Genomic DNA, 138,871 nt, shown 5'->3' with positions numbered 1-138,871 from the left:
TTTGTCTCTTTGGTTACCTCTCTTTACTAAGGAGTATCTGGCCCTATTAGTTGTCTAGGATACTTATCAACATTTCACTTGGTTATTCTGGTTTGAATAATGAATGTATGGCTAATTGTGTACAAACATAACAAACGCTTCCAAAGTGGCTGCAAAATTTTGCATTTCTCTCAGCAGTGTATGACAATTCCAGTTATTCCAAATCCTTGTCAACCAACCCTTGGTATTGTCAGTTTTTTTTTTTTTTTTGTTTTTTTTTTTTTTTTTTTTGTTTTTTTTTTTGTTTTTTTAATTGTAGCCATTCTAATAGGTATATGGTGGAATCTCATTTTTATTTTAATTTGCATGTCCTTAATCATTAGTGAGATTGAATATATTTTCATACTTATTTGCTGTTTTCATCTCTTTTATGGTCAAGTCACATATTTTGCTCATATTTGCTCATATTTTGTTGTGGTCAACAAGCAGATTCTGTATAAGTTTTGCTAGATCTATCCCTAAATTTTCCTGTTTTTGTTTTTGGAGCTATTGTAAATGGTACTGTAGAAAAAAGTTTTCATACATTTCTACTATATAAGAAGATGATTCAGCTGTATATGCTAACCTGGTATCTTATACTATGACTTCACATATGAGTATTAGAGTGTTTTTGTTGATTCCTTGAGATTTTTATTATAGATAATCATACCATCTGCAAATAGGGCAGTTTTATTTCTTACTTTTCAATTGATATGCTACCTTCCTATCTATCATCTATCTATCCATCCTTATAAAATATGTCCTGTCTTGTTGTACTACCTAAGATGTACTATGGTCAATGGTAATGGTAAGAGTGGACACCCTTGCCTTGTTCTTGATCATTTTATTTTTTCAGTTTCAAAATTTCAGCTTGGTTCATCTTTATATCTTCAATGTCTTTGCTGAGGTTATTTTTCCATTTGTTTCTAGAATTGCTGGCTGGAATATTTGTATAGCTACTGCTTTCAAGTCTTCCTCAGATCCTTCCAATATCTGTGTCATATCAGCATTGGCATCTGTTGATTGTCCTTCCCTGTGAAAACTGTCCTGATTCTTCATCATCCCCCAAAGAAATCCCGTACCCATTAGCAGTTATTTCCCATTTCCTCTGTTTTCAGGCCTGGTCCTAGGCAATCTACTTTCGACTTCTGTAAATTTTCCTACTATGAATATTTTATATAAATGTAATCATTCAACATAGTCTTTTGTTATTGGCCTCTTTCATCATTATAGTATTTTCAAGAGTCATCCATGTTGTAGCATGTATTAGCACATCATTCTTTTACTGCTGATTAATTGGAAGGACTGATGTTGAAGCTGAAACTCCAGTACTTTGGCCACCTGATGCGAAGGGCTGACTCATTTGAAAAGACCCTGATGCTGGGAAAGTTGAGGGCAGGAGGAGAAGGGGACGACAGAGGATGAGATGGTTGGATGGCATCACCGACTCAATGGACATGAGTTTGGGTAAACTCCAGGAGTTGGTGATGTACAGGGAGGCCCTGCATGCTGCGGTCCATGGGGTCGCAAAGAGTTGGACATGACTGAGTGACTGAACTGAATTTTCCATTATATGGATAGAAGCTATTTTATGCATTCGTCACTTGATGGAAATTTAGGTTGTTTCTAATTATTCATTATTACAAATAATGCTGCTATGAATATTCCTGTATAATTGTTCATGTAAACATATGTTTAAATTTATCTTGGGTGTATACATAAGAGTAGAAGTGTTGGATCATATGGTAAATCTATGTTAACATTTTGAGAAACTCTCAAAATCATTTCCAAAGTAAGTACATTATTTTACAATTTCATTAGCATTGTGTTCCAAATTCTGCACATCCTCACCATCATTTTAGATATAAAGTCATATATTATTGTTGTTTTAATGCTCATTTCCCTGATGGCCAGTGGTTTTTTTTGCTGAGGACTGAGGAAATATCTGTCCAAATCTTTTGCCCATTGTTACTTGTCTTTTTATTATTATGAGTGTTCTTTATATACGCTGAATACAAATCCTTTATCAGATGAATGATCAGGAAAATCTTTCTCAATTTATAGGTTGTATTTCATTTTTGTAATGTCCTTTGAAACATAAAAATTATAATTTTGATGAATATACCTATCTTTTTCATAAGTTCCTTGCACTTTTAATGTCATATCTATGTTTCATTCTAAGACTTTAAAGTTTTACCTCATGTACGGAGGTCTCTGAACCATTCTGAGTTAATTTTTGTAAATGGCATAAAATAGGCATCCAGTTTTATTCATTTGCATTGTATATCCAGTTGTTGCACCCCTATTTGTTGAAAAGACTATTTTTATCTTGTTGATTGGACTTGGCATCCTTGCCAAAGAGCAGTTGACTGTAAATATGAGGATTTGTCTGTGTACTTCTGATTCTATTCCACTGATCTGTTCTACCCTCTGCATCTACCCTTATGCTGGCTCCGCCCTGTCTCATTACTGTAACTTTGTAAAAAGTTCTGAAATAAGTAAATAAGAGTTCTCCAATGTTGTTCTTTTTCAATACTTTTTTAGCCTATTTCTATTTCATGTACCTTAAATTGACATCTAAATTTCAGGATCATCTTCTTAATTTCTTCCGAAAAAGCCACCCATACTCTGGGTTGCATAAAATCTGTAGATCCATTTGAGAAATATTGCCATCTCAACAATATTAATTCTTCTGAACCAAGAACTTGGGACATCTTTCCACTTCTTTAGGTCTTCTTTAATTTCTTTAAGCAATGTATTATAATTTTCAGAGTATAAGGTCTATGCTTCTTTCATGAAATTTATTCCTAAGGATTTTATATGCAATTGTAAATGGTACTTTTCTTCTTGCTTTCGTTTTGCATGGTTCCACTGAGTTTTAACTTCAACACTGTATTTTTAATTCCTGAAAGTCCTGTTTGTATCTTTTTTCATAGTGACCTAATAATTCAAGTTTCAACATATATTCTTTTAACATAAAAGGTGATCAGATTTGGTATTTCAATATATGAAATCTCTGCAAGTATATTTTGCTCACCTATTCTCATCTATGTCTCTCCTGTAGAGATTTCTTTCCTCCTTTGTTTTTCCCCTTTAATTTCAGGAATGATGTAAGATATACCTTGAAAGTGTTCAGAGATCCTTTGGAATTGCTTCTGCCAGATCTTTGGGGATACCAACAACCCTTGATCACTTGGAATTAACTTTATCACCCGGAAAGTATGCATTTCTGTACCAAACCTACCTGAATGTTAGGAATCTTCTAGGGAAACCTGTGTTTCCTCTGACACTCAGAGCCAAACATGAGATGTTTGCCAAAGCTCTCGCTTCACATGGTGATAGTTCTCTAGCTTACCTTATTACTGAGGTTATCAGCCTTTGTAAGTTGTATTTTTATGTGCGGGATCAACTATACAAACCTCTACTCTGCTCAAAGTGCCAGGTTTTGTATGTGGCTCTTTTCTTTTAAGACCTCATATGTTATTTATTTTTCAAATATTTATTTATTTATTTGACTGTGCCACATCTTAGTTCTGGCATGGGGTATCGTTAGTTGCAGCATGTGAGGTCAAGTGGATCTCTAGTTGACCATGATCCAATCCAGACTCCTGCATCGGGAGCATGGAGTCTTAGTCACTGGACGACCAGAGAAGTCCTTATATGTGGTTCTTTAAATCCCAAGTTCTTGTCCCCCAGAGATTGTCAAATGCCATGGACAAACACCTGATTTCAGCACTTACATGCCACTCTAAATTCACACTTTATTATCATTTTTGCTCTTATTATTATATGCTCTTTTCTATCAGATCAACCATGCATTATAAAATACTTAAAATTATATAGCAATTTTCCTTTCTTCTGAACATTTAGTCTGCAATATTAACTGCAGTGGATTTTAATTCATGTCTTTTTAATTTCACTCCAGCGAAGGTGGGGAATTTGATTCTGGTTCTAGCAACATGGCCTTTGGTTAGTCTTTCTTTCTCTCTGTGTCTTAGCAACTCCATCTATGAAAAATGAAGAGGTTGGGCTAAATTATCCATATGGACCCTTTCAGCTGTAAATGTTCATGACTTGCAGATGCAATAATTCTTAATTGTGCAGAGACGTCAATATTTATTAATCACATAGGGGAGGTTTCTTTTACATCGCAGGGATAAGATTGTTTTACTCAAAACTATAGTTTTTCTCTGACCTGAGTGGCTCATTCATTTTCTCTCCTATAGTGGGAGTTCTTGTATTGGGGCCCCTACACCTGATTGATGACTATTATAATTCCATTTTAAAATATTAGAAGAGTAAAACAAAATACACCAAAATAAAAAATTGGTTTTTTCCTTCACTTCGATTTTAATAGTACCCAGAAGAGGTAAAATAGCAATGACATATCCTTGAAAGCAAGATGTTCTGTAATTACTATTAATGACTTTAAAATTTTATTTTATTTTGGCAGCATCAAATGATTTGTGGGATCCTGGTTCCCTGACCACAGATCAAACCCAGACCCCTGGCAGTGAGAGCATGGAGTCCTAACCACTGGACAACCAGGAAATTCTTCTAAAATATTTTGAGATATGATTTGGCTTTCTTTAGAAGAGTTATTGGTTATAGAAATTCTCCTAAAATTTCAGATAGCATCCAGAGATAACTATATATTTAGCCAATTCAACACTTTCAAAGCCGTTCAAAAAACAAGTCATAAATCGGCAGCAGGAATTGAAAAGGAAAAATCCTCTTGGAACAAACGCTATTTACTACCAAGAACCCATGAATGATAGAGAACAATATAAACCAAAAGGGTGTTTTCCTTCTGTCATTTGAAGTTGCAGGAGCAAGTCTATATCCTTGAAGAAATGAAATGCACTGAGACAGCACGAAATACATTATTCAGTTGCTTGCTACATAATGTGATTTAAATTGTTTTTCCTTCCATTATCCTCGGCTCGTGGGCACTTAAGTTGAGGCAGATTTATGAGCAGTTCATAATTAACAAGTGTTCCTCTCCAACAAAGATAGTAGCCTAATTTGGGGGGGAGATGGGGTCTTTCTCTCTGTCCCCACTGAACTTCTCGATCAGCGCGTTTGCTTCCCTCCAGTCTATGACTCCATTAACTTCAAAAACAAATTAGAATCTAGTCTTTTTAACCGTAGTTACTCCATTCAAATCAAAAGATACTTAATTAGTTTGCTTCTAGGATATATTAGTGTAATAACAGCATCTAGTATAAATGTTATAACAGGACAGCCTAAGACAAAGTGGGTTCAGAAAAGATTTCGAACCTGAATTATGACCAATGCCTAAGGATAGCCTGGACAAAGTCTGATTCTAGCCTACATTTGTAAGACTGTCACCCGTTTATAAACCCTTAAAAGACCCATTTGGCCATGTTTGGTGGGTAATGAGTCCATCCTGTGACACAAGTTAAAATTGGAAAGTTGTCTTCTCCAAGATGGTTTTGGCAAAGTCTATTTTCAACAAATATGAGGAGCTCCAGAAGGAAGTGATTTATCTCGCTTTCTTCCGTTGCCTCCCATTTGCTCACACCTGGTACTCCAGGCCCCGAGGACCAATTGTTGTGCTGGCAGAGCCACACCTGCACTGCGTGTGGATGAGAGGAAGGAGGCTTCTGACTGTCGTGATGTTGCTATTCTCTCCGTCTATACCTCGTGATCGCCTGGGAGGAAGTCCCTGGGCATTTCTTAAATTCCATCTCGCTTTGCCCAGCTTTAGAAAGTGTGATGTACATCCTGCTGTGTGTTTCACGGGATGGTTTAGTGATACAGAAGCCAAGAAAAGAAGTATTTCCAGAGAAGGGAGTGGGTAACTGCATTGAATACTGCTGAGAGAACAGAGAAGAGCTCTTTAAACTTGACAGCATGGGGGGAGTCATGCGTGATCTTTGAAGAGAGTGATCTTGAAGAGAGGAAAGACATTTGACTGGGAGGAGCTAAGGAGAAACAAGAGGTAAAGATAACTCTGGTACTTCTTCTATAAGGAATAATAGGAACTAGGGATGAACCTCGAGAGGATCATGGGAGTCAAGGAAGTGCTCCTAAAAAGGAAAACATCAGAGAAGTTTCTGTGCAGAGGAAAACTATCCAGTGGATATCAATAATGCATTTCTTCTTCTAGGAACTTACAAATATAATCAGAAATGTGAACAAAGAGAAATGTACAAAAATGTTCATTTTATGTCCATTTAAATTAGTGAAAAAATGTATAAAAGTGCAAAAGAAATTGTACCAAAATGCCAATAGCAGCTATCCTTGGTTGATGGAATTATGAATAAGTAGTGATAAGAGTAAGAAATAAGAAATACTATTTTCTCCTTCATTGTCTATTTTCTAAATTTTCGATGTGAGTATATATTTCTCTTAAAATAAGTGTAAGAAAAACATTTTCTTTTTAAATATGTGAATGTGTCAAATCCCCATTAAATATGTTTAGATATTATTCCTTATAATAACATCTCCTAACACAGTCTGATTAAGGAGAAGGAAATTCTTATTTGTAGAGAAAGCCAGAAAAGACATATGTCTATAAGAATTTCAAATTTTTTTTATACTCTTTACATTTTAAGATGAGAATATTTATTTCCAAACCTAGCCTATAACTTTAAAGATGGGAAAATAAAATTGCAGATAATATTTATTTTTACAAAAAGAGAGCTGCTTACTTTCTACTCGACCTGCAAGCATTTCATATGAATACTCAATTCAACCAAATGGATTTAGGTGCATTTACAAAAATTGCATTAGGTGTATAAATTATGATCGAATAAAATGCCTCATGGTAAGTTAAGTATGTAAACCAAATGTTTAAGAAACGCTTCTGTTAATATCTTAAGTATAATAATTCTACCATGTACAGGTTGTCCAGTTTAAAACTCATAATTAGAATCTAGTGAAGCAGATGACAAAACAAATGCCTAGAATGCAAATGTGTAATTTATCCTTGTATATGATTAATTTATGATCCGCTCTGCTTTGAAAATTTTGAAATAAGCCCATATATATTTCAAAAACTCATTTTTATGAAAAGTGGTTTGTTTCACAGACAACACAACTTTATATTTAATTTAATTTTCATTATTATCTTCTAGAACAACTGTTTTTTCCCTGAAATATTAAACAAGAAAAATGTTTTATTAGTATGCAATTTACAACAGTGGGATCTGCTACTTTATTTTTTATGACATTTATTTTCTTGTATTCTTAAAAATTCACAAGACAGTAAATTCCTTTGTGAACTATTTTTCCCATCTTCAAAGCACTGGTTTTATTTTTGAAATTCTGGTTATGTCCAAATTTATAACATGTGTCCATTATTTTTATGAGCATCAGTTTCAAGTATCATAGCTAAAAATCAAGCAAATATCTTTATAAAAAAAGTCTGAAACATTTCACAAGAAATACACAATAGACTGTGACCTTATTAAGACTGCTTGACTACCAACCACACAGAAGGTCTTGTTAAACTTTAAGCTCTTTCTTATACCTTTAATAATAATCACAATAATTTTTTGAGTGTCAGGAGGTACACTGTGGCTCCATAGGAATGCTGTCGGCACCTGGAGAGGCCACTTATCTCCACTCTTACTACCCTTCTTTCTTTCTGTGAAGTCTCTAATTTTACTTTGTTTTGACATCTCTTCTGATTTTGACACTGCCTGCTTCTCAATCTCTTTCTTCAATTATGGAAGACCTACTCTTGCAAGGTTTTTTGTCATTGCTTTTGCATAACTGCCTTTGGAAAGGTTTTAAAAATCAGATTATTTCAGGTGCTTTGATAATTGTTGATCAAGGATCAACAAGGATATGTTAATGTAATGCAAAGAAAAGAACATATAATTTGGAGCTGTGAGACCTGGGGTTGATAATCCTTTGTCTGACACTAAATAGTTATGTGACCATAAATGACCGAGAGCCTTTCTGAGCCCTGGTTTCCACATCTTAAAGCGATAAAAATACTTATATCAAGGTTTATATTGAATGAGGTACACAAAAGATAAAGTTCTCAAAAGTGCTTTGTGCAGTGAAATACTAACGCTATTGTTATTTTAAAACTGTAATGGTTCTGACTTTGTCTTCCTTTACTCCTAGTTGTCTCTGAGGCTTTCCACATCTATAATTGAATCTGCTATTTTCTCTTTGCTAAAATTAAAGTTTATGCTAAAACCTAAACGCAACCATGCTCTGGAGCCCACAAATTAGCACATTATTCTTTCCCAGTTTATCTATAGGACACACGCATGGTTCTAGGCAGAGGAGCGTGCAATGCGGCACGCTTAACTTTAAACAATGAAACGACAGAGATAAATTAGAAAAGTGCTAGGAAGAGCTAGTAAGAATAAGACCAATTTTCGTTTTATTTCAAAGTTCTTTGAAACTGCTCTAATCATTCTGCTACAAATCTGTAAACACAATAGACAATCAATGTTTCAAAATAAAATCATCTGAAGGAATGGGCCAAGAGGGCCAGATAACTTAGAGGGCTTTAAAAATCCTAATAATTAAGTGTCTTTGAATTCTACAAATGGTTTCCAAATAATAGGAATCATGTATATATACATTAATACAGTAACATACATTATTCCAATTATGCATATAATGAAAGTATTCTCTTTACCAAGAAATTACAGAAATTATCCACACTCTTTAATACAAGCTTGCTAGGTCTAGAAGTGCTGTGTGGATTTTCCCACCATATAGATCCTTACTGATCTTTTAAAGGACTGCTCATCATTTCTGCATTCATTCCAAAAATAGTCATTAAACACCTATCATATATTAGGAAATAAGTATAAATAGTTTACAAAACAGGCACTATCCTGCCCCCAATCTCTGTTCTGATTGAATCTCATTAAATATTGTGTTAGATGATAATAAGTTCCGGGGAGAAAAATAAAATCAGGAGAGTGAACTGTGCAGTAGTGGGGGAGAATTTTTGCTTATTTACTTGCTTGTTTGTTTGGCCCTTTAGTTAGGGTGGCCAGAAAAAGCCCATTTGAGTAAAGATGAAGGAGGAAGTGAGGGAGCAGGCCTGGCAGGTCAAGTGGGGAAGCTTCGGGCATAGGCAGCAGCAGGGTTAGGTTTCCAAGGGTCAGCGTGTGCGTCTGGCATACTTGACCATCAGCAAGGAGACGGCTGTCCTGGAGTGGAGTAAGGAGGTGGGACGGCTGCTGGCGCTGTCGATGTATTCTTCAGGGCTTTACAGAACGTCATGAAACCACTGGTTTCTCTTCTGAGAGAAAAGATGGGCACACCTGGAGGACACCAAACAGACGCCTGACTAAATCTGAACCGGATTGCTCTGGATGCTGTGTGTGAATACACGGGATGGGGGCAAGGGCAGGAGCCAGGAGATGGGGCTAGGATGCGGCTGTGAGAGGTGATGGAAAGCCTGAACCAGGCTCGTGGTGCTAAGATGACCTGCAAGTGTCATTGCAATCATCCAAAACGGTGGCCAGAGAAGACAGGAGATAATTCAATTTAGAAACACCTGTATTTGTAAGGACTTCCCTGGTGGCTCAGATGATAGAGCGTCTGCCTGCAATGCGGGAGACCCTGGTTCGATCCCTGGGTCGGGAAGATCCCCCGGAGAAGGAAATGGCAACCCACTCCAGTACTCTTGCCTGGAAAATCCCATGGATGGAGGAGCCTGATAGGCTACAGTTCATGGGGTCACAAAGAGTCGGACACGACTGAGCTGCCACCCTGGGGGTATTTGTGAGATAGGAAGAAGAGGAGAAAACCAGAGAGGCTCAGAGTTCCCAGAGTCCAGGTCCCTGCTAGACCCTCCACCTATATTTTGCTTCAGATGTCAAGACTGATCATGCCACGCACACTCTGAGAGGTTGTGAAAAAGTTAATTGCTTAAATAGCTGAGGTCTCTGGGCAGGGGGGATTAGAGGGGAGGGGATTGGAGGGGAGGCTCCTCTCAAGGTCGAAATGGCTTGAGAGCGGAAGGAAAGGAAACTAACTCAGAGTTTTTATTGTGGTTGAGGGTTGGGACCGTGGTGAGAATTCTAGTGGGTGTGCAGAGGTTTGTGTGGTTTGAATTTCCCGTTGGATCCACTTGCTCTTTCTTATCAACTTGCCAGTTTGTGACAGGCCAGGGAGAGAAAGGTAAGGATTAAAAGCTGTGGGCAGTCAAACATCAAAATTGGAGTCTGGCTCTTTATTATAATCCCTAACCTGGTTTTAAAGGAGTCAGGTCCTTTAAAGGTCCTTCTCCTCCCGAAGAAAGTAATGCCAGAGATAATATACATATTAGAAAAGGATATTTAGTGACTCATTCACTATTTTTTGTTTGTGCTTGTAAATATATTGTAATTGCAAAAATAAAAAAATACAGAAAAGCATAAAACAGAAATTAAAATTCCCTCATAACCTCATCATCCTAAAATAGTCACAGTGACCCTTTTTATGTATTGCCTTCCTGAATAGTTTGACTATCAGAAAAATAAATTTAAAAAAAAATTAAAAAAATAATAACATGAATTTTTTTCTGGTGTACATTTCCATACATTGACCCCTTTCCTCAATGAAGTCTCTATATGACTGCTGTTCTCAAACCTTTTTTTATAAGGAAGTCGATGCTACTATTTAATTTTGCTTACTGTTTCTAGTGATACTTTTCAGCCTATTCTCTTGTTTTTTTAAACATGGCAGAACTGAACCTACTGTATTTTTTTAAAGTTGGCAAACCTATGTTTCTTTGTCAGAGAAGTGTTATTTTTACCAGATGTATTTTTATTTTGCTGTCAAGAATCCGCTGGAATTCGAACTTGACCTTTACTATTCAGTGCCTCTTGGAAAGCTAAGAATCACCACAGGGCCACACGGTTCTACACCGCTCCACAAAAAATAGATTGTATATTTGAAAATCCACAGTCTCTTACCACTTTCATCTTTCAGGTGCTTAAAGAACTTGTCAGATTCAAAGGCAGAACCACGAACTTTTATGTTTAAAAGATTTCATGGAAGTTTGGCCTTGGTGCTTCTGAAGTCAGCTAGAATGGGCACTGTAATGCCCACTACTCTTGTCTTTTCATATTCCTTACTGCTGTTCCTCAGAGTACTTTTCATTGCCACAGCTCAGGGACAAATAAGAAAAAGAGTTGTGTGTCATGTATTGCTTGTCATCTTCTCTTTTTTTTTGGTTTGTTTGCTGTGTTCCATTTAGTGAATATCAGCCTACACAGTCAGTTCCATGATAAAGTGAGTGGAGTTGGCCCTGTCATAAGGCGAAGGTGGTCACGGCCTTGGGCTTTGCAAAGAAAACCCTCAAATGTGAGAGGACCTTCAAAGATTTTGGTTCTCAGGGACTTCCCTGGTGTTCCAGTGTGAAGACTGCACCTTTCAATGTAGGGATTGTGGGTTTAATCCCTGGTTAGGGAGTTAAGATTCCACATGCCTTGAAGCCAAAAAACCAAAATGTAAAACAAACAAGATTGTAAGAAATTCAACTAAGACTTTCAAAATGGTCTACATCAAAGACATCTTAAAAGAAGAAAAAAGACCTTGGTTCTCAAGGTGATCCCAGCAAACCCCCCTGCGTGCATGCCCCGTCACTTCAGTCACTCCGACTCTTTGCAACCCCATGGACAATAGCCCACCAGGCTGCTCTGTCCATGGAATTTTCCAGACAAGTGGAGTGGGTTGCCATGCCCTCCTCCAGAAGATCGTTCTGACCCAGGGATTGAACTCATGTCTCCTGCATTGCAGACAGATTCTTTACCACTGAGCCACCGGGAAAGCCCCAGGAAATCACCTTATGGCTTTTCAAAAGAAGGTTGATCTTGGATCATAGAGATATGTGAATGTGTTTCCACTTCACTTACATCAGGGGACATTTGTGTAAAGGATACAATACAAGTATATGTAGATGACGAAGTTTTTCAGGGGGAAATGCATTTTGGGCTCTTTGTGGAATGATCAAGAAGAGTGTTTTCTGATACTTTTGCGGAACACAAAGCCTAGAACATTTACTGTTGGCCCTTTACAGAAAAGCAGATCCCTGCCCTGGTCATTCATATTCACACAAAGAGGACTGTTTATGTCAAGTTTGTTAAAAATTGGTAGTTAATTTGGCATTATAACTACATACATTATAAAAAGTAAATTATTTTCAGGTACTGATTATATTTATTGCAAAAATGTCTAGAAATATGGAATATCATTCTCGAGCAAGACATTGGAATCACATAGTTAAAATAAAAAGTAAGTGACTCTGGAAGAAAGCACGTGCTCTTTTGTTTAACTTATTCTTTGTCATTGTTCTTGTTCAGTTGCTCAGTCACGTCTGACTCTTTTCGACCCCATGGACTACGACATGCCAGGCTTCCCTGTCCTTCACCATCTCCCGGAGTTTGCTCAAACTCATGTCCATTGAGTCGGTGATGCCATCCAACCATCTCATCCTCTGTCGCCCCCTTCACTCCTGCCTTGAGTCTTTCCCAGCATCACAGTCCTTAACTCGTCACATCAGGTGGGTAAAGTGTTGGAGCTTCAAGGCCTCGCTATTTCCTGTAGTTGAACTACCTTGTGACAAATACCAGCACAAGACCTACTTTAACTTTATGAACAGTATTAAGTGAGCTTAGCTTGGTGTGATATATACAAAGCTATAAAAATCTAATTGTTCTCTCAAGAAGTTAATATTAATATTATTATTAATAATTGTACTAAGCAGGGGCTGCTGGATCTGAGAATTCATCTTTCACTGGTGTCTTTAAAGCCCATTCATTTGTACTGATATTAAGAAGCAGAAGACATTTTTTTCTTCTGTACAAAGAATATTTTGAATTTCCTCTTGTCTTAACTTGATGTAGGACACATGAAAAATCTATATGAAAGGGAAATTCAGGTTGGGATTTTATTAGAGAAAAATGGAATTTTACAAAAAAGTTATGTTAAAATATTTTACTTATAGATTACTCTGTACAGTGTGAGACATTTAAAAAAACTATTAGGTGATTTCTGTGACATATAATACCACATATTTGTGCTCGGTTGCTCCATCACATCCAGTTCTTTGCAAACCCATGGACTGTAGCCAACCAGACTCTTCTACCCATGGAATTTTCTAGGCAAGAATACTGGAGTGGGCTGCCATTTCCTACTCCAGGGTATCTTCCCGGCCCGGGGATCAAACTTGCCTCTTTTGCGTCTCCTGCACTGACAGGTGGAAACTTTATCACTAGGGCCACCTTGGAAGCCCACAGCATTCCCATACAAGTGTAGGAGCTATGTGTATCTTAAAGAAAGGCACGACCTTGTATCTTTCTACTACACACTAACATCTGTGACATTTATTTCAAATAATTCTGCCCTTACCCAGAAATTCCATAAGGAATTAGAAAATACACAGACATAAGTTCCTGTAATATTGCATATTTATCATTTTATTCATATTTATCAGGCTTCCCAGGTAGCTGAAAGTATAAAGAATCTGTGATGCTGGAGACCTGGGTTTGATCCCTGGGTTGGGAAGATCCCCTGGAGAAGGGCATGGCAACCCATTTCAGTATTCTTGCCTGGAGAATCCCAATGGACAGAGGAGCCTGGCGGGCTCCATTTCATCGGGTTACAAAGAGTTGGACACGAGCAATTTTCACTTCACTTCACTTCATATTTATCATCCAGTATTTGCTTCATAGAATTTCTATTTTAGTGGACACCCTAAGTTTTTTATCAAGAAACTCTTAAACACTTTTTCCCATTAATCTTATAAAATTGCTTGGAGAACATAGTTTTTCTAAAGATCTTCTTTTTGGATGTCTTCAGGAAAAGTCTACTTTACAGCTTTTATATTTTATAAATCTTTCACGATATAAATTATTCCCACCTTCCTTTTACCTTTGGCAGCACAATATTTCAGAATTTTCTGGAAAGAAAAAGCTTAAGTCATTTCCCATCATTTCTAGGTATAGGATTAAATTAATCTAACAAAATTTAGAGAAGAAACTCTTCCTTTCATGGAGCTTTTGTGTTCTTTTATTTCCTTTGTACCTGAAATTTATGTGCTCATGGGGATTTGTAAATCATTTTCGCCATCTACACCACTGATCTCAGACCCTGGAAAAACATTTTTGAGTCTTGATTTCCTTTTCTGCAGCATTTTCAGGATGACAGATTATACTAAGATAATTTTGATTAGAATGTAAATTGAATTATCTGGAATTCTATCAAGTATAGTCATTATCTCCTCTTCTCTCTAATATCAAGATTAGTACAGTAATGATGTACTGATTAGTATTGTACTGAACTCATATACTGATATACTGTAATGAGTAAACTGATGCTCCTATTTATTACCCCAACATACCACACTGTCCTCTGAATCAAGAAGGTTGCCAGTATGGTTTCAGTAGATATTTTATTTATACTAATCCTTTAGATGTGTACAATCTTATTTAACAAAGTTCTGTTAGCCAGATTATTCAATTAACTAGATCACTTCTTTCTTTGCTTTCTGTTGGATAACAGAAAGACTGTCAAATTTTAAGTTTGTTGGATTATTCCACTTTTTCATTTCCTATATGTAAATCCTCTCTTGCATCTTATTCTTGTTTTTTTTTTTCTAAGTCAAGGTGTATTTAAAGTGAATTTTCCGGCAGCTCTGCACTTGCACCAGAGTGACTCAATGCCACTGAAGAAGAACATACAATCCTGCCAGCTGGTCTCATTCAGTTTATGGCCATGAGCTGCAAACATGACCTGGGGATTCCTGGCATCCCTGCTATATTTCTCTAGTCAATTCACTCTCCCACTCTCTAGGATGACTGTTCCTACACTATCTCCTATCTCCCTTGCCTTCTTCTTTCTCATCAGATGACTTTGCCTTTGGTCATCAATCAGAACAGAACTTCCAATCCTCCCATCTCCACATCTACTCAGCAACCTGTGTCTGTCCCCACAGACTTGCTTTCTCATCTGTTGAAAATTAAACGCACCAGCTGGGCTCCTACCCGAGGCCAGAGCACCCACACCTGCCTTGGATTCCATTTACATCCCCTAGCTCTGCTCCTGCATCACCTTTCCCCCTCCAGCTTCCTGAATCCTTCCCTTTGGCAGCCCACATGCAGAAATTTCTCACTACTAAAAAAGACCCTTCCATACTGCATGCCATTCTCTAGCCCCCACCCATTTTTCTGGTTCCTTATTGTTCAGTTCAGTTCAGTGGCTCAGTCATGTCCGACTCTTTGCAACCCATGAATCGCAGCATGTCAGGCCTCCCTGTCCATCACCAACTCCCGGAGTTTACTCAAACTCATGTTCATCGAGTCAGTGATGCCATCCAGCCATCTCATCCTCTGTCGTCCCCTTCTCCTCCTGCCCCCAGTCCCTCCCAGCATCAGGGTCTTTTCAGATGAGTCAGTTCTTTGCATCAGATGGCCAAAGTATTGGAGCTTCAACTTCAGCATCAGTCCCTCCAATGAACACCCAGGACTGATCTCCTCTAGGATGGACTACTTGGATCTCCTTGCAGTCCACGGGACTCTCAAGAGTCTTCTCCAACACCACAGTTCAAAAGCATCAATTTTTCCGTGCTCAGCTTTCTTCACTGTCCAACGGTCATATCCATACATGACCACTGGAAAAACCATAGCCTTGTCTAGACGGACCTTTGTTGGCAAAGTAATGTCTCTGCTTTTCAATGTTCTATCTAGGTTGGTCATAACTTTCCTTCCAAGGAGTAAGCGTCTTTTAATTTCATGGCTGCAGTCACCATCTGCAGTGATTTGGGAGCCCCCAAAAATAAAGTCTGACACTGTTTCCACTGTTTCCCCATCTATTTCCCATGAAGTGATGGGACCAGATGCTATGATCTTAATTTTCTTAAGCCAACTTTTTCACTCTCCTCTTTCACTTCACCTGACCTGCCTCTTCAGAAACCTATATGCAGGTCAGGAAGCAACAGTTAGAACTGGACATGGAACAATGGACTGGTTCCAAATAGGAAAAGGAGTACGTCAAGGCTGTATATTGTCACCTTGTTTATTTAACTTATATGCAGAGTACATCATGAGAAACGCTGGTCTGGAAGAAGCACAAGCTGGAATCAAAATTGCTGGGAGAAATATCAATAACCTCAGATATGCAGATGACACCACCCTTATGGCAGAAAGTGAAAGAAACTAAAAAAGCCTTATGGTTACACCCCTATATTGTCACAGCCTCTTGCTCCCCTCTGTGTCTCTTGAGCCCACCCCCATGGATAGATTGCTGTGGGTAAGGCCAGAAACTAGCCTTCCTGTTGCCAATCCAGGTCAGTTTCATCCTTACACCTCTGGATCCCTCGGCAGCGATGGATGCAGTTGCTCATCTTGAAATGACCTTATTCACAGGTCCCATGCTGAGCTCACCGGCTGATCCTTCTCCTCTTCTGTGGCTCCTTGGAGTCCTTCCCAGATTCTCCATGTTGAGGTACTCTAAATGTTCATTGCTTGCCTTCTTTAATCTAGTCTCACTTTATCCACTGATTTTATGTACCAACTACATGCTGAAATGGCCAAGGTGGCTCAGTGGTAAAGAATCTGCCTGCAATGTAGGAGACTTGGGTTTGATCCCTGGGTTGGGAAGACCCCATGGAAGAGGGCATGGGAGCCCACTTCAGAATTCTTGCCTAGGAAATCCCATGGAGAGAGGAGCCTGGTGGGTTATAGTCCACGGGTTCACAAAGAATTGGACACAACTGAGCAATTAAACAACACCACAACAATGATGTTTCTACCTCCTGTTCTCCCCTGGCTGCAGACACCCCTTGAATAACTCCACTTAGATGACTGTCAGGCACCTGAAACTTGGTATGTCAGAATGAGGACTATTGCTTCTTCTCCCTCCCTACTCCCAAACTCACTCCTGTCTCTCCATTTTAGAAGATGGCAACTGGTCTCTCACTTGCTCATGTCAAATATTTAGGAGTCCACAGCCCACATCGAGCAAGCATTACTACTACAGGCAGTCTTTGGAGATATTGCAGGTTCAATTCCAGCCCACTGCAATAAAGTGGATATCACAGTAAAGCAAGTCATAAGAATTTTTTTGTTTCCCAGTGCATATAAAAGTTATGTGTACACTATATTGAAGTCTATTAAGTGTGTGATGGCATTGTGTCTTTAAAAACAATGTACATACCTTAATTAAAAGATAATGCTATTGGAGGCAAAAATGATACTGATAGAATTGTGCAACTCAGGGTTACTACAAACCTCCAATGTATGAAAAATGCAATATCTTTAAAGTCTAATAAAGTGAAGCACAATAAAATGAGGTATGTCTGTGTCATAAATCCTGAACATTTCTCACCCCAGATTTGCCTCTGTAGGGACCAAGTCAAAGGCCTATTGAACACTGCTTCTGCCCTTGATCCTTCTGGTTTCTATTCCGTGAAGTAGATAGAATAGTCCTGTTAAATTATGAATCAGCTCAAGTTCTCCTGGCCCAGAACTCTCCAGTGACTTTTCATCATATTTGTGTGCTGTGTGTTAAATCGCTTCAGTTGTGTCCGACTCTTTGAGACCCTATGAACTGTAGCCCGCCAGTCTCCTCCATCCATGGGATTATGCGGGCAAGAATACTGGAGTGGGTTGCTATGCCTTCCTCCAAGGGATCTTCCCGATCCAGGAATCGAACCCATATCCCTTATGTCTCCTGAACCGGCAGAAGGGTTCTTTACCACTATCACCACCGGGTTTAAAACAGGGCCAAATACCCCTTACAGCAATTTGGTCCCGCCTCGCCTCTCTGATTCCTCTTGCTTCCACACTCCTGTGCGTTTACTTCCCCCCACAGTTCATAAACCTCGTTTCTCCCCAGACGCACCTCGTTTGATCCTGCCTCAGTACCTTTCCATCTGGTGTTCCGGCTACCCAGAACACTCCTTCCTCCAAGTATTTCATGACATGTTCTCTTCCCTTTATGTTTCTTTATATTTTATCTTCACTTGAAATGATATAGTGTTTTATTCAAACCTTTCAAGGGCAGAAACTTTGTCCCTCTTTAGGCACTGCTGTATCTCCACGCTTACAAGAGTGTGAGAAACATGATAGGCGCTCAGCGAACATTAAATGATAAAAAGGAATCAATGAAATAAAGTATTTAAATTTTTTTTAGTTTGAGTTCCACCTACTTGTGTACTGGACATTGATCATACTCTTTGAAATGGAGCTTGTGTCACAGGCGTAGTTCTAGCTGTCTGCAACTCTGACCTTTGCATAATCTCTCTGATCTCTGTCAATGTCAATGTCACCTCTTGAGAGTGGTGTGCATGCCCCGTTGGTTCAGTCGTGTCTGACTCTTTGTGACCCCGTGAACTGTAGCCTGCGAGGCTGCTCTGTCCATGGTTTTCCCAAGCAAGAATACTGGAGTGGGTTGCTATTTCCTTCTCCAGGGGATCTTCCCAAGCCAGGGATTGAACCTGTGTTTCTTGCATTGCAGATGGATTCTTTATCACTGAGCCACCAGGGGAAGCTCCCTTGAGAGTAGTAAGGACTGTAATTAAACAGACCACCTTGTGTTCATCTAAGAGTTTCAAGTCACCCACGGAATAATGAGGTATTTTTGTTGCCTGTATATTTGTTTACCTGTTATTATGAAAGTTGGAAAATGTAAAATCATAAAGAAAATAATATACTGAACCCAATTTAATATCACCCAGCTTCAACAGTTAATTCATGGTTAAGCTTGTTTCATATATTGGGTTTTTCAAAAAGTTTGTTTGGGTTTGCTAGCCACAACTTTTTGGCCAACTTGGTATCTCAACTTCTCACTTCTCCAGGTTAACTCTGAAACAAATCTAGGCATTATCTCATTTCACCTGCAAAATTTGCATCTCTATTGAGTGGCTACATTAAAAAAAAACCAAAAACACACACTTAACCGTAATACTGGTATCACACCTTAAAATGATCAGTTTCTTAATATCAATAACTATTTAGTCAATATTCACATTTTTCTCATTTTCTCATAAAAATATTTAACAACGTTTGTTTGAATCAGGTTCCAGAAAAATGTATTTTTTAATTGTCTGATCTGCCTTTTGTTCCTTGTCAAAGTCCCTGTCTCCTAATTCCCCTCCCCACCCACTCTCTATTTTGCCACTTCTGTGGAAGGAAAAAGGTCTTTTTTCTCATGCAATCTCCTTTCATTCTGGATTTTGCTGATTGTACCTCCCACATGTTTATTCTCACACACTTGTAAGTGTGGAGATATAGTGTTTCCTATAAATTGCTAGTTATTTGTAGAACTTTGACCAGAGTCAAGTTCAACATAACTTTTAGCAAAACTTCTTCATAAGTAGTGTCTACTTCCAGTTGGAAGTAATAGTCATATCTGGATGTCTCTCTTTTAGTGATGCTGTCAGCCATTGACATACTACTTAGATTAGCATTTATCGAACTTTTTGCCTTATGAGTACATTATAGTCTTAAAAATTATTGAGGATCCTGCAGAGTTTTTGCTTTTGTGGATTTTATATACTGGTATTTACTATTTTAGAAAGTAAAACAGGGAAAACTTTAAAATATTTCTTTGTTTGGGAATTAACTAGCAGTCCAATGGTTAGGACTCCACATTCTCACAGCCAAGGGCCCTGGTTTGATCCCTGGTCAGGGAACTAAAATCCCACAAACTTAAAATAGTTGTTTGTTTAAAATAACAATAATCAAACATTATATTTAACATAAATAGCTTTTATGTGGAAAACTCTATTTTCCAAAATAAAAAGTTAGTAAGAAGAGCACTGTTTAACATATTTATTAATCTCTTAAGCCAGACTGCTGGCTTCTTCCTTTTGCTTCTATATTCAATCTGTTGCAATACGTTGCTTTACTTGAAGTACATTAAAAAAAGAAATCCATCATCATAAAGATATGTTGTTAGAAGTAGAAGGATTGTTTTAACACCCTTTTCAGATAATTGTAGATTTTCTTCTTGGTACTGTATGAAACCTTGATGAAAACCTTTAGTTTTCTAAAGGTTAGTTGCAGTGTGAGATCTAAAACCACATCAATGAACTTTTCCTATTCAGTTACAGATAGGTTTATCTTCCTCTTTTAGTGGATCTCTCAGCAGGCACGATTTTGTGACAATATTTGGAAAATACACTGATATAGGTAGAACTTCCAAATGTGGATGTAATTATTTATTCAATATCAAAGAATCACATTGATTAACAACCACTGACTATTTTTTAAAAATCTGTGTTTAGAAGCTTTCAAGCTCATAGTGACAAACTAAGGTTTCCATAGGGGTCCCAATTACATGCAGGTTTCCTTGAAGTTAAAGGTTCACGAGTGTTCAAGAATCTTAGAGTGCATATCCCAACAGCAAACTTAAACCAAGTAAGAAGAAAGAGGTGAAAACAAGTATAGAAAATTAGTCTGTCTCAAAAAACAACATCTACAACCTCTCAGTAAATAGGGAGCCAAATAGACTGCAGGAAATAGCCTCACCAAATCATTTGTCCTAAGACCGGATTGGAAATCAACTGCTAGGTGGGAACAACTAGTATTTGTTCAGTTTTTGACACCTGTTCATAAACTGAGTGATTTCATGGTTGTGATTAGGTAAATAACTTGCACTTGTCTGAGCTAGCTTTCATCAATATCATTTCACTTGTATTGAGATTATTTTGATTATATCAGTATACCCTAATTTTCAGGTGGTAAGTTAACTTTGCTGATTTAAATGAGGAAAAAAAAAAAAAAGCTACTCCTAAGAGCTGTCTATCATTTAACAAAACAGCTTCACCTATCATCTTTACCTTAGGAAATACCGAACTAATTGTTCCTCCACTTCCTGAGAGCATTTGAAAATATAGAAATTGGGGGGCTTACCAGAGTGGTAAAGAATTAGCCTGCAATGCAGAAGAACTGAGTTGGATCCTTGGGTCAGGAAGATCTCCTGGAGGAGGGCATGACAACCCACTCCAGTATTCTTGCCTGGAGAATCCCATGGACAGAGGAGCCTGGTGGGCTACAGTCCATGGGGTCACAGAAAGTCAGACATGACCGAGCAGCTGAACATCAGGAGAGTGGACCAGAGATAACAGCATAAGATTGTTAAAAAAAAAAAAAGGGGTCTCATTTTATTTTCTATTGCTGTTAATCTCTTGCTTGGCTCTTTCTGTTAGTGATCTCCAGGTCTCTGACTTTTTGAACATTTTTTTTTTTTACCCTTTGTTCCTTCCTTAAAGAAAGAAAGGTCTGTTATAATAGTAATGAATTATCTAATGGAATCCTGCTGCTGCTCCCTACTGCTCCTTGCCTCTCCTTCTTTCATATACGTGTTGTCACACAGAAATATAATGTATACAGCTCAGACATATTAACAGACATCCCCGCCCACCCTGCCCCCAATTAAGTTGCCAACCCAATGCCTGACTCCCAGCCACTGGAGAACAGATTGCCTGTTACATCACTCAAGTCCATTATTCTTTTTTCTCCTTATGGCATATGCTCCTCCTAGATACTTTTCAGCTCGTAGTTTAAACAGAGGCAAGACATATTCTGCATTTTAAGATTAATATTATATATCCTTGACTTTTACAAGCCTAGACACCCTGGGGGCTGACATTTAATAGATGTTAATGGAATTTAATTTTTACACACCCTATGTGTGAACATTTATCTTGAAAAAAAAAAATGGTGTGAAACTTCATGAAACCTTATGTGGCACCAAGAAAATTTCAAAACAAATTATTTTTCATTCTATATCCTTAAATCAAGTTATAGAGTCTGAGCAAAGTAGAAAAGCTGTCTTCTGAGATTTAGAATTTAAAACTTGAATATAATTATCATTAATTTATTACACTGAGCATCAATAGGCATTTTGCCAGTTATTACCATTACAAAACAGTTCAAAAGAATGCCTAAAAAGAAACTTCTAGAAACTTTGTCTAAGATAGGTTAAAAAAGAAAACCTATTTTATCATTGATTTTTATCAGGTGAGGGGTCCTCTCTCTAAAAAAAATCTGGCCCCAAACATTAAATAATAATCAGTACCATAAATGTTTTGGACATTTTTTAAAAAAGAAAGAAATTCTAATAAAGCAATACCACTTGAGAATACTTGTAAAATTATAGGTACTTGACAATGTGTGTTGAGTAAATTAATTTGGTGTTCTAAGGCTGTGCCTAGAAGCATAATAGCCACTTGTATTTTTTAAAGTACATTTTTGTCTGGATGTAGAATAGTTTAATTACAAATTTTGGCTAATGTAATGATTCATGGAATTTGAATAATTAATTAAAGATAGAAGAAAATATCACCTTTGTAATCTTAATTCATGAACCCACATACAAAAAAAAAAAAAAAAAACCTATGGGTTTATTCTCTACATATTTAGAATGCTGAAATCTCTCCAGTTCCAATTAATGAAAAATAACTCTTCTCTTTTTGCTTCAGTGCCTGGCACTGAAGTGCCTACTTAATAAACATTTGATGAGTAAATGAATGATTTTGACAGTAGCCAGGCGCTTACAGCAAAAATGAGGTAATGCAGTGCATTGTGAAGAACTCGTGAGGAAACAGATCTGGGTTCCTGTCCTAGATCTGTCACCAACCAGCAGTGTGACCTTAGGTAAGTGACTTGACTTTCAGAGCCTCAACTTCCTTCATGTAAACATGGATGCTTGAGATGACCTTGAAAGGCCTTCTAGCTCCAAAATACTACAGTTCTAAATCTTTAAAATTGCCTGTTATACTTTGAATTTTAGCCTTGTGTCTCTCCCTCCAGTTAAACCTACAAAACTTTTGTATTTGAGATTACACGTAGTTGCCTCTGGAACTAAATCTATTTAGAGAGGTTCAATATGCTAAGGCAAGCAGAAGAAAGAGCCTTGAGGGTTCACACATAAAAGGCTTGAGCAAGTGCAGGAAAGGAGAGAGGTTAGTAGAAGTATCTGGAAAGTGTTTCTGTTGTTCAGACTAGTGAAGACTCCACATAGCAGGCTTTCTCTAGAGGTAACGGTAAGTTTTATTTATGACTGATTAGCAAGTGATTAATTTAGAAAAGGCTTCCCTTCCAAAGAGAGTACCAGGATGCTTTATTTCCTAATTGGATACTGACTTGCACATAAATAAAGGGAGAATCACTGCCGCTGGCTGGGGAGACACTTAGACATGGCAGGTTTGTTCTTGTCTCTGCCCTGATTTACTGTATGACCTTGGGCAAGTCATTTATCTTTCCCCAAACCAGTTTCCCTAATTATAAAATGGAAATAAAAACACTTGCTGCCCGTCACTAAGGATTAATGAGCAAGGTGAACATCTCTCAGCTCACAGAGGGGAAAAGGCTGCAGATAAGCAAGCAAAGAACCCCTTGGTAACACTTTTGGATTTTTCATACCACTGGGGAAAGGGGAAAAAAAAATCACAGCAGTACAACCTGGACCTTTCACTTTCCCACTCTAAAAACAAAATGCATTCCCCTCTTACAACCAGTCAGATGTTTTCTGCATGTTCTCCAGAAGCTTCCTGGCTGAGCACAAGCACTGAATCAATGCCTCTGAGTTCTAACCCTCGCTCTCCTGTGAACAGTGGTGACGTCTTGGGCGGGAGGAACGGGGATTCGTTTAGCTGCCTGCCTTTCTTCTGTAGGATCTTCTTGTTGTTTAGTCACTAAGTCGTGTCTTGCTCTTTTGTGACCCCGGTGTACCAGGGCCCACTAGGCTCTTCTGTCCATGGGATTTCTCCGGCAGAAATACAGGAGCGGGCTGCCGTTTCCTTCTCCGGAGGCTCTTCCCATCTCAGGGATCGGACCGCTGTCTCCTGGAAGATTCTCTGGTGGTAAAACCAGAGGAGCGCCATCCTGTATAATAATATGATACTTGCCATATATACAGAGAAATGTGTAGGTTCCAGGCATATAGGAAGTTTCAAATATGTATCTGTTATAACTTCTTTTCTCAGCAGCATTATTCAAAGTGCTGGAATATTTGCCTCCTACAAGTCAAAGGTCCTTATGAAAGAGTGTCTGGGTACAAGGGTGAATCTGATGCAAAAAACAAATATTCGTATTTTAAAGGGGGGCCAGGAACTAGGATAAAACCTTGAAGCTACTTCTTTCGCTGAAATAAATCAAGTTTGGGGCAACTTGAACGCCTTAAAATTCAGCCACGCGATCGCTAGGGGGCACTGTGAGTCAGCCTTGGCGCGAGAGAGGCGGCGAGCCGCCAAGGGCGGAAAGGGCTTAGTGCTTCCAGCGCCGAAGCGCGCAAAAGACGAGCATCCTAACAGAGCCGAAGACTCCAGCTCGAGCTCCGGAAGGGGTGACCCAGAAGGGATGACCCAGAAGGGATTGAGAAGGGCTACTTGCAGCCCCACGGCTCTCCGCGCTCGATTTCCCACCTCCCACGAGGTTCCTTCCAGGCAGATCCTTCTGGCAACTGTTCTTAATATGCTAGTCCCGAGGCTTGGGAACCCGAGTCATCCTCTTTCCTCCGCCCCCCAACTATAGGGAATATTTTGGGTGCAATTAGGTGCGTTAGTTTCCCGCATTAAAGGGCAAAAGCTATTTGATTCTTTAAGGGGTCTATATCCCCAAAGGGGTTAAGCTCTTCTGATTTAGGTAAAGCGGACCCTCTCCCCGCCCTAAAGACCAAATGTGCAGGTCTGGAAACGTCACTGAAATCATCCACCCCCAGGGTCGGGGCTAGTGGCTGGCACGCCCCCATGGAGACTCCTGGAGAAATGTCCAGTTCAGGTCCTGAAATGGCTCAGGTGCGAAGCTGAATCGCCCTTCCCCGAAAAGAGAGGAGACAGTGACCCTGCCCACCGAGTACCTAGACCCAAATTTCCCGAGCCCAAGAAGAGATCAAGACACTCAAGAAAACTCGGGCGAGGTACTCGAGCTGTTCAACCTGCTCCTCGGGTTAGGCCTGTTCAGGTATTGAGCACGAAAGAGACAACTCGGTAGATTTCGTTCTTCCCAAGAGAGAAAGTGTGGCGGGTGGAGTTCCGCGCGTCTCCTCTAACGCGAGCTGGGTGGTGGTGTATCGATGTCCATGCGATCCCGGGGCGGGAGGCGTGCGCTCTGCTCCCCTGGCTCCGGGACTGAACACATCGAAGTGTCGTCCCTGGAGGACAGAGCCACTCGGGGAGGCCGGGCAGGATGCTGGGTGGTGGCGGTGGGATCGGAAGGAAAGCGTAGTGGACACGAGGGTGAGAGGACCCGGTGGGGGACCGCAAGGGATGCGCCAGCGGAGGGAAAGCACAACTCAACCCAAACTTTCGCGGACCCCGGGGTCTAGGAAGCGCGAGCCAGGCAGAAGCACCAGCCTCTTCCGCCGCCCGGTGCGCCCAGCTGCAGCGAGGAGGGGCCGAGCGCAGCGCCGGCTGGAAACGGGCGGTCCCCGCGACGCGCCCACCCGCCGAGCCAAAGCGCCGCTGCTCCTGGCGCTGAGCGGCGGTCCACCTGAGAAGCCGGACCGCCGGGCTCCGGCCTTCGCGCGGGCTCGGAAGAAAGGGGGAATCCAACACGGATCGGGAAACGAGAGGGGAAACTTGACCTCACAGCCTCGCCCTTGGGCGGCCCGCGAGCGCGCAGGCTGGAGTCAGAGAGGCTCGGGAAGAAGTGAGTGCTGAGATTTCCACGGGCTAAAGAAAACGGATTAAAAAGAGACGTAAAAAGCCATCCAAGGCGGCCGCTGGAGCCCGGCAGTTTGGAAGACCACCCCTTTTCCCGCTAGGAGGACAACCGTGACTCGCACTGGCGGAGACCAGGCGCTCCTGGGCGGCCGCGCGTCTGCGCGGAGGAGGTGCCTCTCCAACGCGGGGCGCGCATTCAGACGCCCACGGCGGCGGCCAGGGATTGAGATGCGGGGCGCAGCCGGGGGACCGTCCCGGCTGAGGAAGGTCCGGGGCGGAGCCGGGCACCGCTGACCTCGCGCGGGTCCGAGGGGTGTGCCCGGGCCCCGCCCGCCTCCGCCCCCTCGCGCGCCCGCCGTGCGCCCCTCCCCGCGGCGGCGGCGGCGGCGAATCCAGGGGCTGCGTGGAGCGGCTCGCCCAGCCGCCAGTGCCTGCAAGCTCCGGGTTGCTTGGGGAATTCACTTTGCTGCTTTGCCGCTACTCCCTCCTCAGGCTTCTGATGGCTTCCTGTCCCCCGCCCTGTCCTTCTCTTTAAAAGGAAAACTTTACCGAGATTTCTTTTTCCCCTTTGGAGGAAGAGGATTAAAAGTTCTCAGAACTGGTGCCGCTCGGGCGCCGGGACGCTGTTTGCCGGCGGGGTTCCGGTGTCACCATGTGCACCAACATAGTTTACGAGTGGCTGAAAGCGCTGCAGCTCCCGCAGTACGCCGAGTCCTTCGTGGATAACGGCTACGATGACCTGGAGGTGTGCAAGCAGATCGGGGACCCGGACCTGGACGCCATCGGGGTGCTGGCGCCCGCGCACCGTCGCCGCATCCTGGAGGCCGTGCGCCGGCTGCGCGAGCAGGACGCCGCCGCCGCCGGCCTCTATTTCACGCTGGAGCCGCAGCCGCCGCCCGCGCCACCCGGGCCGTCCCCGCTCGCCATCCCCACCCGCCGCCGGGGGGAGTCGTGCGGCGGCCCGAGCCAGGGCCCCCGCGGGGACCCCCGCGGCCAGACGACCGCCCCTCGCGGCAGGGAGCTGGTGAGCTACCCGAAACTGAAGCTGAAGATCATGATCCGGGATAAGCTCGTCCGCGACGGCATCCACTTGAGCAAGCCCCCGTACTCCCGCAAGGTAAGGAGGCGCCGCCCGGACGGCGCGGGGCGCGCGGCGGGAGGGACCCGCCCAGCCGCTCGGCTCCGGCTTGGGGCAGCCCATTCCGGGAGACGACGCGAGACGAGGATGCTTCGGGTGTTTGGGATCCTTTTCTGTGTTCTTTCTCTCTTCGCTCTTTTATTTCCTCCTTCCTGGTGTTAAGACAGGACCTCTCACCCAGCTGTTAATTCTCCGCTAGGACCAAGTGCCCCGCGTAGTCTGGTCAGCAACTGGACGCTCGGTGCTCCCTCGGGGGACCCCGGACAGTTCTTGATAGCCTCCGTGTAGTTTTGGGTCTAGGGGTACCAGAAGAATGGTTAAACCCCACGTGGTTCTCGACCTTTCTTTTTTCTCGTTCTTCTCCTTGCCTTTTCGGGAAGCTGCCAAGGGAAACTGGCCAACTCTTTTCATCAAAGAGTGAGAATTGATGCCCTGTTGCTCTCGATTCCATTCAGTCGAATCCCAGCACTGCTGCACGTTTGGAACGTGAATGGCTGACCTGAACAGTGAAGGGGGGAAAGTTAACAGAAAGCCAAGTCGGTCCACTTGGGATAAGTTCCTTCAACTTGGGCAGGGGGAGGTAGTGGGTGCGCAGGACGTGGGAGGTCCTGGGGCCACTGAAGGCGCGCTGCTCCGTCCTGTGCTGGGTCACGACCAGTTTGGTTGATTATTAATTCAGATGACATGAGGCAGGTGCAACGGACTTCTCAGTGGATTCCAATTGGGAAAGGAGGGTACAACCCGAGGGAGTGAGATTTTTCCGTCACCAGTGAGGAATTCCCTGGGGAAGGAGCCTGGAAAGAAGCAGGGAAGTTGTGGCAGCCGCTGTGTGAGGAAGGCTGAGCTGTGGCTTTGGGCGTTTAATGATTGACCGCAGAAAGTCTCCCAGAAAGAGCTCGGCCTCCAGCTGAGACTGTTCAGCTTAGGCTTCTGCAGCCTTCCAGGTAGAGGGGTCCTGACTTGAAAGGAGGAAGTAGACAGGACAAGCCTGCCCGGGGTTACTGCAAGTAAAGGAGCGCCTCAGCGGGAAAGTCAGGACAGAGAGAAGCCCGGGGGAAATGATGGAGGGGCTGCTGCTGCTGGCGAGGAGTGAACGCCGCGTGCGAACAGGGCCAGGCGGATAATCCACACGTTGCGTGCTTGTGTGGGGGCGCGTGCATTGCTTTATAGTCTGAAGACCATAATGTCTGGATTCAGGGAAGTTTCAAAGAAAACTCTGTAAAAAGTAGACAACAGTATGTAGGGTAGAGGGGAATAGAAGGTTTAATATTATCCATATGTTGTCTTGTTAGGCAGTTCAGATAATGTGATTAAGAGTACACTTTTGTTTTATAAGAAGTATGTAAATAGGGTAAAGAGGGCAAGTCTGGAGGACAGGTTGCCTCCAGTTAAACATGTATTCCAGTTACCCACTCTGTGTTTCTGATGAGTGCCCCAAAGAGTACAATGAAGAGGAGAATGCAGTTTTCTCAGGCATATAGAGTTAGAGATCCACACAGTCTATGCATAGTGACTTTGACTGTCTGTGTGTTATAAACACTCATTTTTGGAGACAGAGGGTCAGAGGATTTTAGGCCGCTCCGACTTCTGTGATAACAGCCCAGGAAGTGAGCCCAGCTTGGGCTGAGAGAGTGTGAGCCCCTGGGCGCATGATGAGAGCGCAGGGCCGGTCCTGGCCAGACAGGGATGCCAAGAACAGGCTCATGTCCCTGGGTCTTGCCTATGCTTCAGGGGGAGAGCTGGGAGCTAGGCTGGAGGACGGGGGAGAGGCTGGGCTGCAGGCGAGGTTGATGTGCTGAAGTAGCACATTTTGACTCTGATGCTGAAAAAGACAGACTAGATATCAAACTTAGAAGCTAAAAAGAATCAGTGGAGGAGTATTCTAAGAGCATGAGAGTCCTGGCTTCGGCTTTGGTCTGTGCATTCCTGCCTAAATCAGTGTATGATATGGTGATACATTTGAGTAAGAGCAATTTATTGAAGAGAATTTCAGCTTACATTGTAATACAATTTGCTTTCCATGTAAATAATAATTTTGGTCAACTTCTATATATAAATCCAATAACAATAATGTTTAATAATAAAAATGTACCCTCTTTCACTTTCTATGCATATGTAATTCTCTTTCTCAAACTGAAGAATAAAATGGGGCCAGAATGTTTTTGTACCTCTTCCACTGATGCTCCCAACTGGGGACCAGAAAAATGTGGCTGACAAATTTAATTGTAAAAAAATTCTGTTACTTTATATGATTTTTACAAGAAAAACATACACTAAATTATAAATAATTATACTTAGAAAGCAAAATATACTTAGTATAGTCCAAACTGAGCATGCACGTGTATAGTGCCAGATTATGTTGGTCATTCTGAATTTGTTGCTTATGTGTCCATTATCTCTTTCAGTTTTGGATTTTAGTTTATTTAAGATATTTTCGGATGCAGCTTGTTTGTTTGCAGGTTTAGGACTCCTCTTTAAAATGTGATCCAATTTTTAATTTCTTCAGATTCCTTGGCTCTGTCATAATCAGAAAATATAATTTATTTTATTTTGTGCATATTTTATTATGTGCATTTGGAATTCTGCTTATTAGAGAGGCCTCACCTGTCCTTATAGTCTCTGCATGGCTGATCCTTGTAATTTTTTGTACTGTGGTGAGATTATTAGATGGTTTGAAAGCAGATTTTACCAAGGGTGATCAAGGCAGGAAGAGTGAGCCCTTACAGAAGGAAGTAAGTTGCAGAATTTCCCCAAGAATTACTTGAAAGGACTGTATAGGATTGTGGTATTTGCCTCAATAACAGTTAATGTTACCAGGAACTCTGCGGCACTGCTGTGTTCATTCATCTTATCAACAGTTGTCAATTTCCTCTTTTAGGTCAGTTAAAGTGTAAGAAAAGTAAGTTTCTCTTTGTTTTCCAAAGGCAGTCTAGCTTTGGAAAACCAGGAGCTTGGAAAGAGTGCTGCTTAAAATCTAAAAACATGGAATGACTCTCTCCTTTGCCTGTCCTTAGCTTCTCTGACTGTGGTGATTTTCTACCTTCATGAAATGAGGACATATTTTCACAAAGTAAGGATTAGGTAAAGCTTTGTGTAAGAATAAAAGGAAGTGAAGTTGCTCATTCGTGTCCAACTCTTTGCGACCGCATGGACTGTAGCCGACCAGGGTCCTCTGTCCGTGGGATTTTCCAGGCAAGAATACTGGAGTGGGTTGCCATTTCCTTCTCCAGAGAATCTTCCCAACCCAGGGATCAAACCCAGGTCCCCCTCATTGCAGGCAGACGCTTCATCATCTGAGCCACCAGGGAAGCCCTTTCTCATTAGTTTACCAAGCTTCTCTCTGCGGAGCCTCTGCCAGGCTCCAGGTTACTGAGATAGGCAGAATGCACCAGCCCTGCGCTCAAGGAACTTGGGATCTGGTGGGGAAGACAGAATCAATGAACAACAATGATAAGGTGTGCTGATTGCTTTCATGGGAGGCACATGAGTCACGGCCAGGTGCTTCCAGTCTAGTCTGTGGGGAGGTGGGACCATGACAGGCTTTCTGGAACTGGTCTTTAGTCTGAGAACTGAAGGCTGCAGGGGTTAGCCTGAAGGAGAGGAGGGACCTAAAGGGAACAAGTGTTCTAGGCAGAGAGAATGGTGTGTGCAAGGGCCAGAAAGTGAGGGGTGGCACCATCCAATCCAGCAGGGCAGAGGGGATGTAGAAGGATTCAGTCTGGCTGGAGCCCAGAGTGCTTGGAGGAAGTGGCAGGAGGTGGAGACAGGCGGGGCTGGTCCTGAATGGACTTGGACTGTATCTCAAGAGGGGAGCTATTGATGGATCCTGACCAGAGTTGGACCAAAGGATTAGGATGAGGTTACAGTGTCAGGAGACATGTGCTATAGCCTGAACTGCTTGGCGACAGCGGGAGGTACCGTGGAGGTATGTGAGACGTAGAGTTGCCAGGATTGGATGACCGTTTGAATGACAAGGGTGAGAGGGGAGGGAGGTTGAGATGACAGGTAGAGTTCCAGTCTAGGGTTGCAATGCCCTCCTGAGTTGGGAACCCAGGAGAAAAGCAAGTTTGGAAATAAAGATGTTGCCTTCGGGTTTAAACAAACTGAGTGTTCAATGCCGGAGGCATATTTGTACATGTTTATCTAGTTAACAGAAATATGGCAATGGAGCAGAGAAAAGATGCTGGGGCAAAAGATACAGATTTGGGAGTTGTCCCCATATTGAAGCCACAAATATGAGTGACCTGTAGAGGGAGAAGAGAGAAGGGACCTGGACAGAACCCTGGGGAACACCAGGATTTGAGAGATGGGCGGAGGATGAGAACCTTGGAGGGAGGTGAAAGGGTGAGTCATCGGAAGCCGTGATGCTTCAGGGAGGAGGGACTGGTCAGGAGGTCAGAGTGGGATCAAGCAGGATAAGAACTAAATGTATCCGTGGGAAGTAGCAGCCATACCAGCAGGGACCTCTGAAATAGCAGGTTGAAGTGATGGACCAATGAGAGGAAGTAAAAGCAGGGAGCACAAACAACTTTTTCTTTTTAAAGACTTAATTTTTTTGAAGAGCAGTTTTATTTTTTTTAAGTTTTTAAAATAAGATTCTTGTATGTGGGCCGTTTTTGAAGCCTTTATTGAACTGGTTGCAATATTGGTTCTGTTTTATGCTTTGGTTTTTCTGGCCATGAGGCATGTGGAATCTTAGCTCCCTGATCAGGGATCAAATTCATATGCTCTGAATTAGAAGGTGAGGTCTTAACCACTGGACCATCCTGGAAGTCTCTAAAAGAGCAGTTTTATGTTCATAGCAAAACTGAGAGAATGGTTGCCTCTCTTATCTGCATCCCCCACCAGAAGTGGTACATTTGTTACGACTGATAAACTTACATCAGTACATTGTAATCATCCAAAGTTCAGATTTTACATTAGGGGTCACTGTTGATGGTGTGCATTCTGTGGCTTTGGACGAATGTATACTGAATGACATAGAGCCGTCATTATGGTATCAAGCAGAGTATATTCACTGCCCTAAAAGTCCTTTGTGTTCTACCCATTCATCCCTCTCTTTCCCAACCCCTGGGGACAAATGATTTTTTTTTTTTTTTTTTTTTGCCATCTCCATAGTTTTGCCTTTTCCAGAGCGTCACATGGTTAAGAGTTCTGTAGCCATTTCAGATTGGTTTCTTTCACTTATTAGCAATAGGCATTTATGATTCCTCTGGGTCTTTTCATGGCTTGATAGCTCATTTCTTTTTAGTGCTGAGTCATATTCCATTGTCTGGATGTACTGCAGACAACTTTTTAATGAAGTCAGACTGAGGAGATAGAACTGAAGCTACATCTGGAGGAAGAAGGGGGAATTTGGGTTAAGCAAGGAGTTTTGTGGATTTGTATTTTTTTTCAAGAATGAGAGAAGCTATAGCATGTGTTAAGTGTTGGTGGGAGAACATCGGGGAGAGGGAGCTTGTGACGGAATGGGAGAAGGGAGATGACCCAAGAGATCAAGGAAGTGGAAGGAATTGTGTCCAGAGAACTGGGAGGAAAGTGGGAGGAGATACTTTCTCCATGACAGAGGGGTGGATGAGGAGACTGGGAACTTTGTTGCAGTGACATTGAAGTGTCTTCCTTTCTCTCTCTGCCCACATGATACCAGTGGGGGAGATGGAGAGATTACAGATTTTTGGCAAACATGTTAATAGATAAATATTAGGTATTTTGAATCTGGTGTTTATGCTGTTGCTTCTGCTTAGTCACTTCAGTTATGTCTGACTCTTCGTGACCCCGTGGACTACAGCCTGCCAGGCTCTTCTGAAAACGGGAGTGAGTTTCCATGCCCTCCTCCAGGGGATCTTCCCGACCCAGGGATTGAACCTGGGTCTCCTGCATTGCAGGCAGATTCTTTACTACTGAGGCACAAGGGAAGCACCTTTGCCTGAATAGAAATATTATAGAACAATGCTTAAAGGATTTATATAAGTAAACATGAATAGAAACCATACTCACTATTCATATATTTGTGCTGCAGGTTATAAGCTATGTATGATGTTGTGTTGTGTAAGTTTAGCTATGCTTGTGCATGTGGGTTATGGTGGATGTGGATGGTTCAGTTCAGTTGCTCAGTCGTGTCTGATTTTTGGGGACCCCATGGACTACAGCACTCCACGCTTCCCTGTCCATCACCAATTTCTGGAGCTTGCTCAAACTCATGTCCATCCAGTCGGTGATGCCATCCAACCATCTCATCATCCCTTTCTCCTCCTGCCTTCAATCTATCCCAGCATCAGGGTCTTTTCCAATGAGTTAGTTCTTTGTATCAGGTGGCCAAAGTATTGGCGTTTCAGTTTCAGCATCAGTCCTTCCAATGAATATTCAGAACTGATTTCCTTTAGGATTGACTGGTTGGATCTCCTTGCAGTCCAAGGAACTCTCAAGAGTCTTCTCCAACACCACAGTTCAAAAGCATCAATTCTTCAGTGCTCAGCTTTCTTTATGGTCCAACTCTCACATCCATACATGACTACTCGAAAAACCATAGCTTTGACTAGATGGACTTTTGTTGGCAAAGTAATGTTTCTCCTTTTTAATATACTGTCTAGGTTGGTTATAGCTTTTCTTCCAGGGATCAAGCGTCTTTTAATTTCATGGCTTCAGTCACCATCTGCAGTGATTTTGGAGCCCAAGAAAATAAAGTCTGTCAATGTTTCCATCGTCCCCCCATCTACTTGCCATGAAATGTGGATGGGGGGTACTGTGAAAGTGCTTGTTTTCTAGCGGACTTGGGAAAGCGGAAGGGGAGCTCTAGGGTAGATCGTGGATGGAGCAGGTATATGGATTTCACTGGAAAATACTTCCTTGCCACAAGCTACCAACTAGAGCTGTTTGAGTTAGTATAACCTTACCTGATAATACTATAGGAATGTTAAACTTCATTCACGCCTCAGACTTTCATGGTAATAGGGCTATTCATAGGTGTCTGGAAGAGATGGCTTGGGATGAAACTGTTTGGAGTGACAGGGAGCATGAGGGCTTCTGTGTCTGGCACCAGGGTAAAGGATATAGAAGAAATATTTAGAAAGAGAGAGGTTGGCACAGATAGGCCTGTATCCCTTGGAGTTGTGCCTTGGGTCCTGGCAGAAGCTGAAATGACAATAAATATCCCATCTCCCAAGAATTTCTGCCTTTATGAAGTTCCTTTGGACAGACTGGAGGTTGGCAAATTTCAGTTTTTTCTAATCAAATCAATATCATCAGTATCTTCAATCTGGGCAAGAGAAGATCTTTCTAGGTTTTTTTGTTTGTTTGTTTTTATTCCCTGAAAAGAATACTGTGGATAAAAGAGAGAGAAAGGAGACAAGAGCTTGTGTGCTGGCGGGGTTGCCCATTTCATCATGCTCCTCATAATTTAATTTCTATGGGTTTTCAGCATCTATGGACCTTCGGCCATCCATCCATCCATGCATCCGTCAATCCATCTGCCCTACTTGATGAACATTAATCAAATGCCATGTGCCAAGCCCTTGGCTTTACAGCAGAGAGCTAGGCAGACATCCTCCTGCTTCCTCTTTAATGGACCTTGATGTGGAGGGTCCACCCGACGTGGAATGGATGCACCATGTAAAAGTTGAATATTACTTCCAAAAGTTAGCGAGAATTGGAGAATTTTACACTTGTGTTTATTTCAGATGTTGTGTTTCTTCATTAAGTAGTATCAAAGAAGAACTAGGACTTAAAGTGCTACTCTGGCAGGTCATTTGAAAAGAAGATATTGGCAGCAGGGCCAGGAGTAGGGCCAGGATCAGGGTAAGGCAGGTAGGGCGCCAAGGTACAAAATTGAAGAAAGGGATCACCCTCAGGGTTGTGCCAGTCTGGGCAGTCTGCCATTAACAAAATCAATCCCTTACCAGGAAATACGGGATATTCATGGGCATTGCAGGGAACCTTCAAGTCGAACACTGGGCAGTCACCTACCCTTTGGATACTCAGCCTGCCCTCAACAGTGGGGCGCTGAGAGCCTCATTAGAGAACCGAGCTCCCAAACTAAGAGGACATGGTTTCCATGGTGATAGCATCCTATGGAGGTCACCCAGGTGAGAGAGGTTTGTGAGTTCCTGTTACTCCTCTGTTGACATGATGGCCCAGTGGTTAAGAGCACAGGCTCAGAATCAGGGTACAGAGTTCACGTCCCAGCTCTGCCCCATGCAAGGTCTTCTTTGGCTCCTCTCTCTGCTCTGTGCTTAGTCACCCAGTCGTGTCTGACTCTTGGTGACCGCATGGACTGACCTGCCAGGCTCCTCTGTCCATGGGATTCTCCAGGCAAGAATACTGGAGTGGGATTCTGTGCTCTCCTCTGGGGGATCTTCCCAGTGCAGGAATCCAGCCTGAGTCTCTTACGTCTCCTGCATTAGCAGGCAGGTTCTTTCTGAGCCACCAGGGAAGCCCAAGCATACTGGAGTGGGTAGCCTATCCCTTCTCCAGGGGATCTTCCTGACCCAGGAATCGAACCAGTGTCTCCTGCATTGCAGGCGGATTCTTTAGCAGCCGAGCTAACTGGGAAGCCCCTCTCTAAAAAGTAGTAATACTGGTGACTCTTAAGGTGATTGGTCCTTGTACAGGTGGCACTAGTGGCAAAGAATCTGCCTGTCAATGCAGGAAATTTAAGAGATATGGAGTCAAACCCTGGGTCAGGAAGATCCACTGGAGGAGGAAATGGCAAGCCACTCCAGTATTCTTGCTTGGGATAATCACATGGACAGAGGAGCTTAGTGGGCTGTAGTCCTTAAAGTGATTAGATGAGCTGATACCCTTGAACTCATAGAACAAAATTTCTATCCGTTTCTTAGGACTGTGATCATAAACTCCCACAAACTGGATGTGTGAAACAGTAGGAATTTATTCTCTGCCGGTTCTGGAGGCTAGATGTTCAAAACTAGGGTTTGGTAGAGTCTTGTTCCAAGATCCTAAAGGTCTGCGCTGATTTACCTACAGGTTCCCCCAAAGCACCTCCAGACAGCGCATCTCTCCCTGCCAGTGAGAGGACAGGCTCTGCTGGAGCGCGTGCCCAGATGCCCAAGCTGTCTGCATGGCAGCCTGGTGCCCACCTCCCCTTGCCCTGAAAGTGCAAGTGTCTGTCGCTCAGTTGTATTTGACTCTTTACGACCTCGTGGACTGTAGCCCACCAGGCTTCTCAGTCCATGGAATTTCCCACCAGGAATACTGGAGTGGACAGCCATTCCCTTCTCCAGGGGATCTTCCCGACCAAGGATTGAACCCGAGTCTTCTGCATTGCAGGCAGATTCTTTACCGTTTGAGCTACCAGGGAATCTCTTGGTCTGGGCCCCACTCAAAACTAGCGGATTTGGGGGGGGTCTTTTGGTAAAAGGGTTGGAGCAGCACATCCAGAAGAGGCATAGGTTTTCTCCAGAATCCAAAGGGGCACTGTGCCCCTTCTTTGATTGTCAGAGCAGCCAGATGCAACAGCTCATCCTTACTTTAGATAGGATGTCTCAGTATAACCCACACCACTGGACCCCTGAGAGTTGCATTGAGATAGAAAGCCCCTGGATTTTTGTTGGATTTCCCACTTTTTGACATGCAGAAGTCTTAGAGTACATCTAGAGTAGTTGCCCCATCTTGCCCACTAGGTCCAAGCAGTGTGATGTCATGAGTATAGTGGACCAGTGTGTTATTTTTTGGAAAGGAAAGGCATTTGGAAGAACGTTGCCCATGGTTAGGGCAGGTACATCCAGGACCATGATAGTTACCACTTTTCAAGGTCGTGGTCTGTGTAGAGCTAGAAACAGCATCGAATCCTTGGCTTGTAACTAAGGCTTATTACCGCTACTACCAGCACATGAACTAAAGGTTTATTTTATTTTCTCAGGTTTATGAAAAATGCTATTTCAGATCAAACTGCTGATTTGGGCTTGAGGTGGTCTGGGTGAAGTAGGAAGAAATCCTTGTTTTCCGTCAATATGAAAAATATTAAGGACAAGGAATTGTGGATCATGCCAAAAGGCATTAAGTATACAATCTGTCTTACATAGAGACTAAGTGATATCTAATAGTTTAAACAGATTTCATTACCGCTTCTAATTGAAATAAATGGTCTGATGAGCTCTTAAAACCTTCCTATTATGTTTCCATAAAGTTATAAATACTAACAAAATAAGATCTACCGCATTTGGAACATGCTCAAAAGACAAGGAAAACAATTTGTGTGTATTTTTTACCAAAATCCTAATGAACAGACATTCCGATTTTAAGGTATTTTTCCTAGAGCATAACTTTGTAACGAGACTAAAGATGAACCTGTTGATTGGACACCTGTATTTTTTTCAGCACTCTACCTCTGTTTGACAAGATTATTTTAAGTAAAAGTCAGAGAATAATACACAGTATTTATTTTCTTGATTTTTTTTGGTTTTAAACAGTTAACAATTAAAATAAGGAATGCATTTCAATTTTAAAGAATTTGAATGTAGTAAAACCATTCTATCTATGAAATAGAATTTGCACTTAACCAATTTAACATACTACCCCCTACCACTGGTAGTTTGTACCAGTTTGTACTGTGTTTCCCTGTTTTGACTTTTCAACACAAGTGAAAACTCTTTAAGTGGTCACGTGAGAATAATAGAATCGAACTAATTCAAGTCTTGTTTGTTTTTGAACAAATCATGGTGCTGTCATTGTTTATTTTCAGTCTTTTGTTTGACTTATTCATGTAGTATCATGGGAGAGACATGACCACTTTTACCAACTTATTTTAGAAAAGGACTCTTACAACCAAGTTTGTGGGTTGGTACCAGTCATATAGCCAGGAGTTCTCTGAATTAACTCCCATGTGGAACACAATGCTTATAAAACAACAGGCAATAAAAGATGCTAGTTTGAAGGGAACGTAATACCATTATCACTTGACAATAATTGTGACAGCTAGAAGTTAGGCCAGCAAAAGATTTTTTCAGGGAGAAATGTTGTATCACTGACATTGTTTAGAGTTTCTATAGGGCATGCTCATAATTCAGAGTTTCATTTTCTTTTAAGGGCCCTTCTTTGCCTGCCCCTCTCTCTGCCCTGTCCTTGGAAGACATAAAGAAATATGATCTTTTCAGTTTAAGAAAAGTTATTTATTTTGCTAAATGGTGCCAGTATATATTTCAAAAGACTGTAGTGTGAATTACATGGGATAATATTTATAAGGTTACTTTGTAAATTCTAAAAGTACTGTACAAATTTAATGTGTTCTTATTGATAGTGTATAAATCATTATGTTTCTAATACAATTTTTAAAACATTTCTGATTGAAAAGTGAATACACTGAATTGAGAAAATTTGGAGAACACTGAAACAGATTAAGAAGAAATTTAAAATGGTCTGTACAGTTTCTAACCCTCATGGTGTATTTCTTTAAAAATCATCCTTGAATTAGAATTTCTGTCTTGTACACATGCACAAATCTGGTACTGGATAAGAATAAGGGTAAGGCTATTCTTGTGTTAGCAGATATCATTTGAAAAATGATTTTAATACTAAGACATATGCTATCTTAGTTTAACACCATAATTAATTCAATCATTTTCTTATTGGGTTGAAGCCTTACCCATGTTATTATTGATTATTTTAATTTCTTTATTATTTGAAAATGTTATATTTGAGAAGTAGTATTTCATCATTCTTTGAATGATATTTCTTAGATTACCAATCAACATAGTTTTGTATTTGTGGCTTTTATATTTATAATTATGTACTGCTTTTTTAATGGTGTTTGCCTTTTTTTTTGTTGGGTAAACCATTTCCAGTTGCTTTACAAGAATTCTTTCTATATTAAGGAAAGTAATCATTGTTGCATAAAGCTTGCAGAGGTTTTTCAGAGTATTGGTTTAGCTTAGAATTTTATGATTTATTTTTGGATGTCCAAAATTTTTAAACTGTTATGTATTCTACCTTATCAATAATTTTAGTTGTTTCTTTCAGACTGAAGGAATATAGGGGATACAGATTTAGAATTGAACTTAAGGTCTTTTTTTTTTTTACCATTTACTTGGACAAATTATTTAATCTTTCTAAAACTGAGTTGCTCCATCTATAAAATGGGTAAACTATCACCCACTTCTTAAAAAGTGTTGAATACAGAGACAATATATGAGAAACACCTCAGAGAGTAACTGACGGATAGTAATTCCTCAAAACATCTGGCTAATGTTTGTGGTATAATACAAAACCATATGATTATGAGGTTATTCTTAATATGAAAACTTATCTTAAATTATTAGTTTATGTCCTTGTGATTCTGTTGAGAATAGTTGTTCTTTTCATAATTTCAAAGAGTTTTTAAAATATCTATAACATATATACTTTATTTGTCTGATATAACAGTTGAAAATATTTTGCCCAATTTACCATTTGCTCTTTATGTTTTCCTCTTTTTTTGAGTGAAGAAATATAATCAATCTCTATTTTCATGATTACTTTTATCCTTATAATATTTTATGATAATATCCTTATAGTATTTGTAATTATTTTATCCTTAAATTCCTTCTCTATTAAAAGTCAGTTAATATTTCCCTATATCTCCAATCAATTTTTTTGGTTTCAGGTTTACATCAAACTCTCTAATTCATCTGAAATTTATTTAGGGACATGATATAAGATAAAGTTCTAATGTTATATGTAATCTGATATAGACAAAATTTTATCACCTACTTCACAGGAATTATAGCTTTTATTTGTCTGTTCTGGTCTTATTGCATTGGCTAGAGTTTATATGGCAATGCTAAATAATAATGCTAGTAGGTGTTTTTGTCTTATTCCAAATTTTAATGGACAGACATGCTGCAAGGATTTTGTTAGTATTCTGTGTTGGCTCTCAGCTTAAGATATCCTTTGTGATGTTGAAGAGCATCTTGGTTTTAGTGATTTTGTAGGCATTTTTTATTAGAAATGGACATTTGATTCTAGCAAATGTCTTTTTTTGCAACTTAAAAATGGTTGAGTCTTTTTCTTCTTGGGCCTAACGCTGTGATGCATTTCCTGACATGAAACCATCCTTAAGTGGTGTCTTTTGAAGCAACCTGCGTGAGAGAGGAGGAATTTTGTGATCTCATGCCCGGATTATTGTCACATTCTTTTATGCTATGTGTCTTTCCTTTCACGATGATGTTTGACATTTACCTTCAGTGTGGCAACCACTGCGACAGTTGTTGTCATGATATTATTACAGTTGACTTCTGCCAGTAGCTTTTGGAAGTTGTCGTCTCTGTCTAGACAGGCAGGAGAGACAGTGACCGCAGTGAGCTGGAGGGACCAGCGCCACACTCTTCCTACTCAAAAGGCAGTTGACACCGAGTTGTGAGTAGTGATTTAGTTTTCTGGTTTGTGGAGACATTTTGTCTTTGAACCAGAGGGCAGAGACTCTGAGGGGGGTGAGGAGTTAACTTAAATCTTTGTTTATTTTACTGTTTTCACAGCCAAAATGGGCTACCCACCCCTCCACCGCCCCGCACCACGTACAGTTCAGGAAATTGCTCCCAGATTCTAGAATTATATTCTTCTCCATCCTCCCACTCTTCCACTTCCCCCACATACCTTGTACTCCATGATCAATTAGTCTTCGCCCTTCCTGCCCCCACCCCACCCCACACCTTTGAATGGAAGATACAGATGGGGCTGCTTGCCAGATGCCATGTTAAATAGAAAACTCTTATAAAAGAAATTGAAGTGGCATTCATTTTAATTTGAATGTTTGGCTTTGCATAGAAACAACAGTCCGCTTGTAATAAAGTGGGAGAACTCTGTAAGAAATATTATTGGAGCAAATCCTTGATTGACAATTAAACATTTGTTGAAAGGTCAAATAGAATGACTTTTATTTTAAAAGACCATTGAAGCAAATATTAAAGATGGGATACAGGAATGGTGTGTTTCTAGATGAAACAGCTACCTCAGTTGCTGCATTCAGCTTAGTTTGTAGAAATGGATGCACCCAATGCTTCCCGAGCTGGCCATCAATCATGCAGTAAAGATATAGGCACTTTAAAGTAGCCGTGTGTCAATGCAGAATGAAACACTGCTGGATTAGGACGCTCTCCTTGGGAAACTCTTGATTGACAAAAGTAGTACTGCTTTAAGTATTAGCCATATTTTCATGGCCAGAAAGTAACAAAGTGGTAGATGACCTTTATGAAGGGGAAATATTTTACATTAAAAAAGTTGAGTAATTTGTGTGTGTGTGTGTGTGTGTTCACCCACTCAGTTGTATCTGGCTCTTTGCAACCCTATGGACTGTAGCCCACCAGGCTCCACTGTCCTTGTGATTTCCCAGGCAAGAGTACGGGAGTGGGTTGCCATGCCCTCCTCCAGGGAATCTGCCCAGCCCAGGGGTCGAACCTGTGTTTCCTGTGTCTCCTGCATTGGCAGATGGATTCTTTACAGCTGAGCCACCTGGGAAGCCCCTGAGTAATTCTTAGGACTTGCTAACTACAGGATCCCGTTAAGATGAAAAGTGGCTCTACTTAAATGTGAAAGAAAAAAAAAAGATAATTCGATGAGGTGTTAATTGCATCCAAAGTCAGTGCTCTTGTCACCAGTCATTTGTAAAGCATCTAAAGAAAAGATGGGATTAGTTCCTGTCTGGGGTCCCACAAACCCCTTGTATCTCCGGCTTGCTTAGGCTTGCGCAGTAGAAGGATAATTCAGGATATGCATATTGCATCCATTATAGATTAGAGTGGAGCCAGAGGGTATGCAAAGTAATTCATTCTTTTGAGACCTACTTCATTACAGAGAGGTGGTGGAGAGTTGGAGTTAGGTTGGTGATATTAACTTTGGGTTTTATTGCCATGTCATTTTAAATAAGAGTTTTTACTGCCACTTCTTGTCAGAGCAGTTTGGGCCATGTGTTTATCTCTGTTAATGTGGCTCCTTATATTGATACACTCACCTTGAAAATAGTGGTGAATTGAATCTTCTAATCGTGTATTAAAGCATTGTGACAGTGACACGCTTGACCTGCTGAGTCATATTAGTCCTACTTCCTGACAGGAAGCAGGATCTTCTTATCACCCCCAAGATTGCTGTTTTAGGATGCACATGCTGAATTATGTTACAAGTGATTTGTAGGAAAAGTAGGAGAGGTGTTCTTTTGAAGGCAGACAAACTGAAAAAGCAAGAGCTTCCTAGAGCAGTGAGCTCACCCTGTAATATGACCAGTTTCACTGTGCTTGGATTCACTCATTGTGAAATTTAGACGTATTCTTGATTCAAGGGCTTTCCAGGTGGCTCAAGTGTAAAAAATTCACCTTCCAAGGCAGAGGACATAAGAGAGTTGGGTTTGATCCCTGGGTCGGGAAGATCCTCTGGAGGAGGAAATTGCAACCCATTCCAATATTCTTGCCTGGAAAATCCCATGGACAGAGAAGCCTGCAGGCTACAGTCCATAGGGTTGAAAAAGGAGTTGGGTATGACTAGCGACTGAACACATATACATTCATGATTTGACCTTATATGAATTAATTATGGATATGTCTGATTTTCCTCTTCATATCAGGAGGGGACTTCTTCACAAACTACCTACTTCATGCAGGATAATAATCGTGATAACAGTCTATTATTTAAGAGTGCTTTATCACAGTCTTTCATTTTGCCCTCATCACAGGTCTCTGCGAGTGACGACGTTATTTGTGCTATCCCTGTTTTATAGGTGAGGAAGATGAGGACTAGTTGTGGGGTAGGGGGTGGATATGTCCTAGAGATTTTCACTTTATTTTTAAAGTTTAATGGCTTGTTAATTAGTGTAAATTTCACAGGCTCATGATAGAATGAATCCATATTTTATGCTTGATAAGACAAAGAGAATGCTTTCATTCTTTCAACATGCATTACAGATACTGATTGGGAGACTGGAAAGAGAGTCACATAGAAATTAAATCACATCAGTTTGGTGACAAAAGTCCCTGTTAATCTTGAGTGTTAATCTTCATCAGTGTTAATCCACTGATGAAGCAATTAGTCATCATTAACCGTGCATGTTACTGTCGAACTTACTCTGCACAGCAAATACTAGTTCTTTTTGGTTCTGATTTTCAAGAGTTTTTACTGTATTTTTAATAATATTTATTTTTTTGGCTGTGCCAGAGCTTAGTTGCTGCATGCAGCTGAGCTCTTTAATCTTGGTTGTGGCACATGGTATCTTTAGCTGTGGCATGTGGGATTTAATTCCCTAATCAGGGATCAAACCTGGGTCCCCTGCATTGGGAGCACAGGGTCTCAGCCATGGGAGTCCCTGTTTTTACTGTATTACCGTCTTTGCTATATACATAACTTGTGATTTTCTTTTTTCTTTTTTTTTTAATTTTATTTATGTTTGGCTGTGCTGGGTCTTTGTTGCTTCGAGAACTTTCTCTAGTTGTGGTGAGCAGGGGCTACTCTTCTTTGTGGTACTGGGCTTCTCATTGTGGTGGCTTCTGTTGTTGTGGGACTTCCCAAGTGGCGCAGAGGTAAAGAATCCACCTGCCAATGCCGGAGATGCAAGAGACTTGGGTTCAATCCCCGGGTTGGGAAGATGCTCTGGAGGAGGAAATAGCAACCCACTCCAGTATCTTTGCCTGAATAATGCCATAGACAGAGGAGCCTGTCGTTAGGGTCGCAAAGAGTTGGACACGACTGAGCATGCTCCCCCTCTTGTTGTGGAGGCTGTAGGGCACGTGACTCTGTAGTTTCGGCCCAACAGACTTAAGTTGCTCATGGCATGTGGCATCTTCTCTGATCAGGGACCCAACCCATGTCTCCCATGTTGGCAGGCAGATTCTTTAACCACTGAGCCACCAGGGAAGCCCAATTTTAGTTTAAGATAACTTCTTAAGATCCAGGGCTTTGCTTCCTTTAGAAAAAGTGTGGAATAGTATGGGAAGCAGACGTTTAATCGAGTGATTCTCTTCTTTCTTGGAATACTTCTTCTGAGTTGCTTTTGTAGCCTCCAGCACAGGTTTTGAACATCTGTAGTGGCATTTTTGGTGTTTGAGGTGGGGTTCTGAAACAATTGGAAGTCATTTTAGTAAACAAGTTAGTTTGTGCTCAGTCACACCGTCGTGTCAGACTCTTTGCAACCCCAAACCACTCTCCTCTGTCTATGGAATTTTCCAGGCAAGAACACTGGAGTAGGTTGCCATTTAGTTAGTGGGTAGTCATATTTTAGTTCCAAATCCCAAACAATCAAATAAAAACAAACAAACAAAAAATGTGGCTGTGACAAGACAAAACTGATTTTCTTAGAAATGGACATTCTAGGGAGAAATGATTTATTAATAATTTGATCATGTACATAGCGCTACTGTTGTAATAAGCATTGTCTCCCACCAAGTTACTTTTTAAAAGATTTTTATCTTTAAATTAAAAAAATTTAATTTATTGGAGTATGTTTGATTTACAATGTGTTAGTTTCAGACGTACAGCAGTGATTGTTATACATACACATATGTTCATTTTTTTTAGATTCTTTTCTCATATAGTTATCACACAGTGCTGAGTAGAGTTCCCTCTGCAGTGGGCCCTTGTTGGTTATCTATCTTCTGTAGAGCAGTTTGTGTGTGTTCTTCCCAGGCTCCTGATTTATCCTTCCTGCTACCCTGCTGTGTGTCCCTTTTGGTAACTTTGTGCTCGGTTGGGTCCGGCTCTTTGTGATCCCGTGGACTGTAACCCACCAGGTTTCTCTGTCCGTGGGATTCTCCAGGCAAGAACACTGAAGTGGTTGCCATTTCCTCCTCCAGGGGATCTTCCCAACCCATCGATTGAAGCCAGGTCTCCTATATTGCAGGAGGATTCCTTTACCAGCTGAGCCACCAGGGAAGCCCATATGCTTGTTTTTGATATCTGTGAGTCTGTTTCTGTTTTGTAAGTAATTTTATTTGTATCATTTAAAAACAGATTCTAGGTATCAGTGATACCATACAGTATTTGTCTTTCTCTGACTTAGTCCGTTTAACATGATAATCTCTAGGTTGCTGAAGTGATAATCTCATCCTTGTTGCTGCAAATGGCATTGTTTCATTCTTCTTCATGGCTGAGTAATATTCCATTGTGTGTGTGTGTGTGTGCGCGCGTGTGCGTATACACCACATCTTCTTTATCCATTCTTTTGTCAATGGACATTTATATTGCTTCCATGTCTTCGTTGTTGTAAATAGCCCCAAAGGATATGTGCACACCAGTGTTCATTGCAGCACTGTTTACAAAAATTACTTTTAAGGATACTTTTTTTCAGTCACATGTGTCTTGATTTGTTTAAAAAATATATTGATTCATTTATAATAAGTACCCCCTTTGCTTAGGTTCATCTATTTTAATGGTCTTATTTTGCAGTAAAATTAAGGATATTTGAAATTGAGTAGCAGTTACAAACTTGGGGAAGTAAACTCTCTTGTTCTGAAGAACTAGTTGACATATTGTTGAGTTCCAGGAAAGCTCAGCCCACATTACATCTGTGAACACCATGTGTGTCTTAATTGGAATATGCCTAGGAAACCTTCAGATCATTTCAGTCTGAAAAAAAGACTCACATACTGAATATGAGGCTTAATTTTGTTGGAAAGAAGGAAAGTTTCAAAACAATGAGAAAGCCTTGGTTATACTGTCATATCCTATAGGATCAATAACTTGATAAATAATATTAAGCTCTATAGTTCTACTTTCATTTAAGGTATAGAAAGCCACAAGAAGACACCGCTCCCACTTTTAACCATGAGAAAAAAGATGCATAATGTACAATATCATGCCTATTGTTTGTCCCATCAGAGATCTGAGTTCTAAAGGCAGCCAGGTGAGAAGAGACACATCATGGTCAGTTCAGTTCAGTTCAGTTGCTCAGTCATGTCCGATTCTTTGTGACCCCATGGACTGCAGCACGCCAGGCTTCCCTGCCTATCACCAACTCCAGGAATTTACTCAAACTCATGTCCATCGAGTCAGTGATGCCATCCAGCCATCTCATCCTCTGTTGTCCCCTTCCCCTCCTGCCCTCAATCTTTCCCAGCATCAGGATCTTTTCCTGAGTCAGTTCTTCACATCAGGTGGCCAAAGTATTGGAGTTTCAGCTTTAGCATCAATCCTTTCAATGAATATTCAGGAATGATTTCCTTTAGGATGGACTAGTTGGATCTCCTTGCTGTCCAAGGGACTCCCAAGAGTCTTCTCCAACACCACAGTTCAAAAGCATCAATTCTTCAGTGCTCAGCTTTCTTTATAGCCCAACTCTCACATCCAAACGAGACTACTGGAAAAACCATAGCTTTGACTAGATGGACCTTCGTTGGCAAAGTAATGTCTCTGCTTTTACCAGCAGTCAAGGCAGATGTTAAGACAACGAACAAAATTTTTTTGAAAATTTAAAAAAGTTAGTATGGGCTATCACAACAATTTTAAATGGTCACAAGCACAAATACACCCCAGACACAAAGAGGATCTGTATATGCTTGCCACTCTTTTCCATAGGCCTTCACTCAATACTCATGAGAAAGATTAGGAGTAGGGCAGAAAACCAGAGAGAGCCTGTCAGTGATGCAGGCATGCAGGTGATGGGAGACAGGCACAAAATCCAGCAGTGTCCCAGAACTTTTGTCATAGGATACAAAAGGTGTCATAGGCAGGGGATGGGCAAGAAAGCTGCCCAAATACTTGGATCCAGGTTCTTTTTGACAGATTAGTTGGATAGGTATAGAAAATATACTGTCCCAGCCCTGCACTGATGCTGGATAAAGCCCATCTGTACCAAGGGAGGTACAGTATTGAAGGCAGGAGGAGAAGGGGACAACAGAGGACGAGATGGTTGAATGGCATCACTGACTCAAAGGACATGAGTTTGAGCAAACTCTGAGAGATAGTGAAGGACAGTGAAGCCTGGTGTGCTGCAGTCCTCGGGGTCGCAAAGAGTCAGACACGACTGAGCAACTGAACAACAACCAAGGGAGGGGTGGGAAATCCACTTATGCCCAGGATCTGAACTCATATTAACCAGGGGTCTGCCATAGCTGGGGAGGAGCAGGCATGGACCCGCGATCCTCCAGCGATGCAAGGTAGAGACTGGCTGTCATTCGTGGGTAGAGAAGGAAGGGATGCTGAGAAAGCCTCACCTCTGAAGCTTAGGTGAACAAGGTCTGTCAAAGACATGTGCAACAGGAGAGTAAAGAAAACACCTTTTGATCCCACCATGTATTGGTGTGGACCGGAACACTAAGAAAAACACCTCTGTTACTCCAGATCTCTCACTAAACATAAGGTAGCTGAAATCTACTGCTAGAGGAATTCATAGTTCTTGCTGTACCTTGTTACTATAGCAACAACGAAACACACATCCATTTCAGTACTCAGATTAACACAACCACTCACAATAATAGCCTGATAACAGAAGAGATGTGCCCCTCCCAGAAGTAAATTCATTTACCTTGGTCTCAGCTGCTCTTTTACATATAGTGTTTTGCATTTAATCAAAACTCATAGATATGCAAAAGGAATGGAAAAGTAAATTGACTTAGCAGAGAAAAAGCAGTCAATAGAACCAGACCTAGGAATGACCAGGATGTTGTAACTATCAGATTGAAAGTTAAAAAATGGCTATTATAAAAAAATTACCATAGGGGAAAAGGGGTATGGGATTATATGGGAACTCTTTATACTAACTTCTTGATTTTTCTATAAATCTGAAACTTATCTAAAATAAACTTTATTAAAAATTATTTTGTTAAAGCATGTATTCAAAATATATTAAGGAAATAAAAGTTTAAGCCAGAGACTGAGAGAAAGAATTTGCAAAGTGCTTGTCGGATTAAAGGACTGATGCTGAAGCTGAAACTCCAATACTTTGGCCACCTGATGCGAAGAACTGACTCATTGGAAAAGACCCTGATGCTGGGAAAGATTGAGGGCAGGAGGAGAAGGGGACAACAGAGGATGAGGTGGTTGGATGGTTGGATGGCATCACTGACTAGATGGAAATGAGTTTGAGCAAGCTCTGGGGATTGGTGATGGACAGGGAAGCCTGGCGTGCTCCAGTCCATGGGGTTGCTGAGAGTTGGACACAACTGAGCGACTGAACTGATGAACTGACTAACTAGAATACAGAAAGAACTCTAACAATTCACCAATAAAGAGAAAATCATTTCAGCAGGAAAATAGACAAACATTTTGACCTTCACTAAAGATTTATGGATTGCAGTTATGCACATGAAAAGATGCTCAACATCATTAGTCACTAGAGAAATGCAGATTAAAACCACTGTGAGATACTGTTAGAATGGCTAAAATGAAAAAGCCTGTCAAAACCAAGCGCTGTTAAGAATATAAAGCAAATAGAATGCACATTTCTGATAAGAATGCAGAATGGTCCAACCTCTTTGGAAAACAGTTTGGCAGATTCTTATGAAGGTACTATGAGTAGCTTACCACACAACCAAGCAGCCTCATTCATAGCTGTACCCAAGAGACGTTAAACGTATGTCCATACAAAAACTTGTACATGGATATATATAGAAGCTTTACTGAAAATAGCCCCAAACTGGAAACAGCCCGAATCTTCATCTGCTTGTGAGTGTATAAGCAGATTGTCATATATCCATACTGTGAGATACTACCAAACAAGAAAAAGGGACAAATAATTGACCCCTGGCAATAACCTCGGAAGCCTTATGCAAGATGAAGGGAGCCAGATTCAGAAGACTACATAGTGTATACTTCCATTTGTATGATATTCTAGAAAAGATAAAAGTATAGTGACAGAAACAAAGATCAGCAATTGCCATGGACTGGGATGGAGGGATGGGAATGACTGCCAGAGGGCACGTGGAAAATTGTTGAGATGATGAAAATGTTATATATTTTATTGTGATTGTGGTTGTATGACTGTATATGTCTGTCAAAACTCATTGAACCAAATAGATTAAAAGGATACACTATTGTATGCAAATTATATTTAAACAGACCTATCCCCAAATGCTAGTATACTCTAGAAGGACATATAATAAGGTCTTAGAAAAAATTTAAAATATAATTTTAAGATTATGTGATACTTTCTGTCTACAATAATGCTGTGCTATGTGAGGAGGGTTGGATAAGTTACTGCTCTTCTTGGGGCCTTATTTTCCTTATCTGTAAAATGGGATAGCAATCCTTCTTACCTTATATGAATTTTTTGTGAGCATTTAAATAATAGACATAAAGGACTTCGGAAAATTACCAGAACACAGTAAGGACTCAAATAATGTTATCTCTGTGTTGCTTTAGCAATTGAATGTAATAGGGGAAGGAAGACTTAGATATCCATGTGTTCTTGATGATCTGAAGTAAGGATCTAGATAAATATTACTATTGCTCACTGAAAAACTGCAACCTAAAAGTCGAGGATTATGTTTTATTTAGCGGACTTACTGGGTATAGCCTCTCAGATAACTTGGAGAGGAGGTAAGGGATGTAAGGTTCCGAAGAGGTAAGGGAGGAGCCAGGGTATATAGGAGATTTTGCCAAAAAAAAAAAAATCAAACACAAACCCAAAAAAGAATCCAGGTAGTTGAAATATCAAAAGATTACTGCTAATTAAAGAAAAAACAGATGTTTCAAGTTAATGAGCTTAGCACTTTTCTCTGTATGGGAATATGCAAGAGTCTGAGTTTATTCAAATTACTCCTTTGATATGCACTTTAACTATCTAAGGATTTCCCTGGTGGCTCAGACAGTAAAGCGGCTGCCTACAATGTGGGAGACCCAGGTTTGATCCCTGGGTCGGGAAGATCCTCTGGAGAAGGAACTGGCACCCCACTCCAGTACGCTTGCCTGGAAAATCCCATGGACGGAGGAGCATGGTAGCCCCGTGGGGTTGCAAACAGTCGGACATGACTGAGCAACTTCCCTTCACTTAACTATGTAGGGCCAGCGTCCTGTTTTTCCCCAATCTGTGTTCCCCATAGGTACCCCATCAAGGGTGGCTGAAGTGGTTGATGGCTTGATGCGGCAACGCCCTTTGTTTACTGAAAGGCAGGTGCCATTCTTTGTCCATGCTGTTTTACCATGAAATTGATGTTTGCTGTGCTGTTGCATAAACTCATTTCTGCATTCATTTGACATTTTTTGACTGGGCATTCTCTCTCTGTTAGACTTTGTTTGTTAGGTGGTGGAATTATCTTGAAGAATAAGACTCAGTCTGTGCGCTCAAGAACTTATTATGAGAACAGACCACTCAATAGGGAATTACAATGCTCTAACTGTGATAAGTACTGTGAGTAGGCGTGGGAGCCTGTTATGAGAGTCAATGGAGTGGGTATCTGATCTGGAAAGCAGGAAGATCTTCTGGAGGAGGTGATGATGTGGTTGACCCCTGATGCAAGCTGGTCATCAGCTGGCCTGTTTGGGAGTGAAAATGCATTTTTAAAAGTCCATGGGACACCATTACAGAGAGACTAGAACCTTAAAAAACAGAACTCTGTATAAATAGTATTCAATCTTTAAGTAAAATCAGTTGATATCCAGAGTGTACATAGCTAGAGCTTTCAAAGGATCTGATTCAAACCTTTTTCTATTTGTGACTTGGCATCATTGTTAGTCATAATGGAAAGGTCAGACTTAAACCACAGCCCTCAAAGTCCTAAAGAGAGCAGTTAAGATTGTAAAGTTGAGGTGTGAACCATGGTGGTTGGATCTTGTGTGGGCAAAATCAGCTGAAACCTGTGTCACAGGGTCTCGTGAAGGGAGAAACACCTGTCAACCTGTGTTAGAGAAGTGCTGGTTATTGTCAGTGTCCCTGAGGGTGCTTGACAAATTCTGCTGCCTTTGAAGGATCAGTCTGTTGATACGCTTACCTACAGGTAGAAAAGCACAACTGAGACAGCCAGTATGCCATCTGGAAAGCTAGATGGTTTATGATACTCATTTCAGTTCGGTCGCTCAGTCGTGTCTGACTTTGCGACCTCATGGACTGTAGCCCGCCAGGTTCCTCTGTCCATGGGATTATATAGGCAAGAATACTAGAGTGCGTTGACATTTCCTCTTCCAGGGCTTTTTTAGTGTAGGATGCAGCTTAGGGCTGGGCTGGCTTTTTGAGGTACTTTGCTTTAGTACTAAGGAGTGTAGAATTTTTTCCATTGCATGGAACCTGTCAGATATGTTTGACCAGGACAGTTACCTAAACCTACTTATTTTACAAAGCTTCTTCATGCTTTCATCATTCTTTGTTTTTTCTCTGTTATCTCCTCAGGAATTCTGATTCTCTTTATCCACACCAGTTTATTGCACCAGTTTATTGGGTTCCACCCTACCCTCCAACTTTGGGGCTTTGTTTTAAAAAACTATCTCCTACATTTCTCTAATGGTCATCAACTACTTTTCCTTTTTTGTTGGTCAAAAGCATATAATTAAGGCTATTCCTGCAAGGGCTGAACAGGGATTTAATTGCTAAACTGTATTAGTTGACGGGGACTGCTATAACAAAATACCACAGAGTGGGTGACTTAAACAGCAGAAATTTATTTTCTCACAGTTCTGGAAGCTGGAAGTCCAAGGTCAAGGTGCAGGCAGGGTTCATTCCATTTTGAGGACTCTTCTTGGCTTGCAGAGGGCCATCTTCTCACTGGGTCTCCTCTCTGTGCGTTGTCTGTGTCCTGATCTTCTGATCGCCTCTTAATTAGGGCACCAGTCCTATTGGATGAGAGCCCACTCATATGACTTTATTATCCTGTAATTCCCTCTTAAAGGCCCTGTCTTCAATACAGTCATATTCTGGAATCCTGGGGCTTAGGACTTGAGCATGTGAATTTTGGGCAGGACACAATTCAACCCTTAACACTGACGTAAGGGGGTTGCATCTATATCCCACCACCTGACAGGCAGTCATGCGGTTGGGGTTTAAGTCATTCTGGGTCACATGTTGGGATCTGAGCTTGACTGTAAGGCTGAAAGTGGCTAGTTGCTCAGAAGCTGATGGAACTAGCTGGTTGCTTAGTGAAGGTGATCGTTCTGAAGAGCTCAGTCTCTCCCAAATCCAGAAGCACTCCTTATTACAGTAGCTTTAAGTAAGTCTGGAAAGGAAGAAGGTAAGTCCATAGCATAATTGTGTGATATTTACTAGAGAGCAACCAGCTAAGCAAGTGCTCAACAGTATATATAGTTGATGAGATCCCAGGCTCTCAAGTCAGATGCCCTGGGCTCCATCATTTTTGATCTGTGTGACCTCAGCAGATGGCTTAATCTTCCTCTGCCGCTCTTTCCTTATGTATAAATAAAAGATAATGTTCCCTACCTTATAGGATTGTTCTGAAGAGTAAAGGAGAAAATGTATACCAAGTGTTTATCACAGTGCTTGTTGTACATAGTAAGCACTCAGAAAGTTAACTATTATGTGTTCAGTGTTTAGCTGCTGTTAGAGATGAAGATGGTGAATCTTTTCACAGGCATCTTAACAGTAGAACTATTAGCAAAATATTGTCTTTCCAGCCATATTTGTATAAATAGAGTAAACCGTTTTTCTTATATATTTTAAAAATATTGTAAATATGGTTCTGGTAACCTTACCAAATAATGTGTACTTTTTATTCTTGTGTACACCGTAATATTTTTGAAAAATAATTCTCCTTGGCCTCAATTCAGCAATTTGAGAAATATCAACTTAGATGTAACTTCAGTTTCAGTTCAGTCGCTCAGTCGTGTCCGACTCTTTGCAACCCCATGGACTGCAACACACCAGGCCTCCCTGTCCATCATCAACTCCCAGAGTTTACTCAAACTGATGTCCATCAAGTCGGTGATGCCATCTAAGCATCTCATCCTCTGTCGTCCCCTTCTCCTCCTGCCTTCAATCTTTCCCAGCATCAGTGTCTTTTCCAATGAGTCAGTTCTTTGCATCAGGTGGCCATAGTATTGGAGTTTCAGCTTCAGCAGCAGTCCTTCCAATAAATATTCAGAACTTATTTCCTTTAGAATTGACTTAGGTAGATTTATCTTCTAGAATTGAACATTTGATTCTGTTAACAGTATACATTTAATTGTCTTACTTATGTGGTGTATATGCAAATAAGTTATTTCTTTGTGTTGTTAAGATACCCAGAACAATTGGACACCATTACCATTTCATTACAGATAATGTTATAGGAAGGTTTGCATAAAGAAAGGATGGCATTCGCAGAAAATGCTGAATAAACTTACTGGTAATGATTTTCTTGAACCTTTTGTACTTTCTGCCTTAAAGTGTACTTTCCACTTAAAGCAATTTATTATTAATGCTTTTCATACCACTTTGCTATTCCTATACTCATTTTAGCATATTTTGAAATATACAATAAAAATGAGTTGGGCACTTATAAATACTTTGTAATATATGGCTATTTTTCTTTTTTTTTACAAAGGGATTGAACTTCATTTTGGCTGCCAGCACTTCAGCAATGGCCACAGGAGGGAAGAGTTATATGACTATTTCGAATAGTATCATAAAATAATTCTTTCAGAGGTTGCCCAGTTTATACAATGCGAATGGTAACTGAGATACTTATGATTTGTATTGCATGTTTAAAAGAATAAAGTTAGCAGAAAAAGTTTGTTAGTTTTAGAAACAGATTGAAAGGACATTTAAAAATATCATAAATAGTTGGGACTCTTCAGCATTTCCCCCCCCCCCCACCCCTTAAGATAGAAATTCCCCCTATGTCTTTACCACATAGGGAAAAGGTACTTTTCTAATATTTATAATCTCCTTTAAAAAATCCTACAAACAGAGCTATCCAGCAAACATATTAAGAGGTTCTGTCACGGGAAAGGAAATATTTGTTGTTTGTGATTGGGAGTTCTCTTTAGCAATAATCACCATAAAGACAAATATCATATGACACTGCTGATATGTGGAATCTAAAAAATGGTACAAATGAGCTTATTTACAAAATAGAAATAGAGTTATAGGTGTAGAACACAATCTAATAGCCACTGGGGGAAAGAGGTTAGGAATAGCTTGGGATTGACCTATACACACTGTTACATACGAAATAGATAACTAATAAGGACCTACTGTATAGCACAGAGAAGTCTGCTTGGTATTCTCTAACGACCTAAATAGGAAAAGAATCTAAAAAAGAGTGGATATATGTATAACTTATTCACCTTGGTGTACCGCAGAAAGCAACACAACATTGAAAATCAACTATGTGCTGTGTGTGTGCCTAGCTGTGTCCGACTCTTTGTGACCTCATGAACTGTAGCCCACCAGGGTCTTCTGTCCATGGGATTTTTCAGGCAAGAATACTGGAGTGGGTTTCCATTTCCTTCTCCGGGACATCTTCCCTACCCAGGGATTGAACCTATGTCTCCTGCTTTGCCAGGCAGATTCTTTACCTGCAGAGCCATCCAATAAAAATGAAAAAAAAATTAACCTTTTAAACTGTAAGTAGAGGTGACTAGGAAAGGAATCAGGTTAATATTAATGTAGGAATGTTTTTTAGTAATAATTACTTACCACAGTCTTGCACACGTGCGTCACATACACACATGCACATTTTTCTTGTTGGCATTTACCTTGGAGCAGGGCCGGTGGGCGGTGTGCAGGAGGCAGGTGCAGAGAGCTTTTTATAAGTGATAGGGCATGTCAGTTCTCATTTCCTTTCTGCAGAGAAGTGCAAAGTGAAACAGCCCACGGTACCCTCTGGGGCCTGCCTACTCCTTCCTTTTGCTGGCATCCTAGAGACGTGCCATCCAGCCCCTACCGCTGCCTTCTCAACCACAACTAGCTGGTAGTTTTTGTTTTTTAAATCTTTGTGGTGACTCTTGAGGGTTATGAAATTAATTAATTAGGCAGAATAAACAGTGAGAAGCAGACCTTACAAAGGCTTTGCTGTAAATGCTAAGGATCACCATCTAAAAGGCAGAAAGCAGGGGTGCGGAGTGGCTTGGGGCGGAGTTGAGGAATTGCTGAGATGCATGGCCAGGCTGTGCTTCCTAAACACTGGGAGAAAAGTCCTTGGTTCTGAGCTCTGGGCATTTTGCATAATCAGCCTTCTTTGCAATTTCTGCCATTTGACGTCTTAATCTGTTATTCTAAGAACTACCAAATCACATTACACAGATCCACGTTAATCCAAGTTAACCTCTGAACTTGACCTACTTTCATTTAGAATTAGCCTTATTTAAAATTGTAAACTACTGTCTTGACTGTGGCACATGAAACAGTGTTCTGTTTATGAAACATGCCTTTTTTTCCCCACTGTAGATCCCTTCTGGCTTGAGAAGTCTCTATAGCAAAACCAGAATATACATTTCAATTATCCCAGAGCACTTGAACTTTCAAGGATTTAAAAATAATATATATATTTTTCTTTTCCGTTTTGGAGACCAAAGAGATTCTTTAGGATTTAAAATGCTCAATTAATTTTTGTTCTAATGTTTCTGAAAAAAATTTAAACTTGTTTTTGTGAATGAAGTCCTGTCCACATATGAAATCTACACTCAAGTCACAATAGTTATGATTATGTAAATTTTAGAAGTGAATTTGGCACAACACTTAAAATATTCTGCCTGAAATTGCAGTACTTAATTGTAATCTTAGATGACAGGATAATTGCTGTTTTAAGTCTTTTCAGTCTATAAGATGTGAAGGCAGGCCCTTGTCTCATTTAGTTCTTCAACCCCAAGGCAGGACACCATGCCTGCTGCCAGGCAGGCACCCACTCAGTGGAATGTGCACTAAGAGGACCCTTGCCTCCACTTTCAACTTGCTCATTAATTTCAACGAAGGAGCAACCAACATTCAGGTCAGAACTATGCTCATTATTATTATGTGTTGGATTCCAACACAAGCGTTCAGACCAAAGCAACAAAAGCATACTGTGAGAATCACCTGGGTGTTATGGAATTTACCGTAAGGGGTGTAAGTGTTAGTCGCTCAGTCGTGCCCGACTCTTTGTGACCCCATGGACTGCAGCCCACCAGGCTACTGTGTCCAGGAGATTTTCCAGGCAAGGATACTGGATATGTTTTTGCAAGTGAAATCTTTTTGTAAGTGATGTGCTATGCATCATTTATATCAGTAATGTGTAATATGTTTATGAATGTATCCTTGTGCATTCATTTTCCCCTCTATGAAAGTGAAAGTTCAAGTCGCTCAGTCGTGTCCCATTGTTTGCGACCCTGTGGACTTTGCAGCCCATGGAATTCTTCCGTCCAGAATATTGGAGTAGGTAGCCATTTGCTTCTCCAGGGGATCTTCCCAACTGAGAGACCGATCCGGGGTCTCCTGCATTGCAGGCGGATTCTTGTCGCCGCCCCGGGCCCCCACCGCTCCAACCGCGGCTGCCACCTCCTGCCAGCGCGTGCACCCTGCCTTCGTTTGTCCTGCCCGCTGGGGAGCCAGTTATTAAATATTAACTGCGCTCCACTGAGGAGGCCTTCTTGTGCGAGTAACTTTAGGATTTTAAGTAGTCAAGGTTAACTTAAGTTCTTCTGAGCTGAGATTTGACACCGGCCATGCAGCCTGGCCCCAGGAATGGTCAGACCCTGGGCAGGGGAGGAGTCTGGCGGTGTTGCCAGAGGTGCGGTGGGCAAGCTCGGAGCTCAGATTCCAGCTGCGGCCCAGGCCCAGCCATCTATGGAACCCAGGGATGGAGCCAGGTCTTTTGGAGATGAAGGTTTATCAAATTGAGCAGACCACTTTTAAGGAACAAAGTACACAATTAGGTCAAAGGCCTGGGAAGGCTTTTGTGTATATATGCGTTAGTCACTCAGTCGTGTCCGACTCTTTGCGACCTAATGGACGATAGCCTTCAAGGTTCTCTGTCCCTGAGGCTTTCCAGTCAAGAACACCGGAGTGGGTTTCCATTTCTTCCTCCAGGGGATCTTCCTGATCCAGGGATCGAACCCAGGGATCGAACCCAGGTCTCCTGCACTTGGGGCAGGTTCTTTACTATCTGAGCCTTTATGGCAGAGCTGACTTTGATCAAGTAAGGGAGCATTTTAGGGATCAGGCAAAGCTTTCAGGGACAACAGGATGGCAAGACGATACACAGGAAGCTTAATGGTGGCAAAAGACAGTGAGAGACTTGCTGGAAAAGGGTGAGGATTCTGTATTAGAGGATCAGAATAAATCAGTAGGGTGTGTGCATGGTATGTGTGTTTGTGCATGTATGTGTGAAGAGAAAGAGAAGGAGGGAGTGAGTCTGATTTATTTTAAGGCATTGGCCCACGTGATTGTGGGCACTGGCGTGTCTAAACCTGCGGGCCAAGCTGGAGACTCAGGAAAGAGCTGATGTTGTGGTCTCGAGTCCAGAGTCAGTCTGAAGACAGAAGTTCTTCATTCTTGGGAGACTTCCGGTTTTTCGCTTAAGGCTTTGAACTAACTGAATGAGACCTACCCATGTTGTTCAGGCAAAACTGCTTTAGTCTGTTGTAGGTTGATTTAAATGTTAACCACATTAAAAAAAAAAATCTTCATAGCAATGTCCAGACTGTCTTGGGGCTCCATAGCTAAGCCACATTGATACAGAAAATGAACCATCACAAATCCCAGTGCGAACTCCCCGCCGGGAGGGGGGCAGGTCACCTCCTGTCACAGTGTGATGGCCCGCCGTACCTAGCATGCAGCAGAAGGACACAGGTGGATTTTGGGGGGTTCAATCCCTGCTTTGCCATTGGCTACTTTAGTTTGGGGTCCTGAGTGAGGTGAGCCCTTTAGCCTTTTCAGCCTGAGTTTCCCTCCATATAAAATGAGAGTATTTGTAGAGACATGCCATGTCAGGAGGGAAAGGGCTGGTGTTTTCAGTTTTTTTGTAGTACCTTTTATGATGCAAAAATCTCATAAGGAATTCCCAAGCAGAGTTACCAGGAGCTTGTCTGAAAGAACAGTTAGGGCAAGGAGTAAGAGTCAGATAACAAACACACAGCAGGTTGGGTAACTCATTGGTTTGAGAATCACCGGTTCGTGTCATTCTAACCCTATTTCCCATCCTGGCTTTGACAAAATCAAGATTTGAAGTCACATTTCTCCTGGCTGCAGAATTGGCTAGAAAATTCTCTGTTGAAAGTTGTGTCTTTTGCCCTGGCTTGCATTGATTTGCTTAAACACAAACATACATTTTGACATCTAGAAACATTTCTTTTAAAATGATTTTTAAATGAGAATTTCCTCTGCTCACTCCTTTGGAGAAAGTTCTAGTGAGAGCAAGTCAGAAATTTAGAAAAAAAAAATTATTGGTGTATAGTGGATTTAACATATGTTAGTTTCTCCTGTCCAGCAGAGTGAATTGAATTAATTATATATCTGCATATAACCACTCTTTATTATTTTCCTGTAGGTCATTACTGGATAGCAAAGTCAAAATTATAGAACTTACTTGAACTTACATAAAAGTGAAAAAATTTTAATTAAAAAAAAATTACTATCAGAGTCTTTGCTTTGCCATATCTGTAAGTTTGATTTGCTTGGAGTCAAACTGGATATTATGACAATATTTAGGTCTAAATAACTTGAGGAAGAACTTCTAAACCTAAAATTATGGAACTCTTGAGTATTGGAATTATGGACAGTTTCAAAAAATACTTCAGCATGAGGGCATGGTTTCTGTTTATGAACTTACAGTTGATAAGAAAAGTGAAATTTGTGAAATATTAAATGCATAAGTTAAGTGATAGCTTAAGGCAGCAAAGATGGGGAAAGCAGGGGGCTGCTAGTTGAACTGAGTTTAGAATAAGGAGAATGTATCTTTCAGGGTGGGGTGATCTGGGAATTTCTAACATAAAAGATGGAATTTGAGTCAGGTTTAGATATGAATTGAGTGGAGGAATGGAGGCTTTCCAGGAGAACATGAAATATAAGCAAACATGTATAAGCAGTGGGAAAGGAATGTTCAAGGGAGAGCAAAATCCTTTTTTTTTTTAAAAAGTATTTTAAAAAATAAGATACTCAAAGGTGATTAAGGCCCTTCAGATGCCAGTGCATTGTGATTGGAAAATTATAATGCATGCAATTTATAAAAAGGCTCCCTATGGTGGCACAACCTCATTAAAAGAAAATTGTTAGTTTGCAGGGCTGTAACCTCTATTGTGGACATTAGGCAAATTAGTAGGAGTTAGTATATAGGAAATTTAATTTTAATAGGATGGTTACACTGCATGCTCAACCCTGTGATGTAAATAGTAAATACTGTAGCTACAGAGATATGTGCATTCATGTGAATGCCAGTATTTATGAAATATGTTTAAGAGGCAGTTATTATATCATTAGCTATTAAACTTACACATAAATCTATGTTCATAATATCACCATGCCTTCCAGTGACTGGGTGGCCCATCCTGTGTTCGTTCATTGCTCATATGTGCACAGACAAGAATGTTGTCATTATAAACTTTTCGTAAATGGAGTGACATCCTTTGGTCATTTTTAGTAAGGAGATTGATGCTGCTGTTTTGGGGGCTGTTGCAGTCCCCATCACATCCGATTAGTGAGGGTGGCTGTGGCAGTGATTTGTTGTTCCGTCGCTAAGGCCTGTCTGACTCTTGGCAACCCCATGACTGCAGCATGCCAGACTCCCCTGTCCTCCACTATCTCCTGGAGTCTGCTCAAATTCATGTCCAGAGTCAGTGATGCTCTCTAACCTTCTCATCCTCTGCTGCCCCCTTCTCCTCTTGCGCTCAATCTTTCCCAGCATCAGGGTCTTTTCCAGTGAGTCTGCTCCACGCATCAGGTGGCCAAAGTATTGGAGTTTCAGCTTCAGCAACAGACCTTTCAATGAATATTCAGGGTTGATTTTCTTTAGGATTGACTGGTTTGATCTCCTTGCTGTCTGTCTAAGGGATTCTCGGGAGTCTCCAACACCACAATTCGAAAGCATCAGTTCTTTGACTCTCAGCCTTCTTTATTGTCCAACTCTCACATCGGAACACGACTACTGGAAAAACCATAGCCTTGACTATACGGACCTTTGTCATCAAAGTGGTGTCTCTCCTTTTTAATATGCTGTCTAGGTTTGCTGTAGCTTTTCTTACAAGGAGCAAGCGTCTTTTAATTTCGTGGTTGCAGTCATCATCCACACTGATTTTGGAGCCCAAGAAAAGAGTATCTGTCACTGCTTCCAGTTTTTCCTCTTCTATTTGCCTTGAAGTGATGGGGTGCCATGATCTTAGTTTTTTGATGTGGTTTGGGGAAGGATACACTGTTTAATATCCTTTTGTGGATGGTATATTCCATTTGATTCTTCTGTTCTATTTTTCTTTTTTTATATTATTATTTTCCTTAGAAATGTAAAATCCTGAGTGATTAAGAAACCGTCCACATAGTTTTGCTCCAAAATCGACTTCCCCTAATTTGGCAGTGTAAAATGCTCTTACTTATTGCTTGAGACAAAGCAAATGCTTTCAAAGTTAATTCTGAATAGCTGAAATTCTTTGGCAACAAAATAATTCTGAATACTAGCAGCAAATTTATGGATTTCAATTAGAGTTTGTGGGGTATCATAATTCCAGTTTTATATTCCATGCAGTTCAGTGTTTTGGATTTTTAATGGGGCCAGTGCAGTAATAATAAAAGTGATTCAAAATGCACCCAGTAATTACAGAGATTTGCTGTTGCCTTTGCATTAAAAATGATGATGATTTACACTCAGTGAAATTATGGTCTGTGGCTCTATTTAGGATATTCTTGCTATTAAGCTGCTTATTAGTTATGGTCAGTGATTTAACGCTTAGGAGCTGTATTAGAGGGTTGCAGAATTATTTATTCTTTAGTAGATAATAATAAATTTGAAAGAGACATTAGGTTAATTATAATCTTGTACATTAAAGAATACATATTAGCCCTTTGTCTTTTCTTAGGCCTTTTGAAATTCAAGTAAATGGCAGATGGGTGATTAGGTTAGAAATCCTGGTATATTCACTTCTGTCTCCTGGTTTACAAATGGTTAAATACCTTTTCTGAATGTTCAGGGAAATAATTTGACTTCTCATTGTGAGTCCTTCTCCCTGCTAAACAATTGGTAGTTTTTACTTTCAACTTGTCCTTGTTCCAGGTTGACATTGCTTAAATTAGGCTGAGAAGATCATAGGGTTAGGCCCATCTTCTGATGTGGGGGTCAATGGGGGACAGAGATATGGTCAAGGCCAATACACTTTTAAAACTGGCACTGCAGGAAGGGGTTTGTCATTATTCCTACTGCTGATAATTACATGTATGTGTATAAATTTGCAAGTGTATATGTGCTCCTCATTGTAGCTTTATGTAAGACAGAAATTATCCAGTGTAAATATCAGATGTGTCAGAATGTGAGTTTCTTATAACAGTAATTAAATTTGATATTCAAGTTCCTGTGTTAATGTCCTTGTGTAATGCTTAGATGTTGCACTAAATCAAGAAAAAGTCTAAGATAAAGAGATTCTGTCCAGACTTGTTAAACTAAATCAAATGAGCAAATACACATGTATTATTTAGGATAAATTAATATTATTAAGCTGTGCCATAGTAAGAAAATTCCCCCCACTCAATTTCAAAAACTTAACAGATACTTATGTATGGCCCCAAGAAAGTCTGGTATATGTCGGTGGAGGCTGTCTTCCACACAGTGACTCAGAGATCCAGACTCCATCTATCTAGTGGACTGTCATCTCAGCGCAAGGCCTGTTCAGGGACAAGAGAGCTGGAGATTGGATCTTGCTATTTTTAAAGAGTGTGACCTGGATATGACTTCTGTTATTTCTACTTAAATCCTGTTTGCCAGAACTCCATCGTATCCCTAACATATTGGTAGGGGAGCCTGAAACAGTAGTCTTCCTTTGTGCCAAGGAAGAGGAAGGGGCATCAGGGGAAAACACAGTGTTTCCTCTGCCACAGTATGCAAATGCTTCTGAACTCTGCATATAATCATGTGAATTTATCATTGGAAAAATGCCAGAAAGGCATGACATCATTTAAGCAGTTTTATCACCCCCCACCCCCTACTCCCTGTGCTAAGAACTGGTAAGAAAATCAGCTGGTTGTACCGAGTTTCCTGTCACTTACGTGGCATATTTTAGTTTTTCCTGGCTTTTCTCTTTCCTTCCTTTAGAGAAGTTGGTGGCCCAGCACAACTCTGACACTGCACTTGGGCAAGGTAAATCATATCGTGTGTTTGCCATGAGTCTGTCCCACATTGGTTCTCACTTTTTCATCACTGACCCTCCTCCCTCTTTGTTCCCAGAAGATTCCCCTCCTTTCATTAGAATTAATGATGCACATTCTGAAGGTGGGAAGGAGTCATTATTTAGCAGTTTAAGGTAAGGAGCAGCAGCTGTGCTTTGCTGGAGCAGCCGTGAAGAGATACCCCACATCCAAGGTAAGAGAAACCCAAGTAAGATGGTAGAAGCTGATAGAGGGCATCAGAGGGCAGACAGACTGAAACCACAATCACAGCAAACTCGCCAATCTGATCACAGGACCACAGCCTTGTCTAACTCAGTGAAACTAAGCCATGCCGTGTGGGGCCACCCAAGATGGTCCGGTCATGGTGGAGAGGTCTGACAGAATGTGGTCCACTGGAGAAGGGAATGGCAAACCACTTCAGTATTCTTGCCTTGAGAACCCCATGAACAGTATGAAAAGGCAAAATGATAGGACACTGAAAGAGGAACTCCCCAGGTCGGTAGGTGCCCAGTGACTCATTTGAAAAGACCCTGATGCTGGGAAAGATTGAGGGCAGGAGGAGAAGGGAACAACAGAGGATGAGATGGTTGGATGGCATCACCGACTCAATGGACATGAGTTTGGGTAAACTCCGGGAGTTGGTGATGGACAGGGAGGCCTGGAATGCTGCAGTTCATGAGGTCTCAAAGAGTCGGACACGAGTGAGCGACTGAATGGGACTGAACGATGGAACACTAGATTGATAAATCTGGTTACATGTTATATTAGTTTTCTCTTGTTGCATGACAAGTTTCCACCAACTTAATGGTTAAAAATAACCCTCATTGATTATCTCACAGTTCTGTGGGTCCACACTCTGGGCAAGTTGGCTGGATTCTCTGTTCAGGGTCTTAGAAGGCCAAAGCCAAGGTATCAGTCAACTTGGGCTCTTATCTGGAGGATTTGGGGGAGAATCTGCTCCTAAGATTGTAAGTTGTTGGGAGAATCCTATTTGTTCAGCTGTAGGTTTGAGATTCCCACATTTTTTTTGCTGGCTGTTAGTGGTAGGCAACCAGGGCTGACTGTATTCCTTCTCATGTAAGCCCTTCCATCTTCAAACTGGAAGTGGTGAGCCAAGTCCTTCTCCTGCTCCCAGTTTCTCTTTCTGTCTTGTAGCCAGAGGAACACTGTGTTTTAAAATGACTAGAATTAGATTAAGCCAACCCGAAGAATCTGCGTTTTGTCATACTGTATAATTTAATCATGGGAGTGACATCATGTACTCATGGGTGTCAGCCTTACTCAAAGGGCAGGGAATTTGGACAAAGGCGAGAGACAGTGACGGCATTCTTAGAATGCCTCACTTAGGTGTTTCTGCCCAGGATAGGTTTTTGTTGTGCAGAAACCTGTCCCCGCCCCGACCCCCGCAAACATTTCTTCCCGAAAGGGAAGAAATCTTTCTACAACAGAAATTAAATACAAGTAGGGGAAGAGGAAGAAACTGAGGTTGGTGAGATGGGAGGATGAATTTTCTTGCAAAGTACTCATGATGTATACAAAATACTTAAAAAGCAATTTAATTTGGATAATGGGGATATAAAATAGCTTATTTTTTTAAAATTAAGACTATATTCATAAAAATACATTTAATAAATAAAGCAAGGAGAAAATATAATACCGGGCAATTAAGAGAGAAATTTAGTGGAGAATGGGAAGTGGGGGGAGAGCACAGAGAATGAAACATTCAGAGATCTTATTAGAGTAACTATAGCCCTTAAAGGATAATGTTGCTGTTTCTAACAGCCGGGTTGCACTTTACATGATAGTGTCATAATTTTCTTACATGTTGCCTGTTCAGAGAGGTCACCACTTACAGGTTGGCATCCCACCTCTCCCCTTCAAACTGCTAGTACTGTCTTTAAAGACCTGCCCTAATTTGAACTTATCTTGGTTATTTGCACATCTCATTGTTTATTCTCTGCATCCCTTCCCCTTCCCCAAAGTGTACACCCCATGAAGGGAGGGACTTTGCTGCCTTGCTCTTCTCGGCATTGAGCCCAGTACCTAGAACTGTGCTGTGCAGAGGATGAGCACTCAGTAAATACAGAGGGAATGAATAAACGCCTGGAATGGTCTACCAGCCTTTCATCATTGGCCCCTGAGGCAGATCAAATTAAGTAAAGGCTTGGAGGTCACAGTTTCCTCTCCCAGATAGGGACTCTCTTTATTTCAGTGAGGCTCTTCTAACCTCTTCACTCTTCCCTCTTGGTTGTTTCATCCAACAGAATTCTGATGGTACTTAAGTTTGTATTAATACAAAGACCTCCATGTTGCTGGTCAGCAGGCTGGTAAATCAAATGTTCTAACTGTAACATGCTTACTTGCAGTGGTATTTATTAATAAATTAAATTGAATTTTGTCTTGTCAGGGAATGCTTGCCTCTCTATTTAAATTGTTTCATTGTTACATTAAGTTGTTAAATTAAAAAAAAAGATTTCTGTAAAGTGTATGTGCTCTTCAGGTAACTTGGATATAAAATGATGATGGATGTTTCCTATCACCTTTGCCCTGGAATAGGAATACAGATAATTGAAGCCTCGGCTCAGGTCTGTCATTATTGTCCTTAGAAGTCAGCATTATTTGTGATTTCTGAGAATCATTTCAACATCCATAAGATGAAGAAATTCACAACATAGGACATGTGATGGTTTCTTATCCTTCCCCATCCCTTGTGCTTTTTTTTCCTCATTGGAAAAAGATTTATTATCTTTGATTGAGACTTAATATTCCTAAATATTGATTGCCATGTGCTCAGAGAAGAGATGGTGCCATGAAAGAACTTTCCCTTTAATTCCTTAAAGTGAATTGCTTCTCGTACCCTTGGCTTTTCTTCTGTGAAAATGAAAGTACAGAGTAATAGACTCAGTCACCTTCCTACATTATACCCCTCTCTGCCAAAGGATTATATATTCCAGCCCTTTGAACTCAGTTTAGGCAGATGGCATGTTTTAGTCAATGAAAGGTGAGTAGAAGTGATATGGGCCTCTTCCAGGCAGAAGCTTTATAAAGAGTTCACAAATTGTTCACAATTTTAATTTTCTCAGAGTTCACAAATTTAATATTTTCCCTCAAGCCACAATGATTGACTTTGTCTTTGATGGAGACTGATTTGTCAGCTTTGGTCCTAGAAAGAGGAAAATGTCCCAGAATCATAGCATACCCACCTGGGAATTGCATCATGAGTAAAAAGAAACCTTTGTAGTTGTAATGCAGGAAATCATGGGGTCATTTGTTACTGCAGCATAAGTGGCCCATCCTGACTTATATGCATGCCTGACGCTTATATGTGTCAGTTCAAATCATCTTGGCCTTATTTCTTATTCCACCCACTGCTAGGTGAACAGTTCTGCACAAGCTTCAACAGGTAGGTCAGAGGTGTAGCCTGATGGCTCATTGGCTCAAGCCTGTGCTTTTTGTTTTATAGCCAGGAGCTCCTTTGACTTTGTCACTAGCTCCTATGAGAGCTGACTGGGCACTCAACATGTATAAGCACGAAGTGCAGAAAAATGACCACCCACGAAGCAAACCTTGACAAGTGGGTAATAGAAGATGAGGGCTAAATGTTTCTTCTTTCTTCTCTCGCATGCATGGTTCTGAAATGCATTTCCCGAGGTTCCTCTGACCATCTTACAGAATTGAACAGCAGATCAGAGTGGCCAGTTGCATCCTTGTGTTTATTTCACTCTCGCTGGCCACTGTTTCTGCTCTCTGGGAATACTTTCTCAAATAAATGACCTGTACCTAAAGCTTTTGTCTCAGTCTCTGTTTGGTGGAGGAACCAGTCAGACCTTTTTTTAATTGAACCAATTAGAACATTATCCACCACCAGAGTGAATTCTTTAAGTAATTCAGTGGTGTAAATGTTAACTTGACACTGTAAAGGCTTATACTACATTTATAGAAACCTGTGGAGCATAAGCACTTTGTTACTCAGCCTGGAAGTTATTGTTAGATTTACTGATTCCAAAATACGACTTTCCCCTCCACCTCACAGAGATTAATTTCCTGTCCTTAGTTCTCAGTCCATTCTGATGCTGTAACACAGACTTTATTTGGGAGGAATCATGTATTTTTGAGGTTCAGTGATTTATTGACTAGCATACTGTTGGGGTTCCCTGGTGGCTCAGAGGTAAAGAATCTGCCTGCCATGCAGGAGACCCAAGTCCTGTCACTGGCATGGGAAGATCCCCTGGAGGAGGGCATGGCTACCCACTCTAGTATTCTTGCCTGGAAAATCCCTTGGACAGAGAAGGCTGGTGGGCTACAGTCCATGGGATCGCAAAGAGTCAGACACGACTGAGTGACTAACACAACACTACTACTACTAGGCGAATGTTTATTTGTTTAAGTTTTATTTATTTATTTTAAAAGCCAATTAGATCTTCACATTTCCTCAGTTGAATTTTGTTTTATAACAAGTGTCATAGAGTTCCTTGCATGAACAATAGGATGGATTGAATAAAGTAGGCAGCTGTTGTTTAAATGTTAATACAGAATTGTGGTTTTGGTGAAACTGTTGTTCTTTGGGCGCTCCCAGTGGCCAGTTCACTGACAAGAGACAGGTGGAATGTGTGTCTGCATCATGGGAAATACTGCCTTGTTTAGGAACTGAATTGGCCAAGTTCCCATAGCATCTTGGCTCTGTTTCCCCTTCACCTCCTTGTCAGTCTGTTCTCTAGAAGTCTTAAAATCACAGCATGATAAGACCAGAGGGTATCTGAAAATCATCTCATCAAACTCGGTGTTCCATAGATCAGAAGACAAGCTCGTAAAGGTTAAGGGAAATGACCCACTTTGGTGGTGGAAGCGAGAGAAATGGAGGGGTTGCCATTTTGGTTGTTAAGAAGCTACCATTCTTTTCTGACATAATTAAATTCTTGATTGTGATGCTCTTAAATGAACCATGAAATTCTAAGCGCTTCCGATGCAAGTGTGATTTTTAACTAAGGCTTTTTTCACCCCCAATCTGAATGTTAAGGTGGCAGATGCATAACTAATCTTAGCTGAATCTATATTAAGAAATCAGCAAGGTGTCTTTATTCAACTTGCATCATCTGTGAATATAATGTAGTGTCAAATAGCATGATTTTGCACATGATATCCTAAAATAAAAACAGCTCTGCCTTCAAAGTGATGGCAGAATGCAGTTACGTGAGAGGTGATTTTTACATTAGGTCCCAAAGGAAATGAGAAACACAGAAGAAAATAAGTGAAGAACTGGTTCCTAAATGTGATTTCAGCAGATGTTTATACATATTTTAAATACAGTTTTATCTGAGGGACAGAAAGTCAGCTCTTGGGATTGTGTTCCATGTCATACAAGGGAAACTCCTATCAACAAGAGGGGGTTTCTGAAATCTCTTGTTATCCTAGTTTTGAGTTGCCTGAAAGTTGTCCAGTCCATTGAACCTCTCTGTTTTTGCTTGGGGATGTTTCCATGGATCTGTATTAGTTCCAGGAAATTTCGGTCCTTTCTATTATCTCTGGAACCAGACATGATTCTTGCAGAAACTACATGGGATTATCTGTTTCTCTGTTTTTTAACATCTTTGTTACAGTGGGTCAGATTCCTAAGAGAGTAAACAATGAAAAATTGTCAGGCTTAACTGTGGAAGATTGTGTGAAGATGAAAGCAAAATATTCTGATTTAAGTCCTAAAAAAATGTTGGCCTTTAGCTTATTGAAATACTGCTGTATTCAGATGTACTGAAATACTTCTCGACTGGCATCCTCACCCATGCATGACTGGAGTGACCACGTAGTATTAAAGAAGTCGCGATTTTGGTATTTGACTTTCACTTGGTTAATCTTTTATTTTAATGTATTTGAATTTCTTCAAGAACATGATCTTAGTTTCTGATGATTCCCTTTCCTCTGTGAAAGCATCTTCTAACATGAGAAACCCAGACTCTTGAGGAATTAATCCAAGGGTCTTGAAACCCACATGGGTACCAACTACTCTCAGTGGATTTGTGCATAAATACTATGTTTCATATAAATTTATTTGAGGGAGTTCTTGAATTCTTGGTCACTCTTTTATACAACAGTGTACATTTTATTTTATTTTTCTTTATTTTTTGGCTGCATCGTGCAGCTTGTGGAATCTTAAGTTTCCTGACCAGGGATTGAACCCACATTCTCAGCAGCTAAAGCTCAGGGTCCTAACCTTTGAACCACCAGGGAATTCCTTCTTGGTCACTTTTAAAGCAACAATTTTTCTCAAAGAGTGGGAGGAAAGTAAGAAGAATATAATATGAAGTTACTCTCTTTTGTGAGTGTGTGGTGGGGTGGGGGGTGCATACACACATGCCCTGTGGCAGAAGTGGGGGGTCTTACGTTTTAAAGCAATTAAAAAGAGGTCTTTATGCTTGAACAAGCTGAGAACGACTGCTATGGGAGTTATGTTCTGTAGGGCATGCTTCACAAAGCTAAATGAAATTTTTAAAAGTTAATGGCTAGACAGTGCTTAAAGCATACACATTATTCATGATTTATTCTAATAACATTTGTGGATGACTAACTTAATAATGCTGCCGCACATCCATTATGTTTTTGTTCTGAAGATGTGTCTAAGTATCTATGCCTCCTTAGGGGTGGGTTTATATCACTCCATGATTGAATGAAGAAATAGAATTCCATGCCTGTTATGGGGCATGTGTTAGAAAAAACATTCAGACACTTATATCGGCTTACACTGTGCCAGATACTGTTCTAAACCGTCTTGCAAATATTTTCTCATTTAATTCTTATAATAACTCTCTGAAATGTAGGTAGCACTGTGGTTCCCATTTCAGATAGGAAAGAAGCACAGAGCACCTACGTGTCCATGGCCACCTGTCCAGGAAGTGGTCAGCCTGGAGTTTTCCTTCCAGAGTGAGCACGGATCTCTAACCCTGCACTGCTTCCCCCAGGATTTCGCTTCTGTCCTGGCAGGATGGGATGTGATAACTGGCAAGGAAAGCCTAGAGGATAGGCTGGTTTGGTTTGAGGAAGTAGACCCATGCTTCCTCCATTCTTCCCCACCCTCCCCGCCTCAACATCTCACACACACACATACACACACACACACGCACACGCACACACACAGCCACCCTGGACTTCCTCTGGTCACATGGCATTAGGCTACCTTGAACTGTAACTGTTTGAAACCCTCTGATTTGTGTTTTGCACCCAAACCTTCTCAGAGTATCACTTCATAACAGCAAGTGTGTGTGTGCAAAAGACCTTCAGTGTGTGATGGAACTCAATCCTATTTACATGTTTTTGCTGCTTCAGGTAACCCATTTATATGTCCTCAGTGTCCATTTGGATAAGGCCAACATTATGAGGATTATTCAGAAGACTTCATAAGTACTGTTTTGTTTTTTTAAAAACAGTTAGCTGATGGTTCTTAAGACCCAGAATGAGGGCATCAGAACTTGTGGCTTTCTTGACATTTTAAAGTGTCACTCTTTCCCCTTCCAAAACCAGAGAAGAGGTGGAGTGATGGAAAATAGCAGAGAACCCCTGAGTAGTGCTTCACTCTGGCTGCCACTAAACATGCAAATGTGCTTTCCAAGGAATTGCTAAAGAGGATTATGACAGTTGTCTTGCTTCCCTGCCCATTCCAATTTGGCAGGTGAGGTTAAAGCCCAGTAGAGGCCACGCTTCAGTGTTCGGGGAGCTGGGACTGGACGCCAAGAGACAAAGGGTTATTTTTGATCAGAATTGCCTAAGTCACTTCAAAAGCTCTCGATTTTGTAAAGGCTGGCAAGCAAAGTCCCTTTGAGAAGTGTTTCCCCCTGCTCTGTCCTTCCCCCCAAGCCAGCCTAGCTATCTTTGCAAACCCTCTCCCCAGAGGAAGAAAGTAAACTCACCTTCAAGGCAGAAGGACTATATACAGACTTCCTAGTTTTATGAGGTTGAGGCAGGTAGGGAGCCAGGAAGGTAAATGCAGAGTGATTGTAAGGAAGGAGTTATCATTGCAAAGGGCAGAATTATATTCCAGACTGATGCACTGGTCTGAGATCTACTGGTGATTTGTGTGTGTGTGTGTGTGTATGTGTGTGTGGCCCATACCTTGACTCTGGTGTCTAGAAGTGGTTTAGGCTCTGGTTCTCAATGTGTGGTCCATAGATTCTCTGGGGGGGGGGTCCCCAAGACTCAGTAGTTTGCAAGGTAATAATTATTTCATAACAATACTCTTTGACATTATTTGCCTTTTCACCTTGTGGACATTTGCATTAGTAGCACAAAAGTCACTAGGTATAAAAATGTTATCACATTAGTGCCAATCAAGGCAGTGACACTAAACTGCGTTAGTGTTTATGGCATTCTTGTACACATGCCAAAGAAAAACAATGGCCGTTTTCCTTAAAATGTCCTTGATGAAACAGTAGAAATTAGTAAGCTTGTTAAATTTTAACTTTTGAGTACATGTTTTTTAAAAAAAATTTATGTGACAAGATGATAACCACTCACAAAGATTTCTGTTGCAAATGGAAGTGAACGTGAACCTTGTCTCTTACCAACTCCTTCTGTTGTTGTCTAAGTTACTAGCGCAACTAGCTGCTTTAGTCATGGAATATCACTTTCACTTAGAAGAATACTGCAGAACAAACTATACTTACCTGTTGGATATTTGGCAGCTAAATTTCTTGAAAGTGAATAAAGTGAACCTTTCCCTGGTGGCTCAGATAGCAAAGAGTCTGCCTGCAATGTGGGAGACCCAGGTTTGATTCCTGGGTTAGGAAGATCCCCTGGAGAAGGAAATGGCAACCCACTCCAGTATTCTTGCCTGGAAAATCCTGGGAGCTTGGTGGACTACAGTCCATGGGGTCACAAAGGATCATACACTACTGAGCGACTAGTAATATTTCAAGAAAAACAATGGACAATATTTGTTAATGATAAAGTTTGAATATTTAAGTAAAACTTACATCAAAAACTTGTGTATGCCACAGTAAAACTGACAGTTTCCCAAGACTTGAAGTCTTTTTTGATTAGGTGGTGGTATAGTAGCGTATGTTTCTTTTTTGACATTGAATGATGATTAAGTGTTAACACTTAGAAGATTTGCATAACTCAGGAACCCAGTACTTTTCAAATGATTAATGCATGATATTACCAAGTCACATATAAGAAAGGATCTGTTATGAGTAGAAGGCAGACAGATTTTCATGTTGTTAATGGAGCACAAAAAGTTTATTAATATGGTTTCAGATTTCACATTGTAACTGACTTAAGAAGCTATATGTTGTCAATTTTGGCATGGTATCAAAAGAATGTCTATGATTGTCTACCTAAAAAAGCTATTAAAATATTTTCCTCTTTCTAATGACAGATTTTCTTCATATATTTCAACTAAAACAACATATTATCACAGTTCAAGTGTGGAAGATGTAAGTACTCGGTAGCCTATTAAACTAGCCATTAAAGAGATATGCAAAAATGCAAAACAATGCCATGTTTATTATTAATTTTGGGGTAAATATATTTATATTTCATAAAAATGTTATTTATGTTAACATGATGAATGTACTATTTTAATTTTTAAATGAATTAAATATTTAAAATATTTCTCATTTGCAGTTTCAAGTATGGTAAATATCAAGTTATTTTCTTTATATATGTGTTACAATTCATGAACAAAAACTCTTTGAAATCCTCAGTGATTTTTAAAACTACAAATTGTTCCTGGAACCAGATGTTTGAGAACTGCTAATATAGAAATTGCCGTGTTGACTAGCTGGAGGTTTCTGAACTATTAAAGGAGTCAAAAAAGTTCTCCAGGTTGGGAATAGTAACTCTTTCATTACATATCTTTAAGCATACGATGGAAATTATTTACATATTTTCCTCTGTGAAGTGAAGACCTCTTAGAGCTCAAATATGCTTACATTGCATGTTAAACTCTCATTCTTCAATTCTTCAATAACTGATAGCAGAATAGAAAAATTATGAAAAATTTTTAAGATTTTAAATTTTTAAAATAGAAAAAAAATGGCATTTACATTCATTTTTAACTTACTGGAAATAAAAATGTCCACGTATGTAGTATGTGATTTGTAGAGAACTACTTACAAGTAGTTACTGAAACCTTTTTTCTTATCTTATAATTTAAAGCACATCATAAATATTCAAGTATATAAACTAGTGGACATCAAGCAAAATAAAAACATTCACCCCAACTGCTGACTATTTTATATTTTTGATCTTATAGGAAATAGTTAAATCTGTCTGTATGTTTTTTTTTTTTTTTTAGTCTGCATCTTAATATACATGGAGGCCATGCAGAAACATAGTATTTGGTTTTTAATGTATTTTTTATAAATCACATTTTTCCTACATAATTAAATAGTTAGCATCATTTATTTAATAGGATGAAGTTAAAATTTTCTTATATATTATGAATGACATTAAATATAATATCTAAGTAAGTATTATGCACATTTCTTACCCTGAATAAAAATGAAATACTTTTTGCTTAAAATTACATTTGCATGTACTGCTGAAAATGAAGTGATTAAAAATACTCCTAAGCTCATTTGAGAAATTATGTATTTCTATGAAAGCGTTCCGTATTAGTTTCTGAGGGCTGTACCACAAACTGAGTGGCTTAAAGCAGCACACGTTTACTCTCTAGCAGTTGGGAGTCCAGAAGTAGGAAAACACAGTTTTGGTGAGGCCATGCTCCCTTCCAAAGCCTTGAAGGGAGAATTCTTCCTTGCTTCTCTCCCAGGGTCAGGTGGCTCCTAGCATTACTGGCCTTGTATTAACAGCTGCATCACTGCATTCTGGGTGTCTGTCTTCATGTGACTTTCTTCTCTGTGTGTGTCTCCTCTCCTCTTGAAAGGAGACCCGTGATGGCATCTACAGAGCTTGTATCATCTGCAAAGGCTTATTTCCAAGTTCACATTCTGAGATTTCAGGGGGCTTGAGTTTGGGGGGATGATATTCAACTACTGTACATTCCTGATCAAAAATGGTGGGGGGGAATTCCCCTGGTGGCCCAGTAGTTAAGATTCCTTACTTCCATTGCAGGGAGCATGGGTTCAGTCCCTGATTGGGTGAGTCCTGCATGCTGTGCAACCAAAATAAATAAGTAAATACATAAATAAATAAAACAAAAATGATGGGGAGTGCAGATGTACTTTTACAAGGGTGGACTTCACCGTTGGATAGAACTGCTCTGCCACTAATTAGCTCTTTGACACTCTCAGGGTATCTACACTAAAGCCTCAGATTCTTTGTAAAACTGATTCCAGGACAGCCATCATGTGGGCCTATGGTAAGAAGTAAAGGAGATTATGTTTAAATATGCTGTGTCCTCAGCACAGTGCCTGGCACAGAAGAAGTTTATTCAGTTACTATTAGTAGTTGTTGACTGTTGCTGAGGTAGACTGGTTATAATCATAGTATGTACTGCAAATGTAAAGAACTAAAGGAACTAAAGATCCTCTTGATGAAGATGAAAGAGGAGAGTGAAAAAGCTGGCTTAAAACTCAACATTTAAAAAACCAAGGTCAAGGCATCTGGTCTCATCACCTCATGGCAATTAGATGGAGAAAAAGTAGAAACAGTGACAGATTTTATTTTCTTGGGCTCCAAAATCACTGTGGATGGAGACTGCAGCCACAATATTAAAAGGCGCTTGCTCCTTGTAAGGACAAACGTAGACAGGGTATTAAAAAGCAGAGACATCTCTTTGCCAAGAAAGCTATGGTTTTTCCAGTAGTCATGTATGGATGTAGGAGTTGGACTATAAAGAAAGCTCAACACTGAAGTATTGATGCTTTTGAACCGTGGTGTTAGAGAAGGTTCTTGAGAGTCCCTTGGACTGCAGGGAGATCCAACCAGTCCATCCTAAAGGAAATCAGTCCTGAATATTCATTGGAAGGACTGATGCTGAAGCTGAAACTCCAATACTTTGGCCACCTGTTGAGGAGAGCTGACTCATTGGAAAAGACCCTGATGCTGGGAAAGATTGAGGGCAGGAGGAGAAGGGGACGACAGAGGATGAGATGGTTGGATGGCATCACCGACTTGATGGACATGAGAAGCCACGTCTCCTGCATCTCCTGCATTGCAGGTGCATTTTTACCACTGAGCCACCTGGAAAGCCCTAGTATTCAGTGTACTGTAGCATGTATCATTTTTTCTATTCTGGACTTCTTTTGAGGGTTTCTAGGTCTTTGTCTTATCAGTATTTTGGGTAGCTTTTGGAGACTTTGAAACATAGTACAGAAAAACTCTAAATGCCCTTTCACTGTAATCCCATGACTGCCCTGCCCAGCCCAGCCGAATCTGTCCTCTTGGAACTGTCAAACTGATTTCATGTCACAATTCTCTTGGTGACTGTTTCAGACCACCCCCCACCCCATGCCACCTTTGGGTGCCTTAAAACTCTACCCTTGCCCCCCACTTCCCCTTCTGCAGATGGCCTTGGCTATGTCATTACCTAGAACGTCGAGTCTATTGCACAAGATCTCCCTCCCTCGCCTCTCGTTCATCTCAAAGTGTGTTGGCATCTTTGCCCATCTGTTCTTTGTTCCCTCTGTTTCTGGTGAAGAATTACCCTCTCCCCTGTAAGACTAATCTGTCCTCTGGGTATCTACTCTTGGCTCTGGTCATAATTATGGCCCATAATTATCCCTTTGTTTTCTTGCATTTGGTCTCTCTCCATGGAACCCTTCCACTCCTTCTATAAATGTGCCCAGATCCTTCCTTGTTCTTAAAAGCACTGTCCCCTCCAGCTACTATTTTGCCTCCTTAACTGTGCTATTATATTTCTTGAAAGTGTAGTGACTTAGCCTCAGCTTCATGTTGTGACCAGCTGTTAATTATTATAAAATTTCTGAAAGAACAATTCAGAATCCCTAACAGTTCAACTCCTGATAATTTCTTCCTGGTAGAGATAAGACAGGACCAACTCTGGGCAGTGAGGGAGGTCCCGGGCCTCTTGTCTCCTTGAGTTTTCTGCAGCTTGCAGACCACAGCCCTGTGGGCTGCTCTCCAGGTGGGGGAATTTTAGCATATTTGGAATATGCGATGTATACAATAAAGTGCTTTTAAGAAATCTGGAATTTACATAGCTATTCAGTTGGAAAAATTATAAAGCCAGTTAATGCCTGAAGGAGAGAGTAAACAAAGACGCTTTTGTCTTTTAACCTCTGAGTTTTTTCCTGAGAGTTTGCTGAATAAGAAGGGGTAGGAAAATTTCCATCCTCTCCAGTATACTTTCCATTTGCTGAAAAGCTGCAAATTTCTTTTTCTTTTCTTTTTTTTTCTTAAATAGTTGGAGGCTAATTACTTCACAACATTTCAGTGGGTTTTGTCATACATTGACATGAATCAGCCATGGAGTTACATGTATTCCCCATCCCGATCCCCCCTCCCACCTCCCTCTCCACCCAATTCCTCTGGGTCTTCCCAGTGCACCAGGCCCGAGCACTTGTCTCATGCATCCCACCTGGGCTGGTGATCTGTTTCACTATAGATAATATACATACTGTTCTTTCGAAACATCCCACCCTCACCTTCTCCCACAGAGTTCAAAAGTCTGTTCTGTACTTCTGCGTCCCTTTTTCTGTTTTGCATATAGGGTTATCATTACCATCTTTCTAAATTTCATATATATGTGTTAGTATGCTGTAATGTTCTTTATCTTTCTGGCTTACTTCACTCTGTATAATGGGCTCCAGTTTCATCCATCTCATTAGAACTGATTCAAATGAATTCTTTTTGACAGCTGAGTAATATTCCATGGTGTATATATACCACAGCTTCCTTATCCATTCGTCTGCTGATGGGCATCTAGGTTGCTTCCATGTCCTGGCTATTATAAACAGTGCTGCGATGAACATTGGGGTGCACGTGTCTCTTTCAGATCTGGTTTTCTCAGTGTGTATGCCCAGAAGTGGTATTGCTGGGTCATATGGCAGTTCTTTTTCCAGTTTTTAAAGAAATCTCCACACTGTTTTCCATAGTGGCTGTACTAGTTTGCATTCCCACCAACAGTGTAAGAGGGTTCCCTTTTCTCCACACCCTCTCCAGCATTTATTGCTTGTAGACTTTTGGATAGCAGCCATCCTGACTGGCGTGTAATGGTACCTCATTGTGGTTTTGATTTGCATTTCTCTGATAATGAGTGATGTTGAGCATCTTTTCGTGTGCTTGTTAGCCATCTGTATGTCTTCTTTGGAGAAATGTCTGTTTAGTTCTTTGGCCCATTTTTTGATTGGGTTATTTATTTTTCTGGAAATTGAGCTTCAGGAGTTGCTTGTATATTTTTGAGATTAATCCTTTGTCTGTTTCTTCATTTGCTATTATTTTCTCCCAATCTGAGGGCTGTCTTTTCACCTTACTTATAGTTTCCTTTGTTGAACAAAAGCTTTTAATTTTCATTAGGTCCCATTTGTTTATTTTTGCTTTTATTTCTGATATTTGGGAGGTGGGTCATAGAGGATCTTGCTGAGATTTATGTCAGAGAGTGTTTTGCCTATGTTCTCCTCTAGGAGTTTTATAGTTTCTGGTCTTACATTTAGATCTTTAATCCATTTTGAGTTTATTTTTGTGTATGGTGTTAGAAAGTGTTCTAGTTTCATTCTTTTACAAGTGGTTGACCAGTTTTCCCAGCACCACTTGTTAAAGAGGTTGTCTTTTTTCCATTGTATATCCTTGCCTCCTTTGTCAAAGATAAGGTGTCCATAGGTTCGTGGATTTATCTCTGGGCTTTCTATTCTGTTCCATTGATCTATATTTCTGTCTTTGTGCCAGTACCATACTGTCTTGATGACTGTGGCTTTGTAGTAGAGTCTGAAGTCAGGCAGGTTGATTCCTCCAGTTCCATTCTTCTTTCTCAAGATTACTTTGGCTATTCGAGGTTTTTTTGTATTTCCATACAAATTGTGAAATTATTTGTTCTAGTTCTGTGAGAAATACCGTTTGTAGCTTGATAGGGATTGCATTGAATCTATAGATTGCTTTGGGTAGAATAGCCATTTTGACAATATTGATTCTTCCAATCCATGAACACGGTATGTTTCTCCATCTGTTTGTGTCCTCTTTGATTTCTTTCATCAGTGTTTTATAGTTTTCTATGTATAGGTCTTTTGTTTCTTTACGTAGATATACTCCTAAGTATTTTATTCTTTTTGTTGCAATGGTGAATGGTATTGTTTCCTTCATTTCTCTTTCTGTTTTTTCATTGTTAGTATATAGGAATGCAGGGGATTTCTGTGTGTTAATTTTATATCCTGCAACTTTACTATATTCATTGATTAGCTCTAGTAATTTTCTGGAAGAGTCTTTAGGGTTTTCTATGTAGTGGATCATGTCATCTGCAAACAGCGAGAGTTTCACTTCTTCTTTTCCTATCTGGATTCCTTTCACTTCTTTTTCTGCTCTGATTGCTGTGGCCAAAACTTCCAACACTGTGTTGAATAGTAGTGGTGAGAGTGGGCCTCCTTGTCTTGTTCCTGATTTCAGGGGAAATGCTTTCAATTTTTCAACATTGAGGGTGATGCTTGCTATGGGTTTGTCATATATAGCTTGAAAAGCTGCAGATTTAATCCCGAGTGAAGCCTAGAACTCTTGTGAATCCAGAGAAGGTGGTGAGTAGCAGTGAAGTTTGTTATAACCTATTTAGTTTTGTCCAGGAACTAGCTAGTAAGTCATTACTTCGCAAGGACACACCATACATGAAGACAGGATAGCTGTAAAGAACGGTTTATAATGCATTTGGGTATTTGTGTTTACAGTCAAAAAAAGAAAGTATACATAGATCATTCTGGAGAGGGCAAACGTTTTTCTAGTCTATAGGATCCCTAAGAAACCTACCCTGTGAAACTCCTGTAGCAGGAAAAAGGACACCCACGCCAGCTCATTGTATAACATGACATTGTGTCACCAAGATTGTTGTTCAGGGAGTCAGCCTCTACCTTCCCAGCAGCTCAGAGGCGCCCCTCAGAGGCGAGGCACTGAAAGGTGACCATGAAGATACCAATGGGATTAGTGAACATACTGACTTTTTTTTCTCTCTGCCATGTAGGCAAAGGTACCTATATTCCTATCTGACTCGCTAGACTGAAATTTCTTAATAGCAACTTAGTTTACTGAGAAATTGGATGTAAAAATTATACTGTGGACAGTTGAATCAGCCAGCAGTAATAGTATGTGACGTGCCCTATAATATTCCCAGGTTGGATATGGCTGTTGTTTTTCAGAGGCCAAGTCGAGTTCGACTCTTTGCAACCCCATGTTCTGCAGCAAGGCAGGCTTCCTTGTCCCTCACCATCTCCCAGAGTTTGCCCAAGTTCATGTCCATTGAATCAGTGATGCCATCCAACCATCTCATCCTCTGTTGCCCTCTTTTCGTCTACCTTCAGTCTTTCCCCAATTCAGGGTCTTTTCCGGTGGGTCGGCTCTTTGCATCATGTGGCTGAGGATTGGAGCTTCAGCTTCAACATCTATCCTTCCAATGAATATTCAGGGTTGATTTCCTTGAGGATTTACTGGTTTGATCTCTTGCTGGACAAGTGACTCTCAAGAGTCTTCTCCAGCAGCACAGTTCAAAAACATCAATTTTTTGGCACTCTGCCTTCTTTACGGGCCAACTCTCACATCCATACATGACTACTGGAAAGACCATAGCCTTGACTATATGAACTTTTGTCTGCAAAGTGATGTCTGCTTTTTAATACACTCTCTAGATTTGTCATAGCTCTCCATCCTAGAAGCAGTCATCATCTAATTTCATGGCTGCAGTGGATATAAAGAAGTATAAAATGTGGTTATGCCTTTGGAGAAATTTGAAGCTAAAATGAGACTGTATTTATACACACCTGCCACCCCCCCAGTCTGTTAGAATATTACCAATCTTCCTTGGATCCATAGTGATTGGTAGTGTGACATGGCTAAATGTTGAGAAAGTCATGTGGTAAAAAAAATCTTGTATATCATCATGTTATATATACATATATATGTATATCATGCATGATCATAACATCATGCATCATGCATGCATGCATTTGCATCATGCAAAACTTGTACCGTTATTTTTTATTAATTTTTTTCCTAAGAGATAGTTGACCCACCCCCTATTGTAAGGAAATTGTATGGACTATTGTACAGTCACCAGTTTGTTGTTTTTTTTTTTTTAAATCTCAGCCACCAAATGTGGAGAATTTATTGGTTCTACATCTGCAGTGGGGCTACATCCTTTTAAATAATATCACAATAGCAAAATGACTTCTAAATGGCTTAGCCTGCATCTGACACTGATTGCCTTTTAATTAGGGGGAGATTAGAAGCTAAAAAGAGTAACAGACCTGAAGTCAGTTAAAAATCAGAATCATCAGCTGAGAAAAAAAAACACACATTATCTCATAAGACTTAATATTTAGCCACAGGATAATAGTTTTTTTATTCTTTAAAGAACTTTTTCTGTGCCTCTGTCCACCCCCTTCGTTTCTGCAATTGGAACTCTAACAGATTAGAATTGCCAGATAGGTGGAAAATGAAAGACTTCCTCCCTTCTTCTCTCACCCTCCTTAATAGCCTAGACCAAATAAAACTGAGAAAGCCGCAATTCAGCCCAGGAATTAGGTTTGTATGGCCCTGAGGTCAGAACTCTGAGTGTCTCAAAGCAGGTCGGGGAAGAATTAGGCCAGCTAGGGTTGTAAACAGTTTAGTAATATCTCCTCAGAAATAGATAATAATTTGACACATTACAGACTGCTGGCATTCAACTTTTGTAAACTCTGTCTGTAAAAACAGTAAAGCTTCGAGAGCACTAGTAGAACCAAAAATATAATTTACCATTTATTGGTCCTGTGATCTCCCTTGATAGCTCAGTTGGAAAGGAATCCTCCTGCAATGCAGGAGACAAGGTTCCATCCCTGTGTTGGGAGGATTCCCCTGGAGAAGGGAAAGGCTACCCACTCCAGTATTCTGGCCTGGAGAATTCCATGGACTGCATAGTCCATGGGGTTGCAAAGAGTTGGACACGACTCAGCTACTTTCACTCACTCATTTATTGGTCCAGAGATGGATTTTTGTGAGTTTTGAGAAAGGACCAGATTTGAGGCAGTTTCTTTCATTACTTTTTATAAGTCAACCTAGCTGTATATCCAAAGAAGGCTGTAAGTGCTTTTAGATGTGTGTATGTGTGTGTTCTCAGTCATGTATGACTCTTTGTGACCCCATGGGCTATAACCTGGCAGGCTCCTCTGTCCATGGGATTTCCCAGGCAAGAATATTAGAGAGGGTTGTCATTTCCCCATTCAGGGAATCTTCCTGACCCAGGGACTGAACACATGTCTCTTGTGTCTCCTGCATTGGCGTCACCTGGAAAGCCCAAACGTATATAAAACAGATTGTTATTTTCCTTGGAGGAATCAAGAAAGGGCTTCTTTTTTTCTCTCTGTAGGAATATGTTGGATAACTTAGGGGGAAGATGAAGTGGAAAAATCTGAGCTGGACTGGCATCGCCTGTTTGCCCATAAGACATCTTTTTAGCGGTTATCTCCTAATGCTGACCAGAGTTGTAAACATCTGTTCATTTCTCTTCTGCTTGAAGAGTAGGATCTGTAAGGAGCAGTATCTAGGATGTCACAGTGCATGCCAGGTGCCAGAGCTCCAAGGAGCCTTCCTAGCAGGGAAATTACTAATGTTTCCTCTGATCATGAAGCAACATGTGCTCCGCTAATTACTGTTCTCTGAGACCGCTCTCACATCTTGAAACTCTCCATGACCCAACTGCGGAAATCCTGTTTGTCTGCCTCCCACCCTTTCCCCCAAAGAATGAAAACTAGCAAATGGCAAGGCTGGGCTTGTTTAATCAATGCAGTTTGTTTTTGCTGAACCTAAGACACAAGAGGTTTCAGTTGAGACTGTTAGCTTGATACTAGATTTGTGAATGACTTTGTGGTCCACATCTTTAGCTGAGTTTAATGTGAAGGGTGCTTACTTTTACTAGATGATAGCCTGTCCAAGACATTTTCTTTATGTCCATAGGTTCCTGGAAGACAATGATCTTTAACACGGTGACCTTTCATGGTTGGCAGGGGTATCTTGCTGACCTCAGGCAGAGCTGTATCAGGCGCAGTGTGACATCTGAGAATCTTTTGTTTTAATAAGAGTCTCCTCAAGATGGTGTCTCCTTCCTTGGTGACTCTGTCAAAATTCAGCTGTAGTCTTCCTGAGGTCTTTTGTTGTTCAGTTGTTCAGTCACTCAGTCGTGTCCAATTCTTTGTGACCCCATGGGCTGCAGCACACCAGGCTTCCCTGTCCATCACCAGCTCCCAGAGCTTGCTCAAACTCATGTCCTTCGAATTGGTGATGCCATCCAACTATCTCATCCTCTCTCATCCCCTTCTCCTCCTGCCTTCAGTCTTTCCCAACATCAGGGTCTTTTCTAATGAGTTGGCTCTTGGTTGCCCTAATGCTGTAACCAGAGGCTCTTTCTGGTTTTTCAGGTAGAAATAGCAAGTTATCTCACACTCTAAAGCAAATACATTTTTGTTGCAGCACTTTTTCATTTATTCATTTATTGGAGCATTTAAAATGAAACAGTTTTGCCTTCATGTTAAGCTAAACTTAGCCTCACTTCTCCCCTCAAAAAACAAAAAACAAAAAACTTAGCTTGTCAAGTTAGATCAAACATTGCTTTTACATAGTTTATAATAGGATCTTGATTTTCATAGAAGAATTGTTTACCTTGGATATGGGTTTATCTGAGTGACTATTTGAATATATTAGAGAGTAGTAAGATATTATTACTTGGTATTACAGGGATGAAAAGATCTGAAAACAGCCTGATTCTCTGGGGAAAGAAACTTTCTGAGCATGGCTAGTAATACTTTCTATCCATTTAGATGCAATTGTTGGATGGTTTTACCCAAAGTAATTAATAGTGACATATTAGTTAACATATTGCTATCAGCAGGTGGTTATTTGAGCACGGGTGAACATGGCATGTGCTAAAACAAATTAATGTACCCTAGAGAAATGTGCAGAATCATTTTTTAAAATCTTTCAATAATGCCTGCAATACAATTTTTTTGCAAGAGATAAAACTGGGGGTAACACTGGAGAGTTGTAGACTAGAGAAAAAAATGAAAGAGAGCAAGAGTGATTCAACCTTTTCCAAAAGCTTTTTCAGTTAAACAACAATAAAAACAAACACTCTAAGAAAACAAGTAAATGGTTGAATCCAAGCAGCACAGTCTGCCGGTCATATCAAAAATCATGGGAGAGACCGAGGCATCCTCATTCTTCCTTTGCACTCTTTTTTTCCCTCTCCTTTGTCCTTTCTGATCTGTCAAGGGACTCTTGGCCCAGGGCATAACAGTGACAGATGGGCAGGAAACTGTAATCTGTTGCTGCTTTTCATTTGTGGAGGAATCACAGTGACCATGAAGGGGTTAAAACTGTCAACACCAATCAGAACTTGGAGATAATTAGTGTAATATCAATCCCAGAACACTGGTGCCGATGACCACACAATAGCAGATGAATTCTGCTAGGTTATTGCTTTGTAAGAAATCCTTATTCATCTCTGTCCAGCTTATGCACAAATATGCTTTTTAATGCCTATGTGAAAAAGTTACTGTTTGTGTACACAAACGATTATGATTAAAGATGATTGTGAATCTTTTATTTGGGAAGGTGCATTTTGAATTAGCATTTACACAGACAAGCTGGGTAGATACATACCTCCTGAGCATGAGCTAGGTAGCGTTTGAAATATTTTGCAGTAAGTTGACTGATATTCTATGACTAAGGCTGCCAAAGTGTAGAATTGAGTGATGTGATTTAGGAAGGCAAACTATTACAAGATGTATTTTTTTAAAATTGTTTTTTTTACTTTCCTATTCTCATAAGAAACATTAAAGGAAAGAGAAGTAAACCTTTTAAAAAAAAACAAATACAGGCTTGAGAAGAATAAAATACATTTTCTTCTTATTAGCTTCAAAGAGAAAATTGATTGATAAACAACAGAGTCTTAAAGTTAGTTTTCAAAAGTCCATATGGTAACCAGAAAGGGACAAGTATGACTTAAAAAATGGAGCAGAAATCCATGATGGACTAGGGGAAGAATGGGTAAAAGAGAACTTAAATAACCCCGATATGTTCAAATCCACAGGTCCCAATGGCTGGCATCCTAGAGTTCTTAATGAATTGGCCGAAGTCATCACAGAACCGCTAGATATCATTTTTGAAAACTCGTGGAGGACTGATAAGGTGCCTGAAGACTGGAAAAGGGCATATTTAGAACCTTCTTTCAAAAAGGGAAATGGATGATGACCCTGGAAATACTCATCAGCCTAACTTTTTGCTTGGAAAAATTCTGGAATTATCAACTTAGTACACTGGATAACACATTCATAATAGCTAGATAAAAGGCAGTGAAATATCACACATGAAGAAGTACCGAATTCATTTTTTTTTAAAAAACATACCATTGTTAGAAATAGTCTTTTGCGTGTTTGGGGGTTCAGCCCTCCATACTGTAAATTCTTGATAGAAACAAATGAGACTGGCTAAAGCTTTTGGTTAATCTAATTTTAAGTGTGTAATACAAGAGAAAAAAGTTTCTGGCAATAGCTAGACATTACATCATTTCTAAATTAGCCTTTAACTTGAGAATAGTCATTTTAATTTTGTATTTAAACATTTTTTTTTCCACTTCATATAAGATTGTGTTTTCATAGGTTGAGATATTTTACATAATTCTATATAGAATAGTTTGGTGAAGGAACTCTTAAGTGCTATTTATATAGGTGTTTCACATATAGGTACAATGATAACGGTGACAAATTTATGTTCCTTACAAGATACACTTCTAAGGAAAGAAAAGCAAATGAAGAAACTTTTTTCTAACTTCTGTTTTTAAATTTCATCTGACTGAACTTGAGTGTTGGGACTTGTAAGGGAGTCTTACTCTGACATACATTGAGCAAGGGCCAGCTTTGTGGCTTGATGGCTGGTTTTCCTCAGCCCTGGCCGCTGCTATGGCCCAGATTGCCTCCCCAGATTCTGATTTCAGGCCTTTGGTGGAGGGTGAGCAGTGGGAGTGGATCTTAAGAGCTCTTTATAACCAGAGCCTAGAAGGAGAGTAGAAGGAGGTGAGAGGAGGAAATGAAGATGAATCTTGAATTTTTTCTGCTTCCTGATGTTCTTGCCTTTGAATGTTGGCCGTTTTCTTTTCTGCTTAGAGAATGCAACCATGTTGAGAAGACCAAAAACTTAGTTGAAAGGAGACCATCAAAAAGATCTAGAAACATAGCCAGCCCCACGGTCAAACAACTTCTGAGAGCAGCTAGGCAGTACTGTATTCCAAAGTCTTCTCTGCAGTGCTTAGATGTACATAAAAGATAAAAGTTTACATCACACAATACTCAAGAGTAGGAAACTCTCAGAAAAAAAAGAAATTTACCTTCATTTTTTCCTGGTGCATACTGGAATTGGGTAGGCAGTTAAGGTCTCCAAGGGCCATTTTAATCACTTTAAAAATATCAGGTTTACATAGTTTAGCCACTTCTAAAGATTAATTTAGACTGGGTAAAGTCAGTCTCATTCTTAAGTACAAATGCAAGGAAATTAAGCTCTGAAAGTATGTATACATTGTCTTTTAAACAACATGCTGTAGCTTGCAGCTCTGTAAGAGTTATATTCTAATCAACCTTTCATCATTATTTTTTTAAGTGAACTACAGTCTTTAAAATTTTCAAACTAGGGTTTTTTTTTTGTTTTTCATGGAGTGGGGATCTCTATTAGATTATAGATATGATTTATTGTGATAATAAATGGCTTCCTGTTCTAGACCTCATTTCCAGGTGCAGCATCTGTGGCAGATTTATTTCACAGATGTACATTTTCATGCATTTGTTGAATTGTTGCTGGAGAGGACCTGATTTCTGAAAAATCTATTATTTTCACCCTGGGTATTATGATGCAATCTACAGGAACTAGAAAATTCTTCAGTCATTTCAAGTTTGAGTTTCTATTTGTATAATGTGTAACTTCAGTTATTTTGCCAAGTTTAAATCTTCTCTTTGGGTTTGCTCTGGAAATTTGAAAATGATAATCCTCTACCTACATTGCCAGGAGGAATATCAACAATCTCAGGTATGCAGATGATACCACTCTGGCAAAATGGCAGAATGTGAAGAGGAACTAAAGAGACTTTTGATGAGGGTGAAAGAGGAGAGTGAAAAAGCTGGCTTGAAAGTCAGCATTCAAAAAACAAAGATGATGGCATCCAATCCCATGACTTTATGGCAATTAGATGGGGAAACAATAGAAACAATGACAGACTATTTTCTTGGGCTCCAAAATGACTGCAGATGGTGACTGCAACCATGAAATTAAAAGATGCTCGCTCCTTGGAAGAAAAACTATGGCAAACCTAGACAGCCTATTAAAAAGCAGAGGCATCACTTTACGGATAAAGGTCCATATAGTCAAAGCTATGGTTTTTTTCCAGTAGTCATGTATGGATGTGGGAGTTGGACCATAAAGATGACTGAGTGGGCTAAGAATTGATGCTTTTGAACTGTGGTGCTGGAGAAGACTCTTGAGAGTCCCTTGGACTGTAAGGAAATCAAACCAGTCAATCCTAAAGGAAATCAGTCCTGAATATTCATTGGAAGGACTGATGCTGAAGCTGAAGCTCCAATACCTTGGCCAACTGTGTGAAGAGCTGACTCATGGGAAAAAACCCTACTCATAGGAAAAGATCCTGATGCTGGGAAAGACTGAAGAAGGCAAAAGGAGAAGGGGGCAGCAGAGAGTAAGATGGTTGGATAGCATTACCCACTCAACAGACATGAATTTGAGCAAACTTGGGGAGAATGGAGGACAGAGGAGCTGTGATGTTCTGCAGTCCACGAAGTGGCAAAGAGTTACGTGACTTAGCAACTGAACAACAACAGCAATCTACATTAAAAGGCACAATCTAGAACAGTGAAATAGCCTATGGATTTTAAAGATTTCTTACCTGAAAGTAGAGGAAGAAAACTTTAAAATAAGCAGGAAAGTATTGAAGGAAGTCGATTAATTCCTTTGCATTAAATGAAGATGGGTTAAGAGTTAGACTATAGATATGAGAAAGGAAGTAATCTTACCATGGAATTGTATCTGTAGATAATAATGCTTAAGAAGAGTAATTTTTGACAGTGTTTTTTCCTTTTACCTAATATTCATGGTATCCTTAATTTTTTAAAGGGAAGGAACTAATGGAGGCATAAATAAATATATTATCAAAACTAGAAGATTATCTTGATTTGTATTTCCTAGACCATCAAGAGAGGTTAATTATAGACTTCATAATATTGAGGAATTGGGAGGATTATAGCAAAATTTTCTTCATTTGATCTAAAATTTTTGAGGTGAAGATCTTACTCACATATTCTTGGCAGAGTGAATGCATAATTTTAAGAGTTCTTTCCTCACAAAGGAATTTAAATCAATTTAGAATAGCTATTACTCAGGCACTTTTTCAGTCTAGAGAAATTTATAGCATCTTGATGTTGTGAAATTAATAACAGAAACAGTAAGCATTGAGTTTTTATTTTGGAGTTCCTCAGATCTGAATTCAAATTCTAGAATCATGTTGATAGCTTTTTCCTGTGATGATTCTATTAGAAACATAAGCTAACTATTATATATAAAAATAGATAACTAATAAGGACCTCCTTACTATATAGCACAGGGAACTCTAGTGAATACTCTGTAATGACCTATATGGGAGAAGAATCTAGAAAAAAGACTGGATATATGTATTTGTATAACTGATTCACTGTACTATACACATGAAACTGGCTCAACATTGTAAATCAATGATACTTCAATAAAAATTGTAAAAAAAGAAGACAAACTGAGATGGTAGCATGGGAAATGATCTTAAACAATCAAAGACTTTTTATCCTTGTCCATAAAATGGGAAGAATAAATACCCTTCCTTAATTCTTAAGAGGCTTAAGAGTTCTGCAGCATACACCCATGCAGTTCATGGTCTTTGATACATAGGAGGTGCACATTGCCTCACTCTCTTGCCTTCTTTTTTCCCTGTTATAAAAGAGATTACCTTAAAACTAACTAGACCACTCAGGCATAAGTGGACTTGTCCTTGTGGCTCTCTTAAACCTACTGAATAAGGCCCTTTGCTTTCTTTTGTGTGTGTGTGTGCGCATTTAGTCGCTCAGTCCTGTCTGACTCTTTGCAACCCCATGGACGGGAGCCCACCAGGCTCCTCGGTCCATGGGATTTCCCTGCCAAGAATACTAGAGTGGGTTGCCATTTCTTTCTCCAGGTGATCTTCCCCACCCAGGGATTTAACCCACATCTCTTGCATCTCTTGCATTGCAGGCAGATTTTTTACCACTATGGCACCTGGGAAACCCTTGCTTTCTTTTAGCAAGGATAAAACAGGGTTTCAGTGCCTGCTTATAGTAGGGTTGAATAAGTGTTTATTGATAGAATGAAAAGACTGTGATTTTTAAAAACAATGAACCAATGACTAAGGTCAGTGTTTTTCAAGTCTGGGGAAATAGTCACTTATAAAGGAACTCTTTAATTTACCTTTTTTTAAAACAGCTCTAGATTTATAAATTTGCCCTGAAAATTAGTGTGGACAAACGTGCATTTTCCTCTCATTTTGTGACTGTGATTTACAAGTTAGGAGTGCACATGGGCATTCCCCCATAGCCTTTTCTGAGATAAATCCAGCCAAGACACAAAGCAGATAATGGTGGATCGGCAAACTCTTTTCTAGATGAAGAGAAACCAGATGTGCTATGCCTGGGATGCACCTGCCAGCAAACAGATGAGCCTGTCTGGTTTGTTGTCAGTGAAGAGTCTGGATGTTGTAAAAAGGTCTTTCCGTAAGCATTGAACAGTAACAAAAAAGAAGGAAAATTTAGTTCTTGGACAAAACGATTAATATTTACATGCGATATTTAATTATGTGTTAAAATATCATGTTCAGACAGAGGGTTTCTGAATTTCAAAATAAAGAAGAAGATTATATCCAGAGACATATGCAAGATATAAGCAAGAGCTTCACCTTAAATGGCCAGACCTCCATTCAGACCAAGGATGGAGTAATAGGGAATACTTAGAAGAGATCAGCTGACAACTTGTGCTTAGAAGAAAGCCATCATAGATTATAGATGCTGTATTAAATTAAACAAAATAAGTTGTGCAGAGCAAAGTGAATCAGCTAGGCTTTCTCTTTTAGATTTCCTAATTTTATTCTTATTAATAGTCCGAGTGGTAATCAATGAAGCATTCCTACATCAGATGTTTTACACGATCAGATTCTTTGATTTGAAAATCCTCTTCAGCTGTCTGTTATTAATCTCTTAAGGAGATAAAATATAATCATTTTCTATTTCATGATCACTATTTTAGATATTTCCATAAAAGGAAAAAAAAAGAACAGTAGTTCAGGAAAATGAACAACCTTACTTTTTTTAACTGATCAAAATAGAGATTTTCTTTTAAATTGTTTAAATTCCTAGAAATTAAATTTTATTTTTTATTGTTATTTTTAAAAGATAATGTTTAGAGGAAAATTGGAGGTTAAAGACTACTTCAAAGATCTTGGTGGTTTTTTTTTTTTTTTCTTTTTAACAATTTGGCCAGAATTTCTTCCACTAGAACAAAAGGAAAGAAGTTGGCTATTTAATGTTGATGAGAAGTACCTTTTATAGATATATTCTGTACCATGCCCTTTGTCAGATGAATTTTCCTTTGTTATTCCAAAAATTGAGATGCTGTATTGAGTATCTTGAGGGCAAAGTGGGATATTGATTAAGACAAATGTTAGAAATTCTGTTGTTCATTGAAGTTGTTGCTCAGCTTGATAAGCTGGACAGTATTCTTGGATACCCTGTGGGTTATGAAAGCATTGTTCTTTGAAAAGTTTTGATCATACAAAAATGTGTGCATGGGCCTGAAAAAGCACCTTGTGTCTGTCTAGCTAGTAGAGCAGAGATGCACTCTAAATGGAAGTTTCCCTGTGGTTTTGTGTATGTAATTGCCATTGACACCTTTTTCCTTTCAGTTAGCATTTGAAAAAGGGACTGTGTGAATTGGAAGCTGAATTGGAACCATGTTATGAACCCTGGAATGTATGCTGGTGCAGCTCTGTGATCTGCAAACATATGTCCTCTGTTCAATAAATGTTACAGCTTTCACTGCGATTCCCGCCTTGGCTCTTGTGTGATCATTTACATTTCAATGAATGGGACCTAGTATGTGCGTTATTTAAATGGATGATATATAAATGTTTACGATACTGGAGCATTATGGTTAGCATGGGAAATCAGAGTGCTAACACAGAAGAAAGGAGAAAGCCTGGCTCCCCACACTGCGTGCAAAATTCAAATAAATCCTTAATGATCTTTGCTTGGATGCTTTTGTGTGATGGTTATGTATATGTGTGTTGTGGCTTCTCCCTTCTCTCCCCACCTCTCTTCTGATTAAAAAAGCACTTTTGAGGGTGATAAATAGCATGCAATTCTGTGCCAGTTATTGCGGCCCCCCAGAGTGGGAGGAAGAGTGCTGGGATAAATTAGGGGGTCAGTGGGGTCATTTGTAGAGTTTCTCCCACAGACCCTGCTGTGGCTCCCAGAGTCCCTGAAACTCCATCACCCACAGGTTGATGTGATTCAACTATAAATAAGCGGCATCTCGGGGGTCATGAGACCTAAACATTTAAATTCCAGCCTTACCACTTTCTGCCTTCAGGACCTTTGAACAAATGGAATGATTACTGTAAATGCTTAGCGCACTAATTAGCACATGATAAGCTGCCCCCAACATTAATTCAAAGAAGTTTTGAAATAGTGTTTTGGGTTCTGTGTATATGTGGTATCATGTGGTATGTTTTGATGATAATGAATAGCTGTTTTTATTCACACTGAATACAAGATGAGAGGAAAGTAAATTTAAAACAAGGAAGATGTGGAATAAATATTAGGAAGAAATATGCAGATTTCGGATTTTTAGAAATGAAAAAGGACCTAAGGAAAACCTAAATAGATTCAGAAATTGTGTAGTTAAGACACACGGGAGCCTGGAGTATGTGACAAGCCCACCATGATACTGCACTGGCGATAGACAGTTGAGGCTTTCCCAGATCCTCTAATCCTGGCTTTTTGTCTGATGTCAGGTCCTAGAAAGATACCTAAAGGGATCTGTGGTATCTTAAAAAAAAGACCCATCTTTGTAGACTGGCCTTAATTTCAACTTAGTTTCAAAGATTTTCAAGACATGCTTTTGTTCATAAACTAAAGCTCCAACCAGCCCCTGGGTTCTGCGGGGGCCAGCAAAACCTAATCTTTCAGCTCTAAAATTTCATGCTTCAAATCTTCCTTGATCTGTTGAGCATTATTTAGAAAAGTCAATAATGTTGGTGAGCAGCTGTAAAATGTATTTTTTAAAAAACGTTTCCCGTACGAGCATGCAGTAGTGATCCCCAGTAAGGAGGATTTAATAGAAAATAAGATGGTTTATGTTATTAGTAAAATCACTTCGCCTAAGGCAGCCTTTAAAGTCTGTCAACTGAATCTGGAAAATGAATACCTTTTAGTTTCATTGCAGGTCATATGCTGCCCCATTGAGGATTTCCTAATTTAAAAGAGGACTCTTGAACAGTTTTAGTGAAAAGCTTCTTCCCCTCCCTCCCCGACCCTAGAGTTACTCCAAGGACAGAGTGCCTTCATATAATTATGGACACGTTTTTGGCCCACTTTCTCCACTTGATTACATCCATGTACCATTAACAGGATATCTGTGAAATCTCATCTGTCTCTTGGTTGAGTAATGAACACCAATCATGGATTGTATATATTCGGTGTGCATTCTTGTACATCCGCCGAGCTCTATCAATTCAACTTCAACTTCATTTTGGAAATTAATCAATCTACATACTAGCGTTTGCAAAAATAGCCATTTTGAGTGAAGAATATACATTTAGTCTTTTTTTTCTAAATCCTGTAAATCGGAAGCCCTGATTGCAGTCTAGTCTTGATTTTTCTGGTGAGTAGCTGTCTAACCACTTCCTTTCACCCCTTTGCTGTTCTCAGGTCTGTAAATATGTCCACTGGACAGCGTTACCTAAACACAGCCTGTGAAAGGCCTGGGAAACAGATGGTATCTGTGGATAACATCGTGTCCTTTGGAAGAAAGTCACTGGGCGACGTGGTCTGTTTTTTTACTGTGACCTTCCCAAGGCTGTGAGCACATCTGGTTCACCCCCACTAGAGTTGTTCCCTGCTCATGACTGATCCTTATGTAGTTCTGCTGCATTTCTAGTACATTGTAGGGGTTCAGTAATATTGTTGCATAAACGAAGAGCCAAGTGAACTTGCTCACATGCATAAGGAGACTGAACTCAAGTTGCGTCAGTTGGTTCTACCAGGGCATTTCTGGTCTCAGGGAACTTGAAGGAGCTTGATGGCCTTTGTGTTTGAAGGAGAACATGCCTTTCAACTGGGACTTCTCTAGTAGCGCAGATTGTAAAGGTTCTGCCTGCAGTGCAGGAGACCCGGTTTCAGTCCCTGAGTCAGAAACATCCCCTGGAGAAGGAAATGGCTACCCACTCCAGTATTCTTGCCTGGAGAATCCCGTGGGCAGAGGAGTCTGGAGAGCTATAGTCCATGGGGTCACAAAGAGTCCGACATGACTAAGAAACTGCAAACCTACTTGCCTTTCACTCCAGGACCCAAGAAACCAAATTTCTCTTTATCAGAAGTTCACCTTGAGGTGGGGGTTTATTGTTATTCAAGTCCTCTGAGTTTCCTATTTCCTTTTGTATAAAACTATAAATGCAAATATTTTATAAAAATTTACATGCTTATTTAAGTTTTCTTCTGCGGAAATATATCAACTATTATAATTTGTGAAGGCATCTGAAAGTACCAAATTGCCACACTATTGGAATTATGATTTTCCTTTGGTTATATTTTCCTAATGTGGATTGTGAGAAGGATATCACCTATTCCTGCAATTAAAGTTAATAAAATATAAATCTATTCTTGCAATTAAAGTTAATCAAACTCTGATGAATGTACTTATCACATGAATGCTAGTGTATGCTGTGTTACTAGAGAAGATGCAAAGATACTTTGATACCTGTCCTGCACAAACAGTGGGGCTTCCCAGGCTGCACAGTGGTTAAGAACCTGCCTGGCAGTGCAGGAGATGCAAGAGGCACAGGTTCCATCCCTGGGTTGAGACAATCCCCTGGCAGAGGAAATGGAGTGAGTAATACGCACTCTGGTATTCTTGCCTGAAAAATTCCGTGGACACAGAAGCCCAGCGGGCTATGGTCCATGGGGCCGCAGAGAGTCAGGCATGACTGAGCACCTTAACCTTTATTTACGTTTTATGGGGTTAAATTATTATGAGACCAAACGTGTGCTTAGTCATTCAGTCGTGTCTGACTCTTGCGACCCCATAGACTATAGCCTGCCAGGCTCCTCTATTATAAGGGCCTTATATTAAGAAGCAGGAGAGGGCAGATGGATGAGAGAAAGTTTATCTTAAAAGATGGCATGCTAGAGGGGTCAGGAGACAAGGGGAAGAAGGGGTGAAACATCCTGCAAGTCTACGGTGCTGTAGAGGTAAGGCCGCTAGTAAGTGCCGCTAGGAGAGAAGAAATGTTCAGCTAGTACACCATACAGCTTTTCCATTAAGATTTTTCTTTTTAGCTTATCAGCAGAGCCATCTTAGCCTTCTTTATACACAGATATTTATGATTTATCACTCAGACACACACAACTGTAAAAAAAGCAAAGGAAACATGAGGTCATCCTTCAGCGTTTTTCTAGGCAGACTCTTCTGAGTCACTTTTGGACTCAGGTCTGTCTTCACAGTGTCCTGGGAGGATGGCCGATGGAGCCTGTCTGAGGGCCTCTGTCATCTCTGGATTTCATCCAAGCCCTTCTATTAATACGAGTTTAGATGCTGGTACTATCTTGATCTTACTTGTCTGCAGAATGTTTCCAGACAGTGTCTCATTCTCTCTTCAAATGGTGGTTAAATGGTTTGTTAGCCGAAATGTAGGCTAGAGTCTCTGCAGTTGTCCTACCAGGAATGGCATCCACGTTGGCATATGCACAACTCATAGCATAGTTGAGTCATTAGCCCTGTGTCATCAGCTGTAGCTTCCCTTCCACTCTTCTCTGTCCTGATGTCATTGAAATGGGACAAAGTGTGCTTTCAAATCCACAAAATACACTTGCCTGTATAATTATGAGGAAAATCAGTACCACCCATCTCATTTTACTTTCTGTTCCTCTATATATTATATATTAGTAAGTTTTGATAATTATATATTAGTAATTTTGCCTGTTACTGCCTTAGACTCCGTAAGAATTTCTTTTGACTTTTTTTGTAGCTGAGTTTGTGTTAATATTATTCTGTGGTCTTCTGATCTGATTTACCCTACAGTCATGGCACACGCGAGCTTCCCTGTGGGCTCAGGTGGTAAGGAATCTGCCTGTAATGCAGGAGGCACACCCAGGTTTGATCCCTGGGTTCGGAAGATAACCTGGAGAAGAGAATGGCTACCCACTCCAGTGTTCTTGCCTGGAGAACCCCATGGACAGAGAAGCCTGGTGGGCTACAGTCCTTAGGATTGCAAAGAGTCAGATAGGACTGAGCAACTAACACACACATACATACATACACAATACATACTGGTAAATTTGGTTTACTGTATTCTGTATTTCATGGGGATCTCTGGTTCATGGAGAGGCTTTAAATGATTATTTAAATATTATATTTTATAAAATTTAGCACCTTCTGCTATGGAATGATAATTTGAGTCCTTTAATGGTGTATGAAAGTCATTCAGTCGTGCCCAACTCTTTGCAACCATATGGACCATACAGTCCATGGAAGTCTCCAGACCAGGATACTGGAATGGGTAGCCTTTCCCTTCTCCAGGGGATCTTCCCAACCCAGGCATCAAACCCAGGTCTACGTCATTGGAGGCAGATTCTTTACCAAGAATACTAGTAGGTAGTCTATCCCTTCTCCAGGGGATTGTCCCGACCCAGGAATCAAACCAGGGTCTCCTGCATTGCAGGAGGATTCTTTACCTACTGAGCTATCAGGGGAGCCCGAGTCCTTTAATGATGATGCCCTATTGTAGAGTTAATCATCATAGCACCAGTGTCCCCGCCCACTGCTGAAAGCAGGAGTTTGTTCTCACTAATGCCTCAGGCAAGAAATACTCTATATTGTAATTAGAATTCCAAGTGGCAGCTCATAATTTACTATTTGACCTTTAAATATTAGGGCCCTGTTAAAATATTTGAAGTTTCTAAATGACCTCGGGAGCTATTAGGCTTCCATTCCTTATGCTCAGAGTATGTGTGGTGTAGCAGAAAGAGGGTGGGGCGTTGGGAGAAAGGAACCCCAGCTCCCTACCGAATGGCCTTGGTGAAAAACTACCCAGTGCTTTCACTGGTCAGAGCAAGGTATACAAATTCCATTTAATTCTTGTAATAGCCCAATAAAGTAGTTGCTGTTGCTGCTCCATTTTACAAGTCAGGAAACTAAGACACAGAGACTTTTTAAGTATCTTAGGAAATTCATTTCACCTCTTTCATTTTAGATGTCCTTAAATTTATAAAAGGTATGCTTGTGAGTACTAGCCATATCCTGAAAACACACTGCATATGTCAGGTGCTTGAAATGGAAACTAATTTTATTACACTGGTTTTAAATTACTTTTTCCTCCTCCAAGTGTGTCTCCTAAGGTATAATTTGCCATTTGAAATCACTTTATACATTCTGAGAGGAAAATAAACATTTTGGAATTTTTGACCCTCCCCCCAAATCATTTTCTCTTACACATATTGATTCTTCTTGTTTTGTCTTAATTAATTGATGACCTTTTTTAACCTTTTTTTATACTGGAGTATAATTGATTAACATTGTGTTAGTTTTAAGTGTATAGCAGAGTTATTCAGTTTTACATAAACATGTATATATTCTTTTTTCAAACTCTTTTTGCATTTAGGTTTTTCATAATATTTGGCAGAGTTCCCTGTGCTATATAGTAGGCCCTTGTTGGTTATACATTTTCAGTATAGCAGTGTGTACGTGTCAAATTTTTTTTTTTTTTTTTAATTTATATAACCCAGTGGGCAACTTTGTACCAAGATCCAAACATTTCCAAATGTCTGTGAATATTCTCCATGATGCCTGAACTGAAGGAACTTAGTGATCAAATATTTTTTAATTGGGCCTTTGGGGAAAAAATGTAGTATCTTCTGTACTTTGAATGAACCAATGATCATCCAGTTAGACATGTAACAAACTATAACTTCCAATAGTTCTCATCTTGATGAAATCCCAATATTAGCATTAGAAATATTATTTTTAGAAAATTACTTTATTGCCCCCCATGAAATACAAAGCAGGGGTAATATTTATGTGCATGTTAAGACAAGGGAGTTCATTGAAGAGTTTCATAGATGTAATTGATTAAGGCATAGTTTTAGGAAACATTACATTTATTGCCTCAAATTTTCAAGCCTGTCTTCTTTCCTTCTTTCTTTTTCTCTCTTTCCTTCTTGTTAGGGCTTCCCTTATAGCTCAGTTGGTAAAGAATCTGCCTACAATGCAGGAGACCTATGTACATGTTAAGACAAAGGAGTTCAGTTAAGAATTTGATAGGTGTAATTGACTAAGGCATAGTTTTAGGAAACATTGCACTCATTGCCTCAAATGTTTGAGCCTGTCTTCTTTCCTTCGTTCTTTTTCTCTCTTTCCTTCTTGTAACTGACAACAAAATGAATCAAATATATCTCTTTTAGCCCACAAGTCCTATTCATCTGCTTTTATTTTTCTATGCTTTAATCTCCCTCCAAGTACATTCAGAGAATAAGTAAATATGTTTTCTGAAAATCTTGGCACATTTCCTAGATTTTAGAGGTGTGAGGAAAGGGTTGGCAAAGAAGTGACTTTTGAATGAAAAATTAAATCTCTACTTAGATTTAAAATCTCCAGACATCATTGATATAAACCAAAATAGTGTTTGTAATATGGAAAACAGCCAGTTGTATGTGATTTTGAGAAATGAGTTTTTAAAAAAGCATGTAGCAACTAAATCTATATACAAATCTAGTGTTTAGTGTTTTTAAAACACAAACCATAGTATAAATCTCAACCAATAATTGAAAAGAATAAACTGATGAAGGCTGTATTCTAACATTGAGTATACTACTTAAAAAGTCCAATCTATCAAAATAATAGATCTGTTAAGTGCAATAATAGGAATAAGGCAAGACCTCTGACTGTATCATTCAAGGGGGAGAAGTTGGAACACATTTACAGAACCTGCTTCACAGCTACATCCAGCTGACAGAATAAGGACAAGAAAGTGCTGTGGAGTAAGCTTACCACCATCAGAAGTTTATTGCCCTTCTGCTTTATAAGTTTTTTGAATCTTGCCTTTAGACTTTTTTTTTACTCTAAGCAATAGTTGCTTAAGGTTTAGTCATTTTGATACTCTACTGCTTAGCTGTGGTGTTAGTAGAATGTTTGGAGTCTGTGTGCCTGCTAAATCGCTTCGTTGTGTCCAACTCTTTGCATCCCTATGGACTGTAGCCCACAGGGCTCCTCTATCCATGGAATTCTCCAGGCGGGAATGCTGGAGTGGATTGCCACGCCCTCCTCCAGAGGATCTTCGTGACCTGGGCATTGAACTCTCGTCTCTTATGCCTCCTGCATTGGCAGGTGGGTTCTTTACTTCTAGCGCCACCTGGGAAGCCCCACATTTGGGGTCTACTTATGTATAAATTCACCTTGCTTCATAAATAGTAAATAATATTGACCAAATAAAATGCTATGCCCATTTTCTTTTTTTTTTTTTTTTTTTTATTTTCTGATTTTTATTTTTTTATTTTTATTTTTATTTTTATTTTAAATATTATTTTATTAGTTGGAGGCCAATCACTTTACAACATTTCAGTGGGTTTTGTCATATATTGACATGGATCAGCCATATAGTTACACGTATTCCTCATCCCGATCCCCCCTCCCACCTCCCTCCCCACCTGACTCCTCAGGGTCCTCCCAGTGCACCAGGCCCGAGCACCTGACTCATGTATCCCACCTGGGCTGGTGGTCCGTTTCACCATAGATAATATACATGCTGTTCTTTCAAAACATCCCACCCTCACCTTCTCCCACAGAGTTCAAAAGTCTTTTCTGTACTTCTGTGTCTCTTTTTCTGTTTTGCATATAGGGCCATCGTTACCATCTTTCTAAATTCCGTATATGTGTGTTAGTATGCTGTAATGTTCTTTATCTTTCTGGCTTACTTCACTCTGTATAATGGGCTCCAGTTTCATCCATCTCATTAGAACTGATTCAAATGAATTCTTTTTAACGGCTGAGTAATATTCCATGGTGTATATGTACCACAGCTTCCTTATCCATTCATCTGCTGATGGGCATCTGGGTTGCTTCCATGTCCTGGCTATTATAAACAGTGCTGCAATGAACATTGGGGTGCACGTGTCTCTTTCAGATCTGGATTCCTCAGTGTGTATGCCTAGAAGTGGTATTGCTGGATCATATGGCAGTTCTATTTCCAGTTTTTTAAGAAATCTCCACACTGTTTTCCATAGTGGCTGTACTAGTTTGCATTCCCACCAACAGTGTAAGAGGGTTCCCTTTTCTCCACACCCTCTCCAGCATTTATTGCTTGTAGACTTTTGGATAGCAGCCATCCTGACTGGCGTGTAATGGTACCTCATTGTGGTTTTGATTTGCATTTCTCTGATGATGAGTGATGTTGAGCATCTTTTCATGTGTTTGTTAGCCATCTGTATGTCTTCTTTGGAGAAATGTCTGTTTAGTTCTTTGGCCCATTTTTTGATTGGGTCGTTTATTTTTCTGGAATTGAGCTTCAGGAGTTGCTTGTATATTTTTGAGATTAATCCTTTGTCTGTTTCCTCATTTGTTATTATTTTCTCCCAATCTGAGGGCTGTCTTTTCACCTTACTTATAGTTTCCTTTGTTGTGCAAAAGCTTTTAATTTTCATTAGGTCCCATTTGTTTATTTTTGCTTTTATTTCCAATATTCTGGGAGGTGGGTCATAGAAGATCTTGCTGTGATTTATGTCGGAGAGTGTTTTGCCTATGTTCTCCTCTAGGAGTTTTATAGTTTCTGGTCTTACATTTAGATCTTTAATCCATTTTGAGTTTATTTTTGTGTATGGTGTTAGAAAGTGTTCTAGTTTCATTCTTTTACAAGTGGTTGACCAGTTTTCCCAGCACCACTTGTTAAAGAGATTGTCTTTTTTCCATTGTATATCCTTGCCTCCTTTGTCAAAGATGAGGTGTCCATAGGTTCGTGGATTTATCTCTGGGCTTTCTATTCTATTCCATTGATCTATATTTCTGTCTTTGTGCCAGTACCATACTGTCTTGATGACTGTGGCTTTGTAGTAGAGTCTGAAGTCAGGCAGGTTGATTCCTCCAGTTCCATTCTTCTTTCTCAAGATTACTTTGGCTATTCGAGGTTTTTTGTATTTCCATACAAATTGTGAAATTATTTGTTCTAGTTCTGTGAAAAATACCGTTGGTAACTTGATAGGGATTGCATTGAATCTATAGATTGCTTTGGGTAGAATAGCCATTTTGATAATATTGATTCTTCCAATCCATGAGCACGGTATGTTTCTCCATCTGTTTGTGTCCTCTTTGATTTCTTTCATCAGTGTTTTATAGTTTTCTATGTATAGGTCTTTTGTTTCTTTAGGTAGATATACTCCTAAGTATTTTATTCTTTTTGTTGCAATGGTGAATGGTATTGTTTCCTTAATTCCTCTTTCTGTTTTTTCATTGTTAGTGTATAGGAATGCAAGGGATTTCTGTGTGTTAATTTTATATCCTGCAACTTTACTATATTCATTGATTAACTCTAGTAATTTTCTGGAAGAGTCTTTAGGGTTTTCTATGTAGAGGATCATGTCATCTGCAAACAGCGAGAGTTTCACTTCTTCTTTTCCTATCTGGATTCCTTTTATGTCTTTTTCTGCTCTGATTGCTGTGGCCAAAACTTCCAACACTATGTTGAATAGTAGTGGTGAGAGTGGGCATCCTTGTCTTGTTCCTGATTTCAGAGGAAATGCTTTCAATTTTTCACCATTGAGGGTGATGCTTGCTGTGGGTTTGTCATATATAGCTTTTATTATGTTGAGGTATGTTCCTTCTATTCCTGCTTTCTGGAGAGTTTTAATCATAAATGAGTGTTGAATTTTGTCAAAGGCTTTCTCTGCATCTATTGAGATAATCATATGGTTTTTATCTTTCAATTTGTTAATGTGGTGTATTACGTTGATTGATTTGCGGATATTAAAGAATCCTTGCATTCCTGGGATAAAGCCCACTTGGTCATGGTGTATGATTTTTTTAATATGTTGTTGGATTCTGTTTGCTAGAATTTTGTTAAGGATTTTTGCATCTATGTTCATCAGTGATATTGGCCTGTAGTTTTCTTTTTTTGTGGCATCTTTGTCTGGTTTTGGAATTAGGGTGATGGTGGCCTCATAGAATGAGTTTGGAAGTTTACCTTCTTCTGCAATTTTCTGGAAGAGTTTGAGTAAGATAGGTGTTAGCTCTTCTCTAAATTTTTGGTAGAATTCAGCTGTGAAGCCATCTGGTCCTGGGCTTTTGTTTGCTGGAAGATTTCTGATTACAGTTTCGATTTCCTTGCCTGTGATGACTCTGTTAAGATCTTCTATTTCTTCCTGGTTCAGTTTTGGAAAGTTATACTTTTCTAAGAATTTGTCCATTTCATCCAAGTTGTCCATTTTATTGGCATAGAGCTGCTGGTAGTAGTCTCTTATGATCCTTTGGATTTCAGTGTTGTCTGTTGTGATCTCACCCTTTTCATTTCTTATTTTGTTAATTTGGTTCTTCTCTCTTTGTTTCTTAATGAGTCTTGCTAATGGTTTGTCAATTTTGTTTATTTTTTCAAAAAACCAGCTTTTAGCTTTGTTGATTTTTGCTATGGTCTCTTTAGTTTCTTTCGCATTTATTTCTGCCCTAATTTTTAAGATTTCTTTCATTCTGCTAACCCTGGGGTTCTTCATTTCTTCCTTCTCTAATTGCTTTAGGTGTAGAGTTAGGTTATTTATTTGGCTTTTTTCTTGTTTCTTGATGTGTGCCTGTAATGCTATGAACCTTCCCCTTAGCACTGCTTTTACAGTGTCCCATAGGTTTTGGGTTGTTGTGTTTTCATTTTCATTTATTTCTATACATACTTTGATTTCTTTTTTGATTTCTTCTATGATTTGTTGGTTATTCAGAAGCGTGTTATTTAGCCTCCATATGTTGGAATTTTTAACAATTTTTTTCCTGTAATTGAGATCTAATCTTACTGCACTGTGGTCAGAAAAGATGACTGGAATGATGTCAATTTTTTTGAATTTTCCAAGACCAGATTTATGGCCCAGGATGTGATCTATTCTGGAGAAGGTTCCGTGTGCACTTGAGAAAAAGGTGAAGTTGATTGTTTTGGGGTGAAATGTCCTATAGATATCAATTAGGTCTAGCTGGTCCATTGTATCATTTAAGGTTTGTGTTTCCTTGTTGATTTTCTGTTTAGTTGATCTATCCATGGTTGTGAGTGGGGTATTAAAGTCTCCCACTATTATTGTGTTACTATTAATTTCCTCTTTCATACTCGTTAGTGTTTGCCGTACATATTGCGGTGCTCCTATGTTGGGTGCATATATATTTATAATTGTTATATCTTCTTCTTGGATTGATCCTTTGATCATTATGTAGTGTCCTTCTTTGTCTCTTTTCACATCCTTTATTTGGAAGTCTATTTTATCTGATATGAGTATTGCGACTCCTGCTTTCTTTTGGTCTCCGTTTGCGTGAAATATTTTTTCCAGCCCTTCACTTTCAGTCTGTATGTGTCCCTTGTTTTGAGGTGGGTCTCTTGTAGACAGCATATATAGGGGTCTTGTTTTTGTATCCATTCAGCCAATCTTTGTCTTTTGGTTGGGGCATTCAACCCATTTACATTTAAGGTAATTATTGATAGGTGTGGTCCTGTTGTCATTTACTTTGTTGTTTTGGGTTCACGTTTATACAACCTTTCTGCATTTCCTGTCTAGAGAAGATCCTTTAGCATTTGTTGAAGAGCTGGTTTGGTGGTGCTGAATTCTCTCAGCTTTTGCTTGTCTGTAAAGCTTTTGAATTCTCCTTCATATCTGAATGAGATCCTTGCTGGGTACAGTAATCTAGGTTGTAGGTTATTCTCTTTCATTACTTTCAGTATGTCCTGCCATTCCCTTCTGGCCTGGAGGGTTTCTATTGCTATGCCCATTTTCATTCCCACCTCCCAGAAAAAGAGTGACTTCCAGTTAGGAGAGTAACTTGGACTCCCCATTGTACCTCTTGGCTCACCTTGGGGATCCCAACGGAGCTTCTAATTATTGAAAAATTGCATGAGTGTAAATATGTCTTCACAATAAAGGGTGAGTTTATTTTTTGCTTGATTCAAAGACAATTCTAAGGCATTATCTAGTTATAGAAAAAAATTAAGCATAATTTTCCCCTTGATGGTAAACTTGGTTACAATAGACATAGAGCATGATAAATATTAATAGGTTATAATCCACATCCTGTAGTTAAAGATGCTTTCAGACATTTTGGAATTAACATCCACAGGAAAAACATACAGCAGAGGTTGAGAGTTGTCTGTGGGTAACAATCATTCATATTTTATAGAGTCATATATTCAAAGTGAAAAAATTACGCTGATCCACACTTATTACAGATCATAAAAGACAGTGCAAAGAAAACACAAAAGTCAGTGGAAAGAAAAGAGATACATGTGGATTTGATTTCCTTCTACACCTAAATCCACGTGGCCTTGGGTGAGTTACCTCACCTACGTCAGGATTATGTGCACTGTTTGTATAGTTCTATGCATACAGTAAGTGCCCGATAAATGTTAGCAGTTGCCATCAGAATTCATTTTCACATTCGACAACTCTGCTGTTAAGATTGTGTGATGAACCAAGGCCCAGTTCCTAAATGATGCTGTTTGAGGAGAGTTTACTGAGCAGTATTCCTGCAGGTACCACAGTGGAGTCTGAAGGGACCACAGGAGGAATGAATGAAGTATTTACTGTATACAGGAAGGAGGTGGGTGTACAGAGGATTCACACTCCATCCAAACAAAATGGCACTGGTGGTTATGCAGTCGCTGAGTCACATCCGTCTCTTTGAGACCCCATGGACTTCAGCACACCAGGCTTTCCTGTCCTTCACTATCTCCCTGAGTTTCCTCAAACTCATGTCCATTGAGTCGATGATGCCATCCAACCATCTCACCCTCTGTTGTCCCCTTCTCTGCCTGCCCTCAATCTTTCCCAGCATCAGGGTCTTTTTTCAGTGAGTCAACTCTTCGCATCAGGTGGCCAAAGTACTGGAGCTTCAACGTCAGCATTAGTCCTTCCAATGAATATTCAGGACTAATTTCCTTTAGGATTGACAGGCTTGATTTCCTTGCTGTGCCAAGTAAATTCCTGTTGCATGATGTGTATGATTTAGATGAACAGTCTTAAAAGCTGGGTAGGATTTTGATTTTGGGGAGGGTGAAAGAGGAGTGGGGGGGACGGATCCCCCAGTAGGGGAGCTGCTTGAGCAGAGGCCTAAAGGGATGAAAGTGTGTGGAAGAAAGGATGTTGGCCAGTGGCTCTGGAGCTTAGGCACATAGGACAAATAGGTGAATAAAGGGAAGATATGTCTGTTGGCTTGGAAAGTGGTCTCTGATTCCTAAATATTATTAATATACTGAGAGGATCTACTTTATTTTGTAGGCTGGATATTTTCAAGCTTTTGTTTCTCAAGGTGTATGGCTGTCGGCATTCACAAGCCCGATGTATTTTCATGTGACAAATGTGTATTGATTCCTTACTCATGCCAGGCACTCTTCTAAGTGCTAGGGAAAACGAGACATAATCCTGCCATCATGGAGAGTGATTTTCTAAAGAAATATAGGTGTGGGTCATTTAGTGCTGTATTAGAATGCAAATCCATGATAATCTGGTTATGATAGGAAGAGCCTAGTGCATAAAATCACCAATTATGCACAAACTGCCGCTTTAAATATTCTTGTCAGCAGATTACTGGTACACTGAAAATCCACACCAGCTCTTCCGAGTGTCTGGCTCCCAGCACTGACAACTGCTGCTCAGGTCTTTGAGGAGGGAAGTGATGTCATCTGAGAAGAAACCAGAGGTTGCTAATATTAAGGCTAAGTCTTGATTTCCCTGGTGGTCTAGGGGTTAAGCCTCTGTGCTTCAACTGCAGGGCGCACAGATTTGATTCCTGGTCCAGGAACTAAGATCTTGCATGCTGTGCTGTGCAGACAAGAAAAAGAAAAAAATGCTAGTCTTCCTGTGAGCACCATTATTCTGAGAATTCATGACAGCCTTTCCCTGGTTCTCCCCTGAGACTTCCTCCTTATTTGGTCTTCACCACCTTTATACCATAAAGGCCAAAGGCATGGCTCTTGTCAGTGCCAATCTACCACTGGCCTTTTCCCCTCATTCAATCTTAGCTCCCTCTGCTTTATTTCCCATTCTCATTTCTTTAATTATATATGTCTGGGCCAGTCCTGTCAGGTAGCACTCTGTGCAATGATGGGAATGTTTTATTCTGCCCCATTCAATACGGTAGCCACTAGCCGTACGTGACTGCTGAGTGTTTGGAGTATGGCTCATGCTGCTGAGGATGCAACATTTTAAAATTTAATTTTTTAAATTTAATTAACTCACATTTAAATAGTGTTAGGTGGCTAGAAGTAACATGTTAGACAGTATAGAAGTAGATGTACATAAAAACTATCCAAGTCCATATTCCGTTTGGTTGATGATCATATTTCTGGCAAATTCTTACATTCGATTTTTCTAGTTTTCACATACCTGGAATTCCTTTTTTGCAGCCAATCTATGATTTTTTTTTTTTTAATGAAAATTCTCACCTAGATCTAGGAGCAGAAAAGTGACATTACCTCTGGTGTTTGTCTACACATGGCCTTCCAGCTACAGCAGCAGGCAGGAAAAAGATGCCACGTTGCAGGTACAGCTTTGTTGTGGCTTTTTATTTTAATCTACTCCTTGCCAGTCTCTCACCAAGGACAAGAACAGTATTTTTTTCTTCCTCTCTTTTTAAACAGGCTTCCTCAAGGTAAAAGTTGCAAGAGAGAAGAGATAGTACTGTTGAGACAAAAAGGTACTCTGAAAAGTGATATGATTCCCTTTTACTGGCTCCTGGTAGTTGGGGGATGGAAGGTGAAGAAGAGGAAGGGCTCATATATGACCTGACAGGTTTCTCCATGAATGATGTCATTCATTCGTGAAGGATGCACAAGATAAGGAGTCTGTTAGCAGGGCCAGGGATATGGTGAGCTCCATTGTGGATGCGTTGAGTTTGAGATCTTTGGGGTGGGATGTGCAGTTGGATGGAGGATGTATGTCTGCACCTCTGGAGAGTGATCTGTGCTGGAGATAAACGTCTGGGGGTCATTGGCATATGCTGATTAAAACCACAGGAAAGATAGGGTGGCTCAGACACAGTGTGGAGAGTGAGGGAAAGAAAGGAGAAGAGACAGCACACCGCCCTAGCATCAGTGTTCACATGAACCCATGAAGTGTAGGAGCTTTGACCAAGGCAGGAGGAAACAGCCAAGAGAAGATGGTCGCCAAAGACAGAAAGAGAGACAACTCCAAGAACAAGAACATTTGACAATGTCGTGTGCTGTGAAAGGTCTAGGTAAGGAAGGACTGAAAAGTAGCCATTAGATGAAGTCCCGTGACATGGAAGATAGAGACTCCAATGAAAAAAGGGTGCCGTGGCTCTGACAGATGGGTGGAAGGGGAGAAAACGAGGACTGCAGGAGGGGTCTAAGCGGACCCCTTAGAGGGTCTAAGTGTGGCTGTGAAGGGGAGGGGGCTGGAATGGCTGGAGCTGGGGGGAGGGGAGGGGGCTGGCGAGGTGTTTGGATTTGGTTTTGTTTAGTTCTGCAGGTAGGTTAGTGATGGTTGAGGGGTCTGTAGAGAGGGGTTAAAGGTGAGATATGGGAAGGGAGTGAGCAGATCATCCAGAGAGGGGCTCCTAAGAAGGTTGCAGGAACAGTAGAGGGGGGACAGCAACCTTAAAAAAGAGGGGTGTCTTTCAGTCTAAGATAGAAAGGACCAGTGTGGTAAGTTAAGAGGCTCAGTAGATGGTGAGAAAATCCTGTCTGAGTGCTGGCTTTGCCAAAGCTAGTTTTATGTCTAAGCTTCTCTGTATCCCTAAAGTGACCTTTATGTTTCAGCTAATAGAAATAGAAAAATGTTCATAAAAACAGTCCCCATCGGAATAAGCTGTGCTCCCAAAGTTGGTCTAGGGCTTTAGGAAAGAGCTGGGCCTGCTGTCCTCTGCAGAACTTCTTGGCAGCAGCCCGTATGGAGGCTCTGAAATCAAGGGGAGCTCTAGGTATCCCCCTTGAGTATGTTAAAAGCAGAAAATGAACACAGTAATTGTTTTGGCTTTTCCTCTCTGTACTTTGTATTACAAATTGTGTGGTTTTAATTTTAAAAACTCTATGAAAACACATCCCTGAGTTTCTAAGGTACCAGACTATAGTATGCATGTGTGCTCACTCATGCCCGACTTTTTGTGACCCTGTGGACTACATCCCGCCAGGCTCCTTTCTCCATGGAATTTTTCAGGCAAGAATACTGGAGTGGGTTGCCATTTCCTCCTCCAGGGGATCTTCCCCACTCAGGGGTCAAACTCACATCTCCTGCATCTCCTGGATTTTCAGGTGGATTCTTTACCACTGAGTCACCGGGAAACCCCAGTTTGAGTTTCTAAGGTGCAGAGCCCCAAAAACTGTGAGCAAGACTTCGGATCATATTAGTACTGCGTCCAGAGGCCCGGTGTTAGCCGCACCTGCTTGTGTGAGATGGGGTTCCATGGTGCCTGCCGGCCTGCATGCTGTGATGCAGAGCTGAAACCTTCATTGTTTTCACAGGTGCTAGAAAACACAGTTGCTTTAGGCGGATGGGGTGGGTTGGGGTCTGTGTGGCATCAGCTTCTGGGAAAATCTTGTTACACGCAATGAAAATCTGACTAAACATTAGAATACTTAATGATTTCTTAAAATAACATACCCCTTTCATTACATAAAAACAGGATGTATAAAATCCATATCCAGTTTTAAGCATAAACATTTCATTATGTGAATATTTCTCCAATATGAAACAGAGCAGCTGTTTCTCCAGATGCCAGATCAGCGCTCTGGAGGGAATAGTTGCTCAATCCAATACCACAGTGAGCTGGATATTGAAAGAAATGCTACAAGATGTATCTGGTCTAATCAGTAAGCCTCAGTGAACCAAAATATAAACACACAGCACGGAATTAATGCACAAATTTGGATTACATTCTAAACAAAGGGAATGTAATCGCTATGCTTTTGAGCTTATCACGTTCTAATTTTTATTATTTAAAACCTATTAAGGATCCATCGCAAGAAACCCTCTTTGTTTTTCCTACAATCAGTTGTCATTGTGGCAACCAATTGTTTTGAGAGAGAAAGTACAACATTATTATTTATGAGAAAGAGCTGACACATACAATCCATATATTTAGCTGACTCTAGTATGCCTGGGCCAGCATATTAAATCATATGCATAACTACTTGAAAGATAGATCCAGAAGGTTACAGGTAATTTTTATGCAGGAACCATCAGCCGTATACTGAAATGAAAAACTGTTCATTAAGTAGTCCATAACCTCTTGCCATTCTGCTTGAAGAGTGGTAAAATGAAGAGCAAGGGAAATTTATGGGAGGATTCCGTTGCTCTGGAATGAGTTACCTGATAATTACGTGGAATTTAAAAAAGTCTGCAAAAATTGGCAATTTACCTGGAAGAAACTTATTAGAAAAAAAACTAGTTCATTTTTTTTTTTTTTTTTTGCAAATAAAGCTACGTCTCTGGAATATTATTCTAAGATGTATATACATAAAATGTTCAGTTATATTACCAAGTTTAAAATACTTTAACCTACTTCAAAGCATATAGGAGTTCAGTAAAAATTTATATAGCCTATCCATGTAGGAAAAATACTAGGCAGTATGTAACAATTTTTATCTTTGATTGGTTGGATTTATAGGCATTGTTATGATTTTTCCTTTATTAATGAATATTAGCTTTGAGCATGTACTGCTTCCATGATTACTAAAAGCCCATCGAAAACGAACAAACCAACCCATTTCACACATTTTTATGGACAGTTCATGGAGACCATTCAGATGCTCTTGACTAAGGACTTTCTTTTGTTTCTCAAAGAGCTGTCATTTGTCTTTTCATTATATTGTATTTATAAAGGAATTCTTTAATCTCTATAGTGTGATCCACTGTTTCTTTAACTCTTTGCCACTCATATTCCTTATCCTACGATACCAGAGACCCAGCGCTGGTTCTGGGCAGGGCTTACTTAGCCTGGAGCTGCCCAGAGCCTACGCCTTCCACTTGCTTTTCTAGCCCAGTCAGCATTGCTCTGTCCTCACAGCTGCGGCTCTGGCCAATTCCTGGCCCACACCCCTCTCCTTATTACTGGATAATGAAGTCCAGCAACCATGCCAGGCAGCGTGGGAACATGGCTTTGGGTGACAGTTGTTTCCCTGATTCTACACGGTGTCTTACCACTGATGAATTATTATATAAATTCCAATTATATACTTATTTTGTTAGTGTAACATACCTTCTTAGAATAAGTAAATGAGGACACATACTTATCGTTAAAGGGTTTCAAGCCACTAATTAGATTAGCTCTGTGAGTGCCTGGCAGAATGTAACTTGTGTGTTATCTTTGGCAAATGTGCTATCAACTATAAAACCCTTAATAGGAAATGTGACAGAAAGGAAGAAAAGAGCATGAGAGAAAATTGTTGAGTTTTCAAAAGTAGCTTGCTGGTAGAAATAGCTACAACAAACAAATGGCTCTTAATGTTATCAAGGATGTCTAAATGTATAGCTATGTTAACCATATTTTGGGGGGAGGTTCTAAAAATTGCACCCATCCACATTGACTCCTGGTGGCTCAGATGGTAAAGAATCTGCTTGCAGTGCAGGAGACCCAGGTTCAATCCCTGGGTCAGGAAGATCTCCTAGGGAAGGGAATGGCTACCCACTCCAGTATTGTTGCCTGGAGAATCCCATGGACAGCGGAGCCTGAAGGACTGTAGTCCGTGGGTCTCAAGGAGTCAGATATGACCGAGCAACTCACATTACTAACATACTGACTCTGTAAGTTTCATTCCCAATCACCAATGCCCCAGCCCTTGAATGAACGTCTCTTATTTATAGGAGGTGTATATGGGGCAGACCAAAGGTTGAGAACCACTGATAGTGATACAAGAATCTGGAGAATGTTGTGGCAACTAGATGAGGATCTATTAATGGAGAGGGATGGAGATTGGTGGTTCCCTGGGGGCTCAGATTGTAAAGAATACACCTGCAATGTGGGAGACACGGGTTGGATCCCTGGGTTGGGAAAATCCCCTGGAAGAGGGCATGGCAACCCACGCTAGTATTCTTTCCTAGAGAATCCCCATGGACAGAGGAGCCTGGTGGGCTAAAGTCCATGGGGTTGAAAAGAGTTGGACACGACTGAGCGACTAGGCACAGGAGGCCCGAGGCGGGTTTGTAAACAGTGACAGTTTCAATGAAAAGCTACAGAGATAACTCCAAATGCTCCTATAAATATTATCAGAGGGAAGGGATGAGGCTGGATGGTGTGTTAGCATGAACCCTTCCCCCAGTGATTGTTAAGTCAGAAAACATGCCCGCAAAGTCAATAATTAATCTCACCAAAGAGAGTAAGATGTTGCTCTTAAGAGCAGTGATGGGCTCACTCCTGCCTCTTATGAACTTTATGTAATGGGCAAGAACTATTAATGAGAAGGCAGCAAAGTGCTTCTGTTAGTAGGTGCATTAAGTCTTCAGGTCACCAGGAATTCATTTAATAAATTAGTACTCTAGCATAAGAAGTTACTCCTTCATAGCTTGAAAAAGTGTTCCAATGGAGTAGCAATTTACTTCCTTCTTTTCAGGAGGAACAAGCCCTATATACAGTATGAAGAACCTGCCATTTTTTGGTGTCATTTAAAGGATTCTTATTTTTGGTCTTAAATTATGGATTTGTAGAGAACTTTGATTTTCTTAAGTCCTACAACCATCTCAGTTTGATAGAGGAAATATATACATATATTCACACCATGAATGCAGAAAACAGCTAGTGAAAAGTGAAAGTTACGTGTTAAGAAAATCAAAGTTCTGTTTGTGGTAAGGACCACAAAAAGATAAGAGTTGTAGTTTAAGTGAAATTTTCTTGGTGCCTCATTTCTGAACGATATGGTCTTGACAAAATGAAATGGGTCAGATCAGAGAATGGGGTGGGAAGTGAATATTAGCTTGGAGCTGAGGTAGCAGTCATCCTTAAGGATGGCCATCACAGGGCGTCATGATTAATTAAGGAATCTGCCAGTCATATGGGCCTGTATCATGGCTTCAAAAGGGCAGAATGCCTAGATATTTACATAGGGATCATACACTCATATTCAGAGTGTTGTCACTGCTTCTCTTGGCAGCCTGGGACTTGTTGGCAAAATGTCTTCAATTATGGGCAAGCTGCCTAGTTTCATATCATCACAAACCAATTTGTTAGGATGTGTGTATTTGGAAAGCTTTGGAAACAGAAGTATTTGACTTATTTTTTAAAGGGTGGGGAAAAATCCTTGTGTCTATATATTCGAAAACACCCAATCTTCTGAAATTTCACTCATATAAATATTTAATAAAAATGCTTCTGCCTTCCACAAGGGAAACAAACTAAAGAAGGGATATCTGTATTAATGTTGATGTTAATAGCTCTTTGGGTGTTTACAGAGAGATTCTGAGTAGAGAGTCTAGAATATTTCTGCCTGAATATCCCCCCACATTTAAACTAATCAATAATACCATGATCTTTCTCTAAATAAGTCCACACTGCCTAGATTTTTCTTTTTATCATTTCCTCCATACTCTGTGAAAGTAACAGGGGTTAAAGTATTAGCCATTATAATTCATATTGCAATAATATAAAGATGTAACTGATATAAAGATAAATATAAAGACACAGAAGGGAAAAGGGCCTATGACAGAAAAAGAAAATAAAGGCCAATTAATAAAATAAAATTCAAAATGAAAAAAAAAATAACATTCTTCCTTTTTTTTTTTGCTCCTCGCCTACCTTTCTCTAATAGGCTGAGAGAAAAAAAATTATGGGAAATAATAAACAATTATTAGCACATAAATGATGTATTCTGCTGCTCCTCATCTATGGTTTTATATGTTATTTTAAGCTTTGAAGAAAATAGGCTGTTTTCCTGCAACGTTGCTTGTAATGTGAATGCCAATAAAGCGAATGTTATTTTCCTGTTAGATTTAGTTAGGGAGTTTGACAGTCTTTCTTTATGTGTGCACTTGTTTAATTCTTGTCTTCTCCGCTAGATTGTAAGCTTTGAGAGATAAGGCCTGTAACTTTTTCACCATTCTATTCCCATCACCTACAACTATGTTGTTATCGTTCAGTCTCAAAGTCATGTCCAACTCTTTGTGACCTCACGGACTGGGGCATGCCAGGTCTCCCTGTCCCTCACTGTCTCCCGAAGTCTGCTCAAGTTCATGTCCATTGAGTTGGTGGTGCCATCCAACCATCTCATCCTCTCCCACCCTCTTTTCCTTTTGCCTTCAATCTTTCCCAGCATCAGGGTCCTTTCTAATGAGTCAGCTCTTCTCATCAGGTGGCTAAAGTACTGGAGATTCAGCCTCAGCATCATTCCTTCAACAACTATAATTCTTGCTAAAGATATTTTTTTAATGACTCTTGAAGACATGCTGTTCTGTAAAAGTATCATCAAGTATAATAAATCTAATAAAATCTTGTAAAATAAATGAATATAGACGGTTAAGAGAGATTCTGCACTCATGTCATAGTGAATTTACTAATACACCAGCAGGGATGCACCTGTAGGCCCCGGAATTGACTGTGTGATTACTTTTCCTATTGCAGCTTTTTCCAGGCTCGGTGGGACTTCTCTGCTTCTGTGTTTTCCCTTGCACTGTCTAACATGCTTTGCCCTTCCCAGCCTGCCAGAGCAGTGACTTACTTTGTTGTGTAGTCTCCCAGAACTTAGCCCCTCTCCTCTGTTCCATTTCTGAGTTTATAATAGCAAATAAAGTTGGACTGTGAGGACTCATTTCCCTGAAAGATAGTCTACAACCTGGAAACTTTCCATGTTTGAAGCTTTGCATTTCTCAAAATGAATGAAGATCTGTTTCCACTTTTAAAATTCTATTGATTTCTTACAATGGTAGATACTTGCTGCTATAGGATTTTTAAAATGGAATCCAAGAAATTAAGGTGAAACAAGCAATAAAGTGAGTCAATAGGAAGACAAGAAGCAAAGACCAGGGTAAAGTTGCTTTCAGTTTACCTCATTTATTCTTGAGAATAATTTTTATGCTAATTAACAAGTCTTCCTAGGAGTCTGAAACATCTAATTTGTTTTCAAATATTTTAGGCAAATATATGATATGAATGATATTACCTGGTTTCAGACAGTTATTTCAGTTCCCTGAATAAAATTCATTTTCTTACTCTGTGATATTTTGAAATACATTTTAGAGGACTACTAAAAAAAATTCATCTATTTGTCAATATGATTTATACTTTTGTTGCTCATAAAGATCACCTAACCTAGAGAAAGTGGTATGTAGGTTATTTTTCCCATGCATCTTTTTCCTCACTTTAACTAATAAGATGAATCATAGAAATAAGGATATGATTGTATCAAAGTTCTTTTGGGTGATCACACCTCTTGGTTTTTGCCTATTGTCTAGGTATTATTATTAATAGCACCCATTTCAGTTTCAGAAGTTTGGACAATAACTTATGTAGTTAGTCAGTCTGTAAGAACTTTTAGAACAACTTCTTCATACTGTAAACATTTCCCTCTTTTCTCAAACTCTGCTTCTCAGACATCAAGATTTTCTTCCTCATATATGCTACAGAGACAAATCTAGCGTGGCCATCATACCCCGAGGACATAAAGGATTGGGAGCTGGAGACAGATGACCTAGTCTGAGAGCGCAGCTTGGCCACTCGCAGGGTGTGTGACCGTGGGCCAGCCGGCCAGCCTGCCAAGCCCCACACTCATTTGCACCTGGGGTTACAGCAGCATTTCATGGCGAGGTAGTCACAGGCCTCGACTCTGGAGCCCAACTGCCTGAGTGCTCTGCCATAACATAAGACTACGAGAGCCTTAAATAAGACGACATACTCTTAAAATAGAACCTGGCTCATGGAAAAGTAAAAGTGTTAATTGCTCAGTCGTGTCCGACTCCTTGCGACTCCATGAAATGTAGCCTGTGAGGCTCTTCCGTCCATGGACTTCTCCAGGCAAGAATACTGAAATAGGTTGCCATTTCTTTCTCCAGGGGATCTTCCCAACCCAGGGATCAAACCCGGGTCTCCTACATTGCAGGCGGTGTCTTTACTGCCTAAGCCACCAGTACTAGGTAATTGATAGTAATTGTTCATGGTGTTCTGAGAGAATTAAATATGATCTAAATGCAAGTGCCTAACACATAATCCAGAGAAGGCAATGGCACCCCACTCCAGTACTCTTGCCTGGAAAATCCCATGGACGGAGGAGCCTGGTAGGCTGCAGTCCATGGGATCGCGAAGAGTCGGACACGACTGAGCGACTTCACTTTCACTTTTCACTTTCATGCATTGGAGAAGGAAATGGCAGCCCACTCCAGCGTTCTTGCCTGGAGAATCCCAGGGACGGGAGCCTGGCGGGCTGCTGTCTATGGGGTCGCACAGAGTCAGACACGACTGAAACCACTTAGTAGCAGTAGCAGCAGCAACACATAGTCAGCACTCAGTAAGTGAGATCTAGTGGTATTACTGGACACTAACCTGATGTGTCTCTGGTTTTTCTCCCTCCCTAATCCCATCAAAAAAACATTCATCATAGATGTTCTAAATATGTACATTCATGTGTGTGTGTGTGTATGGGCCCAGAATAGGAGCTCTGAGCAGATATTGCTCTATATTCCCAAATAGACGGTTCAGTGCTGCCAACTACAGTTAAAAAATCTAGCAAAATGCCAACACATTTTGAATAAGATGCAAATATGAAATTCACTTGCTCTTAGAGGGTTATAAAGGCCTTGCTAAATTAGAAATGCAGAGAAGGGAGGGTTTATTGGTCCTGTTTATTTGAAGTCAGAGCCAGAATTGTGATGGTTTAATGCTCCCAAATATTTCTTTGGGTTTTTCCAGGAGAGAAAGATTGTATTTATCTCTTAAATGGCCCATAGCTATTTCCACATAGGAACTGGGAGAAGTTATTTTTCTTTAGTATTCTTCAAAGAAGGTATAACTCCCGTGGAATACAAGTTCCTTCAGTGAATGAAGAATTTTGTATCCCTCACGTGCCTGGCATGGGTCCTGTACATATCAGAAACTAGTGAGCATTTGCTGAAGGCAAGGGGGTCACACCTCACATGAGGGGGGCAGCCACTACTTGATTTCATGGTCTTTTTTTTTTTTTTTTCTTCCCATTTCCTGTTCACCAGGAACAAACTTAAGTAGTTAGAAGTTGGCTTGACCTCACTGAGTGATATTTGAGTGCAAAGTTTTGAACTTTTCTTTGTGATCAGCTTATGATGATTTTTTAAAAAAAATTATGAAGTCCTTTCCTGGGATATGTCAGAGGTAATTAAGGCTGTATAGAGGGAAGAGGGCTCTCCCCAGGTGGCTCAGCGGTAATGAATCTGCATGCCAATGCAGGAAATGTGGGTTTGATCCCTGGAAAAGTAGATGGCAACCTATTCCAGTATTCTTGCCTGGGAAATCCCATGGACAGAGGAACCTGGTGGGCTAGATGAGGTCACAAAAGAGTCAGACACAATTTAGTGATTAAACAACAATAACAACAACAGAGGGAAGAGAAATTGTGGTGAAGGGGAGTGACTTCACTAGGTCACATCAAAAGTTTGTGGGAAAAAAAAAAAAAGAAATTTATGGCCAGGGCTGAATTTTGCACCCATGTATTTGCCCACTCATTCATTCTTTCATTCATTTTCTTAAATATTGAGAGCCTCCTCTGTCACCTTGGAAAATATATGAATTTATAATGACAAACAAAATAGACTTGGTTCCCTGTCCTAACAGAGCTTACCATCTAGGGGAGAGACGGACAACATACTGATATGAATAAATATTCAAATAAATATATGATCAGTGTACCGAAGCCAAAGGACAGGAGATTAGGAAGAGGGTTAGGTGACCTACTTTAGACCAAGGAAACAAGAAAGGCCTTCTGTACAAAATGTTGCCAATTTAATAGACCTGTTATTAGTACTACAGAATGATTGGTCAATACTGCTGGTGGATTCCTTATAGTTAATGTGTTTGTAATTATAGCTAATGCCCAAGCTTTGTATAGTGGCGTTGGGTACCAGGTGTTTGCAGTTGGCTGCTGCTGCTGCTGCTAAGTCACGTCAGTTGTGTCCGACTCTGTGTGACCCCACAGACGGCAGCCCACCAAGCTCCTCTGTCCCTGGGATGCTCCAGGCAAGAATACTGAAGTGGGTTGCCATTTCCTTCTCCAATGCATGCATGCATGCTAAGCCACTTCAGTCGTGTCCGACTCTGTGCGACCCCGTAGTCAGCAGCCCACCAGGCTCCTCTGTTCCTGGGTTTCTCCAGGCAAGAATACTGGAGTGGGTTGCCATTTCCTTCGCCATTGGCTGAATGCAGTACTTTTCAGGCTGTCTGTATCTGAAAGGTTGTCCCAGATACTGGCATGACTTGAGCATGAACTTCAGAAGAATTAAAACTGCAAAATCATTCACTGACATCAGACTCCATTGTGCTTGCTTCTCCCAGATCACCTCTTGTAGTTACTTTCTGCCTCTATGTCCTGAGGCTTAGCAAACACATTCATTGTAGGAGGTCGACTTAGTCTTTCTGCAAACTCATTCCTGTGAAGGTAAAATACAAAGCACCAGAAGCCAAAGAGAACCATGAGCGCTTCCATTTCACAGCCTTAATTAGTCCATTTGGTATTATCTGAGCACTTTGATCTTCTTTGCGCCTCTCCCTTGTTCTTCTTTCTCTCATTTCTTTGCTTGTTAAGACTTGATCAGAGGTTAGGTAAGAGCAGAAAGAGGAGAATGCAATAGTCTCTTTTCCCTTTTATTAACATCTCTTGTAAAAGGTTTTGGTGGCAGGGAAGATTGAAGGTAAAATGAGATTATAATGAAGTTTAACAGATAATGCCATTGACTTTAATTATACCAAGTTCTGAGCAGCAGAGGTAATTGAAACTGAGTGGATTTTTACAAGTTTTCATCTAAGCCATTATGTGACAAAGGTGGGTATTGGTAAATAGCTGTTTCCACTTTAGGGTATATAATTAGAGGGATTTCAGAGAGTTATTATGATGGCTGATTCTTTTCAGTAGTGAAAGGAGAAAGATACTAGGCAGGAGAATGGAGCACGCAGGTGGGGGTTCAGAGCTCATCCACACTTGAGACATATTACTGGAAAGGAAACTCTGAACTGTCTTTACTAGCAGTTGGTTAATCAGAAATTGTCACCAACTTGCATGTCTGTGAATTCTGGCCATTAGAGGAAAATTGAGGTTCAAGCTGATTGGTCCTTGGGTAATTCAAGAGCTTGAAACATCTTCAAAGACTTACAGAAGAACTGAAGTAACTTCGATGTCATTTTAAAATATGCGTGTAATATGTGTGTATGTTTTCCTCTGGAGAAGGAAATGACAACCCACCCCACTCCAGTATTCTTGCCAGGAGAATTCCATGAACAGAGGAGCCTGGTGGGCTACAGTCCATGGAGTCACAGAGAGTCGGACACGACTGAGGGAGTAACACTTTCACACTTTGCTTAGACGTCGACGTGTGTACCTTAAAACGTGACAGTTCTGTTACCAGAATATTTACTCAGTTGAACGTCCCTCCTCCTGACCCAAATGGAGGACAGAATGTAGCTTCTCTGAAGCTACAGAAGAAAATCTTGGTAAAGCTATTAATTTAATTTTATATGGTAAAAAATTTTCATCAACTGCCTTAGAACTTCCTCAACTTGTTAACACCACCACATAGCATGTCACCCTGAAAACTGATCCTGCTCGGAGACCCACTGCATCTTGAGCATCCTCCTCAAAACTCCCTATTATGTGTGGAATGCTTACACCGACTGTGAAATCTTTTTTTTTTTCATACTGAAAGACAATAAGTATTACTGTTTTAACGTGGTGCAAAAAGCTTTACACACAATCAATAACTTAATGCTCACATCAGCCTTCTGAGATCGAGGCTATTATTTTTCCCAATTAATATTGCAGCTTAGAATAACTTTCCTAGGAGTCAGTCAGTGGAGTTCAGATTCTAACTCAGGTCTCTAGTGCAGCCCTTATGCCCTTGTTTTTTGTCCTCCCTGGTCGTGAAGGTGTTCTGGGCTATTTGCCCCCGACTTCCCACCCCACCTCACAGTGATTGCAATACTGAATTAAAAAAAAAAATTATTGCCATATTGATTTACAATGTTGCGTTAATTTTCAGTTCAATTCAGTCTCTTAGTCCTGTCCAACTCTTTGCCACCCCATGGACTGAAGCACAGTAGGCTTCCCTGTCCATCACCAAATGCCAGAGCCTACTCAAACTCATTCCATCAAGTCGGTGATGCCATCCAAACATCTCATCCTCTGTCGTCTCCTTCTCCTCCTACCTTCAATTTTTCCCAGCATCAGGGTCTTTTCAAATGAGTCAGTTCTTCCAATCAGGTGGTCAAAGTATTGGAGTTTCAGCTTCAGCATCAGTCCTTCCAATGAATACTCAGGACTGATTTCCTTTAGGATGGACAGGTTGCATCTCCTTGCAGTCCCAGGGACTCTCAAGAGTCTTCTCCAACACCATAGTTTAAAAGCATCAATTCTTCAGCACTCAGCTTTCTTTATAGTCCAACTCTCACATCCATACATGACTACTGGAAAACCATAGCTTTGACTGGATGGACCTTTGTTGGCAAAGTAATGTCTGTGCTTTTTAGTATGCTGTCTAGGTTGACCATAGCTTTTCTTCCAAGGAGCAAGTGTCTGTTAATTTCATGGCCGCGGTCATCATCTGCAGTGATTTGGAGCCCCAGAAAATAAAGTCTGTCACTGTTTCCATTGTTTCTCCATCTGTATTGCCACAAAGTGATGGGACTGGATGCCATGATCTTAGTTTTCTGAATGTTGAGCTTTAAGCCAGCTTTTGCACTCTCTTCTTTCACTTTCATCAAGAGGCTCTTTAGTTCTTCGCTTTCTACCATAAGGGTGGTGTCATCTGATATTTATCCTGGCAATCTTGATTCCTGCTTGTGCTTCGCCCACCCCAGCATCTCACATGATGTACTCTGCATATAAGTTAAATAAGCAGGGTGACAATATATAGCCTTGACGTACTCCTTTCCCAGTTTGGAACCAGTCTGTTGTTCCATGTCCAGTTCTAACTGTTGCTTCTTGACCTGCATACAGATTTCTCAGGAGGCAGGAAAGGTGGTCTGGTATTCCCATCTCTTGAAGAATTTTCCACAGTTTGTTGTGATCCACACAATCAAAGGCTTTGGCATAGTCAATAAAGCAGAAGTAGATGTTTCTCTGGACTCTCTTGCTTTTTTGATGACCCCGAGGATATTAGCAATTTGATCTCTGGTTCCTCTGCCTTTTCTAAATCCAGCTTGAACAACTGGAAGTTCACAGTTCATGTATTGCTGAAACCTGGCTTGGAGAACTTTGAGCATTACTTTGCTAACATATGAGAGGAGTGCAATTGTGTGGTAGTTTGGACATTCTTTGGCTTTGCATTTCTTTGGGATTGGAATGAAAACTGACCTTTTCCAGTCCTGTGGCCACTGCTGAGGTTTCCACATTTGCTGGCATATTGAGGGCAGCACTTTCACAGCATCATCTTGTAGGATTTGAAATAGTTCAACTGGAATTCCATCACCTCCACCAGCTTTGTTCATAGTGATGCTTCCTAAGGCCTGCTTGACTTCGCCTTCCAGGATGTCTGGCTCTAGGTGAGGGATCACCTAGATGGATCACAGGGAACCACATTCAGTATCTTGTAATAATGTATAATGTAAAAGAATCTCAGAAAGAATATATGTATGTGTGTACTTCCCTATGTTGTACAGTGGGTCCTTGTTGGTTATCTACTTTATATAATTATATATTTTAATCCCAAACTCCTGTTTAATTAATCCCTCTCCCTTCTTTTCTGTTTGGTAGCCGTAAGTTTATTTTCTCAGTGTGTGAATCTATTTGTGTTTTGAATAAGTGTATTTGTGTCCTTTTCTTAGATTTCACATGGAAGTGATATCACAGGACATTTTACTTTGTCTGGCTTACTTCACTTAGTGTGATAATCTCTAGGTTCACCCTTGTTGCTGAAAATGGCATTATTTCATTCTTTTTTATGGCTGAGTAATATTCCATTGTGTATAAATACTAATCTTTTTTATTCATCCATCTATTGATGGACATTTAGGTTGCTTCCATGTGTTGGCTATTGTAAATAGCCAATGAGTATTGGGATGCATGTATCTTTTCAAGTTATATGTGTTTCTCTTGATGTATGCCCAGGAGTTGGATCACTGGATCATATGGTAACTCTATTTTTAGTTTTTTGAGAAATCTCCATACTCTTCTCCATAGTGGCTGCACCAGTTTACATTCCCACCAACAGTGTAAGAAGAAACCTTTTTCTCCACACCCTTTTCAACATTTATCTAAATTTTGATTTGTAGGCATTTCATCCATACCCATCATGCCTCTGAATTCTTATCTGGAAACTAATGATAACAGGAGTCCTTTATACAACTCGGTATTATTATTTTATCTTTATGACACAGATGAATGTGATATAGACTTACACAGTATAGATTTTGCTGGCTTGAGTATCTAAGGAAAATATATTTGGAATACGTCCTGTTTACATGATGTGTTTAGCTGGAACCCCTTCTGTGTTTGCTGGGTTCCCAGTTAGGTAAGGTACTTAAGGCCATGTAAAAGTAACTAAAATTTATCTAGAAAACCACATTATTTTAGTATTTTTTTTAATCTTCATTACTGTTTTCTTCTTTGCCAGGATATGTACTTGTCTTTTTTTTCTCTGTAGGTTTTTTTTTTTAATGCGTCCTCTACTTTTGTCTACATGATATAAATGGACTTACTGGTCCGTGACTGTCTTTATCTCAGCCCAGTCATTACCATAAACTTTCTTATACAGTATTCTCAAGTTGTGAAACTTAATGTGATTTGCAAAAATTGATTATATTTCTGACTGCCTGTTTATTAAATTACTGGTGTTTAATTGTGGCCATAATTGGTACTTTAGCAAAATTTTTGATTCTGTGCGTGTGTACTTGAAAATTGGAGACTAATGTCTATTCTCTAAACACACATTTTCCAGCGAATTGAAATTATCTTTTGCTCTAAGAATGTCACTTGAAAAAAATTCTCTTTGAATAATGAGTTATCAAATGCTCAAGTGTTTCTCTGTCCCCAGTTATTAATAAGCTGCTATCCCAAACCATTTTTCCTCCTAACTTGACAAACATGCCCATTTATTAATATTTGTACATGCCTGCTTTATCTGTTAGATAGGTGATATGGAATAAGATTCTGTCTATTTCTGTTTCATCTTGAACAATGTCATATGGACCAATCATACTAGCTTGTGGCAATCTTCCTTTAAATTTATTCAGAGCCTTCTTTCTAGGAAATGGCATGCTTTCTTTTGGTGTCCTATGCTTCAAGTTTCAAATAAACACCATCTGAGGACTTCCCCTTCATGCCATAAAGACTTGTGGGGTTATGATGGTGGAGGTGAAGAGGGAAGAGTGTTGACCCAACTGAAAAATCACCTTGATGGTACTGAGCATCCTGGTATGCTGTTGTCCAGTTCACCAGTAAGTGCTTGAGAAGGATATTTATCATACAGATGGGGCTTTAGACAACTATAAGGTTGTCTCAACTGTAAGGTTGTTGATTTTTAGGATTAATTAGGAGGGTTATTAATCCAAACAATTAAATTCTCTCCTAAGAGTACAGCTGTCTGATTAATTAATCTATTAATTAATCAGTGGCTTCTCCAGATGTCTGTTGAGATACTGTCCCCTGTGCACTGCTGGGATGTGTGTTCAGACCATGAATTAATCCCTTTCCCTTGCTCAACTTTATGGTAAAAGGAGACTATTTATAACAGAGCTTGTTGTGGGTTTGCTGTGAGCAAAAATCTATTTGTAATTATTTCAGGATATCCTTCTCACTCTCATATGTGGCATACTTTGGTGTCATGAATTGATAACATTTGATAAAATCTTAATAGCCTTTCAGATGTATTTCCCCCTCACCTTACAGGAAAGTGTACTTAGAAAATTAAACATTCCTGCTGAAAAGAGAAGAGTCATCACATTCTAAAACATGATTTATTTATTTCAATAAAGCAAGAAAATTATACCGATATTTCTAGTCATATAAATTTCATGACTTCTGGGAGAGCTGCTGTTTTCCAAGGTAAAACTTTTCGTGGCAAATTATGTTTTCCTGAGTCTTGACTCCAAACCCATGACCAACTCCAGGTTCCCAGAATAACCTTTCTGGGCCAATACCTGGGAATCCCCAGAGAGTCACTGTCTAGTCGGTAAAGGACTGACTTCCTCCTCTGGGCGTGGCTGAATTACTGTGGCCTCTCTTCACTTGCTACTGCTAAACTAGGGCCACCTCGCCCCCTTGCAGGACGCCCATCATCTCAGCTCTGCTTGGCTGGCCCTGCTGCATAGCTGTGTCCTTCCTGGAGTTATATTACTTTGGCTGGATGATGCCAGTCTGTCTAGCGCAGCCTTCCCAACCCACTGATGAAATGGGAGTCCATGAGGTGACAAAGCTTCTGAGTATTCTTTTTAAAAATGGGAAAGAATGATTCTCCCCTCTTTTTGTGGGCAAGTATAAAATAGCAAAAAATAACATGAGCTTTAGAACCGGAAAGACTTGGATTTGGGCATTCATCCATCTATTGTCTTGTTGTTCAGTCACTAAGTTGTGTCCGACTCTTTGTGACCCCATGGACTGCAGCACGCCAGGCTTTCCTGTCCTTCATTAGCCCCTGGAATTTGCTCAAACTCATATCCATTGAGTCGGTGATGCCATCCAACCATCTCATCCTCTGTCTCCCCCTTCTTCTCCTGCCTTCAATCTTTCCTGGCATCAGGGTCTTTTCCAATAATGAGTCGGCTCTTTACATCGGGTGGCCAGAGCATTAGAGCTTAAGCTTCAACATCAATCCTTCCAATGAATATCCACTGTCTGCATACATTAAACAGGGGGTAGTGATGATGATGGTGACTCTTCAAGGGTAGCTTTGAGCTATTGAAAGATTGAATGTAATCCAGGCTCCTCTTTGGAAATTCAGCTGTTGGTCTCCCCAGCAGAGTTAAAGAATGTTCTGTAAATCAAATGCGTTTATTCATTCATTCATTCTTCAGTAAGTACTTAATGTGCATCCATTGTGTCCAACACCGTGTTGAATTATGTCTTGAAGATGTGTCCTAGGTGCATAAGGGCGTGGAAGAGGACCACAGGGAAGATGCCATGGGAAGTAGTTGAGGTTGTGGACCTATTTGAACTCACGAGCAGGAATGTATGGAAATTAAAAAAAAAAAAAAGACTGTTGATGGACCTTTGGGGAACAGAGAGATTTACAAGGAGAGCAGAAGAAGGGTCGGTAGTGAAAACTGAGGAGCTGTGATCAGCGGGGTGGGAGAAGAGCCAGGAAGGGGGATGAAAGCCGCAGCGGGTGGTGTCACAGAAGATAGGGAAAGAGTTCCAAGGAGCCAGTGGGCAGTGGAACACATTTTGAATTCTGAGTGTCTCTTGGATTAGGCAAGACCAAGACGTTGGTGGTCTTGGAGTCATGGCAACGGATGCCAAACTGTCATAGTTTTGGAGGTGGATAGGAAGGTGAAAATATAAATGTCTTGAAAGAAGCATGGCTTTGTAGGAAAGAAGGCAGTAAAAGAGGCAAGAAGAGTTAAGACAGGTTTGTTTTTTCAGATGAAGGAGACTGAGCATGTTGTGATATGTTCCAGACAGTCTTGCTTGCCAAAAAAGTGTAAAATTTGCAATGAACTAAGGTTTCTATAATTATGAAAATGGAAATTAATCTGCCACCTCCATTTTAATGATTGAAGTAAGATATAAATTCTAACCTAACACAGTTATTGTATTTGTCAGAGTTGGAAGGGAAATGCATTTAGTTTAAATTTTTTATTCAGTTTTTCCAGATTAAACCTGATATTTTGACTCATGAAATACTTTGGGGGAAAAAGACCCAATCTAAACAGTTTTCCATGAACATCTCTGATGCCTCAGCGTTCAGCTCAGATGTTTCCTTCCTGAGTTGGAATTAGAAGCAATGAGAACCAGACCCCTTGTCAGGTCATATTTCAGTCAGTTCCTTGTCATAGGAGATTTGTGGAAAAGAGAACATCTTTGCCTGACTGCTTGGTTAAACTAAAGATCCCACTCTATCAAACTGATCCTGGGCCCTTTCTTTCAGTCATTACATAGGGTTTTATTGGATGAGCCTGACCTGTGAGGTCAGGTCACCCTGAGCCCAGCAAAAAAGCCCAGGTCAGTTTAGCCTGACCTGTGAGCAACAGCTGGTAAACTCAGACTTTTGTTGGGCTCAGGGTTCTCCCCATTTTTTCCCCTTCTTGTCTTCCCCTGGATTGTCATTTTTAGGAGGGAGTATCACACTATTAACAGAGAGAGGAAGGAAAGTGACAAGGAGATACGGACTCTCTTTGCAGTGTGGTCAGAACTGCTGCTTGTTCAGCCTCTGGGTCCTTGAGAAGCTCCTTTAGGGCCAGAGATCGTAGGGGAAGGACCCCTCTTAGATGTTCTGTGTAGCCGGGGATGGTAATGATTCTTGCAGGGGTTCTCCCTGGTCCTGCCTCTTCTGGCTAACTGCTTTCACTCCAACTCTGCTTCAGGGAATTCACAGAGGAGTCAATGTATTCCTGCAAAGGAACTAACCAAGTGTCTCAGTTTGAGATGCCAAACTTTTCTTTTTTCTTTATTCCTTCCCTGCTTTTCTTCCTTCCTTTCCTCCTTCCCTTCTTTGCTTCCTTCCTTCTTGGATTCGGATACACTCTTTATCCCTTGATAGGTAAAAGAGGTCAGTAAACAGGACTGATAAATGACCTGCTTCCCCATCTCTTCCCTCTTGGGGAGTTTCATTTGCATTTCTTCCTCCTCACTTCTCCTCCCAACCCCCAACCCCAGTCTAGCTCAAAGTGCTCCCTGGCCCTCTCGGGTTTATCTTTCTTTCTCTTTAATTTCAAAATTAGATGAATAAACACATCTATTCTTGGAGTACATTCCTTTCCCTCACTTTCCCTCTCCTCATTTAGAATCCTATGTTTTGACATAATTTATCATGGGTTGTCACCCTTGATGATTAAAAAAGGCACTAATGAGATGAAGCTTGTCAAGACTTGATCACAGGGTCTCTATGTTCTGTCTGATGGTAATAGGACACCTTCAGGAGACTTGAAGAAAGTGGGAAGTGTGAGAACAAATTATGGATTCTTGTGGATGAGGGCAGAGGTGAGGCGAGGAGATGCCAAATCAGAATTCCTTAAGGAAATCAAACAGCTCGAGAGCAGTTCTGTTCCTGATTGTGTATCTAGTTCATCAAGCAATGGGAATGACTGCTAAAACTTAGAACAACCTAACCACACGAACAGACTCTTCAAAAATAGGTGTAGATTTTTCTTGCAGTGTTCAGGCCTGGACTGTGATGATGTAACATACATAATATGAAAGACTAGCAGATTGATTCATTGTCCATAGATTTCATGGGGAACTCACAAGCTGACTCTGAAACAGACCATACTGAGTTTATGTGCTTCTCCATTGGGACTTCTTGTATGAGGTCTATCTCTTCCTCTGAATCAGTGCAGCATAGCAGGCAAGTTGGCAGTGGTTCATTAGGAAACGTGTATACAAAAATAAGCAAATAATGAAATCCATCAGGTTTCTGCCACAAAAATTTATAGATTGTAAATTAATAATATTGTATACACACCGAACACCACCAATTAGATCTTTTCTCCTGATCTGCATGCAACTATTTCATTCAGATGTTTAGTTAATCAGATTCCTTTTTTTTTTCCAAATTACTTTTATATCCAGAACAACTTCTCTAATTCATGTAAGAGTTTATTTTAGTTCAAGACTTGTATTTAACTATAACTTGTGATTTACTATTTTTTTAAAAATGCCACTGTATGTGTGTCTGCTTAATATTGTTTTAGAGACTTGAAATTTCAGTACTTCTTGAGGACACATTCTTCACAAACCTTCACAGAATGAACACATATCCACATTGTGTGAACATAAAATGTACCTTAGATTACAATCCTAAATCCTAATCATGTCAGAAAACTTAAGATATGAAATAAAAAAAATAGTTCAATTAAGGCATTATTTTTGTCTTATATTCCTGTCATTTTCATCTCATATGGTACAAAAAGATTAATCATGGTATGTTGGCTGACCTATAGAACTGATAGAGCTAACCACATTCACTGTGAATGTGATTATGCATTTCAGAATTTTCATGAAGAAGCAGCTGCCAGAAGGAATGTGTGCTGGGGAGTGTTCATATTTTATGAAAACTATCTTGGTCCATTGCCTCCTTCCCTTGAATTAGCACTCAATTATCCTTAAGGAAGGGGCTAGAGGCTCAGCAGAGCTGGAAAGATAACCCCCAATCTCGTTAGCACAGCAGCAGCTGCCTGAGTTTGCTCACACCAAATTGCAGCAACTTGTTTCGTTTCATTTGTGCTGTCTTAGTTTGTAAAAGAAACAAATGTATTTTACACTTTTGAAATGTCTTAGCACAGATTGAGGGCTCTGTAACAGCCTGAAAATTGGTAAAATCTCTCACTTATGAAACATCTTTCATTCCCCTTTGAGGTTGGACAGGCTGAAAACCACACGTTCTTTTTTTCTTTTTTTGGCAGTGAAAGTTCATCATTTTCAACATAACATCTTGAATTCAGAACAGAACTTCTGGAGTAAAAAGAGTGGTGGGGCTGAATCAGTGTCATAAATTCTGCAGTTTTTTTCTTTACTAAACTAGTCTCTTTTAAAAATTACATATGTGGGTAGTATATTAGATCATATTTCAGAATGTGCCTTTACTCTGTTTGAAGGGATCATTGTGGAAACATAATCACAAAAGTTTCTCACCCCAGTAGTATAAGTATAGATCCAAAATAAGGAAAATTGTTAGGTAATTAAAAATAGCATAGGAAAATACTGGGTCAAGAATACTGAAGCAAAAGGGTATAGGATGGGAAAGATGGGGACCCTGAAAGCACACAGTTCACTAGAACTCGGTTAAGAACAGCTACATTATTTGAAGTTGATGAATGTAATAGAAATACATTGTCTATGTATGAAGCAGATTAACATGCTGTAATTTTAAAGCCACGTAAAGGTAAAGATAAAATTGAAAAGACAAGACTTTAAGTTCAAGATTCACATTCTTTTAAAAAGAAACTAATCTTATGTTTCTTCCTAAGGTATTGCATCAGGTATGTTAACTGAAGTTATTTCTAGGTGATTACAGCAGAAATTAAATTGAGTACTAGGGAGGAAAAGATCCCGTTATTAATAAAACAGAGTCTGTTGTCAGCATAATTTTAGACCAACTGATATAATATTACCCAGGCAAGTGTGATGTTTTTAGTGCTTTATGCAATAATTTTGTGTGTGGAGGTCTTTGTAGATGTTAATGTGGGTTTATAGTGACAAAAGGAGAGATACTGTTTATTGGATTTCTAGTTGAAGGCACTCCTTACTTTCAAGCTACAGGAATGAAAGTCAAGATCTCAAAGCTGTATTTGCACTCCCCTACTCCATGCATCATTATTTATAATAGCCAGGATGTGGACGCAACTTAAATGTCCATTGACAGTTGAATGGATAAACAAAAATAAGGTGTATATTTGCAACAGAATATCATTCAACCTTAAGGAAGAAGGACTCCCTATAAAATGTGACGACTTAGATGAACTGGGAGGATATGAAGCTACATGAGATAAGCCAGTCACAGAGAGACAAACACTGCCTGATTTCACTTACAGGAAGTATCTACAACAGTCTAACTTACAGAAGCAGTGAGTAGAATGGTGGTTCTGGGGCTGGTGGTGTTCAGTCACTCAGTCATGTCTGACTCTTTGTGACCCCACGGACTGCAGCATGCCAGGCTTCCCTGTCCTTCACCATCTCCTGGAGTTTGCCCTAACTCATGTCCATTGAGTCCGTGATGCTGACTCTGGAGCTGGAGGGAGGGGGAAATGGCAGTTGCTGATCAAGGGGTAAAAAGTTTAAGTTATGCAAGATGCACAAATTGTAGAGATCACTGTACATCTTTGTAACTAGAGTTAATACTGCATTATGCTCTTAAAAGAATTGTTGAAAGGGTAGGTCTCATGTTAAATATTCTGACTCCAAAGGAAAAGTTTAGAGAATCAATATTTCAGATTTGCTCCAGTTAGAAACTGAGTATAATAAGTCGATTGAGTTTGGGGAGTGATGGGCGTTTGGTACCCCCTTTCAGAACCCCAGGACCTGTGTCTTCACTGCAGTCTGCTCTTTAGCTTTCTCAGTGTCCACTGAGGGCAGGTGACTTGCTATGTTACAGAGCTAGTTCTCTATGGAGTCAGGTCTGGAATAGTGGTCTCCCAATTTCCTGACCAATAGCTTTCCATTAAGTTGTTACACAAAGATTTCAGGTACATTAACATCTTAGGATATCTGTGAATGGAGCAAAGTCATTTGATAAAAATAAAAAAAAAAAAACCCTACCTTTTCTGGGAGATAGAGGTTTTTTAGATTTTTCCATATTTATGCAGTAATTGAAAACTGGGCATGTCAGACTTAGTTCCTGTGTGCTTCTAACTTTCATTGTAAATATCGTCTAGGAATTTTTCTAAAAGAAATTTTGTGTTAGTTTATGAGGCTGTGTGTGTAGTTTTAGGCCTTAATTTTCCACAGAGGCTAGATTAAAAATACACAATTTTAAATTTAATATTTTTTTAAATTTAGGATATAGACTTAATATTAGTAGAAAGCAATGTTTCACTTCTAACATGAAGACCAACAGCTGGAGAAGTTTAGATATAATGAAACCATCAAAAGTGAGCTATGACAAGATTGTGGAAAAAAATCTCATTTTTAATAAATTTATTTATTTTAAATTTAAGGATAGTTACAATATTGTGTTGGTTTCTGCCATAGGTCAACATGGATCAGTCATGGGTAAAAATCTCATTTTTATTACTACTCTTAATTTTTCCTACTCTAAAGACCTGGCAGTTCTTGATGAATATAGTTTGAAAAGACAGCACAAGTGTTCTGCAGTTGGTATGAATTGTGAGGAAATTATACCCTTTTCCCTCCGACCAGGTAGATCTGAGCCAGGAGATAGATTCCCTGTCAGATTAAGTGCTATGTAATTACAAAGTCATTTTCAAGGTAGGGGGTTGGGGGCAGTTGTCAGGTTTGGGGAGTTTTGAAACACATAAGCATGTGCCAGTAGTGTTAGATGGGAATTCAGTTTCGATTCTAGTTTTTGAGGAGGGAACTAGCATTGGCTTATCTTTCCTTCAAGTACATGAATCCTTTGCTCAGCTTGGTGGGAAGAATTCTTTTGATCCTCTGACACATTGACTTAATGAAGCTTCAGCATCATGGAATTTGTGAACGGAGGCTGGCAAATTTACCAAATGAATTCATGTTGAGTGTAATTGCCTTACCGACAGCTTCCCAAGTACGTCTTCTAAAACACCTTCTTTCCACACATGCTGTTGTTAGGAAAATGCTAGGCTGTGCCTCATTGGATAACTGGGAGTGTAGAGAGTAAGATAATTTAATTAAAAAAATGGAGAGCAAGATTTTTACTGTAAGAACTTCTGAAGCTCTGAACTGTGGCCACTGATTTGTATCTTGTGGTGGACAATCAGAGCCTTGACCACTAAAATATGGTCTGGTTGCGTTTTCGCATCCAAGGTTTCTCTGACACTATCTGTGCGTCCCTTTCAGTGTCAGGTCAATGTTGTGCTCATGTTGCTGTTTTTAATTTTTAATTTTATAAAATGTGTTGGTAGGAATGGATGGTGAAGAACTGAGTAATCTCTGTGCCTTTAGTCTTATTCTGGAAACCAAAGAATTATGTTGGATATTTGAAATAAATTTAAATACTTTTCAAGTTTTTAAAAACTAAATAACCTACGAAAAATGTGAAGGATAGAAGGGATGTTTCTAAAAAATGTTAACACATTAAAAAAATCTGTTGAAATTCCATAAAAAGCAATCATTTACTTCTTTATGTTTTCTTCAACAGAATTTACACTAATTAGATCACAACATTTTGCAAATTTACCATGCAGTAATTCAAGATGGAGTGATGAGCTGAACCAAAAAGATAAACAAATTAACTGTTAAGACTGAAAGATAAATTAACCATAAAGATTCTATCTGGTTCTGGGCAATATATTTTACAAGGAGAAAAATTCCTCTTTGAAGCAGAAAAGCCAGAATGGTAAAGGGAGAAGAGCTATTTCCCATGAAGGATGTTTGAGGTACGAGACTGTTTACCATAGACAAGATTCTCGTTGGAGTAGAAATGTGTTGCCATATAGTACGTACACGGCAAATATTTGTTGAATGCATGAATACCTATCCTCATAATGCTTGGGGATTGTCATGTGAAAGGAACTAGGTAGGTTTGTCCCTTAGATAGAGTTAGGATCCAGTCTACTCAATAAAAGGGAGAACTTCCAACTGTATGAAGAGGGACCAGCATCCTCTGGGTGCGTTTGCTGAGTAGTACAGACTGCCTGGCCCTTTGCTGTGGTTGCCATGGAGAGGATTCAAGAAGTGCACGGAAGATGGGGTCCGGGGAGTTTGCTGGCTTTTTCTTTTTTCTTTTGATTCTGACATGCTGTAAAGTGATCTTCTGTGTTTGTTTGTTTTTCTTGGATTCCTACCCAGTTTCCTCATTCTGTTTTGGCAAATGTTGAGGTTTTATAATACCAGTGCCTTTGGATTTATTGAAACAGAACAAAACAGAATGAAAAATCCATGCGTGAGATGAGGCAGGCCTGGGTGGCCCTCCCTGGCTCCTCTCTCCAGCAGGCCCCAGCATTTTCGGCGCCAGTATCTGGTTTTGTAGAAGACAGTTTTTCCATGGGCCAGGGTGGGGGGTGGAGGGGAACAGTGGGGGATGGTTTCAGAATGATTCAAGCACGTTGCATTTATTGTGCACTTTATTTCTATTATTTCTCCATCAGCTCCATCTCAGATCATCAGGCAGTAGATCCTGGAGGCTGGGGACCCCTGTCCTATACGTTGTATGTGTGGCAAGAGGAGCTGATGTTTCCCCTCCATTTTAGTGTTTAGAATTGTTTTTATAAACTCTGGTAGAATTTAAAATTCCAATTACATTTTAAAAACTGCTTACTTTCCTGTATTAGGTAGGTAAGAACCACCTTGAAAAGCTGTTATTTTTAAATCCCCTGATATGGGTTTGACTGTGTCTCCCCTAAAATTCATTTGATGAAATCTTAACTCCTAATACCTCTAAATGTGATCTTCCTTGAGATACGGTCTTTATAGAAGTAATCAAGTTAAAATGAGCTCATTAGATCCAAATACAACAGTGCATGCTCAGTGTCTGACTCCTTGCGACCCCTTGGACTGTAGCCTGCTAGACTCCTCTGTCCATAGGATTCCCCTGGAGTGGGTTGTCATTTCCTCTTCCAGGGGATCTCCCCGACCCAGGGATCAAACCCACGTCTCTTGTAGCTCCTGCACTGGCAGGAGCTCATTAGGGTGGGCGCTGATCCGAAATGACTGGGGTCCTTATGAAAAGAAAAATCCAGATACAGACACACATACAGTGAGGACACCCGATGAACGTGGGGACGGACGTCTACAAGTCAAGGAGAAAAGGCTGGAATGGGTCCTTTCCTCACTGGCCCCAGAAGGAGCCAATCCTGTGCACACCTTGGTCTTGGACTTCTAGCCTCCAGAATCATCAGACACTAAACCTCTGTTGTTTAAGCCATTGAGTTTGTGCCTCTTGGTTAGCTACTTGTGCTAGCAAAGTAGTGTACTCCCTAAAAGACAGTACTTTGCATCTCTACTGGGTCCCCAACAGGGGAACGTATTTGGTGGATAAGAGAAAACAGTTGCTTCATATGAAATATTTATTTTCCTCAGATACACCTGGCTTTAATTTTTCTCACAGTCCCATTTATGTTAACACAACTCATTGCGACTTTTGTCGCTTTCATTAAACAGTTGGGAAAAGAGCTACCAGCAAAGCGTGAAGATCCCACATTATACTCCGTGCTGTGTTCTGTAAACTAGGCACATAATTTTCGCACTTATGAGATACTTTCCATGCCGCGCACACACCTCTTGTCACACATCTGACACTGTCCGTGCTCAGGTTTCCATTTACATTTATATGTGAGCAGTTATTTGGGCCGGCTGATAAACACACAGTGGAGGGAAGGAAGTAATTTACCTGAAGCATTTAGTCCTTTGCAACTTTTATTATTCCTAGCTGATCCGCCCCACCGGAGTGAAAACAGGAGAAAAATGTCCCTTTTCAGCAGACTTTATTCAGGACATGGCTGGGTCACGTGCAGTGACTGCACTCCCGGGAGCGCTTGTCAAGCCGGGCGATGTTGTGTGTAAGCAGTGCCCGGGGGATGTGATTCTCCAGCAGGCTCTGCCCCCCGCCACCATCTGTTGTACAGTGTATCTCCCACAAAATCGTATTCAAGCATGGAACTGAAATTTGTCTTATTACCAGTATTTTACTATGAGTGAGACACTTGCTGGACATGTCAAAGTCACAGCAGACGATCTTTGAAATTCAGATCACCTACTAGTCCTTTAAATCAGACCTTCTCACACTGTCCTGGAGCCGCAGTCTTATGATATGGCAGCTGAACCAGTCATTTGGGGAAAGGCCTGACCTTCATTTTCCTCGTTGCCAGTAAAGGTTTGATCAGGATTTGGGGTTGGGCCCAGGGGCATGGTCTGGGATTGGGTGTTCGTTCTACTGAGGGGAGACGAGGAAGAAAGAACCAGTGGGGTCTGTAAAAGTCAGAGGTCTTCATAGGAAATTAGGCCTGGCTCTGGCGTGACCAGATACTATCAGATGGAAAGTGCAAGTGAGGAAGGTGAGAGAACAGACCGAGGATTGATTAAAGTCGAAGCTGGTCAGAGGTACCCAGGCAGCGCTGCTAAGTTGCAGTCGCTCAGTCGTGTCTGACTCTTTGTGACCCCACAGACTGTAGCCCACCAGTCTCCTCTGGCCATGGGATTTCCCAGGCAAGAATACTGGACTGGGTTGCCATTTCCACCTCCAAGGATCTTCCCAACCCAGGGATCAAACCTGCGCCTCCTGCTTGGCAGGGGAATTCTTTACCACTGAGCCACCAGGGAAATCCACCCAGAGAGAGTGAGGGGCAATCACCTCAGTGAGGTTTTCCACGATGGGAATGGACTCCTCTGAAGACTAGAATTGAGCCAGACAGTTCTCAGCTTTTCTGCTGCTTAAATTATTTATTTAGGAGGAACAGAGACTCCCTGAAGTTGCTTGGAGTAGTGCAGTCTCATTATAAGGCTCTGGGACAGGAATCTCACTTCAGTTGCCTAGACCTCTGGGGACAGTCATACAAATGTCATTTGGGAAAAGGATGGTTATCATCAGGGCTCTAAGACAGCTGGGATTTCTGATTCTCTTCCTGGCTCCCCAGCTCACCAGATTTTAAATAAATGTCTATTTTCCTTCCTGTTCAAGTTCTTATTGAATAAGTAAGCTTTCTTATTTAATAAATCCTGGAATGTAAAGTCAAGTGGGCCTTAGGAAGCATCACTATAAACAAAGTTAGTGGAGGTGATAGAATTCCAGTTGAGCTATTTCAAATCGTAAAAGATGATGCTGTGAAAGTGCTGCCCTCAATATGCCAGCAAATTTGGAAATCTCAGTAGTGGCCACAGGACTGGAAAAGATCACTTTTCATTCTAATCCCAAAGAAAGGCAATGTCAAAGAATGTTCAAACTACCACACAATTGCATTCATCTCACACACTAGCAAAGTAATGTTCAAAATTCTCCAAGCCAGGCTTTAACAGTATGTGAACTGTGAACTTCCAGATGTTCAAGCTGGATTCAGAAAAGGTAGAGGAACCAAAGATCAAATTGCCAACATCCATGGGGTCATCGAAAAAGCAAGAGAGTTCTAGAAAAACATCCAGTACTGCTTTATTGACTATGCCAAAGCCTTTGATTGTGTGGGTCACAACAAACTGTGGAAAATTCTTTAAGAGATGGGAATACCAGACCGCCTGACATGCGTCCTGAGAAATCTGTATGCAGGTCAGGAAGCAACAGTTAAAATTGGGCATGGAAAAACAGACTGATCTCAAATTGGGAAAGGAGTATGTCAAAGCTGTATATTGTCACCAAGCTTATTTAACTTATATGCAGACTACATCATGCCAGTCTGGATGAAGCACAAGCTGGAATCAAGCTTGCTGGGAGAAATATCAATAACCTCAGATGACACCACCCGTATGGCAGAAAGCGAAGAACTAAAGAGCCTCTTGATGAAAGTGAAAGAAGAGAGTGCAAAAGCTGGCTTAAAGCTCAACATTCAGAAAACTAAGATCATGGCATCCAGTCCCATCATTTTATGGCTAATAGATGGGAAAATAATGGAAGCAGTGAGAGACTTTATTTCTTTGGGCTTCAAAATCACTGCAGATGGTGACTTCAGCCATGAAATTAAAAGACACTTCCTCCTTGGAAGAAAAGCTATGACCAACCTAGACAACATATTAAAAAACACAGACATTACTTTGCCAGCAAAGGTTCATATAGTGAAAGCTATGGTTTTCCAGTAGTCATGTATGGATGTGAGAGTTGGACTATAAGGAAAACTGAATGCTGAAGAATTGATGCTTTTGAACTGTGTTGGAGAAGACTCTTGAGAGTCCCTTGAACTCCTAGGAGATCCAACCAGTCCTCCTAACAGAAATCAGTCCTGAATATTCACTGGAAGGACTGATGCTGAAGCTGAAACTCTTAATACTTTGGCCATCTGATGCAAAGAACTGACTCACTGGAAAAGACTCTGATGCAGGGAAAGATTGAAACAGGAGGAGAAGGGGACGACAGAGGATCAGATGATAGGATGGCATCACCAAGTCAATGGACATGAGTTTGAGCAGGCTCAGGGAGTTGGTGATGGACAGGGAAGCCGGACATGCTGCAGTCCATGGGTTCACAAAGAGTCAGACATGACTGAGTGACTGAACTGAACTGGGAAAAAAAAAATGTGTGGTGCCATTGATGCAGTTCACGTCTGTCTGATTCTATTTTCCCTTATCTGTGTTGGCTTCAGTTGCCCCCACCAATTGCTGATCTATCATCATAGGTCTCAAGTTTTCCCACAAAGCAAGGTGGTGGTGGTTTAGTTGGCTGGGCTATCATCTAGTTGCTGTCCAGCACGCAGGCAGGCTGATCTTGGGTCAAGAACCCAGCTCTGGCTGTTATGGGGTGGTCACCTGGTATCTGTGTGGTGCTTGTGACAGGGCTGTAGGTTGCACCATCCTGACCTGGCCACCCAAACAGAAGCAGCACCATCAGTCATGGTGTGCATCAGTGCCAGACTAACGCCATTCCCCAAACATTGTTTTTACTTGAATCTCCTCTGGTTAGAAAATCCTTGTTTTCATTGCTGCTTCCCAAGGATTAAGTTTGCACTTTCTCACTTGGAGTGAAAATTCTTAGTAATCTGACCTCAGACTACTCTCCTAACCTCCCCTTCCATAACTATTCTATTCTGACCTTCCCTGCTATCTTGAATTGCTCTCCGAATTTATTTCCCTAATAATTCTACTCTTGAGCCTCTTTTTTTTTGAGAAACGTGGTAGGCACAATGCTAGCGATTGGCCTCAGAAAAACTCTGGAGAACAGAGGAAACTGCTGTGTGATATTGGATAAGTCACTGGTCATCTCTGGGCCATTGTCTCATTTACAAAACATGCTAAGTTACATCTTGTCATCTAAGTTTCCTTCTTCCTCTTATATCCTGTGGAGTGCTGAGTCAGTGCCTGGACTCAATCTTATCTCTCTTTTTCTTTTCTGAAGTCACTGCATTTGAAATCTCAGCTTTTCTTTGAAAATTCATTATGATGATATTTTATAGAGTCCCTTGCTCTATAATCTGCCCCCTTGCCCCTGAGCCCCCTGCAGTGGCTGTGCAGTGCAGGGGAGCCCTGAGAACCTGTAGCTCTGCTTCCCTGTCGAGCGCCCTGAGCTTCTTATTAAACGCCTTCTTTGAGCCCCATGCGCTGGGAGACCAGTCTAACCCACAGTCACGGCCTAACACCTTCCTGGCCAGTTAGATATTTGGGCCCTGGCCTGGTCACACGTGCAGGGATTATTCTGTACTCCTAACAGCTCTTCTCTTCCATGGGCATACTTGAGTCCCTCATTTTCTCCTCCTGATTCCCTGTTCAGTGACCACTGGTCATGTCACCTGTTGTCTGGGCTCAGTGGCCTGATATTCCATTAAATGTTTTTCAAGTGAATTTAACTAACACAAGAAAAGGAAAAAAATGAATGCAAAGAAAGTAAAGAAAATAAACTTAAGAGACACAGGGGGAGATGGAAGGGGTAAGGAAGAAGAGGAGGGAAAAAGTAGAGAAGGGGGAGAGGTGGAGAGGCCAGAAGAAAGGAAGGTGGCAGAAGAGGCAGGAGAGAAGGAAAATTGTGAGACTAGATCTTTGCCTAAATTACACACTTTTCTCACCCAGCGCTCCACAGTTGCACCTCCTGTTCATATTTATCCACTGAGTGACTATCCACCTGGTCTTCTCTCCTTTACTTCTCCTGGCGATTGCTCTACAGAATGGGGGCATCAGACCTCAAGAAGCAGATTAAAATATGTTTCAAAGAAAAAGACATGATCAGAAAAGGAGCTGCTAATATCTGCAGAGGTGAAGAAGTGCTCGATGAAGGAGATGGCATTGGGTGAACCCAGCGAGATCAGCAGACTGTGTTAGCCAAAGAAGGAGGGATCTAGGTTGAGAGCAGCCTACAAAAAGGTGTGTGTGTGTGTGTGTGTGTGTGTGTGTGTGTGTGTGCGCGCGCACACACGCATGCTCAGTCATGTCCAACTCTTTGTGACCCCGTGGACTGTATCCCGCCAGGCTCCTCTGTCCATGGAATGTTCCAGAAAAGAAATACTGGAGTAGGTTGTCATTAACGACTCCAGGGAATCTCCCTGACTCAGGGATCAAACCCACGTCTCTTGCCTCTCCTGCATTGGCAGGTAAATTCTTTACTACTGGGCAAATAGGTGAGCTGATATGCGTGAAGGAACTGCTGTTACAGACACCACGGTCTCAGAATCTCAGAAACACTATTTGAGTCAAAGCCAGACACAAAAGAGACATTCTTATGACCCCATTTTATAAGGATGCATGCCTGCTCAGTCGCTTCAGCTGTGTCTGACTCTTTGCGACCGTAGGGACTGTAGCCCGCCAGACTCCTCTGTCCATGGGATTCTCCAGGCAAGAATACTGGAGTGGATTGCCATACCCTCCTCCAGGGAATCTTCAGGACCGAGTTGTCTTCTGTGTCTCATGCATTGAAGGTGGATTCTTTACCTACTGGGCCACCTGGAAAGCCCTTTATAAAGGTGAAAAACAGGCAAAACTAATGTATGATTTTAGAAGCTGTAAAGTGATTACCTGGAATTGAGGGTAATATTCCATGGGACAAGGAGTACTAAAAAACTTGCTGTGATGTTGTAAATTTGCTATGTGTTGATTTGAATAGTGAGGAAATGGGAACATACATATGTAAAAATTTATCATTATGCACACTTAAGGTTTTTGCATTTCACTATATCTGAAATATATGCAATTAAATAATACTAAGTAGAAGAAAGTTTACACATACAATTGTACATTTAAAATACCAACAGAAAGTTTATTAGATAACTAGCCCTGATTTTAAAATCTATATTTCTGTTTTTTTGAAGCTTGTTGAAATTTAAAATTAGACTGCATTAGTGCCATGCAAATACATTATAGTTCTGATTTGAAGGTTAGATTTAATAAATGAGTACCTTTAAATATTTATCAACTTAAAAATAGATCACTGGTAATGTTTGTCTCATGCCTTTTGGGCACCTGTTTTTTATGACTTGGGGAAAAGTGCTCATTTTTATTTATACCAACAACTAGTAAAATTGAAAAAAATTGTTATTTTTATTTATTTGAGGAGCAAAGTATCCATTATTTCATTCATGACTGTGAACTTGTTTTTATAAACGCCCTGCAGAAATAGTTGAGGAATTTGCTGTGCATGCTCTACTAGAAAAATCCAAATATTAATAAATGTTTAGTTCTTTGAAATATGCCTGGGGTGTGTGTCAGTGTAAAAATACTTTACTTAACAGAGTGATGTGAAAATATTGGCTGGAAAGATTCATAGTTTTAGTGAGCTGAAAGTGTATGTGCAAGTATTTTTTTTAATAAATAAATTATATTAGGCACAGTTTGAAATATACCAAAGACATAAACAGTTTCTTCACTGGAACTCTGCAGCTCTAGACTAAGGTCATGACTTTAATCTTGGCTTTTTCTGTTGGTAAGAGAAAATGCTGCAGACGTCCCAGGGGACTAAATAACCCAATGCATTTCCCCTTTTCCCTTGACTATTAGGAAGTTCAGATATAAATGCCTGTTCACTTAAGTATGTAATTCAAGTATATGGTGAGTTTCTATTTTTTTTTTCATTTTAGATTCCCAATTTTGTATATTTCTTTTAAATAAGGATGGGGGAAGAAGTTAAGAATAATTTGAAAGCACATCTCCCATTTAACTGTGGTTTTACAAAGAGTTTCAAAGTCCCTGTGTGCTCATTGTTTCATTCTTGTCCGACTCTTTGGGACCCTTATAGACTGTAGCCCACCACACTCCTCTGTCCACTGGATTTTCCCAGCAAGAATCCTGGAGTGGGTTGCCATGCCCTCCTCCAGGGGATCTTCCCAATCCAGGGATCGAACCTGCATCTCTTTACATCTCCGGCATTGGCGGGTGGGTTCCTTACTTGCTGAGCCATCAGGGAAGCCCCAATGTCCCTGAAGGATGAAGTAATTTAAAAAACATTGGTGAGGGATCTCCCTACTGTACAGTGGTTAAGACTCTGCTTCCAGTGCAGGGGACCTGGGTTCACTCCTTGGATGGAGAACTAAGATCTCACATGCCTTGTGACCAAAAAAATAATAATAAAACAAGAAAACCTCATTGTTGAGCCATGGAAATGTACCATGGGAAAACAAGGGTTCATATTCAAAGAGATGAATCCCTTTGGAGACACGTGTTGCTTAAATGACTTACTGAAAAATGGGATCCCACCTCCTAGTACCTGCCTCCATGTGTGGCCTCGTGAGATGTGAATGCATGACAAGCTAAAAACACAGGGTCTGGCATATTATAGATGCTCAATAAATGCTTCTCTCCACCCCTGCTTTCCTGCTTTTTCAAGGATTCCATGGCCACTGTGATCCCTCTATTAGCTAAACATAGTTTAGCTATGTAAACATACATACATAGTAGCTTTGGGGGCTTCCCCGTAGCTCAGATGGTTAAGAATCTGCCTGCAATCTAGGAGACCTGGGTTCGATCCCCAGGCCAGGAAGTTCCCCTGGAGAAGGGAACAACTACCGGCTACCCACTCCAGTATTCTTGCCTGAAGAACCCCGTGGACAGAGAAGCCTGGCAGACTACAGTCCATAGGGTAGCAAAGAGCTGGACACGAATGAGTGACCAACACCGCTACTACTGCAGCAGCTTTTAGCTTTAATAGTTCTATTCACTTACCACATGGTGATTTCAGATTATATATTAGTAAGAAGAGAGTGAGTGATCTTTGGTTCAGATAGTTTTTCTCCCTTGTTTGCAGTGTTAATAAATACATTCAAGTCGGATGTAGCAAGCTGAAGCTATGGGATTCAAGTTTCTCATCTGTGAATTTGAATAATTGGGGTCATTTGGCTTTCTCTCTTCATCATCTGAGTGATATTGTGGACAGTCTTTCTCTGAGTGAATCTTACCTGGTGTAAAGATGATGTTCCCTGAAGAGGAGATTTGCATAGGCTCTGGTAACCCAGAAACATATTAAGAAGAATTAATAGTATGTCTTGAAAAGCAAGTGAGAAACCCAGGAACCTCAGCTGAAGCAGCATCTCCGGTGTAGGCTGTGTGCACAGCATAGGCTGCCATGCCACGAGGCCCCAGAGGACTGAAAAAGATCCCCGGGAAAAGCAACTTTTCAGATTCATTGGCCTTTGGAATTGGTTTGTGACTTATAAACTCAACTTAGAACATAATTATGTCATTTCCATCTTCGCAAATGCGGCATGCTCTCCGATCTAAGCTGCGGGGACTGCTTTATGAGATGAAATTGCTCCACAGTGCTTTCAATGGAAATTGCTGCATCAGCTACACGGTAGTGTGTGTTCTGGAAGCTAATTGAAATTGCTCTGGCAGATGCTGGAAACAAATGCTGGGTTACATTAGCTTATGGGGGTCACTTTCTCCACTGTCACATGTAAAACTTGTCAAACT

At 40.3% G+C, this 138,871-nt stretch overlaps 1 protein-coding gene across 3 annotated transcripts; it reads left to right on the top strand.

Annotated features, from left to right (window-relative positions):
- Positions 1-25,476: 25,476 nt before the first annotated feature.
- On the top strand, positions 25,477-89,087 carry SAMD5 (sterile alpha motif domain containing 5). Of its 3 annotated transcripts, none has more exons than XM_065931189.1 (3): positions 25,477-26,735; positions 71,225-71,282; positions 83,030-89,087. In XM_065931189.1, exons 1-2 carry the CDS (start codon positions 26,271-26,273, stop codon positions 71,246-71,248), a joined length of 489 nt encoding a protein of 162 aa, XP_065787261.1. In that variant the 5' UTR covers positions 25,477-26,270; the 3' UTR covers positions 71,249-71,282; positions 83,030-89,087. The 3 variants fall into 3 exon arrangements, 2 of the variants coding, with proteins under 2 accessions (XP_065787261.1, XP_065787260.1); XR_010662469.1 differs by lacking the exon at positions 25,477-26,735 and adding an exon at positions 27,561-27,700 and having other exon boundaries at positions 83,030-83,097; XM_065931188.1 differs by lacking the exon at positions 71,225-71,282.
- Positions 89,088-138,871: the final 49,784 nt, after the last annotated feature.

This window comes from Muntiacus reevesi, chromosome 3 (genome assembly GCF_963930625.1).
Source record: "Muntiacus reevesi chromosome 3, mMunRee1.1, whole genome shotgun sequence".
In the NCBI taxonomy this organism is placed as follows: Eukaryota; Metazoa; Chordata; class Mammalia; order Artiodactyla; family Cervidae; genus Muntiacus; species Muntiacus reevesi.
Note: the sequence above shows the minus strand (reverse complement) of the source record. Positions and strands in the feature narration are given on the sequence as shown.

What these genes read in the sequence shown, in the direction of transcription:
- SAMD5 (XM_065931188.1), top strand. Translation starts at nt 26,271, where the DNA reads ATGTGCACCAACATAGTTTACGAGTGGCTGAAAGCGCTGCAGCTCCCG. An exon ending in AGCCCCCGTACTCCCGCAAG is followed by an intron (nt 26,736 to 83,029) that starts GTAAGGAGGCGC and finishes TCAAATCCACAG; the next exon opens with GTCCCAATGGCTGGCATCCT.